At 54.4% G+C, this 120,423-nt stretch overlaps 5 protein-coding genes across 10 annotated transcripts; 3 read left to right on the top strand and 2 right to left on the bottom strand.

Moving 5' to 3' along the window:
• Positions 1-1,308: 1,308 nt before the first annotated feature.
• On the top strand, positions 1,309-8,613 carry KPTN (kaptin, actin binding protein). 3 transcript variants are annotated; one of them, XM_044257011.1, is made up of 12 exons: positions 1,309-1,546; positions 1,872-1,954; positions 2,064-2,148; positions 2,242-2,296; positions 3,746-3,821; positions 3,946-4,019; positions 4,370-4,479; positions 4,555-4,632; positions 5,312-5,387; positions 6,096-6,231; positions 6,326-6,508; positions 8,189-8,613. In XM_044257011.1, exons 1-12 carry the CDS (start codon positions 1,324-1,326, stop codon positions 8,315-8,317), a joined length of 1,308 nt encoding a protein of 435 aa, XP_044112946.1. In that variant the 5' UTR covers positions 1,309-1,323; the 3' UTR covers positions 8,318-8,613. The 3 variants fall into 3 exon arrangements, with proteins under 3 accessions (XP_044112946.1, XP_044112947.1, XP_044112948.1); XM_044257012.1 differs by having other exon boundaries at positions 1,339-1,546; positions 2,051-2,148; XM_044257013.1 differs by lacking the exon at positions 1,309-1,546 and adding an exon at positions 1,614-1,648 and having other exon boundaries at positions 2,051-2,148.
• A 2,195-nt stretch (positions 8,614-10,808) lies between these two features.
• Positions 10,809-39,068, top strand: SLC8A2 (solute carrier family 8 member A2). The gene is made up of 10 exons (XM_044257014.1): positions 10,809-10,888; positions 15,381-16,070; positions 20,223-20,887; positions 26,729-27,151; positions 31,319-31,422; positions 31,575-31,592; positions 33,004-33,128; positions 33,437-33,536; positions 37,090-37,368; positions 38,611-39,068. Exons 2-10 carry the CDS (start codon positions 15,396-15,398, stop codon positions 38,985-38,987), a joined length of 2,766 nt encoding a protein of 921 aa, XP_044112949.1. The 5' UTR covers positions 10,809-10,888; positions 15,381-15,395; the 3' UTR covers positions 38,988-39,068.
• A 15,956-nt stretch (positions 39,069-55,024) lies between these two features.
• On the top strand, positions 55,025-66,002 carry MEIS3 (Meis homeobox 3). 2 transcript variants are annotated; one of them, XM_044257015.1, is made up of 13 exons: positions 55,025-55,038; positions 56,783-56,964; positions 57,155-57,314; positions 57,410-57,460; positions 58,467-58,517; positions 58,696-58,845; positions 61,170-61,281; positions 61,468-61,616; positions 62,434-62,510; positions 62,722-62,780; positions 62,888-62,971; positions 63,596-63,658; positions 65,552-66,002. In XM_044257015.1, the coding sequence occupies exons 1-12, from the start codon at positions 55,027-55,029 to the stop codon at positions 63,643-63,645; spliced, it is 1,137 nt and encodes a 378-aa protein (XP_044112950.1). In that variant the 5' UTR covers positions 55,025-55,026; the 3' UTR covers positions 63,646-63,658; positions 65,552-66,002. The 2 variants fall into 2 exon arrangements, with proteins under 2 accessions (XP_044112950.1, XP_044112951.1); XM_044257016.1 differs by having other exon boundaries at positions 58,747-58,845.
• A 9,405-nt stretch (positions 66,003-75,407) lies between these two features.
• DHX34 (DExH-box helicase 34) lies at positions 75,408-101,146 on the bottom strand. 3 transcript variants are annotated; one of them, XM_044257017.1, is made up of 18 exons: positions 101,070-101,123; positions 98,018-98,247; positions 96,214-97,135; positions 93,031-93,342; positions 90,837-91,091; positions 88,352-88,454; positions 87,052-87,269; positions 84,994-85,168; positions 82,955-83,148; positions 82,212-82,313; positions 80,979-81,203; positions 80,669-80,842; positions 80,285-80,402; positions 79,037-79,143; positions 77,556-77,843; positions 76,713-76,889; positions 76,361-76,499; positions 75,408-75,694 (listed from the first exon to the last, which is right to left on the bottom strand). In XM_044257017.1, exons 3-18 carry the CDS (start codon positions 96,913-96,915, stop codon positions 75,561-75,563), a joined length of 3,423 nt encoding a protein of 1,140 aa, XP_044112952.1. In that variant the 5' UTR covers positions 96,916-97,135; positions 98,018-98,247; positions 101,070-101,123; the 3' UTR covers positions 75,408-75,560. The 3 variants fall into 3 exon arrangements, with proteins under 3 accessions (XP_044112952.1, XP_044112954.1, XP_044112953.1); XM_044257019.1 differs by lacking the exon at positions 101,070-101,123 and adding an exon at positions 98,612-101,002; XM_044257018.1 differs by lacking the exon at positions 98,018-98,247 and having other exon boundaries at positions 101,070-101,146.
• A 4,578-nt stretch (positions 101,147-105,724) lies between these two features.
• C5AR2 (complement C5a receptor 2) lies at positions 105,725-113,056 on the bottom strand. Its single transcript, XM_044260533.1, has 2 exons — positions 112,938-113,056; positions 105,725-107,559 (listed from the first exon to the last, which is right to left on the bottom strand). The coding sequence occupies exon 2, from the start codon at positions 107,542-107,544 to the stop codon at positions 106,531-106,533; it is 1,014 nt and encodes a 337-aa protein (XP_044116468.1). The 5' UTR covers positions 107,545-107,559; positions 112,938-113,056; the 3' UTR covers positions 105,725-106,530.
• Between the last annotated feature and the right edge of the window lie 7,367 nt (positions 113,057-120,423).

A 120,423-nucleotide genomic window follows, 5' to 3' on the forward strand; every position in this document is an offset into this window, starting at 1 on the left:
AGATCCCATGTGCCTTCGAGAAATTTCCCCTTGTGTCTCTTACGTAACGTCCCTGGTGCTTGGCAAAGGGGCTGGCACAGAGTCTTTGGATTTCCAACACCTATATATTGAATGCTTAACTTTGTGTCCAGCCTTGTGGTCCAGGACTGGGGATCTGACTGTGACCAAGGGACATCTAGTCACTACCTTCATGGATCCCGCTGTCCTTGTTTATTGTGTGCACGCACGTGAGCTTTCTACCGTGTGTGTGTGTGTGTGTGTGTGTGTGTGTGACAGATCACTCAAGGTGGCCGGACAGTTGGCCAACTCATGTCTTCTGGAAATGATGTACAGATGTATACAGAGTCCTCAAACTCCTGATGCCCTTCTAGGTCAAAAAAGAAAAAGAAAAAAAAAAAAGCATGTATGTGAACCCCTGAAGACCCCAGAGTCAGAAACACCGGGTTGACACCCCAGTCTCCACCACTTTTGAGTCCTATCAGAGCCACAATTTCATCCTCTGTAAATTGGGATAATGAAGTCCTTTGCAGAGTTTGAAGGGTTCGTTGAGACTGATACATAAAGGATGACCGGGCACACAGGAAGTGCTCAATAAATGCTGAGTAAATGAATTCAGAGTAACCATAGCCGGGTGGTTGTCAGCATTCCGTGACAATCAGGGCCAACAAGCCGGCACCAAGTAGGTATTCAGTGAAGGAGGTGGTTATTTGCCGGGACAGACAGCCAGATCCTTCTTCGTTGAGTAGGAATCCATTTAACCACTTTAAAGGGAACGTGATGGAAGACAACAGACTGTTAACTATCTTGTTTGGATTCCACTACTGCTGCTTACCAGCTGTGCGATCGGACGCAGATTACCTCGGGAGCCTCGATTCCTTCGTAAAACCTAGTAACTGCCTCAGCCTGCTTCTGAGTTTGAAATAAATAGATGGAAAGCGCTTAGAACACCTCCTGGTACGTAAGGACGATACGGAGTTTTAGGATTACTACTCTACCTTCCACACTGCACTACGAGACCACCCCCCAGTTCAGGCCACAATCTGCTAGCAGCCGCCCCTCTCCTCCACTCAGAAAAGGAGCGGAGAGGAACGCGCACGCGCGGTGGGGCAGTCTTATGGGAAGGAAGCCCTGGCCGCCCGGCGGGTGGCCATCTTGGTAAAGGGCAGCGACAGCAGCTTCTTTACGTCATCAGTCTGCGCGACGTGCGGGCACCCGGCGGTTCAGGTCGCATAGGGAGCGGTGGGTAGATAGGGAGCGGTGGGTAGATGGGGAGGGTGGGCGGCGGCGCCGGGCGCTGTCGGGGGTGAGTGGTTGAGGGGCGTGATGGGGGAGGCGGCCGTGGCCGCAGGGCCGTGCCCGCTGCGCGAGGATAGCTTCACGCGCTTCTCGTCGCAGAGCAATGTGTACGGGCTGGCGGGCGGTGCGGGCGGGCGCGGGGAGCTGCTGGCCGCCACCCTTAAAGGCAAGGTACTGGGCTTCCGCTACCAAGACCTCCGACAGAAAATCCGGCCCGTGGCCAAGGAGCTGCAGTTCAACTACATTCCCGGTGCGTGGCGCCATGGGGTTGGGGGGCCTCGAACTTGGTGTTGAGAAGGTTTCTGAGGCTCTGAGCTGGGTCACGAGAGAATGGGATCAGTGTGACTGAAAGGTATCAAGGCTGATAATCGGGAGGCATCTTGTCAATGGTTAGGGTTCAGGATTCCTGAGACCCAGAGGTTAGGATCCCTCGTACCACGGCTGTGATCAGGATTCACAGGGACCAGAAGATGATGGTAATTGCCATGGTCAGAGATTAGTGAGTCCTAGAGATCAGGGGTCACCATGATTGCTTATATAGGGTTCTGCCTGACGTGCACTTTGTCCCCTCCCAGTGGATGCAGAGATTGTCTCCATCGACACCTTCAACAAGTCACCCCCAAAGCGGGGCCTGGTGGTGGGGATCACGTTCATCAAGGTATCCAGGCCCCCTCCATCTACCCATTCCCTCCTTACAGTCCCGGTACGTCTGACCCAAATCCCTCTCACTGCCCCTGCTCTCCCCTGAGGCCAGTTTCCTACCTCAGGATTCAGGGGACAAGGGCAGCCCCTTCCTTAACATTTACTGCGACTACGAGCCTGGCTCTGAGTACAACCTTGACTCCATTGCACGTAAGTGTGGCCTCGAGGGAAGGAGGGATGGGGAAGATGGGAGGGGGCACCTATCAGGTGCCCGGTCCCCATCTGCGTGTGCTCCCCTTACAGAGAGCTGCCTGAACCTGGAGCTCCAGTTCACTCCTTTCCAGCTGTGCCATGCAGAGTATGTAAGCTGCAGGTGTCATACAACAGAGAGAGAGAGTGTGTGTGTGTGTGTGTGTGTGCGCGCGCGCATGCACGCACGCGCGTGTGCACACAGCGGAGGCTCCTGCCAACAAGGCAAACCTGTCTGTAGACAGTCACACTCCAGTTTTGTTTTTTAGAACATTGTGCTTTTTTTTTTTTTAAGATTTTATTTATTTATTTGACAGACAGAGATCACAAGTAGGCAGAGAGAGAGAGAAGGGGAAGCAGGCTCCCCACTGAGCAGAGAGCCCGATGCGGGGCTTGATCCCAGGACCCTGGGATCATGACCTGAGCTGAAGGCAGAGGCTTTAACCCACTGAGCCACCCAGGTGCCCCGAATATTGTGCTTTTAAAGTGGCTGAGGACCAGCCTCAGCCCCGAGCTAGCTAATCTGAGAGCTGATTGAGCACCTGTGTTCTGGACATCTAGAATCTTGGGTTCCAATGTGCTAGATTTGGATCCTGCAAGATCCAGAGATACTGAGATTTCTAGAGTCACAAGTTCTGAGATCCCAAGATTTTAAAATTCTGCAGTTTGGTAATTCTGAGATTCTTTAGTGATAAAGTCATTCTCCTATTTTATATTCTCATATTTCAAGGAGACGGAATACAGACCATCTAGAATGTGAGGTTTCTAGAATCCCAAAGTGCGAAAATTCCACTTGATCTCAAGTTCCATTTTAGAACACCAGTGGTCTAGCACAGTGAGTAGCCATGTTTTTCTGTTAAGGGCTAGATCCTCTCTCTCTCTTAATAAAGAGAGAGATCACAAGTAGGCAGAGAGGCAGGCAGAGAGAGAGGGGGAATGAGCTCCCCGCTGAGCAGAGAGCCAGATGCAGGGCTTGATCCCAGGACCCTGAGATCATGACCTGAGCTGAAGGCAGAGGCTTAACCCACTGAGCAACCCAGGTGCCCCTAGATCCTCTCTCTTATAACTACTCAGCTGTGCCACTGTAGCAAGAAATTGATACTTTGTAAATAATTGGTGTAGTCTACGGCCATATCACCCTGAACGCGTGCGATCTCGTCTGTAAATAATTGGTGTAACTGTGTTTCAATAAAACTTTATTTATAGCAACGGGGTAAGTTGGATTTGGTCTGTAGGTCATAGTTTGCCAGCCTCTGGCCTAGCAGGTGAGAATTCTAGAAGCTGATGTTCTGGATTCTAGGATTTGGATGTTCTGCTCTTTTATGGTGGCAGTTTCTAGAAATTCGAGTATTTCAAAGGAGGTGGAAAACAGAACTGCTGGAACACTGGAGTTCTAGATTAAAGAGGTTCTGGTATTCTAGAATATGAGAGCCCCATGTTCCGTGCCTGAATCCACAGCCAGAATGAGGGTTCTAGCAGGTGAGGGCTCTAGAAACAGAAGGTTTCTGCGATTCAGAAAGTTCTACCACACTGGGGCTCTAGATTTCTCTGCTTTCAGGGTCCAGGTCGGGAATCAGCTCGAGACAGTGTTTCTCCTGAGTGGGAATGACCCAGCCATTCATCTGTACAAGGAGGTGAGGCAGAGGGAGGCACGGTGGGCAGGGCCCTGCCCGGGCTGCCACGGCTGGTGCTGGGTATGAGGCCGGCCACTGACTCCCAGGTCGGGGGTTGGGTGGGGGTTGGTCTTGGTTCTCCCAGAACGAGGGGCTGCATCAGTTTGAAGAACAGCCCGTGGAAAACCTCTTCCCAGAGCTCACGAACCTGACCAGTAGGTAAGAGAGCCCCTGGAAAGCGAGGCCCATGGGGATGGGAGGAGGGAGCCTCAGAAAAATCAGGGATAGTGGGGATAGAGATGACCTCAGAGAATTGGGCAGGAGAGGGGACTTCAGCAAACTCAGGCCACTTAGGAGAAGCTGGTCAATGGTGGTGTCCACAGAGAAAACACAAAACAGACTCAGGGAGATCTGAGAAAGCGGGTGGTAGGGGTAACCTCAGAGAAATCAGACTCCCCAGCAGGGTCCCAGGGCTACAGGAAGGGGGTGGATGCTCCTTGAGGGGCAGAACATGGGGCCAGGACCCAGTGATGCCCTCCGGCCATACTGTCCGCCCACCCACCCACCAGCGTCCTCTGGCTTGACGTCCACAACCTCCCTGGCACATCCCGGCGACTCTCCGCCCTTGGCTGTCAGAGCGGTTATGTCCGAGTTGCCCACGTGGACCAGCGAAGCCAAGGTGACGACTGGGATGGGGGCGGGGCAGGGGGCTAGGGGCTGGGGACAGGGCCCTGAATCCCCCCTTCCCCCACAGAGGTCCTGCAGACATGGACGATCCTGCAGGACGGCCCCATCTCCCGGGTCATCGTGTTCAGCCTCTCGGCCCCCAGGGGTGAGCTTCGGGCCTGGTCGGGGGGCAACTCCACAGGCTCTGCCCCCCACACCCAGATTCATGCCCTTTGGGAACAAAGTGTCCGATCCCTCGGCACCTCCCCCATCCCTCCCGTGCCCACTCCCTCCCCTTCGTGCTCTCCTACTGTACTTCAGTGACTTACCACCCCATGGTCTAATCGAGACCTAACCTGGTGTTGAACTTCTGCCTTTCCCTTGGTGGTCTAACCCACAACCTGCAGACTTCCTCTGTTCCTACACCTCCCCACCCCGCCAGCCTCTTCATCTGTCTCTTGCTGCAATCTAAGCCTGAGCTCTTCTCCCAGCCCCACTCCCAACCCTGGGAACTCCACGCTGCCCTCCTCCTCCTCCCCAGGCTCCCCTTTACCCACACTTGTTGCTCCATTCCTCTTGCTGGGCCCTTCCCTGGCAGCTCCCTTCGCCTGACATTGGCAGGCCACCGTCTACCCCCTGGGTTGGTCTTCACTTCTCTCCCTCCTGCTCTGGCCTCACACCTGCTCCTCTTCCTGGCGTCTCCCCTCCCTCGACCTCTCATGATCTGACCTCGATGCATCCTTCCCTAGCACAGCTTCAGGTCTCTGCCCTCACACGGGGGTGGGGGGGTGTGAGGAGCCTGAAGACTGTCCCGTCAGTGCCCCCCATCCGTGTCCCTTCTCCAGAGACCAAAGACCCCACACAGCGGGAAGAGTACAGTGTGCTCGTGGCCAGCATGTTGGAGCCGGCAGTGGTATATAGGTGAGGGCTTATTCCAGGTGGGGTGGGTCAAGGAGGTTGTGCCCCCCGGGAGGGGAGCGTCAGTGTTTGGGTCTGGAACTGGTCGGGGCTGCATTGCGGCCTTGGGATGAGAACGGAGATGCCCACTACCCCCAGACAAGTGTGTGGGCAAGAGCTTATGAGCTGACTCGGCGTGTAAGAAAGCCTTGATTCAGAGGGTGGCCAGTTTTGGGAGCGTACCTCTTCCCACCGTGGTGGGCTTCAAGTCAGCTGGCAAAATTTCTGAAAATGTCCCAGTCTGCTCTCAGGAGCCAGAGCCAGCCAGCCGTGGCTCCCCTGGTGGGCAGCACAGGTGTCCAAGTGGGGTCCGAGCCCCCCACGCCAGCCTCACAGAGGCCTTGTGCATGTCCAGACTGGAGGCAAAGGTGTTGCCAGAAAGGGCAACAGGGTCTTCTGTGTAGGGGTGAGACGGCCCCACCTCTAGGGGGCAGTGTGGGTGGGTGTCCCTTCAGGGCAACAGTGAACAGTCTGAGGAAATGATCTGGGTTCCCCTTGGTGGATATGCAGATGGCCAGGCTGGAGACGAGAGGGTCTGGGTGTCGGGAGGAACAGCATGGCCGAGACCCAGGAAGGGGAAGCACTGTGGGCCCCCAGCCCAGGCCTGCCGCCTAGAAGGGGCAGGCACTGTGGTGTGACTTTGGTCTCCCCGCCGCATCCGGGGACCCTCAGGGACCTGCTGAGCCGGGGCCTCGAGGACCAGCTTCTCCTGCCTGGCAGTGACCAGTTTGACAGCGTCCTCTGTGGCTTGGTCACCGACGTGGATCTGGACGGGAGGCCTGAAGTCCTGGTGGCCACTTACGGGCAGGTAGGGCTGAGGGATGGGACCACCGCTGCATGTCCCCTCCCACTGCCGCACATCCCCATGTGACCCTCGCCCCCCCCACCCCCATCCCCTGCAGGAGCTGCTCTGTTACAAGTACTTCGGCTCGGAGTGCGGGCTGCCCCAGGCCGAGCACGGATTTCGCCTGCTGTGGCAACGGGGCTTCTCCAGCCCGCTGCTGGCCATGGCACACGTGGACCTGACCGGGGATGGGCTGCAGGAGCTCGCCGTGGTCTCCCTGAAGGGCGTGCACATCCTGCAGGTAGCCGGGCTCCCCACCTTGGGTTCCCCTCGCTGAGCCCAACCTTGGGGTGGGGGTGGGGGGATCAGTGCACCCCTGCTGTGTCAAGGGTGCGCTCCCCCGGAAACACGGAAGGGGACGGGGAGGCGCCCCACGAGGAGGTGCATTCAGGGGCCTGACCACACAGGAGCTTGGCAAGCCTGAGCCCACCTTCAGTGGGGGGACTGTGGGCCGCCCCCACCCCCCAGAGGAAGGAGTAACTGTTTCCAGGAAGCAGTTCCTGTTGGCCAAGGACAAGTCCCGAGAGACGGGGCAGACGGGGCAGCCATTCGGGAGGGGACTGTCTTGCCAAAGGGAACCCACCCAGGCAGCTGTCAGCCCCCAGCCACCCTCAGTCTCCCCACCTTCAGTCCTTGAATCCATGTCTTTTGTCTGACTCTCTCCTTTTGCCCTCCCTGCAACCCCTACCCCCTTCCCTGTGACCTAACCTCAGTCCTTCCTCTGGGGTCTAACCTCTATCCTCCACGGCAGGCAGGGACTTACTGTCCCTGTAGTCCAGCCTCCAGCCCTCCCGCAACCAGTCTCTGGCTTTCCCCTGGCATCTAACTAATCTTGAACCTTCCCGCTTTGGCCTAATCCCTGAACCTCCTGTAGTGAGCCAGCCCTTGTACCACGGGGTCTGTCGTCCGGCCTTCTGCAGTACTTAGACCCCCTCACTCCCACCGCATAGCAGCCCAACTGCCATAACCCCTACTGGGGTCTAGTACCCAACCGTTCCAGTGGTCCAGGGTCTAACCCTAACCCCCACTGCAGCTCATCCAGTCTGACCTCTGACCTTTCCCCTGTGGCCTATCGCTACCTCTCAGGCTGTACTCTACCTTGTTTCCTGGTGTGTTGTTCGCCTTCTCCTTGCCTCTGGTCTACCTCCAAGGCCCTGTCTCTGTGGTCTAGCCTGGGTGCTTTCTCTCAGAGGTCAAGGGTACTGGCTCCTCTGCAGGCTTTGCCTGGGTCTTTTCCTACATTCTGTACCTCAATGGAATGGTCGAGGTTAGACCTCAGCAGAAAGGAGAAAGGCTGGACCCCAGTGGAGAGGTCTGAGGTTAGAGCCTAAACTGAAAGGACATAGGTTAGATCCCAGTAGAGAGGCTGGGGTCCAACCGTGCGACAGAGGACTTCCCTTTTCTGTGGCCCGAACCATCCCCTCAACCCTCTGCCCTCATTCAAGGCATGTCACTGTAATCTCTTCTGTCCCTTCTATTAGGGTCTAGTCTGAGACCCTCCAACCAGGGTCTCATTTTGTCCCTTATGTGGTGCCACATTCTTCCCTTTTTCACTTTGCTGGTTTCCTCCTGCCCCTTATTAGCCTGTCCTTTGTCATCAAGGTCTCACCTTTGTCTCCCCCACTATGGTCTAACCTCAGCCTCACTACCATACAATGTGTGTCTCTCCCGTGTATCGGTCCTTCCCTGTCCCTTCTGAGTTCAGACCTCACACCCGCACATTTCCGCCGAGGCTCTGTCCCTCCCACTGGAAATTCACCAAAGGCCGTCCTCCTGGGTCTAACCTTCATCCCATCACAGAGACCCGTTCCCACCCCACACGCTGGTCCACTCTCTGACCTCCCGCCGCCAAGCTCCCGTGTGGTCTAACCTGCGCTCCTCCTGATCTTTCTTAGCACTGGCCCCCTCTTGTTCCCCACAGCACAGCCTGGTCCAGGCATCAGAACTGGTTCTGACCCGGCTTCGGCATGAAGTGCAGCAGAAGAGACATCAGTCGCAGAGGCCTGGGGACAGGGCGGGTCCGGAGCCCACTGAGACCGCAGCCTCCTGAGCTCCCACCCACTGCCCGTCCCAGGCCCAGGGGCAGTCACTGTAGTAATTGCCTCTAACCGTTCACAGTGGGGAAGCCTCCTGAAGGAAGGGAGGGTCTCCCCAGGCCCCCCAGGATGGTGGAACTGGGAGTCAGTGCTCTGACTCTGCCCCCTTGTGCCCTGCAGGCCTGGCTGACGCACTCCTGTCTCTGTACCTCAGTGTCCCCGTTTGAAAAATGGGACAATCTCACCCCACTGGTCACCCCCATGGAGACTTGGTCAACCTGTGATTATTTATATGTCCAGAGGAAGTGGACTTCAGTTGTCTTCATTCTTTTGTTCTGGCAAGTGTTTGACAACTGCCGTGGGCCAGGCTCGTTGTTGGGTGCTGGATTCGCCCAGAAGAATAGGAGAGAGGGGCACACGGGGAGAGAAAAATCCGAGGTTCAACCTAGAAGCGGGACTGTGGTGAGATCCTAGTGTAGACCTCAGAGGACAGAAATGAGGACCTGCCATAAAGGCTGAAATGAAACCAACATGGAAGGTTACAGAAGTGGAAAAGGACTGAGATTAGACCCCCCATGGGGGAAGTACAGTAATTAAGCCTCAGAGGAAGGGCTGTTGTGGGAAACTGTGGTCAAATTGCAGCAAAGGGTTTGAGGCTAGACCCCCACCACCACGACCATGGATAATGCTGAGGTCAGACCCCCAACAAATTTCTGTGGTTAGACTTTGTGCCAAGGGCCCAAGTCAGACCCCAGCAGAAAGCAACTGAGTTTAGATCCCAGTTGAGGCATACTGAGATGGAACCCAGGAGGGAAAGACCCCTGCTGGGCCATGCTGAAAGGCCCAGGATTAGACCTGATTGGACTGGAAAAAACTGGAAAGCCCAGGGGATCTAGGGACCAGGAAGTCTGAGACAGGGCTGATTTCCCTGGCCCAAGGCTGGGAGGGCTTTAGAAATTGCTCCCTCCTGTGGCCCTGTCTATGGCAAGGGAGAAGGAAGCAGTGGCCTGTATTTGCAGGACCGGTGGAGGGCAGGAGTCAGGAGAACTCTCGCCCTCCCCCACAGGCCAGGAATAGCTTCTGTGGGGTGGGGCGGGGGGGGGTGTTGTTGGGGAAGAAATTCCTGAGCAGGATCCAGGCTGGTGGAGAGGGTGGGCTTTTTCGTCCGTGGGACAGGGTTTGGGTGGGATTCCTGCTCCCCGGGGCAGAGGGGGCAGATCCCCCAGTCATCCTGGCCATCTGTCTCTACCTCCTACCAAGGAAGTCCACCCCATGGTCTGACCACGCACACTGACCATAAACACCAAGCCACCAGGTCGGTTTTTAGGGAGGCAGGAGCCCACCAATCCTTGGCCGCCCTTGTCAGCTCCCAGAACCCTGGACCCAAGCGTGGGAAATTGCAGGGAGCTGAACTGCCTCCCTCTTGCTGGCAGCCTGCCCAAGGCTGTCCAGCCTGGACCGGTGTTGGGCACAGTGGCGGGGGCAGGGTCTCCTCCCTCCTGCCGCGGGCCTCAGCTGCATCCCCTCCCATCCTGGGTGGGAGTGGGACTCCGGCGTGGGATTTCGGTGAGTTTAGTCAGTGATGGTGTGACTATGAAGCGTGTGTCCCCTTCAGGGCTCAGGATTGTGTGTTTTCAGGACTCGGCCCCTCACCTGGCTGTTGGCAGTTCGCTGACCACTCGTCACTTGCTCCCGCATGTGGGACCACACGTGCCGTGGAGTGGTTAAGGGTATGGAGCCCAAAGCTCCGCTTGGCCTCTCTGTGCCTCGATTTCCCCATCTGTAAAATGAGGCTAATAATGTTACCTCACAGGGTTGTTTGGAGGACTAGTTGTGTCAACACCTGTCAGTCACTTACCAAAAAAAAAAAAAAAGTGTTTAACACCGCCTGGCACGTGGTAAGGAGGGTATGAATGGCAACTGTTGTTACTATTATTAATGGGTACCTTTGTGGTTGTTTTGGGCCTGCTGGGCGAGGTTCTGTCTGGAGGCACAGCATGTGAATTTGGATCTGACTCTGGTTAAACATTCTTGCCCTCCCCCTGGTTCTGTGAGCCTGTAACTATTTGTAGCTGTTCGTGCCTCTCTGGCCCTTGTATGGATCAGAGTCTGTCAGTGTTGGGGAGGAGGAGGGATGCCTCTGAATGACCCCCAACCCCTCCCAACACGCACACACGGAGCACCCTCCGCCGCTGTCCCCTGTCTGTGGTGCTGAACCTGAAGGGTGGGTGGGAAGCTCCGGCTCCCCCCAGCCTCCTCTCTCCAGGCCCCTCCCCTAGCCTCCCCCGCCCCGGCAGCCTCCCCTCTCCCCGCCTCCTCCTCCTCCCCTTGGTCTGTGGCTCCTCCTCCTCCCTCCCAGCACTCTCCCCCGTCCCTCCTCCTCCCTCTCTCCTGACTCCCCCTCCCCCGTGTCCCTCCCCCCTCTTCCTCTCCTCCCTCTATCCCCTCTCCCTCCCCTCCTCCCTGGCTCTCCCTCTCAGTCTCCAGCTTCTCTCTCTCTCTCTCTCTCTCTCTCTCTGTCGGGCGGAGTCGCCCACCACTGCCAGCCCAGTGCTAGGGGGACCTGCTCCAGGCTGCAGCTGCAGGTAAGAGACCTTCGTTGGGGAGGAGGGGCAGTGTGGGAGAAGGATGGTGTTGCCTGGGCGGGCTGGTAGAGGGGGACATTTCAGGAGCCAGGAGCGGCTTTTCCCTGAGCTCGTTTATGGAGGTTGGGGGGGCTGCATATCCCGGGTGGGGATACCAGGTTCCTTCCGTGGGTTGGGGGCGCCACCAGCAGCCAACATCCTCAGCTCCTCCTGTGTTCTAGGGAGCATGGCCGGCTGGGGAGGGGGTGCCTCCTGGGCACTGAGGGGGCACTGAGGCACAGTCTGGGGCAGTCCCCCTTCGCCTTCTCTCCCTCTACCCCTGCCTTCCTGCGTCTGGGTCTCGTCTGTCTGTCTTTCCACATCTCTTGGGGGTCCTGTCCTGCAGAGTCTGGCCGCCTCTCTGAGTCCCTTTGCCTGTGTTCCTGTTTCTCAGTCCCTCACTTTCTCCTCTATCCCTCTGGTTCCTTCTGTGCCAGGGTCTGTTCTGTGTCTTTTCAGGGTTCTGTCTCTGAGTCCCTGGTTTCTTTCTGCCTTCCTCTTTCACCATCTGTGTGTGTTGTGTCCCTGTCTCTCTCTCTACCGTCTCTCCTCTCCTGTGTCTATCTCTTCTGTCTCTGTGGGTGTCTCCCTCTCTCTTCCCTGCCCCTCTCCCTCCTTCTCTCCCTCTCTGTCTGTAGGTATGAGGTCTCTGTTTCTCTGTCTCTGTCTTCCCTGGTAGCTGGTTAACTCTCCTCCCACACACCTTTGTCCCCGCCTCTGGCAAGGGGGAGACCTGGAGGAAGAAGACTCCCCCTCCCGCAGAGTGGGCTCCCCCAGAAGGTGCGGAGTCCCCCAAAGTCTTCTCCCTTCTTCAGCCGAGCTCCCACCCATCCTCCTGGCTGGTTTGTGCCCTGTCCCTTCCATGAGAACAGAGCTCCTCTCCTCTCCCCTGCCTTGTATCTGGCATCCGGAGGCCAGTCCTTCTTGCAGTCTACCCTCTACCCTTTGTGGTGGAGACTGCAGCAGTCCTCCCATCTTGCCTTCCCATTCCTCCTTGTAGAGACTAGACTGGTCCTTCCTACAGTCTGACTGCTACGTCTCTCACCCTTTGTCCATTGCTTGCTTCACTCATCTGTTCCTTGGACGATTACTGAGCACCTTGCGTACTCCAGGCACAGCACTAGGCACCGGGGTGGGTCAGGCCAGTCCTTTCTGCAGCCTTACTTCCATCCCTCTCCTGGCATGCCAGCCTCAGACCTCTCAGTGAGGGTTGGCTCTCCAAAGCTACTCCACCATTCCCTGGGGGCTCCAAGAGGGCCCCTCTGAGTCTGGAGGTCCCTGGCCAGTACATCTTCTTTCCTGGGGAAAGTGGACCCTAGAGAAGCTGGGTGAGAGTTAGTGACCAGGGGAAAGGGGAGAGCCTACCCTGTAGCCCTGGCTGGGATGGGGTGAGGTCCTCAAGTATCCACGTGGGGCCTAGCTGGGTTTGGAAGATCACCAGCCTAGGAGTCCCATGCCTTGCGTTTCCATCCTCCCCTGCCCCTGCCCCTGATTTGAAGCTGCTTCACCTGGCCAAGCTTTTTCCCCACTCTGGACCTCAGTTTACCTATCAGGGTATCATGACCCTGAACACTGAGACTATGTGTGTGCCCCCCCCCATCCCAGACCGGGATGTGGTCTGGTGCTGGGAGAGCCTGGCTCACCACCGGAGCAATAAGTGGGTGTGTTTAGAAGCCTGTGTCCCCACCTCGAAATCCCTCCGAGGGGTGGCGGTCAACACTTGCTCCCACCAGACCACAACCAGGAACAGCCACCTCCCTTGCCAAGGTAAGGGAGAGGAGGGAGGGAGGAGGTCCCACCTGCCATGCCAAACTAGGCTTTCCCCCACTTACAGTCCCGCTCTAGGCAGAAGGTCTCCAAGACCCCCGAGAGGCATGTGAGGCAGACCTGGGGTACTGGCCACTGACCCAGCTGGCTGCCTGCCCACAAGGGTGGGGAGAAAAGGAGAGATGCCACTATCGGCCCTCCTACCCTGGCCTCAACCTGATCCTTTTGCCCCTGGGTTCTAAACTCAGATTAGGTTTCAGGGCTGCTGGCGGCTGGACGGAGAGAGTCAGAGGCGGGTGCGTCTAGCAGAGGAAGCCCAGCTGTCCCCCGGCAACAGGACTCAGAGCTCTTGGTTCTTCATTTCACAAATATTTATCTCACGCTTTCTCTGTCTGACCCCACCTCCCCTAAGGCCTCAGTGAGAGAAAACCAGGTTTTACCGGAAAAGGGATTGAGGCAGGCTTCTTTGCCCAGCCCCTGAGCAAGGAGGGCAGGCATGAAGACACCCTTTGCCAGACTCTGGTCTCCCTGGAGGACCTCACCAGCAGGGACGGGTGGTTGGACTTGAGGGGGCACTTTCTAGGCCAGGGCCCTCCCATGATAGAGGGAGTTCGATGCTCCAGATGAATTCCTGACTCCCAGGTGGCCCTCCTCACTCCTGAAAACCAGGGAGAAGGGAGGGAGAAGAGAGTGAGTCTTTGCTTTGGATCCTGGTGGGTTTGTAATTATGCCTAAGTTGTTGCTAATTAGGGGGTCGCTAATTGGATGTCTCATTAGGGGCCTTGCTGAGGGGCTAATTGTGTGGTGGCCCTTTAAGAATCCCCCTCGCCCCGCCCACACACACACACACACACACACACACAGATATTCTCAGGGAAGTTCTGCCAACATTCTGCCTCCCTCCCCCAGGAGCCAGCTCCCTGCCCGTGAGTACGTGGGCGTGTTTTGGGGGCAGGCTATGGGTTAGACTCAGAGAAGAACTTTCAGACCTGATACCCGGTACCTGGAAGCACTGGCCAAGACAGGATCAGGGAGTTGTGGGCTCAGAGGACCGTCTTTCTTCTCTCATTCCCCCCACCCTTTTTGTTAATAGGCTACTGCATTACCAAGGCAATGCAAGAGTGGGGCAGAGGAACTGGGAATTCAGGCCACTCTTAGAAAGGGAGTTGAGTTGGTGCTGGGGGCATTGAATGAGCTTTTGACCTCTGAGCCTTGGCCTTCTCCACTGAAGAACCAGCTAGGGACACCCTGAAGTGGGGTGGTGTCATTTTTAATCAAGAGGTCAGTAAGGTGATGTCTGGGTGGAGAACCGGAGAGGAGAGAGTGAATATGTGGGGAAGAGCATCCCAGGAATGGGAAATAGCAGGTGGAAAGGCCTGGAGGCAAGAACTTGTCTAGTATGTGAGGAGACTTGAGGTGGCAGGGGCCAAGCAAGCAAGGGGGACAGGGGGAGATGAAGCCAGAGAGGGAACAAGGGGGGCAGATCCTGCAAGACCTCATGAGCCAGGACGAGGGCTGTGGTACTCTAGCTGAGACTGAGTTGGGAGCCGTGGAGGGTTCTGAGCAGAGGGAAGAGGTGACTTACATTTTTTTTTTAAGATTTCATTTATTTATTTGAGAGAGCGAGAGCATGAGCTGGGGAGAAGGGCAGAGGGAGAGGGAGAAGCAGACTCTACTGAGCTCAGAGCCCCACATGGGGCTTGAACCCAGGACCCTAAGATCGTGGCCTGAGCCAAAGGCAGATGCCCAACAAACTGAGCCATCCCAGGTGCCCCCTAGTTTGCATTTTTAAAGGGAACTGAGGCAAGACACAGAGATAGCCACTCAGAGCCAGGATCGGAGGCTGGAGGAGAAGTACTAAAACCATAGAGACCCCACAACCCACAAAGGAGACCAAAAGTCCAACACAGGGCCTTATGTCACAGCTGCTGGAGACCCGGGCACCTCACAGAGACCTGGGGGCTCCTGGAGAGAGACACCTGCCATCGTTGCAGGAACGATGTGAGTGCGAGACCCTCCAGACAGACAGACAGACAGATGTCCCAGACCCTGAACAGGAGCCCTCTGGGGGCCAAGTCAGAAACCATGAGACTTACCTCATGAATTGAGGGCCTCCAGCCCCTCGCCTCACCCACTAAATTATTCACTCTGTGTTCTCTAGGGCCTGGCTTCATTCCTCCCTTGTCTGTGGGATTCGTCTGTGTGGCTGGGCAGGCCAACAGCCTGTTCCCTTTCCAGGGCTCTATAACATTCCTCGGTGTGAGGGCTCCGTGCTGGGTTTCTCCATTTACTGCTGAGAGTCATCTGGGTTGTTTCAAGACGGGAGCTGTTAAAACATTCTCGGATGTGTCTTTTGGCAGACACATGACCTAGGGCTCCTGGGTGCGTATGTACCTGGGAGTGGGAACAGCTGAGTCCTAGGACACGGCATATTCAGCTGTAGTTCCCCAAAGTGGAGAGACCAACGTACACTCCGCCAGCAGCGTGTGATGCTCCTCTGTCTTTTTATCTTTCTCCCCTGGTCTCTGTCTGGCTCTCTCTGTCTCTCTGCATCTCCCTCTGTCCCCATCCTCCCTCTGTCAGCCCTCTGCTTGTCCCCCATGCCCCACTCCCAGCAAGCCTTGGCTCCTGTGCAAATGGGAGGGGTCCATGCCCCTCACCCACATTCTTCCTCCTCCCCCAACAGGACCCAGCACCCTCCATGGCTCCCCTGGCCTTAGTGGGGTTTGTGCTCCTCCTGGGGACAACCCCCTGCTCGGCGGCGGCCACCCCAACCCCCTCACTGCCGCCTCCCCCGACCAATGACAGTGACGCCAGCACCGGGGGCTGCCAGGGCTCCAACCGCTGCCAGCCAGGGGTCCTGCTGCCCGTTTGGGAGCCCGATGACCCTTCCCTGGGGGACAAGGCGGCACGAGCTGTGGTCTACTTCGTGGCCATGGTTTACATGTTCCTGGGCGTGTCCATCATCGCTGACCGCTTCATGGCATCTATCGAGGTCATCACGTCAAAGGAGAAGGAGATCACCATCACCAAGGCCAACGGTGAGACCAGCGTGGGCACCGTCCGCATCTGGAATGAGACGGTGTCCAACCTCACGCTCATGGCCCTGGGCTCCTCGGCCCCTGAGATCCTGCTGTCCGTCATTGAGGTCTGCGGCCACAACTTCCAGGCAGGCGAGCTGGGCCCGGGCACCATTGTGGGCAGTGCTGCCTTCAACATGTTTGTGGTCATTGCCGTGTGCATCTATGTCATCCCAGCTGGTGAGAGCCGCAAGATCAAGCACTTGAGAGTCTTCTTTGTCACTGCCTCTTGGAGTATCTTCGCCTACGTCTGGCTTTATCTCATCCTGGCTGTCTTTTCCCCGGGTGTGGTCCAGGTGAGCAAGGGCCCATGGACACCTTCTTGGTGCATGTATGTCTTCAAAATCCAGAGGGGTGGCCTCCTGGGCTTGGAGACCTGATACCTGTATTTGCAGAAATGCATGCTCACATCTGGGAGGGCCTCCTGGTATGGTTGTGCAGGTTGTACACTGCACGAGGGCATGAGGCATTGAAGGTAAGTTGGGGCTGGAGTCCATCGAGTATGCCCAAGCCATGTCTGGATGGCTCTGCAGACCCTGGAAAGGGCTCATCCACCCAGAGAGGGGTGCATTGGTGGTTCAGTGGTAGAATTCTCGCCTGCCACCCAGAGAGGGGTGACATTTTACACTATACCCATTTGGAAGGGACCTCTTTAGCTCTCACTTTGGTGCCGTATGTGTTAACAGAGTCCTTGTGATCTGTGTAACATATACCACACCCACTTCATGGTCTAGCCAGGTATTTGCCAGGTAGGTTCACATGTTTTCTTACCCTCCCTGTCTTTTGCATAATTTATTCTTGTCTTTATAATAAGACCACCTCATTTGCATAATTCATGCCACAGTTGCATAATCCAGCCTTGTATTTTCTGGCGGTGCTAATCAACTTGGGTAACTTGGTACAATTTGCATAATGTATCCATGGGCCTGCATAGACGTTGGCCCACATCTGTGTAATCTAGCTCTGTATTGGCCAGATATGCAATTGTGATTTGCATAATTCATTCATTATTCATAACTGATTGCTGATGGTAGGATAATTTATGCCACTTCACTGTAATTTATATGCAATCCTATCCAACATAGGTATAAACCCAGTCCACTGCAAAGGCCACTTTCCATAATCTCTTCCAACAAAATTTAGCCCCACCGCTCCATAATTTACACCCACGTTCCCATAATCATTTGCCTCTCATTTGTCCAGTGTCTTAACCACAGTCTGCTTAGTCTTCCTTTAAAACGTGTGCCTAATTCATTTCCCACAACCCCAGGACTGCCATCTGCATTTGCATAATTTATTTATGGGCTGGCCTAATTCATTCACACACATGCATAATTTATTTGAGGCTACCCAGAATTCCTTCACACATGTGTATAATCTCTCTGCGCAAATATATCTGGTTCTGCCAATTCTAGTCTCTTTCCAGGAAGCAGCTGAAGTTAGAAGTATAAAAATTCTTTGCAGGTGATGTAAAAGCAGAGGGAGGGACCAGAAATCACAGGTGAGTTAAGGGGGAGATGGTAACACCAGGATACAGGGATGAGAGAGGGAGATGTTTACTGAAGCTGAATAATGACTAGAATGCTGAGTCTCCTGGCAGCCGTGGTGAAAAGTACAGAAGGTTGCGTCACAGGGTTCTCATGAGCTTATAGAAAGGATGGTATACTGGCTTGGGTTTTCAAAATGGTCTTTGATGAGGATTCACAGCAAAGCTATGAAGAGAATTTTAGATACCATGAGCGACAAGTGGGTAGGGATGGGGGTGGAGGAGAGAGCTTCTCCCCACCCCAAGAAGGAGCCAGGCTCAGACTGAGAAAACAAGCTTGAAAATATCACAGCTCTGGGTGGGTAAGTAGCCATGGGGGATCCCTTTGGGAGTAACACGGAGGCCAGGCTTATGGGACATTTTCATGAAATAATGGAAGGAACTGGCATGAGATCAAGATAGTGCCACTTCCTCCTCAATGGAGAGAACTGGAGCAGCAAGATAGGTCTGGCTCTGAGTTTTCTCCCCAAATGCTGTGTGACCTCAAGCAAAGCCCATACCTTCTCGGGGCCTCAGTTTTCATATCTGAACCATGGAAGGGGTTAGTTCCTTGGTTCTTGACCCTTCATACCGAGTGCTCCCTTTTTCTAGCAAATGCTTTGTTACCTTTTACTTGGACGTGAAATTCTTATATGAGAGGAGAGAGGCCTTCTCCCCCCGTAGCCAAGTGCATGGACCCTGGACCCAGACACGCTGGGTTCAAACTCCACTTCTGCTGCTCCCCAGCTGTTCCTTGGGCAAGTCCCTCACCTTGTCTGTGCCTCAGTCTCCTCAGCTGTCACCTGGGCGTCAGCATAGCACTGACTCCAGAGGGTGGTGTGGGGATCAAACAAATTACACATGGAAGGGCTCAGAACAGCAAGCCTAGGACAGAGTAAATGTGAGTGATTCCTCCCATTAATGAACTTGCCTGTGCTGTTGGCTATCCGACAGTCTGTATAATGGCCAAACTGATATAAAGGAAAGCGATGTCTCACAGCTACGTTAAAAGTCATGGTGTGGGTACCAGATGCCAGCACCTACTTTCACCAAATAAGTTTGGGTTTAAGAGAAAGAAAAAGATCAGGAAACGTTCCATGCAAGGAGCTGAGCAGAGGAGTGGGTAACCACAAGATTAAAAATAAGCGCATTCAGCATATATTAGAGCATCAGGAAAACACTTCATATACATGTAACAGAGCTGAGTTATAGATTCTAATTATTAGAAGCAGGTTTTTTCGCCACTGCACATGTCCAGCGGGAGGTTCTGAGGTCAGGCAGCACGTGGGACAGGTGTGCATTGTGTGGGGCTGCCCCATGAGTCACTGGACCAGATATCCCCCCCCCACAATTGTGGTGGCAGCTCACAAAGGACCCCAGATTGGAGACGCCTCCTCTTGGGTGTATTCTTGTCCACAGAAGGTGTCTCACTTCCCTCCCAGGGTGGGCAAGTCAATATGCCCTTACGCAGTAGGTGCCCTGGAAGGAAGATATGAGTCTCCTAGATTCGCCTTTTATTTACCTGCAAGTGGGGGGAGCAAATCTTAGGGGTTGGAGGCTGTCTGGGAGAATCCTGTTGCAATATACACAGTGACCAGTGCAATGAACACAAGGCCAGAGTTCATTTTACAGCTTGTGTAGAAAATTCAGCTTCTTTTCACAGACCTGCCTGGTGGCCTTGTGAGGCTGTTTCCAAGTCCTGCCCTTCTCTCTGAGCCATCAGTAAACACAGCGACAAGGTGTGTGGGCATTGGATCGGAAAAGATATTTTCCCTTTTGGGCCCATTTTAAAGACACCTCTGGGGGCCCTCTGATGGTAAATAACCTTTAATGAGAAAGGTAACTACTTGCAGACTGAGTCCTGGACTTCATTGAGTGCTAGTATAATAATGGTAATGTTAATTTCACATTCTGAGTCTTTTCCACGTATCAGGAACCGACAGTGCTAAGTGTTAGGGGTACATAAGCTCATTCAGTCTTGGGGACGCCCCCACCTTACAGGCAAGAGGCTGAGCCAGACCTCCCTCTTCTAGAACCAAGATCTGGACTCAGCCTTGCCTTGTTTCTCTGGGGAGGTAGCATATAAACTTGGGAACTTGCTGTATGAGGCTGTAAAGGGAGCCAACTTTTGCTTCTTTTAGAGTAAAAGTCCTGTCCCTAAGGGCCAGATTCTAAGGAGAGTCTGGCAAAGGCTGTAGTCATTGGTCCAGGGAGGGGGGGCAGGAGATGGGAGGGGAGAGGGAATCAGGGAGCTTTAGTAGGAGGTGGAGTGGAGAGCAGGCCCTAGGTGATGGGTGGGGTTTGGACTAGTCAGGGGCATCCCAGGTGAGGAGGGGTGGAGGGGAAGTGGAGTAGGGAGAAAAAGATGGAAGGAAAGAGAGGCAGGAAGGGACACAGGCTCTGCCCCTTGAGCGGAGCTGGGTTCCTGGCACTGGGGCAGGTGGGCGTGGTTCTCAACGTGATAAAAGGCGGATGGGTGGGTGGATGGATGGATGGATGGATGGACGGACGGATGGGTGGACAGGTGGACGGGTGAGCGGATGGAGGCATGCATGCATCAGGCGACCAGGAAAGAGGGGGGGGGGGGATGGGGAGAGAAACTGCGAAGCATCTCACAAGGGAGAGAGATGGGTATCTACAAAAGATACAAAAGGCGGACAAGGGGACAGAAGCAACAAGACTGAGAGGAAAAAAGATTCAAAAACCGGCCGGCGTCGAATGGGACGGAGGCAGGGAGAGAAAGAAGGAAGCAGAGAGGGGACGAAGCGGGGCAGGGACCGAGATGCGGGGAGATGCGGAGCGGAGGGGCTGACGAGGGGCGCCAGGCGACCACAGGGAGGGAGACGCGGGGGGCGGCGGGCGGTGGGGCGGCGAGCGCGCCCCCTGGTGGCGCGGCGGTCCTGACCCACGCGGCCACCCGCAGGTGTGGGAGGCGCTGCTGACCCTCGTCTTCTTCCCGGTGTGCGTGGTGTTCGCCTGGATGGCCGACAAGCGGCTGCTCTTCTACAAGTACGTGTACAAGCGCTACCGCACCGACCCGCGCAGCGGCATCATCATCGGCGCCGAGGGCGACCCCCCCAAGAGCATCGAGCTGGACGGCACGTTCGTGGGCGCCGAGGTGCCGGGCGAGGTGGGCGGCCTGGGCCCGAGCCCCGCCGAGGCCCGCGAGCTGGACGCCAGCCGCCGCGAGGTCATCCAGATCCTCAAGGACCTCAAGCAGAAGCACCCGGACAAGGACCTGGAGCAGCTGGTGGGCATCGCCAACTACTACGCGCTGCTGCACCAGCAGAAGAGCCGCGCCTTCTATCGCATCCAGGCCACGCGGCTGATGACGGGCGCGGGCAACGTGCTGCGGCGACACGCGGTGGACGCGTCGCGCAGGGCCTCCCCGGCCGAGGGCCCTGGCGAGGACGAGGACGACGGCGCCAGCCGCATCTTCTTTGAGCCCAGCCTGTACCACTGCCTGGAGAACTGTGGCTCCGTCCTGCTGTCCGTCACCTGCCAAGGCGGGGAGGGCAACAGCACCTTCTACGTGGACTACCGCACCGAGGACGGCTCCGCCAAGGCCGGCTCCGACTACGAGTACAGGTGGGTTGGCGGCTCTCAAGGTGGAGGTTCCCCCCCACCCAACGTGGCCTCCGCGATCGCCCGGCTCAGGGCGCCTCCAGCGCCCATCCATCCACGGCTTTCATTCATGGTTCATTCATTCCCGCTGAGAGCCTTCTTGGCATCGCACAATCTTCTAGCACTTGCCAGTTAGCTCTGCTGTCCCAACTCCCCGGCGTACCAGCTAGCTACCTGCGGGTTCTTGCGCTTGACGCCACCCGCGTTCATGATTATAGCTCATTCTATGTGGTGTTACTGGATAGGACAAGTCCCCCACCACCACCACCTAACACACCATGACTAAAGTAAAAATGTTTATTGAGCAGCTACTGTATACCTGGGGGTGTACCGTGGTGAACAAGACAGCTAAGGCCCCTATCCTCAAGTTGCAATAAAGCAATGAACTATTAAATAGATTAAGAATATCAAGGGATTTTAAGTGCTAGGTGGGAAAATTAAATGGCATAAGAGGGAAGAGGCAGGACCCAAATTATCCCCAGGTTTTTGGTGGCACCTTCAAGAAGCCCCCACTTTGTACCCTCCTGTATCTCTCTGCCCACCCCCCCCATCCCTCTCCTCACCCCTCTTTGAGGAGATCTGTGATCTTCCCTCCTTCAGCAGTTCCTACTGAATACCTACTATGTGTCAGGTACAACCTTTAGACGCAGAACAGTTAGGGTGCCTGGGTGGCTCAGTGGGCTTAAGCCTGGGACTCTTGATTTTGGCTCAGGTCATGATCTCAGGGTGGTGAGACAGAGAGCCCTGTCTGGCTGGGCACTGGGCATGGAGGCTGATTAAGATTCTCCCTCTCCCTCTGCTCTTCCCCACCTTAAAACAACAACAATAAAACACAGAACAGTAAACAAGATAACTTCTCTATCCTCACAGAACCCACAAAAGTCTTTATCTGTTTGTAGTTCTTCTGTCCACACCATACTCTTTCAAGAATGATAGTTTTACAGTGTTGTTTGTTGACCGATGTGCAGTCTGCCATAGTTCTCTATAATAATACCAACGTTTATCACGGGTCTACTATGTGCCAGAAACAGATCTGGGCTTTGAAGACCAGCAGTGAATGAAATACGTCAAGCGTCTGCCCAAAAGCAGCTGACATTCTCGTGGGAAAGACGGGCCATCAGGGAGTAGACACTGAAGACAGAAAAATGTCAGCTGTGAAGAAATTAAGGCAGAGGACGGGAGAGAGTGTTGATGACTGAGCTTCTCCCCAGTTCCACCTGCCAAGTAGTCTGCCATACCTCCCTTTCATCCTCTTCCCTGGGTAAAGCTAAGGCGGACCTAATTGTAGATCTTCAGTTCTGCTCACCCTCGTCCCTTTAACTCTTCTCTCGCTTGGGCCGAGTTTCTGGGTTTCACAAATCTTCAGCTCCGCCACTTTGCTCCAGCCTCCCCCTGCCTCTGCCGAGGCATTTCCAATCTTTCAATATTTTGGTGGCTTCAGGCATTTGTAGATCATTCCCTCCACCTCGGGTCAGTCCAAGGTCCTTTGGTCTGCCCATCCCCATTCATTTCTCCCACCCTCTCACCACTCTCCCCCTCCATTCTGCTTCCCCTGAGTGGGGCTCAGGATCTTTGTCCCGTCATCCTGTAACATGGGATCCCTTTGGTCACCCATGACCAAAATCCCCTCTCCCTACCATCCTCCATCTCCCAGCTTCATTAGACTGAAGAAGAAGCATTCACCATACTGGGGCCTGCTGTCACTCAACCTCTTCACCCTTCCACTCCTACCCACCCCCTAGTCTGCAGCTGCCCCCACCAAAGGTTTTGCAGGAGGAAGTGAGGACGGGTGTCACCTGCTGGGATCAGAGGCGCCTCTCTTGCCTGCAAATGACCTCAGTACTGAGATGTCTGAAGTGTAGGAGTAAATGCTGCTCAGTGGTGGAACCAAAGAGCTAGGCAAAGTTGACACCTTCCTCTTGTCCCTGCTCTCCTATCCCAGGTGACGGTCACAGGCCTGGCATCACTTATCAGTGCAGCTTAAGTCCAGGACTGGGAGGCAGGACAACTGGGTTCCAGTCCAAGTCCTGGAACCTGTTTCTTGAGCAATTTCCTGCTTCAGTGTAGGCATTCAGGGATGTCATGTATGGTTATTAAGGTTGTGCACTGCCTAAGAGTACCACATCTAAGAAAGCTCTATTCACATAGTGGACATTGTAGATTTGTATGTCTATTATGACAATGTCCTGATTCATGGAAATAAAGGGTCTTGAGGGAGGGAAGCCATTTTCTGCTTTGCTCACAGAGATCATATGGATTAGGATCCATGGGCCTCAGTTTCTCCAAATTTAATATGATCTCCGAGCTACCAGAAGAGCACAACTGTTCCAAGATTCTGAGATTTAAGCACCTATAATCCTAACATGCTAAGGGTCTAAAGTTTTAAGATTCCAGGATTCCCACATTTGGGTATTCTACTCCATACCTAACCAGTCTCCCATGTGCTGGTTCTCACATTTTCATCTTATCAGAATTTTTGCATCCAGTGTTAAAACACAAGTCCATCTTCTATATTTCTATCATACCTGGTTTCTAAAATCCCCATATTCTTTGTCTTTCTGACCTTTGATTTTGGAAAAAATTCACGCCCACAGAAGGGCTGCAGAAATGGTTTGGTGAACCCTTATATCACCTTCACCTAGAGTCACCAACTGTTCATTTGCTGTCCTGTTTGCCTTCACTCACCCTCCCTAATATATACTAGTATTAATCATTGTGGAACTAGATGGGAACAGCTTGCAGACAGCATGACCACTCACCTGTAAATACTTGAGTGTGCCCCTGCTAAGATTTATGACAGCCACCCCCCCCAGTCACAATCTGACTGCCACACTCAGGAAATGTAATACTGAATCAATATTATTGCCCAGACTGCGGTCCCTGTTTGTATCCCCACCCCGCCCATCGTCCCTGTAACATCTTGTGGCTGTGTTTTCCCTCCCTTCCTCTCTTCCAATCTGATCCAGACCCAAATGTTGCATTTCGTTGTCATGTCTCTTTAGAGTTCTTCGGTCTGGATCCATCCCTCCACTTCTCTAGGACTTTCGTGCCCCTGACACTTTTGAAGACAGGCTACTTAGTAGAACAAACCTCAATTTGGGTTTGTCCAATATGTCCTCATGATTAGATTCAGGTGATGCACTTTTGGCCAGAATTCATGCAAGCGATGCAATGTTCTCCTTGGTCCATTATACCAAGAGGCCCATGACTCCCCCCGTCCCACTACCAGTGATGTCCCTTTAACCATTTGGTAAAGTTGGTGCTAAAATCCCCACGTAAGCTAACATCTCTAACATCCCATAACTGTGGGATTCTAAGATTCTAATCTTTTTTTAAAGATTTTATTTATTTATTTGAGAAAGAGAGAGAGCATGCGGTGGGAAGAACAGAGGGAGAGGGACAAGCAGACTCTGAGCGAGGACCCCGACGTAGGGCTCGATCTCACAGCCCTGAGATCATGACCTGAGCTGAAACCAAGAGTGAGACACTGAACCCACTGAACCACCCAGGCGCCCCTAAGATTCTAATCTGAATATGCAAATATCACTAACTTGTGCTGAGTGCTTTCCTAGTCTTATAACTCAATCCTTGTAACACCGCCAGCCACGAGGTAGACACTGTTATTAGTTCCACTTTACAGAAGAGGAGCCTGAGTTTCAGAGGGCCGCAGATCCTAACCGCTGAGATCACACAAGCCAAGAGAGCCTGGAGACCCTGCTCAGAGCAGGTGGGATCACTGGGCTGGGTGACTCAGCTACCATGAACAGCGGCTCCAGTGAGGAAGGCTACAGCCACAGGGAGCTCCTTACCTGTCTCCTCCCAGTCTTACCATCTCGTTCTACCTCTTTGCCAGAACCTTGGTGTCTCTGACCCACCCCCCCCCCACACACACACAGAGCTGAAGTTTTTTGGGATAACTGGAGCCCAGGACCTGTTTCTTATCAAATTGATCACAGTAATGGTAGAGAACACTCATGGATCATATAACACCTTTCAGAAATGGGGTCACTGGTGCATGCTGGGATGGATTGGGAGGAGAAATTGTAGATTTTCAAGGTGCATTTACATCCCAGAGTCACTTTGATGCCTACAGCCCTGCCAGGAGCCCACTCATTCCCTGTCCCCCCAAAGTTTCACTCTGACTACTCTGCCGTCATTATCTCATTTCTTCCCCTGCCCCATTATAGAGCATCTCACATATGTTCAGAGACTTACACAACTGATGCTCATTTAGGCCTAAGCCAGCTCATATCCTTCCCCTCCTCAGAGGCCCGCCATGCTTCCCACCCTACTTGGAATAAGCACCAGATTCCCAGCTGGGGCCTCTGACATCTGCCCTGTTTCCTCTGTGATGTCATCTGCCTCATCTCCTTCCCCCCACCCTTGCTCCCTCCACTGGAGCCACACTTGCATCCTCAAATACTCCAAGCTGCTCCTACCTCAGGACGTTAGCACTGGCTGTTCCTTTTGCCAGGGATACTTTTCCCCAGATATCCTCCATATGGCTCCCTTCCTTACCTCCCTCAAGTCTCTGTCTCTGCTCAAACGTCACCCCTCAGAAAAGCTTTCTCTGACATTCTAACACAACATCTCACTCCCTACCCTCTTTCCTCTGTTTTCTTCTATTTTTCTCCATAACACCATCACTACTTGACATTTTATTATATGTTTGTTGTTTATCCATCTCTTTTTTCAAAATCTATTTCTTTGAGAGAGAGAGAGAGAGAGAAAGAGAGAGAGAGCATGAGAGGGTGAGTAGGAGAGCAAGAAGCAGGCTTCCCACTGAGCAGGGAGCCCATGTGGGGCTTTATCTGGGGACCTGAGCCGAAGGCAGACGCTCAACTGACTGAGCCACCCAGGCGCCCCTCTGATCTGGTTTTGCTGCTGTTTCCCCAACACTAAGAATAGTGCCTAGCACACAACAGCTGTTCAGTAAATATTTGTTGAATGAATGGACCGTAATTAAATTATTAAATGTGTAATTGTCACCACAATAGGGCTCTCCCACGGGCCTGTGAATGTGGTGAGCCCTGTGAAGACAGGGCTCGTCACCCTCTGTTCCCAGCACCACCCAGAACAGGGCACAGAGAAGATACTCAGGGAGTCTTTGTTGAATGAATGAATGAATGACCCCAAGTTAAGGAGTGTGGGCGTTCTCTTGAGAGTACTCAGGAGGACTCAGAGGTTTTCATCAGAAGCGTGAATAAGGTCAGCTCTGGGCCCCACATCCCTGCTATTCCCAAGTGTGGCCCCTGTGTCCTTCATGGGAGAGTCCACATCTGTAGGAGCGACTTAGAAATGCAGTCTTGAAACCCAGAGCCGCTGAACCGACCTGCATTTTAGCAAGACCTCCCAGGGGATCTGTATGCCCATTAAAGTTGGAGAAGTGTGTTTATGGAACACTGCAGGCTCTCTCCACTCTGGGATTTTGCATGTGCTGTTCCCTCTGCCTGGAGCATTGCTGTCCACTAGAAACACCCCCAGGAAGCCGGCACTGATCTCATCTTCAACATTATTTAATGCTGGCGTTCCTAATCCTCATGGGTTCCATGACGGAGGGACCCACTCTGTCTTATTCCCCCTTTGCTGCCCCTTCCCTCCAACCCTCGGAAGCCCACCCTGATTCATCCTCAGTATTTTTTTTTTCATCCTCAGTATTATTTACGTAATGCCTGTCCATCCTCATACTTGGGAGTTTTCGGTGGTGCCTTTCCCTTCTCCAGGAAGCATGCCCTGACTCCCCTCCTTCCCACAGAGGGGACCCACCTACACCCCTTTCTCCCCCTCCCACCCCTCTCGCCGCAGTGAGGGCACGCTGGTGTTTAAGCCGGGCGAGACACAGAAGGAGCTGCGCATCGGCATCATCGACGACGACATCTTTGAGGAGGACGAACACTTCTTCGTGCGGCTGCTGAACCTGCGCGTGGGCGACGCGCAGGGCATGTTCGAGCCCGACGGCGGTGGGCGGCCCAAGGGACGGCTGGTGGCGCCACTGCTGGCCACCGTCACCATCCTGGACGACGACCACGCGGGCATCTTCTCCTTCCAGGACCGCCTGCTGCACGTGAGCGAGTGCATGGGCACCGTGGACGTGCGCGTCGTGCGCAGCTCGGGCGCGCGGGGAACCGTGCGCCTCCCGTACCGCACGGTGGACGGCACGGCGCGCGGCGGCGGCGTGCACTACGAGGACGCGTGCGGCGAGCTCGAGTTCGGCGACGACGAGACCATGTGAGCACGCGGGGACAGGGAGAGGATGGGACTCCGCGGGGAGACGGGGCGGGGCCGGAGACGTGGGCGCGGCCGGCCAGTGGGTGAGCCGCAGGAGTGGGCGGGGTCGCAGGACGAGGGCCTGGCCTTGGCGGAGTTGGGGGGCGTGTCTTGTGGCGGGCGGAGCCTGAGGGGAGGCGGGGCACAACTCAGAGAGGGGGCGGGACAGGGGCGAGGGGGGAGGAGACAGGAGTGACGGGGCGGGGCTAAGAGGAAGGGACTGGGCGTGGGAAGGGCGGGGGAGAAAGAGGCTGGTTTGAGGAGAGGAAGGAGAACCCGGGGAAGTAGGGCCAGGTGAGGAGAGAGAGAAGAAGGAGGACAGAGGCCTGGGGAGAGGAGTGTAGAGGATTTAATTGTGGCTAGTGGGGATGGAATGTGGCCTGAGGAGAGGGGCCTCGTGGACAAGAGGGGAGGTTCCAATCGAGGTGGGGCGGCGCCTATGGAAATGCAGAAGCAGCAAGGCCTAAGCCGATGGATGGGGTCTAGGAAGGGACCCAAGGAGTTGGACAAGGAAGGCGGAAGAAAGGGACCTAAGGGGAGAGGGTGGAGCTCGGGGCGGGACTAGGGAAAGGGTGGAGCTTGTGGGTAGGAGGACACTTGAACCTGGGGAAATGGCCCGACACTTAAGGGGAATGTGGGGTAGGCTTTGAGAAGAGACCGAGTAGGACTGTGGGGGCCTGGGAAGGTAAGTGCAGGGCCAGGGGAGACACAGAAGACACTGGATTTGCGGAAGGTGGCGTGGGGTCTGGGGAAGTGCGCTGGATACAGACACACCCAACACACACGCTGGCACATGCGGAATCACTAAGTCACAGACACGCTCACTAAAACACGGCGTCAGGGCTGGTCTCACGCCCAGACACCCGGCCACCCCCTTACACAGATGCCCGAGTCTCCCCACTGTGTGCCTGCAGCCTCATGTCCCCCGCCGCCTGCCTGGGAGGCAGACGGCGCCTCCCCCCTTTGCCTGAGCCCTTCCGCCCCCGCAGGCCCGTCTGTCTCCCTCCTCCTGCCGCCCACGCTCCTCCCACCGAGCACAGCCCCCAACGCACTCCCTTCCCCCTCCTCCTCCTTGCCTCTGTGCCCTGGCCTCCGCTGAGCTTCTCACTGCTCTCCCCGCCTCTCCATCCCTTCCTTCGCGTCTCGCTCCTGGCAGTCTATCTCTGGGTCTCTGTTAATCTATAGATCTAGGTCTTCAGTGTCTAGCTCTCTGACTCGGGTTATGTTTCAGTTACGGACTCTCCGTACCTTTCCATCTCTTCTGTTTCTGGCTTGAGCTGAGAACTTGGCTGAGGGCACCATCCCAGACCCTATCTATCACATTCAAGAGGCAGAGGCAATGGGGAAAGGTGTCTTTCTGCTCATTCTGGTCCTTCCTGTAGTCTAACCTGTTTCCCTCCTGCTGCTGCGACCCCACAGGCCCTCTCCTCCCCCACACGGCTTCCCCAGGCTGGGACGCCCTCTGCTCCCGCCCCCACCCACGCCCCCGCCCAAGCTTCCAGCTGTGGCTTCAGATGACAGAGAACAGGAGGCTAATTAGCGATTAGGGAAACACATCCTTCCTCTCACCGGCAGGCGCTAATTAGAGGTGCTTGGAAGCAGCCGGGCTGGAGGGGCGGCCCCAGGCAGGATCAACACCGAGGTGGAGGAGAGCCGCCCAAAGACGGGGTGGTGGGGAGAGAATGGGAGAGAGAGACAGAGACAGAGAAGATGAGAGATAGAGCTGGAGAGACAGAGACAGAATTAGAGAGAGGAAGACAGAAACTTTGATACAAAGGAAGAAGGAAACTGAAAAATTTGGGGAGAGAGGGCGCCAGGGAGATTGAGAGGCTACAATCCAGGAAGCCTGAAGGGAAGTGAGATGTGGGGAAGAAAGAGAGACCTTCTTCCTGAGAGAAATTCAGTGGGACTCAGGGAAGGAGAGGTCCTCTTGATGCGACAGAGAGAAAAGAGTTTGGGTCAGAGAGAAGCACAAGAGACAGGATACAAAGAAGCCTGGTTTGAGATCAGTGGCTGCAGAGGGTGGGAGAGCGGGGTTTCCAGGAAACGGGAGGCAGGCATGAGGGTGACAGAGTGACAGACTGGGGAGGAAGGCTGCCTCCTTTGATCTCAGGAAGTCCAGCCTTTGTCTAGCTCGAGTCCCTCTTGCTGTCCCCTGCCAGCTGGGTTTCCCCTCCCTGGGTCCCCTGAGGGCACGCCTGTCAGGGCGCCCATTGGCACACGTGTCACTGCGTGTCAGTCACCGCATGTCAGCGGATCACGTCGTGTCTGTGAGAGTGTGAGTGTCGGAGGTGTGTGTGTGTGTATCACCCTGTCTGTCAGCGTGCCACTGGGTCGGCAGCTGTCTGCATGTCACAGTGTGTGAGGAGAATGTCTCCAGAGACCCTGCTTCTTGCCACGGCGTTCCAGCACCTTGGACAGCTCCCACCCGCTCCTGAGGTTGGGGGCGGCCATTTTCACCCACAGAAAATTTAAAATATCCTGTGACCAGGAGGGGATGAGGGTGGAGGTGGGCATACGTCCCCACATGACTGTCTTGTGTGCATCTGTCTCGGCATGGGTGTCGCTGTGTCCTGTGCCTCCGTTTGTTGAGATGGGTCCACTGAGAGACTGTATGATTGAGAGCCCCTTGCTTGAGTTGTATTGACTTTGGCAATTCCATCCTATGGACGCAGAGAGACAGAGATGGGGAGAAAAGAACACAGATAAAGAAAGGCAGAGAGCTGGGGGGGAGCCCGAGACAGAGAGGGTCAGAGATGGAGAAAGAGAGAGACTGAAGGGAATAAAAATAAACAGACACCAAGAGGCAGAATGAGGGAGATATAAGGAAGGAGAGTCTACATGGTACCACAGCGGGGCTCTGCAGGTTGGCGAAGTCGCGAGGCTGTGGTGGGGGTGTTGTGCTAACAGGCATCTGGTCTGTGCGATTTTGCCACTGCATAGGGAATGGCTGCGGGGTGCGATGGTGTGTGGGTGTGGGCGGTGTGATTGGCTGAGCTTCCTCTGCCGGGTGACTGTGTGGGCTGGGTGTTTGTGTTTCTGGGTTCTGGGGCCGGGCCTCGAGGTTCCTACAGCTGAAAGAGCTGTTAGTGGCAGGGCTGTGGGCCTTCTGGGGTTAGAGGGTCTTTGTGAGGGAGGGGGTGGTTTATGTGCCTGGGGGGCACAAATAACTTCTGGCTGTTTCTCCCTAGTCACCCCCTGGGTTACCATAGCAGCGGGGATGCTGAGAAAATCAGTTAGCACTCAGTTAACCCTCAGAAGTGGTCAGGACAGAGGGCAGGAAGCAGCGTGTCTCCTGAGCCAAAGGATTAGAGTTAACAAATGTTTCTGGAAGACACACTATGTGCCAGGCACTGTTCTAGGTATTAGAGATACAGAAAAGAATGTAAAGGAACAAGGGTCACTGCCCCGGTGGAACTTACATCTTAATGTGAAGAAGCAAATGGCAAACCATAAACAAACAAACAAAAAAACACACATTAGGTGGTTTGTTAGAAGGTGGTACAGAACAAAGAGGACACAGAGCAGAGTAAGGGGGCCGGTGTGCTGGGGTCTGGGCAGGGCTGGATTTAAAAATTAAAGAAGGTGGTGGGAGGGAGCTTCAATGAGAAATTAATTTTAACAGAGATCCAGAGAAACTGAGAGAATGAGCCCAGGGAAGAGTGTTCTGGGTGGCCAGAACAGTCACTGCAAAGGCCCTGAGGCACAAGCAGGCCTGGCATATTCAAAGAACAGTGAGGAGGCCAATGTAGCTGGAGTGGGTGAGCAAGGGGGTGTGGGGCAGGGGGCCAGGAAGAGCCACATTGCATGGGGCCTTGTGGGCCACTGTAAGGACTTTGGTTTTTATTTTGGCTGAGAGAGGAGCCATGTGAACATTTTGAGCAGAGGAAGGACCTACTCTAACTTTGGTTTTACCAGGATCCTTCAGGTTGCTATTTAATAAATGTCAGCTTCCTTAGTTGTTTCCAGGCTTGTTTCTGCAAGCAGGAATAATAGAGAACCTTCCTGTGGGGGCAGATGTTTAGGGGCCCTGGGATGGAGGGCTGCTCAAAAAATGGGCCAGTGGGTGAGTTATCTGGGAACTTGGGGAGGGGGCTTATGCTGGGTGTTCTTCCTCCCCACCCCCAGGAAAACTCTTCAGGTAAAGATAGTCGATGATGAGGAATATGAGAAAAAGGATAATTTCTTCATCGAGCTGGGCCAGCCGCAGTGGCTTAAGCGAGGGATTTCAGGTGAGGGGTGATGGGTGGGCTGTGGGAGAGGTAAGGGGTTCAGGGTGGGAGGACCCTTGGAGGCTCCATTAGCGGGTACTCCTTCAGGACCATGGATCTGAGCTTCCCAGGGAAGCAATCTCACCTTCTCTCTGTCCTCTCTCTCTCCCCAGCTCTGCTGCTCAATCAAGGTGAGTGGTTACCTCTGAGCTTTGACTGGGGGCGGGGAGACACAGGAGGGAGGTCTCAGAGGAGGGTTCCAGTACCTGGAGGCTACTCCTCCAGGTCGCATTTGAGGCAAGTTAGAAGTGAGATAAGGGCAGATTCAGGGCTGGGTGAGAGTTGGAACTGACCTCAGAGTTGGTAAGACCTTTTGAATTTGGAGTTACAATGGGGGGTTTGGAGGCCAAGATCATGTTTTGTTTTTGAGGGAGAGAGAGTATATGTTGGTAGGGAGGGTCAGAGGGAAAGGGTGAGAGAGAATCTTGGGCAGGCTCCATGCCCAGTGCAGAGCTCAGTGTGGGACTTGATCTCATGACCCTGAGATCATTACCTGAGCTGAAATCAAGAGTCAGACACTCAACCGACTGAGCCACCAGGTGCCCCAAGATCGTGTTTTGTTTGTAGTTAAGGTTGGAAGAATGGTAAGGCAGGATCCCATCTGGGTTTATGGTGGGGTCAGATTAGAATTGGGGTCAGATTTAGGTCAAAGCCTAAGTGGGGGTTTAAGGTGACTTTGGGGGACTTACAGTTCACACTGTGGCCAGAGTCAGAGATTGGGGTGGGGGTGGAAGCAGTGGGTTGAAGATAAGGGACAGAGCAGTTTTGGAGCTGAGATCAGAATTAGGGTTTGGGGTTAGGACTCAGGTCAGACTAAAGATCGTTTTAGGGTAAGTAGTAGGAACTTCATCCCAGCAGCTTAACACAGTAAAAGTCATTGCTGGCAGAGTTTTCTGAGAGTGTTCCTGGTGGAGGTGACTTTCCACTGAGAATTAGGGTTAAGTTGGTACTGGGCTTGGACCAAAGGACCAACATGCTTTGGGGAGATGAGCTGCGGCTGGGTCTGGGTCCAAGATCTATACCAAAATTGGGAATCCCTTCTTTCCTCATCATCTCAGACACACTCAAGGATGTTTTTCAGAGCTTGGGTGGTGATGATAATGATGACAGTGGTGATTTTAACAAAGGAAATACCCTTTGGTATTATTTATTGTGTAGCAGGCACTGTGTTAAGCACCGCACATGAATAAACTTCTTTAACCATCACAAGCACCCATGAGGTAGCTACTGTCTTTGTGCCTGTTTTACGGATATGAATGAACACTGAGGCACAGAGAGTCCAAGGCATTGCCCAAAGTCACACAGCTTCTTCCATATGAAGCTCAGAGCCCACCACCTGAACTTCATGGACCAACTGAGTCTTAGGCTGGGGAAGATAGTGTTCAGATGGACACTGGGGCAGGCTGGGGGTGTACCACCAGGGAGGCTTCCCAGAGGACAGCAGACAGAGTTTTCTTTCTCAGTGGGAACAGGTAGCAAGGGCATCATGGGCCCAGTGAGGTGGGCCTCCCTGGAATCTAACTCCCAACCTTCATGCTGCAGGAGATGGAGACAGGAAGTTGACAGCCGAGGAAGAAGAGGCTCGGAGGATAGCGGAGATGGGCAAGCCAGTTCTTGGGGAAAACTGCCGTCTGGAGGTCATCATTGAGGAGTCATATGACTTTAAGGTGACTTTCTGGGGCCCCAGCTTCCTCGAGTCATTTCCTTGGGGAGGGTCCAGGAGGAATCAACTATTGGGTTGGGGAGGCCAACCCAAGGGAGGGGTGGCCAGGGGTCCAAGACCATCCTCCCATCCTTCTGCTAGCACCATGGACAGCAACACTCCCTTTCCCCTTCTTGCTATGAACCGGGCTGTGGGGGGTTGGGGACCCCTGAACATGGGCTGTGAGCCTCAACCCCAGTGTTCCGCAGGAAGCCTCGGGGTGCCCTGAGGTGGCCATGGGCAATGATCTCTTCCCCATCCTTTCATCCTCAGAACACAGTGGATAAACTCATCAAAAAAACCAACTTGGCTTTGGTGATTGGGACCCATTCCTGGAGGGAACAGTTTTTAGAGGCCGTTACGGTGAGCGCAGGTAAGTGGGAAGGGAGGAAAAAGGAGAGGGAGAGAGGGATGAAGAGACAGGGGAACGGGGAGGGAAACAGAAAGAGGGATGAGAAGGACAACACGATAGAGAAGAGAAAAAACAAGAAAGAGATAGGGAAAGACAGAGGAAAAGATAAGGAATGGATACAAACAGGAGAGACGGACACACAAAGAGAGATGCACAGAGAACCACGGAGAAAGACAGAGACGTGGAGAGAGCATGAGAGATGTAGAGCGAAGTGCCTAAACTGCAGAAGGCCAGAGACAGAGAGACGGAGAGACATGCAGAGAAAGACCTCAGGAGGGGTGGAGGGGGTGAGCTTCAGCCAGGAGCCGTCTGGCAGGGCTTTCTCATCAGACAGCCCCAGGGTGGGACCAGGTTACAAGTCTTGGCCTCCCCGGACAGCCTGGATTCCTCTGTTGCCATGGAGATGGTCACCAGGGCACCCAGCTCTCTCCCACCTGCGCTGGTTTCCCTCCTTAGGTCTCGGGTGGGCCCACACTGCCCCCGTGTGGCCAGAGACACCATGACACTTGGATTCACAGACAATCCTGGAGACCCACACTGGCCCTTTGTGATAGGTATTGGGGAAACTGAGGTCCAGAGGCAGAGGAGGGACTGGCCTGAAGTCCCACAAGGAATTCAGAAAGAGCTGATGTGAAGCTCAAGGCTTCTGTCCCTTATACAACCTCAGATTTCCTTCAGGGAGGCCTAACTGGTAGGAATTGAAAATACACCAGGAATTGTGGTTGTTCGGTGGCATCAAAAGAAACCAGACTTCGGGGATGGAAAAGTAACAGGTAGCAGAGCTACAGACACCAGCTCAGAGGCCTAATAGAATCGAAGTGGTGTCTCTCTCTGAAGCCACGTTCTTTCAGTATCTGTTTCAGAGGGATCTTCCGGACTCAGCCCTGTGTAGGACAGTGCTGGGGACAAAGAGATAACCATGACAGTTTGGGCCTTGTTCTCACAGAGCTCACGGTCCAGCAGGGGAGACAGTGACAACCCAGAGTGGGCAGGGCTGGGACAGGGGATCCGATGTGGCTGTGGGAGCCCAGATAGGGTGCTGACCCAGCCTGAAGGTCAGGGAGGGCTCCCTGCAGGAGGAGGCTTCTGAGCTGAGTCTTCAAATTGGAATAGGAGTTATCCAGGAGGAGGGAGGAGACAGGGAGGTGTTCTAGGCAGAGGAAAACCGAGAGTCTGGAAGTCAGCCAGGTCATGGCACAGTTTGCGGGGGAAAGTGGGATGACTAGTTTCAGGCACAAAGAAGCAGCAAGGGATGAGGCTGGCGGTGGGCAGAGTCCGGACTATGCAGGTCCTCACGGGCCACAATAGGGAGCTTGGGTGTCATTTCAGTGCATGGGGGCCCACAGAGCATTTTCGGTGGGGGAAGCTCCGGAGTCTGTGGAAGGAAGGAGAGGCTGGGGTGGGGCGTGACAATGTGTTGAGGAACTGAACCTCCCATCCAAGAAAGCTGGGAGTCGCAGCCCTCCCTTCGGGCTCAGTGAAGAGGAGAAGGCGTGAGATGGTGGTCACGGAGAGCCAACGTGAGTCACCCAGTGGGTCTGTAGAAAGCAACAGATGAGATCGGAGGAAAGAGTGGGGGGAAGGGGAAACCAGACCAGTAATAAGTAATCATCCTGATGGTGACAGCAATGACGGGGACCGTGGAGTGCCAGGCAGCTGGGAAGTCCATTTCCTGTATGACCTCATTTAACCGATGTTTCCCAAGTATCTGGCTCGGTGTTTGATCATTTTACACTTTGTTCAACAAATGCCTTTTGATCCTTGAGGCTCTGTGGAGAAGGGCGGTTCTCACCTCCTTGAAGGATGAATCGTGTTCCGTCTGGCACATAGAGGTGCTTCTGTCTTACATCCTTTCTGTCCCTGCCTGAACTGTAAGCTCTTTGCAGGGCAGCCTTGGTTTGCAGCATCTGTGACTCTCCCCAGGCACTAGAAGGGGCTTCCAACATTAACCATCACATTGGAGGTGGGCCAGGCTGCACACAGAGTTCTTTCTGGGGCCCTCCTCCGGAGGCTCAGAGAGGTTAGAACCCTGATTCAAGATCACACAGCAGCTTCAGGGTTTGACACCAGAGAGGTAACCCCAGAGCCACAGACATAACCACGAGGCTCCCTCCATGAGAAAGGCTGAAGAAGATGGGAAAGACCAGAGAAGTAAGCAGAACCTGCACATTCTCGGATGCCAAGCGCAGGAGTGTGGGCCTGGGTATAAGGGCAGTAGGAAACCAAGGCAGGATATGAAGCAGGGCAGGAAAAGCCCCCAAGAGATGTAATGACAGCAGCCCCTTCCCTCCCAAGAGTGTGTTCTCCCCACTCTAACTTTGGCCACTTCTCACTGTAGCCAATTAGAAATGCATTCAGCTGCAAACACCAGAAAACTCAACCACGGTGGCTTGTGCACGCTAGAGTTTCTTTTTCTCACAGAACAAAGAAATCTGGAGGAGGCGATAAAGAGTTGGCAGATCAGTAACATCCTTAAATGCCCAGGCTCCTTCTTTATTTTTCTCTCCCACTTTCAGCGGTTTGCCCTCATGGTTGCAAGATGGCTGCCACACCTCCAGGTGTCAAGTTCACATTCCAGGCAGGCAGAAAGCGGAAGCAGGGAAGCAAGGAGGGTTACACTGTTCTTTATCAGCATCCTTCCATCTGTAGTGCTTGGCCACTCGAGTCGCTCACTACTGCTCATTCATGGTTTTATGCTTCTCAGTTTAGGGCAAAGTAGACAAAACATAGCATCTGTGCTTCCCTGTTACAAATCGAAAGCAGGTGAAATTCCATCACAGTGCGTGACACACACAACTGTAACAGTGAGTGAGGCATCCTGGACGAGGCTCAGCCAAACAGATCCATAACACTGTCCCCGTGTCAGGAAAGCTGGAGCCTTCCAGAAACCCTCTGTTTAGGTCTCATTGCCAGACTGGGTCATATGGCCCCTGCTGCAAGGGATGGTGGGAAAGCAAGTATTCAGCTGAGGACAGGACTGCCACTAGCTGCAAGGAGTTCTGGGAAAGTGAGTATTTTATCTGAGGACCCAGCTGTTGCTAGCTGAGTGGATTCTGGGAACATGAATAATGTTAGCTGGGTGTCTGGCATGCTCTAGCTGCAAAGGATTCTGGGACAGCAAGTACCATTAGCTGAGTATGCGGCTATGGTTAAATGCAGTGAATCAGAGGAAGTCATTATTTGTAGCTACAGAAATGCCTGTCTGTAAATGGTAGCTGAAAAGCCTTCTGAGAAAAAGACTCTTTTTTTAGCTAGGGATGTGGCCACCTCTAGCAGCAAGGGATCCTAGCAAACCTCATATTTTTAGTCTGGCGCACAGCCACTAGCTTCAAGGGATTCTGGAAAAGTGAGTATTTTTTTTTTCTGGGCCCGTGTATTCTAGCTGCAAGGGATTCTGTGAAAGTGCTTAGTTTCATGGAATTCACTGCCTAGAAATTGCCCCAAATGGGAGGGGTCTGCAGGTGAGAAAGAAGGAGGCATGGGTGTGTGCCCCAGCTGGGTCGTGTGCCCACAGGGGACGAGGAGGAGGAGGAGGACGGGTCCCGGGAGGAACGGCTGCCTTCCTGCTTTGACTACGTCATGCACTTCCTGACGGTGTTCTGGAAGGTGCTATTTGCCTGTGTGCCTCCCACTGAGTACTGCCACGGTTGGGCCTGCTTCGGTGTCTGCATCCTGGTCATCGGCCTGCTCACTGCGCTCATCGGGGACCTGGCCTCCCACTTTGGCTGCACCGTTGGCCTCAAGGACTCTGTCAACGCTGTAGTCTTCGTGGCCCTGGGCACCTCCATCCCCGGTAACCCCCTGGGAAACTGCGTGTCCGGGGAGAGTCTCAGAGACGTCAGACAGTAGAACCTAAAAGAAAGGTTCTGCAGATATCAGGGGGTGGGATGGAACCCATCACACGGAACCCATATGGTGAGCCCCACAGAGATATGATAGAAAGGAGGAGGTGGGGCACTGTAGGGAAAGATAGGAGAGGGGTCCCACAGAAATAAGGTGGGGACTTCATAGGTACCACTCAGTGGGTACCACAGAAACAAAATGTTAATTACCTTCCCCTGGAGAAACCACGTGGAAGATTCCATCCAACCATATTGGTGGGCATGACAGGAACGAGGCCAATGAGTCTCAAAGCTTTAACTAAGATGAGAGGGCAGAGTCACAACCAGACGTTGGAGGCAGGGGTGCCATGGAAATAAGACAGTGGGGCCTCAAAGACTGTAGTGTGTGTCCCATGGAAACACAATGGCCATGAGCCCCTCTTCCCAAATAAACCTGAGGGAGGGTCTCTTAGAAACTAGGTGGCCCAGACAGAAATTCTTACAAGAGTGGGAAGACCAGATGTGGGGAGCCGGACTCCTTTATTTTTTTGCCCACGTGGGTATGTGCTCTCGTCAGGTGGTGGCGCTGTAGGCCTAGAAAGCAGGTGGCGGGTCCCGCAGACTACAGTGAATGGTTCTCCGACGCCCGCATTCCCCCCGGGGTCGGGGTGGGAGGGTTGACAGCGACAGCATCGCGTGTGGATGGAACCTGACACTTATTTTGTCCAGCCTGGTGGCAGTGGGATGATTGGGCCAACAGAAAGTAGGCAGTGGATTCATGCGATGCGGAGAGTGGTTCCTATGGAAAGCAGCGAATCCCATTGAAAGTACGCAGCAGGCCCCATAGAATGCAGAGAGGGGGGTCCCCTCCGCCCAAATCAGACAGTGAGTCCATAGAAAGCAGGCAGCGGATGGCATGGAATGTAGGTAGCGGATACCACTGAATAAAGACAAGGACCCTCTAAAGCAGGCAGCGAGTTCCTTAGAAAGCAGGCAGCTGCTTCTGCGGAGAGCAAGTGTAGGGAAGGTGACCCACTTGGCCTCCTGGGTGGGGGTGTCAAGGTCGCAGGGGCTGAGCTGCAGCCATGGGAGGCGGGTAGGGCCCACAGCGCGATCTGGCTCCTCGGGGCACAGGGATGGCATCGGGTCTTAGGGAAAGCAGGCGGCGGGGACCAGCCAAGCCCCACTGACAGCTGTGTCTCTGCCCCCCACAGACACGTTCGCCAGCAAGGTGGCGGCGCTGCAGGATCAGTGCGCGGACGCGTCCATCGGCAACGTGACCGGCTCCAACGCCGTGAACGTGTTCCTGGGCCTGGGGGTGGCCTGGTCGGTGGCCGCTGTGTACTGGGCGGTGCAGGGCCGCCCGTTCGAGGTGCGCACTGGCACGCTGGCCTTCTCCGTCACGCTCTTCACCGTCTTCGCCTTCGTGGGCATCGCCGTGCTGCTGTACCGCCGCCGGCCGCACATTGGGGGCGAGCTGGGTGGCCCGCGCGGCCCCAAGCTCGCCACCACCGCGCTCTTCCTGGGCCTCTGGTTCCTTTACATCCTCTTTGCCAGCCTCGAGGCTTACTGCCACATCCGGGGCTTCTAGGGTATCCCCCGCCCCACCCTAGAGACTCGGCTGCCCCTGCTCCGGACCCGCGTCTCCTTCGCGCTCCAGAGACTCAGCCTCCTTTCCTGGGACTCAGCCTTCCTTCCTCCTGGGAACTAGTATCCCCTTCCTCTGTCCCCACTAACACCCTCCTTCTCCCTTCAGGAGTCACCCGGAGGGACCCGCAACTGCGACCCATCCCTGATAGTCACTTGTTCACACCCCTGGGCACAGTGCCACCTTGAGGCCTGGCCCCAGAGAACCGCTCCCTACCCAATGACCTTCTGGAGAATCTACCATCGGTCTCCCTAGACACTAAGGCTTTCCCTATCCCTTACGACCCCCGTCCCCTAGTGAACCCCCCCATCACTACCACCCTGTGCCCTAGGGCCTCAGAACCCAGCCCCCCCCAGGGGGACATTTGAAGGAGGCTGATACATCCCAGGATGTCCCCGATCTCGGCCCTTCTCCCCAACCCTCAGGGAGCTCTGTTCAGCCCCTCGGGGATGGGGCGGAGGAACAGGTAGGTGCGTGCATAAGGGGGCCACACCTTCCCTGATTTCTCCACTCAGGCCCTTGGGAGGACACTAATTCTCGAGGCTTGGAGAAGGGAGGGGAGAAGTTTGGGGTTTCAGAGCTGGAGGAGGCACAATTGAAACTGCAACTTCTCACACTCCAGCGCCCCCCCTCGCCTCCACTACCTCTGAGAGCCCAGCCACACCTTGGAAGGAGGGGAGGGGGCCTGTGTGTATATATAGTGTGTTTGGGGGAGGGGGGACGAGGGAGGGTGCATGTCTTGGGGAAAGGGGGTGACAGACTTTCCTTTTGTGAGGGCAGCAGACTCCCCCAGCCATGAGAATTGGCTTTGGGGAAGAGGCCAGGAATCAAAGGGAGTCCAGCCATCTCCCCTGACAATCTAGAAGGCTCATTTTGCCCTCAGTGCCAGCCAATCCAGGCAGGACCCTCGAAGAGGAGACCGAGGGTCCCAGAGGACCAATGCTACAAGCCAGCAAATGCTGCCACATCTCTGCCTGATGGGGAGCAGGGGTGGGTGGGAGGGTGGGACTGGGGCCAGGGGGTCTGGGTGGGCATTTTTAACTTTGGAGGCCACCTATCTGTTGGTAGGCCATCTGTATTTTCTTATTATTGTTTCCTGCCCAAAGGACACACTTGGGGTGTGCGATGTGCTGCCCACTGCTTGGGACCCTGAGGATCACCCTGCAACTCCCGTAACACCCTGCTTCCCACAGGTTTTTAGCGTTCTGTCGTCCTATTGCGCATCACCCCAACATCCCAGACCTGTTACCCACTCCCTTTTCTCTACTCCTAGCTCATCAGCACCAGTCGCTGTCTCTTCTCTGTGATTTCTGTAAAAGTTGCCATAAAAATTTGAAATTCTGCCTGAAAAACAGCCTTCCCGTGAGAAGTTGGGATTCTAGAGGAGGGAGCTAATGAGGTCTCTGGCTGAGACTTGGGCAACTGTGGAACAGACCAGGTACTCTGGGTTTTTCCATGCCCCGCGTTCTCTGAAAGGACACCCACATGCACCAGCCATACTGAAAGTCCACACTTGCTTTCCGTATCGACACCCCCCCTTCACCACCCAGTTTTCCCTAGTCACGCCCCTACGCCGCGCCCGGGAGCTTTTAGCCACGCCCCCGCTGGCCTGCCGGTACTCCCTAGCCACGCCCCCACGCCTCACTCAGGAGCTTTCCTAGCCACGACCCCATCCCACCAGCCACAAACTATTCCTCTTCACTGGCCATCCTGGGAGCACAAAAGAGGACCCAGATTTGTCTGATAAGAGGAGCTGGGGTTGATGGGAGTTTCCTGAATAAAGCAAGTGACTTTTCTCAGAATCCTGAAATAGGAGAAGGGGCGTGGGTGTGCGTGTGTGCGCACGTGTGGAAAAGGGCACAGCCTATGTAAAGGTGTACAGACTTGTGAGTTACTGGCTTTTTCATACCTGCCAGTGGTTAGCATGAATGGGGAATGGGTGCACGGGGGCGGGGAGTGGAGGGATCTCAGGAGACCTTATCGCCACTCTAAGGAGCTTGGAATTTATCCCAAAAGCGAAGGGGAGCTTAGGAAAGGTGTTAAAGAGGGGGCAGGCAGTTGATGTCTGATTTACATTTTCAAACTTTCCTTCTGGAGTAGGGAGATGGAGGTGTGAGGGGACGGTTTAGAAGATAATGGATCAGGCTGGATGAGGGGGTTCAGGGAGAGCCTGCAGGCAGGGCCCTGGCAGGAAAGTTGTGGGCGCAAATGAAGTAGCCGGGGGAAGTTTAAGGAAAAGCTGTTAAGGGATTAAGGGGCGGGCAAGGTCAAGGGAAACAAGCCTGGGGAAAGGCGCAATACCCGGGGGCCAGCAGTAGAGGGAGCAGTAACCACCCCGGGCTTGAAGGTGGCAGTACCTGAAGCTGTTGAGCCTTGAAGCTGTAGGTTTAGTGAAGGCCAGGAGTGTAGGCACCCACGTCCCACACTGAAGAGAGAAGGGGCCTGGAGAGTGAACACCACCTGGCTCTCCTCCCACCCACCAGGCTCCTGCTGGCGCCTCCCATTGGCTGAACTCAACCTGAAGCCAGGGGTTAATATTTGGTGCATATAGATCAGCCTCCCCCTGGGAGATCGGTGGAGGGTGGAGACAGGGAGGGAGTCAGTGTGGAGACTATCTTGCAGAAGCAGTGAGGTCTCTCCGGGGTTTGGCGAATGAAGGTGGGGATAACTAGGGGCGCCAGGTTTGGAGAACATGCCGGATTCAGGTGAGTACATGCTAAGGGTGATGCCTCGGGGACATCCAGAGAGATGTCAGGGAGGGGGGACATCCAGGGGACATCTGGGACAGAGATTTGGGGATCTGCTGGCAATGCCTTATCACCAAGCCACGGAGGGGGTGGGGCACAAGGAACATGGGATACCTGCAGATGGAGGAGAACATGCCAGAAAGGTAAGTGGGAAACCAGGAGACTAAGACACCTGAAGCCCAGATAAGAGTTTCCAGAATGAGGGTGCGGTTGACGGGGCTGAAAGGTGGAGGAAGGTGAGCAGCAGGAAGGGACAAGAGCAATTTGGAGAAGGATGTGGGGGAGGAGTCAGGCTGGTCTAGAGAGAGGAGGGAGCGGAAGGCGGCCAAGTGGAGGGAAAACATGCAGTCCCCTCCTAGGGATCACTCCCCTTCTACAGGTGTGGAAACAGGCTCAGAGAGGGGAAGCAACTCACCCAAAGTCTCATAGCTTGGAAGGCGGGGATGGAAGAGGATGAGGGCCAGAGCACCAGATGGGACAAGGATACCTCTGTCTTAGCAGGCTGAACAAAGACAGTGGGGTAGAGGCAAGGAAATGGGTGAGCCTGGGCTGGGGACGATGAGTAAGATCTCAGCTTTCCAGAAAGCATATCCAGAGCTTGGGACGTGGATGAGACAAGGTCCGTCCCATCGCAAAGTCACTATTCTTCCCCCATGCTAGGAGTTCCAAGAGAGTCAGCTGGGGAGTGATTTCAGTTACTTGTCATGGCAGGAAGCAATAGCACAATGATTTCCTTTCTTCGTGCCTCAGTTCCCTCATCTGGAAAATGGGGACAGGAACAATAATGATGGGGACTAGTGGCGCAGGGTTCTATTGAATTATATATATATATATATATCTTAGGATAGCACCAAGCACATAGAGCGCAACAGATGGAAAGGTTATACTTTCTAGATATTTCCAGCTTGCCCACTTTTATAATTTATATTCTCTCTCTCTCTCCACCTCCTCTCTCTCTCCCCTCCCCAATGGCACGCACCAGGATGGCTATCCTAGAACATCCCCAGAAGGGCAGAGAAATGCAGACTCCATATACACCTGCTTTGCCACCTGAGACTTGGTTCCTAAAAACCCAAACCCTGGGGAGACAAAATGGGGACTATCCCTTCCTCTCCCTCTAGCCCCCAGATTCTTTAATCCCGTATATCCAGTACATGTCTGCTCTGTGCCTGGCCCTCTGCTGGGGCTACTGTGGTGACCACAATATCCCTGGGACCTGCTCTCGCCCAGCTCGCAGGGCAGTGGGGGACATATGCCAAACAGGGTGCAAGAGGGGGCGGTCAGGTTGGGACCTGTGAGTGGAAGGACTCTAGCAGGACACAGGTGGCAGGGAACTGGGAGACTGGGGACGCTCTAAGCCATCAGGGTGTAGGGAAATGGACAAAGGTAGATGCAGGCCTCTGGGGCTGGCAGAGCTGAGAGCTAGTAACGCCCCAAGCCTGAGGGACAAGGTGTGGGGACAGTGACTTCCAGAAGCTGGAAAGGATGGCCACATGGAGAGGGCTACCCCCACAAGAGCTGTGACTCTGGTATGGGCATGCAAATGGACCCACACCCATGGGGCGAGGCTGGGCAGGGGGGAGGTGCGAGAGTGAGTGTCCTGACCTCACCCCAGGGCTCTAGGAGTCCATAGGACAGAACACTTGGATGCATTCCATGAAGCCACATGGTGGTAGGCTGAATAACAGCCCCCCAGCAGGTCCTCTTGTTCACCCTCAGAACCTGCGGATAGGTTCCTTTCCTCAGCCAGAGGGACGTCACCAATGTGATCAAGGCCGACATCTTAGGAGGCGAACATGACACTGGCTTATCTGCATGGGCCCTAAGTGCAACCACAAGGGTCTTCCGAAAGGGGGAGGGGGTGGCCAACAGCAGGACCTGTGACAGGGGAGCAGAGGTTGGAGTTCCTGGGGAAGGGCTCAGGCACTTCTGGAAACTGAAGAAGACAAGGGACCAGCTTCTCCCCTAGAGCCTCCAGAATGAGCGTCCATCACCTTGATATTGGACCTCTGGTCTCCAGAACTGTAAGAAGTAGTGTGTGTCATTCGAGCCCCCGAGCTGTAGGTAATGGGTTATAAGAGCAACAGGAAATGAGTACAGAGGCTTGCCAAAGCCTCCTAGTGCCAACTCCCATCTCTCTCTGGACCTCAGTAACGTGAGCACACAGTGGAAACTTCTCGTATTTCTGGCTCCTAAATGCGTTCACTATGCGTGGGGACATTTCCAGCCTGGGAAGTTCGTATCCACCAGAAAGGGCCATAGAACTCACCTTCCCAGCCTCCTTCACAGCTAGGACTCAGAGCGTGACTTCGGGGGGACCCCCAGACTCGCCATCAGGAGTCCTCAACTCCAAAGGGGCGCCAGGCAAAAGGAGACTCTGTAGGGGGTCCATGGAGCTGGTGAGGCTGGTGTGGCAGCAGCCCCCTCTGTCTTGCTAGTTGCAAGAAGGGGCACAGACACACAGGCAGCATCTGTGCTGGGGGGCAGGCGCGGTTATGTCCCGGACCCTGCAGCAGGACAAACTGGGATGACGTCCAAGACCCAGATCTGCTAATGGCCATAGAGGTGGTTTCCCTGTTGGGTCTGTCCTTGGCATGGTTTGGAGCTCTTTTCTGGAGCCTTAGCCTCAGGACCAGCTCTCCAGGCCACTCAGTGCTTCTGGGAGCCCCTCATACCTTTTTTCTTAAGTTCCGTATAGTCAATTGTATTAGCATTTGCTAAATTCTTTTTGCCTTCCCTGTGGGAAGACTGTGCATTCCCAGGCCTTTGAACTCAGTAGTGACCAGGTGACTTGCCGCAGCTAAAGAAAGAAGGCAGGAGGGACAGGAGGCCCTTCTGGGTGGAAGCTTCCAATGCCGGTACGTGCTCTACCATGTCTCTTTTGCTTGAGCCATGGTGAGCTATAATGTATGTAGCGACCGCTCTAACAGCCTGGGGTCCTAGAGTGAAGGTGTTATGTACCCGACTTGCTGTGGGCTTGTAGCTGGATCAAGAAATAAGTCTGGGAGGCCTGGCTGGCTCAATCATTAGAGCACGCCAACTCTTGATGTTGGAGTTGTGATTCGAGCTCCATGTTGGACATAGAGATTAGGAACGAAGGAAGGAAGGAAGGAAGGGAGGGAAGAGAAAGAAAGAAAGAAAGAAGAAAAGAAAAGGAGGGAGGGAGGGAGGGAAGAGAAGAGAAAGAGAGAAAGAAAAAAGAAGGAAGGAAGAGAGAGAGAGGGAAAGAAAAGAAAGAGGAAGGAAGGAAGGAGGGAGGAAGGGAAGGGAAAGGGAAGGTCAGGTCTTTATTTCGTTCAACTGAGATTTCAGGGATGTTTGTTACTGTATCACCCAACCTAAGCTGACACATACATTTGGCTTCTGTGGAATCAGTCAGTCAGCTTCCACTGTGCGCATCCAAGACCACAGACCGGTGCTGAGGGAATAGACTGCATGAGGATTCTCAAGCTGGAGTCCACATGTACTAAGACCGGTGGACAGCTTTCAGGAACTTTCTGAGCTCATGTGCAAACTGGACGTATGGGAGACTTTTCCCAGGAGAGGGCCTGTAGCATTCACTGGACTTTCAGGTCAGTTAAAGACTTAAAAGACTCAAATACGTTGGTCCTCAAGTAAGAGGACCTGGGTTCCAATCCCAGCTCTACCACTCACTGGCTGTACCCCCTTGACCAAGTCACTTAACCTCTCTGGGCTTGTTTCTTCACCTGTAAAAGTGAAAAGAGATTGGAACAGCGCCTGACATATATATTAAGCCCTTGTAAAGGCTAACCGGTAATATTTTCACTGATAGTAGGTAGATGTGGGTTTAGATGTGAATAATGGGGATCCAAAAAAATAATAGGTTCAATAAGGTAAGAGCTTATCTTACTCTCGTGTGACAGTTGCATCTGGAATAGCAAAACTATTTCACTGGGGCAATAAAATATCAGGTTTCTTTTGTCTCGTTTCTCTGGCATAGCCAGAGTGTGGCCCTCATTGGTTTAGCTCAGGATGGGCTCATGTCCGTGGTATCAGCCCAACCAGAAGGCTGGGGCAAGGAGGAGCGGTCTGGGATCCACCACTCCCTGTAAGGCTATGACCCAAGAATGATACCTATCACTTCCTTCCGCATCTCGGTGGCCAGACTTGACTCACGTGGCCATGTCTTGCTGTGAGAGGAACTGGAAAAAAAAAATGTAATTTTTGTCCTTAGTCATCCTGCTTAAAATCTCCAAAGATGTTTCAGGAAAACTGGGAGAATGAATGTTGAGGGAAAATGAAAAATGTCTTCTGCAGAAACGTCTGAGAGAGTGTGGGCGTGGATGCTGAGAAACTCAAAGCCGTCAGAGTAGGGGTGTGGGATGAAACCGACATCAACACCAGAGGGTCCCGGACCCTTTGCATCACCTGTTCAGAGATCAAGGTCCCCATCCAGACCCAGTCCAGACCCTCCAAATGGCCCCAAACTCGAAACCCCTATTTCCCCAACCTCATCTTCCCAAACCATTCCCCAAGTCCTTAGCCTGTGTCTCCCAATTAAATCTTCCACCTAAGACCCCCCCAACTCCCCCGTGTCCCACTCCTCACCCACACCTGTCCCTGACCCTCCAAGCTCCCTGATCTGGATGTCTGTGGCCACAGAGCAAACCACCCCAAGACTTAATGGCTGAAAATGACGGGTCCGTATCTTCTCCCACAGTCCTGTGGGTGGTTTGGCTCCCAGGGCTCTATGGGTTGACCTGGGGCATTTTTGCTTGGGGTCTGTCCCGTGACCACAGTCAGAAGTCTGCTGAGGCTCCGGCAATCTGAAGGCTCAGCCCTGCTGGGCTGGTGTCTCAGGTAATGCACTCATGGGGCTGATGGCTGGTGCTGGCTGGGGGGGCTGAAAGCTGGCTGGGGCTTCAAGCCCCTGACTCTCCTGATGATTTCTCTGCCTCTTGTCTCTCCACTGTTGTCTCTCCCCACTCTCTGTCTCCAAAGTTCTCTTTTAAGCCTTGCCTTCTCCACCTCTCTTGTCTCTGTCTCTCTGCTTTGCTTTCTTGATCTGTATCTTCCCTCCCTCTCTGTTTATCTGTTCCCAAATGTTGGCTCCCCACCTGAGCGCGCGCGCGCGCGTGTGTGTGTATGTGTGTGTGTGTGTTTCCTCAGTCACCTATTGCGGAGTAAGAAGCCACTTGGAATTTGGTGGCTTGAAACAACGCTGCATTATTTCTCACATTTCTGTGCATTGACATTGGCTCTTCTGGTCCACCTCGCGTTAGCCGACGTCATCACACGGCTGTATTCATTCGGGAGCTCGGCTGGGGCTGGAATGTGCGAGATGCCCTCCCTCGTGGCTGGCAGTGGGCGCTGCCTGTGGGCTGGGCCACTTTACTTCTCCACACGGCCCCCTCCTCCCTAGTTGGTTGGAGCAACTTCTCCACCAGGTTGCAAGGGAGCCTCTATAGAAGCTGCGGGGCCTTGGGTCACGTCTACCACAAGCCATTTGCAGGATTTCAGAAGGCAGGGAAGTCCACACTGCCTCTTTGATGGGTGGAGTGCGAGCCTAGAGGGCAGGGAAGAATTGTTGGCAGCCATTCGTGGCATGCTGAATACTAGCTCCCCCGAACATATCCATGCCCTCATCCACAGGACCTGTTGAATGTTACCTTGTAGGACATTCAGGTGGGATTTTGCAGGTGGGATTAAACAAAGGGTCTTGAGATGGGCCGATCACGCTGGATGATCCTGGACAGCCCTAAATGTGGTCTTAGGCATCTTTAAAAGAAGGAAGCAGAGGGAGGATACTAGACACAGAATGGGGGGGGGGGGCGGGTGTGTGAGCATGAGGCACAGAGATGTGAGGATGTTGGCCCTTCGTGACAAGCGTCACGTGGCCACAAGCCGCTGGAAGCTGGATCACAAGCCCCCGGAAGCTGAACTACAGGCCACCAGAAGCTGGACCACAAGCCCCCGGAAGTTGGACCACAGGCCGCCGGAAGCTGTACCACAGGCCGCCGGAAGCTGGACCACAAACCCCCGGAAGCTGGACCACAAACCCCCGGAAGCTGGAAGCAGCAAAGAACGGATTCTTCCCTGGAGCTTGCAGCGCTTGCCAACACCTTGATGTAGGCTCAGTGACTGGTTTTGGAACGCTGGCTTCCACAGCTGTGAGAGGATAAACCTAAGTTGGTGGTAACTTGTAACGGCAGCTTCGGGAAGTTAAAGGTAATAAATATGCTGTCTTTAGAGCTAACTCACCATTGCCTCTTGTCCCCTATCTTCTCGGTGTCTCTACCTCTTGAACCCCTTTCTTCCTTTTTTTTTTTTTTTTTTTTTTTAATGAGAGGGGCAGGGGCAGAGGAAGAGAGAGAGAGAGAGCCCAAGCGGGGAGCGGCAGGCCCAGGGAGCCCAATGCAGGGATGGATCCCAGGACCCTGGGATCATGACCTGAGAGGAAGGCAGACGCTTAAGGACTGAGCCACCCAGGGGCCCCTAGATAGATTTATTTTAAAGAATGAGCTCATGCAACTATGAGAGCTGCAGAGTTCAAAGTGTGTAGGGCAGGCCAGCTGGCTGGAGACCCAGGGAGGCGGTGATGTTGCAGCTCAAACTGGAAGGCAGTCTGGAAGTAGATTTCCAGCCTTCCCAGGGGACATCTGTCTTTTACTCTAAAGGCCTTCAACTGATTGGGTGAGACCCACCCACTTTACATAGGATTATCAACTTTACTTAGAGTCAGCCAATTTAAATATTAATCTCATCTAAAAAACACCTTCACAAGCAACATCTAAGCTGGGCACCACCATAGCCTAGCCACAAGGACAGATCTGATTCTCAGGGGATCTCTCCTCCCCTTACCCACTTTCAGTGCCTATCCACCTCACCCCTTGCCTGGCCACCGTCTGAGGCTGGACTCTGCAGAAGCTGGCCCAAAGCAAGGATGGGAGGCAAGTGGCTTATCTGGGAAGTGATTCCAGGAGACCCTGGGGGTGGGGGTGGGGGAAGGAAAGCATTAAGGATGTGTTGATTAGCAAGTCACCCCCTTCAGGAAACAGGGTCTCAACCCTGCTGGGACTGCTCAGGGATGGTGCAGAATCCTCTTTTGGGTGCCCGACCTCAGGGTGAGGAAATTGGGGTGTTTATCCACTACGTCCAGACTGCTGATGAGGCCTTCCAGGGCTTGGCTCCCAGCACTTCTGGTGGGTGCAGGTGCCAGTATGGGAGCTGGTGGTGGATCACAGGGGCATGAGTGGGGCACCTTTGCCCCACACGGCCCTATCCTCTCCCTTGTCCAACGGGAAAGTGCATGGGCACTGAGAAGGGAGGCCTGGCTGTCCCTCCAGGGGACAAGGAAGGGCTGGCTCCTGGCTCTTTCTCTAAGATCGAAGTTAGGGAGACCTTCCCGGCACTGAAGACTGGGGGAGAGAAGGGGTGGGCTTCCCAGTTCTCAGTGTCTCCTCAGGCCCTGGCCCTCTTGCCCTCCCCGCCCCCTATAGTTGGCCTCCCTGCCCCCCTGCCCTCTGCCTGCAATTTTCTCCCCAGGAGATGGAGAGAAGGAAATGTCAAGGATGATGGATTGAAAGGGGCAGTTGGGGTCAGTAGAGGAGGGGGCCACAGAACAAAGCAGAGACAAAGACCAAGGAGAGACGGGGAAAATTAGACAGGGAGAGGGGAGGGCAGAGACTTTAAAATGCTGTGTGGAAGCAGATGGGAGAGAGAGGGAGAGATGGGGCAGAGATGGTACAAATGGGGCAGAGATATTACTAGAGGGTCAGAGCCCCTTAAAGGCACGGGATGCCAGAGAGCTGTGGACCAGGGAGCAGACAGAAGGGGACCAGAGCTGGGCCTGGGGTGGGTGGTGAGGAAGATGTGGGGGAGATACAAAGACTGGGGAGAGTGAGGGTGAGAAACAAAGAGATCATCCAGACAAAGAGAGACTGAGACAGAAAGGAAAAGATGGGGAGAGAGAGACAAGAGACAGACAAATGGACAGACAGACACACTCAAGACAGGGAGGGTATGGTGAGCGAGAGGGAGAGAGGGACCAGAGGGACTAAGAGGGAGAGGAGGAGGGGGGAGAAGGCGAGGAGGGAGGGGGAGGGGAAGAGGGAGAGGAGGGGGAAAAGGAGGGGAGAGAAGAGAAGAGCAGAGATGAGACCCAGAAAGCAGACACTAAGGCGTGGGGCAAGGCTGGCAGAAGAAAGCCGATTGGAAGAAAAAGGAGGGAAGGGACAGGAAGACAGGAGTGGGGTCGGGGGTGGGAGTCCTGGCCAGCGCCCCTCCCCCACCTGGGTCAGGCCAGTCCTGGTGGCCTCTGCTGAGCCATGGCTAATGGTATGATTGCTTGGTGGGGCAGCAGGCGGCAGTGACAAATGAGCTGCCTGAATCCTGGGCTCCGGTGATGGATGGGCCCAGGAGGCGGGCAGAGGGGTGGGGGCGGGGGGCTCCTCCCCCCAACAAGATAAATGTTTCCCTCTCCTGCAGCCAGACAGGGGAGGCACTGGGGATTGGGGCGCCTGGGCAGAGGGTGCAGGGGCGAGGGAGAGACACAAGAAGGCAGAAACCCAGGGCCTGGGGGGGGGGGAGAAGAAGGAGAGGGAAAGGGGGGGGGACACGAAGGCTGAGAGACAGCAGTCCCCAGAGACAGAGATGAGCTAGGGGGAGGGGGAGGCAGAGAGACCATCCAGAGAAAAGGAGACACAGAGACAGATGACAAGATGGAGGGAGAGACAGGTGAGACAGACAGATGGAGACATACCCAAGACAGAAAGAGACACAAAGGACCCTCTTTTAGGATCCCTTCATCCTACCCCTGAGCAAAGATACAGATCCTTGCAGAGAGGCTAGGATGAGGAAGGAGAGAGATGGAAAGACAAACCCCGCGCTGTTGACAGAGGGGAAACTGAGGCAGAGAGCTTTTAGGACCACGACAGAAGACAGGGGACCCCTGAGCAGCTCCTTGCTCCCTCCATCCACTTAGAGCTGACTGGGGGGGATACCCCCGGGTCCCTGGGAAATCACAGCCGCCTGGTGGGCAAAGGCCCAGAGAGGACAGAGCTGAAGGAGAAGGTCCTCCCCAGCCACCATGGAGAGGTTGGCGGCCAGGTGGGGGTAATCTGCATTGCAAGGACCTGGAGGTCCCCCAGGGCTACTTATAGAGGACTTGATGGGCTGGGGCTAGAGAGTGAGACCCCTCCTGTGCTCGGGGCTCACCTGGGTTGTGGGGGGGGGTCTGTGTCCATGCTGAGCCACACACACTCCCCATACCTGTACCCAGGGGTCCAAACACCGCCTTCAGAGAAGCGACCACACTAGGGTCAGTGAGCGTGCCCCCCCCAGGATCCAGGCCCGGACCCCACCTGCTCCCTCCCCTGGGACACAAGACAGCTCAGCTCCGTAGAGGAGACCGGAAGTCAGAGAGAGAGAGAGAGAGAGAGAGGTGGGAGACTGGGGTGCAAGTGTGTCTGTCTATCTGTCTGTGAGAGAGAGACAGACAGACAGGCTGGGGGGGCAGGGCAGTGAGAAAATTGCAGACCTCCTTCCTTCCCCTCCCTCCATCAGTTTTCCAGACACGCCTACTTTCCCCTTGCCAACATCTCGCTCCTCTCTTTAATTAAAAAGATTTATACCCAAGAGTCAGAGGCCCTCCTCCTTGTTTGGGGGGCTGGGGTGTCCTCTGAGCTCAGAGCAATGGCAGAGATGACTCTTGTCTCTTTCTCCCTCTCTCTCCCCCCTCACCCCCCACCCCGTCTGTAACTCAATCTGCCCCCAGCCCTTCCCTGGCTCTCTCCACGCTGGTTTTGCCTGGTTCTCATTCACAACCTCCCATTGGCCTCCCTGGGACGCCCCACCCCAGTGAAAACGCGGTTGCCTCTCTCCCTCTGTCCACGCACTCCCCACTGGGACTGTCACATCAGGCCACACGTCTTGTTTTCAGAGTCAGCTTGGGGAGCGGACCTCAGCATACCCCCCAAGATGTAAGGCGAGCCTGGGCGTCCACATCCCAGGCCCTCCCACCCTGAACCTCAGCTGAAGGCAGTTGTGGGGGGCAGACAGAAGAGCTTTGCATCTTTAATTAAAAAGTGATTTAAATTAATTTTCTGCTCCAAAACCCCTATCTGGGAGGCGGGGTGTGTGGCAGTGATGAAAGGCTCTCCCGGCCCCCCTTACCCTCCCTTCCGCCTTCCTTAAAGGGCCAGCGTCACCCCAGGGACAGTTGCTCCCAAGAGCCTCAGGGGCAGTGCCCACTGGCACAGGGGGCCCCAGAGTCAGCCAAGGCTCTCCGGGTCCTGGCACTCTCTGCTTTAACCATGCCCCCCCCCAAGCCCCTTGCCCATCCTGCCCATGGGGAGACAGGCTGAGAGGAGGGGCCAAGGTGGGTCTGGACCCCAGGTTCCTGGAGGACACCCAGAGATGGCCAGGCTGGAGGGCTGGTGGTGGAGTCAGGGCCCGAGGTCCCGTGTGAGACAGAGTGAGGGAGTGGGAGAAGGTGACCCAGTGAGAGAGACAGAAGAGGGAGGGTTCTGGAATGACACCAGCTAAGCCTGGGGTGGGAGAGGAGGGGACCTTCCCAGGAGTGACAGGGACCAGGGTCATCGTCCTGTCCTTGCCCTCCTCACAGCCCTCTGCTCCCTAGCCCTCTCCCACTGGGAAGTGCTGCTGCTCTCCTAACCTCAATCCCTCCTGCTTTAGCTGCCATGGTCTCACTGCTGCCCTGGGTGGTTTTGTTTCGCTTCCACATGATGGGAGGGTGGAGAAGCAGATCACCGCAGAAGAGAGCTGTTTATGAGGGTCATAAAAATATCCTTAGCGAGCCCAGCAGGGGTGAGCACACTGCCTCCGCCCCTCTCACTGCCACCCCTGACCCGTCCCTTTCTTTCTCGAATTCTGTCCCCCCCTCCTTCTGGATCTCTGTCTCCCTCTTTCTGGATCTCTGTTGCTGTCCCCCTTCCGTCTGGATCTCTGTCTCACTTCTCTCTGGCACACTCACTCAGGAGTGATGGTTGGGTAACTTTTGGGGATCCAGTATCCCTTTATGACAATAGGATGAAAACAAGGGGCCATTTCCCCGGGAAAGGAGCACACACGGGCACCCAGCCCACCATTTGCAATTTCACAGCATTCACAGGCCTCCAGGATGTGCATGAGCACATCCTCTCAGGAATTTGAGGGCACCAGAAGATAAAGACCCCTAATGTAGAAAAAGCCAGAGAGATGATGAATCCAAGGTGTCTGTCTCTCTTCTCTTACCTGCCCTCTGCCGTGGTCACCCTTGCTGACCTCCTCACTCTTTCTCCAACGCACCAGACACATTCCTGCCCCAGGGCCTTTGCACTTGCTGTTCCTCTGCTTCTGGGTTCAGAAGTCCACATGGCTCCCTCCCTCACCTTCAGGTCCCTGCTCAGATATCACCTCCTCTGAGGGCTTTCCACATCCCCTTATATCATCTCCTCTGCCCTTGTTCTGCTTTGCTTCAGAACACTTGTCAACTCCAGGCATTATTTTTACACTGATGCACTTACTGGTCTACTCTTTCCCCAGACCTCCCCAAGAGAACTCAAGTGCTAGGGGGCCAAGAAGTTTATCTTTTCTCCCTGCTATGTCTCCAGGACACTCCCCCCACCCTGCCCCACACACAGTTGGAGCTCAATATTAATTTTTTTAAAGATTTTATTTATTTGACCCACAGAGACAGAGAGGTCACAAGTAGATGGGGGTGGGGGTGGGAAGCAGGCTCTCTGAGAGCCCAATGTGGGGCTCCATCCCAGGACCCTGAGATCATGACATGAGCCGAAGGCAGGTCTTAACCCTCTGAGCCCCCAGGCACCCCTCAATATTAATTTTTGTTGCAGAAACCTCCTGTGTCTCATTAGGACCCTAGTTGCACAGGCTGTCTGGGTCCCAGATCCTTCAGGAGCCAGATAAAAGCTCCAGACCTGCTCTGAGCAGGCCCATGGTTTACCCTCAACTTTGCACATTCCACAAACTGCCCAAACCCAGGGCGGGGGAGACCCTTGTGAAAGGCCGGGGGTCAGAACTGGGCAGAGAGACACAGGAACACCTCCAAGCCTGCACACCTGTGCAACCACCCCAAGTCAGGGGCTGCCACACCACCATCAGAGGCCTGACGCTGAACCGAGGCAGACACCCCCCCCCAATAGGCACCATATTCAGAGACAGCAATAACCCTGCATCATCCCACAACCAGACACACACACACACACACACACACAGCCTCAGACACAGACGCATGAGCATCCTTGGCTCCCAGAGGAGGGAAGTTAGGGGACCCGGAGCAAGAACAGAAACTAAAATATAGGGTTTGGTTACTTCCAGACTCCGGTTCTCTTCTCTGTCTGCTCATTCGTCTCGTAGAGAAAGACAGACGGACAGAGTCGAAGAGAGAGAGACAAAGAGACAGAGAGGCCAAAGAGAGGCGCACCGGAGAGAAAGGGCGCCGGGGAGCAGGGGCCAGGCAGGGCGGACAGAGACCTGTGGCGGCCGCGGGGCGGGAGGCCGAGGAGGCCCGGGCCGGGTGCGGGGAGAGGGCGGCGCGGACTGGGGCGGCCTGGGTGCGGACCCGGGAAGACCCCGACACAAAGGCCGCCCCGAGGGCGGCGGCGCGGGAGGAAGAGGGGGAGAGGGGGTGGGTGGGGGAGGGGCCGCCCGCCCCGCCCGCGGCCCAGCCACCGGCGGACAGCGGGTTAAGCATCTCGATGTGGAACTTCCGGATGTGACCACAGAGAGAGGGAGAGACCGGGAGAGACCGGGAGAGACCGGGAGGCGGGGAGACACCGAGCCACCCAGCCGCTGGCAGCCCTCCGGCCCGCTGCCGCCAGGACCCCCCGCCGCCCCCGCCCCTCTCCCTTTGCCCGCCGGCGCCCTCTCCCAGTCGCTCCACCACCACCACCCCGGTCTCCCCAATCTCCGGGTCCGTCGGCCGCGGGCCGCCCCGATCCACCCGGGACCCCGGGGGCGGGGGGGGGGGAAGGACTGGGGGCCTGCCCCCCGCTCACCCCTGCCCCCGCCGTCATGAGCCCCTCGCCCTGACCCCCACGGGGGGGTTGAGCGCCGGGGGTCCATGCGCGTAGCCTCCGCGCTGCCCGGCGCCGGCCACTGACGGCGGCGGGGGTGGGGGGGCCGGGCTCCCGGTCTCCTGCCCCACCCCCTGGCGTCTGCACCGCGGCCCGTCGGGGGCCGCTGCCCCGGGCTGCGTCCGCCCTGCCGGCCAGGCCCTGGAGGGACCCGGGAGCTGCCACCGGCATCAGCCCATGGCCCGGAGGGTAGGTCTGAGGGTGGGCACCCCGCGTCCCAGCCCGGCCAAGCACCCTGTCCCTCCGTCGTCCCCGCTCCGGCTCTCTGGCCCCCGTCAGCCAGTCCCGCCCTCTCCACGTCTTTCTCTGCCTCCCCTTTCTACCCCGGGTCTCTCCTGTCTCTGCTCCGGGTCTCCTCCTCTCTCTATCCCCGGATCTCTATCTCTGCTCCGGGTGTCCCCCTCTCTCTACCCCTGGATCTCCTCCTCTGACTATTCCCCGTCTGCTCTGTCTCTGCCCCGGGTCTCCCCCCTCTTTCCACCCCTGAGTCTCCTGCTTCATCTCAGGTCCTTTCTCCTACCCCCTCCTTCCTCTTCTTCCCTCCCCAGTCCTCCTCCCCGGTCTACTTTTGTTCCAAGTCCTCCCGAGGATTAGGGGTGGGGACAGTACTGGGTAGGGGGTTCTCACCAGGCTGGGCCGAGGGATTCTCTCTTCTGTGGTCCTAGTGATGGGGCAGTCGGAGGGGATCAGGCAAGGAGGTGAGTACGCACCTTTGGGGGTGGAGGGGGTGGGAACATGGCAGGCTGTGAGGGCCCCATTGCACATCTTAGGAACAGTTGGATTCAACTTCAGGGCTCAGAAGTTAGGAGAGGAGGAAGAGAAAGAGATGGTGAGGGGGACATACACACACAGAGCCCTCGGCACACACCCGCTAGGGGCAGGGGCCAGGGCTATCCAGGGGAGGAATGTCTGCATCCTTCTGTTTGAGTCTCTTTGATTCTTTGAGCCTGTTTCCTCAAGTCCAAGGAGAGGGTTTGGCCCTGTGGATTAAGGCCCCTCTGGCCTCCCCAGGGTGCGTGCTTTTGTGATGACAGTGGTTCACTTTGGGGCGGATCGCACAAGTGGGTTGTGCGGTTGTACGGGCTTACACTTCGGTTCAACAAGTGTTTATGAAATGTGTGCCAGGTGCTGTGCTGTATGCCTCATTCATTCATTCACGCATGCGCTAAATACCTCGCTCGGCCATTCACGCATGCGCTAAATGCCTCATTCATTCATTCACCCACTCATTCCTTCGTTGCTGTGTCTGGTGTTTAGTTCTGGGGTGGGGGGCGGAAGGGGGCGGACTCACATGGTGAGTCGGGTGTGACAGGTTGTTAAGGCAGAGTCAGATGTGCCTATTTGACAACTGTGGGATGAAATTGACGGGGGGGGGGGGAACAGTGTAGACATACATTTATGCATAAATGACGTGCTGTGCTGCTTTTATGGGAAGTCTCCCGTGAGTGAGTATCTCTCTCCTGTATTTTCTCTCCTCCATCCCGCTTTTTCCCCTCCTCTGTCTGTCGATTGTATCTCTGTATCTCGTTCCTAGTCTCTCTCTGAATCTCTCCATGGCTAATCTCTCCATGGCTTTCTCCCCTCCTTGCTCTGGGAGGAGCTGGGAGTTACCATCAGCTGATCCCTGACCCCCACCCTGACCCTCAAACCTGAGACCTGGGTCAGTGTCTCTCCTCTGGACCCTCCTCCCCACACATCAAGAATCCCTGATGGAACATTTTTCATAGGCCAGGGGTATAAGAGAAGACCATGGCACGGGGCTCTCAGACCCACCCAGACAGTTCCATGGGACATCCACGGTCTAAAGGTGGCAGAACTCAGACCCAGGGAGTGAAAGGGCTGGTTCGGGGAGGCAAGGAGCGACATCTGGGTGCCAGGGTAGGGAGGTTTCCTGATGCCTCCCTGTTGTTCTCCCCTTCTCGCCTCCCCCCAGTACGATGAGCTGCCCCACTACCCAGGCATCGTGGACAGCACTGCAGCCCTGGCTGGCTTCCCAGAGGCAGTGCCCTCGACACCGAGAGCCCCCGGGCCCTATGGCCCCCATCGGCCTCCCCAACCCCAGCCCCTGGGCTTGGACAGTGATGGCCTGAGGAGGGAGAAGGATGAGATCTACGGGTGAGTGGGGACAGGACTGAAGGCTCTGTGGGGTCTTGGGATGCGGGCCCCTTTCTTTGAGCCTCAGACTCTCGTGCTCTGTCTTGGTCTTTCCATCTCTTCCCCAGGTCTTCTGTCCCCTCTCAGGTGCTTCCATCTTCCGCTCGTCCCCTGCTCTCCCCTCATGAACTTTGTGTCCTGCCTCCCCCAGACACCCGCTCTTCCCGCTGCTGGCCCTGGTCTTTGAGAAATGTGAATTGGCCACGTGCTCCCCCCGGGATGGGGCCGGTACTGGGCTGGGCACACCTCCAGGTGGTGACGTATGCTCCTCTGATTCCTTCAACGAGGACATTGCTGCCTTTGCCAAGCAGGTGGGCATCCCCATCTACTGTGTGCCAGAAGAACCAGGGAGGAGGGGTGGGCAGGAGACAGGATGCACCCTCCCTGGTCTCTCTCTTCCTCCCAGGTGCGCTCTGAGAGGCCCCTCTTCTCCTCCAACCCAGAGCTGGACAATCTGGTGAGATCTCTGCCCTCCTCCCAATGCTCCTTCCTCCGCAGGGGTCTGCTATCCCCCCTCCATAGCCCTGGGGTTGGTTATGGGAGCAGACAGGAGGTCATCAGACCCACTTTCTCAAACAATGGTAATTATTGCCATTTTACAATGAGTACAGCCTAGAGTTTGAGAACTGGGACTGATGGCCTGAGTTCAAATCGGAGCTCTGCCACTCACTAGTTCTGTGAACCAGGACAAGGAGCTGAATCCCCTGTGCCTTGGTTTCCTCATCTGTAGCTAGTAGCTATTCCTATCTCATAGGGCTGTTGTGAGAATATAATGAGCTAACAAGAGTTGAACACTTAGAACGGTGCCTGGCACAGAACAGAGACCAAATAGGCATTAGCTCATCTATCAGCCAGGACAACAGAGCCCATGCCAAGATGAGTGTAGGGACTCGGCTGCCAAGGGCAAAGGAGAGAAGAGAGGGAGAGAGGAGGAGAAATACCCTGGCTTCTCCCTTTTTTTTGCTTTCCAGCTCCAGCCAGGGCTTCCTGTTGCGTGACCCCTTTGGCAAAGGGGTCTGGGAAATGTAGTTTACAGTCAGAGGGTGGGAAATGGAGCAAGGGGCAAGCAGGCAAAAGATGGGGTATTTTTATTACAGCAGACATTCATTCACTTCTCTTGCGATGGATCCTTTCCCGTCTCTTCCACCTCTTGCTTCTTTCTCTGTCTCTGACTCTCTGGCATTTCATCTTTCCTTAATTCGGGGTCTCTGTCTCTGTTCCCTGTCGCTCTCTGACCCTGTGGTTCTGTCCCTCTCTGCCTGTCCTCTGTCTTTGTCATTCTATCTCACTCTTTCTGTTCTTCTCTCTCTCCTTTTATCCCCTTTCTCCTCCCTCCTCCTCCTTCTTTTCCTCTTCCTCCTCTGGTCCTTCTCCCTCTTTCTCTCTCTCTCTTCCCCTCCTCCTCCCCTCCTTCCATCCCTCCTTCTCTCCCCTGCTCTGTCTCTTCCTGTCTCAATTTTCAGATGATACAGGCCATCCAGGTGCTCCGTTTCCACCTGCTGGAGCTGGAGAAGGTGAGTGCTTCTCACTTCCCCTCACACCCTCACTCCCCCCCCATCCCTCCCCTTCTCACCCCTTCCACCCCTCCTCAGGCCCTCTGCCCACTGGAGTTGGAGCAGAATGCTGCCCCATCCCTGTACACCCCAGCCCTGGCTCCCGGGTGGCCCCCCCAGTACCCCGGTGCCCCCTCAGGTCCACGACCTGTGCGACAACTTCTGTCACCGCTACATCACCTGCCTCAAGGGAAAGATGCCCATCGACCTGGTCATCGAGGATCGGGATGGCGGCTGCAGGGAGGACCTCGAGGACTACCCGGCCTCCTGCCCCAGCCTCCCGGATCAGGTGGGCTGGGGATGGGGCACCAGGCATCACCCCGCAACCATAGCCGTGAGCGGACACAGCCAGGCTACAGCTTGAGGGCACCCCACCCCCCAGCCTCAGCCAGCTATGCCTGACCACCGGGCATGCGCCAATGACGCAAGAGCGGCTGCGCAGACCAGGACACACCCGGATGGCAGCGCATACGCACATTTGCGCATGCGCACACGCATACACGTAGACTCAGTTGTACCCACACAGCCTCAGACACAGCCACGCAAACTCCGTCCCCGCTGTTCTCGCTCGCGGCTAGATGAGCACATATGCCACCTACTCAAACACACGCGTCCCAGCCGCAGAGCAGCGTCATACGCTGCACACCCCGAGTGAGACCCGCACTTCTAGAGCAACAGCCACCACGACAGACGGAGCCAAGGGGTCCCAGATCCTGCCACCCAGACTCGGACACCGCAGCACTTAGACCCAGCGCGGCGAGAGTGCAGGGCCTGCGCACACGCAGACACGTGCCACCTTCACCACACGACAGCCAGACCGCAGCAGGTACCCACGCTCCGTGCCGCGCTGGGTGCCGATGGACAGTCACGTAAGAGCAGCGCAGAGCCCGACCCGGACCACCCCCACAAAGCTGTCACACCTGCCCCCAGATACAGGCGCATGGCCGTGCCCCGGCACAGACTTGGGCAGGCACCGCAGTCACAGATGGGCTTCAAGGACCCTCTGCTACACAATCCACGGTCTGCACATGCGCAGCGAGAACCCCACTCCGAGGCCTGGCGGTATTCCGCTTTTTCGCGGCGTCGCCAATACACACCAGTGGCAGTCATCCGGCCTGGTGTAGTCACGAAGCCACGCGGGCAGTAACCACACACACCGTCTCACAGAGAAGACAACCCATCTCTTGAACAACAGACGCAAACTTAGGACACCGTGGGCTCATGATCTCAGGAAGGTACACGAGGTCATCTCAGAGAGGGACGCAGGCGTGAGTGCACGGACCACACCGTGACCCGGGCCACACCGCAGTCTCAAGGCAGCTTCAGGCACACCGCTGTGGACACGCACCCACGGCGTCCCATCAGACCCAGCGCTAGAAGAGCCCCAGGAACCTCTGCAGCCAAGATCAAAAGCCTTCGGACTGATGATCCCACCGTTTGCACACCCGTCCACCATGCACTCAAATACACAGTTCCACACAGACATGCCACACCCGGGGTAACCTTCTCTGAGCTGTGGCATCTCTAGCCTGGCCCCCCCAGGATACAGATGAGATACCCGTGGTGGGGCATGGCAGGCTGCTGTGGGGTGGGGGGGGTTGGGTGTAGGAGTGGGGGCGCCGCTTACAAAGCAACAGGCAGGGTCCAGGGCAATCAGGACAGGTGGGGTGCGCTGGGATTCAACAAGAGCTGTAACCCACCCAGTCCACCTCCCAGCAATCGAGCTGAACCTTAAACTGAATGACAAAGAGGGTTTGACACAGTGTGTGCAGGTAGGTCAGGCGCCTAGGACACAGAGCTGGGGCCGAGGGCTGATCTAATGCATTGTCCAGTTCTTCAAAGTGTATCAGAGTCTAGATAAAGCACAGCCTGAACCCTCCACCCCCCCTGCAATTCAGAGACACCTCCCCACCCCATCTCTGAAAAACAGAAATTGTTTTTTATCCCCCCTAAGTTTAGTGCAAACTCATTTGGCAGCGAAGTCTGACCTGAACTAATGAGAGGCTATTTATAGACTTTATTTATTCCACTTAGTTAAATATTCATCCATTTTGCTGCAGAAATGTTAATGAGTCTGATGAGGAGGTTAAGCCCCAGACCCTGCTGGGGGTGTCATGAAATACACAGTGTGTGGGCAGATTTAGTGTCTACGAAGGGGAATCGTTCTATGGGCACCCGGCTGGCTCAGGCAGTAGAGCTGCGACTCTGGATCTTGGGGTCTTGAGTTGGAGGTTACTTTTAAAAATAAATTTAAAAAAAATTAAAATGTGGAAAGTTCTAAATTCTGAAACACTGCTGGCCCTCTAGGATTTCAGCTAAGCTGCTGTGGATCTCTGTAAGCTCACGTATATGGGGCGACTGTTGTGTGTCTACGTGAATGAACTCACCGAGTCCTTTCCAGGCTCTGTGAGGTGGGGACAGTTGTTGTCTTCTGTTTTCCAGTTAAGGAAACAGAGGCACAGAGAAGTGAAGCAACTCGCCTAAGGCCACACAACCAGGAAAGAAGCAGGGACAGGATTTACATGCAGGTGTCCCAGCTCCAGAGCCCATGGTCTCAGTCACTGTGCTATAGGGCACCCAGGCCTTGCACTGATTTTAGCTCTCGTTTTCCAGAATAATACGTGGATTAGAGACCATGAGGACAGCGGGTCTGTACATTTGGGGACCCCGGGTCCATCCAGTGGGGGCCTAGCCTCCCAGAGTGGGGACAACTCCAGTGACCAAGGTAAGAAGCCTGGGAGGTGGAGGGGAAATGTGGGAGTCAGTCTGAGGATTGAAGTTAGACAGCAAGTAGGACTTCCAGAAGTGCAAGGATAATAGGGGTGTGGATTGGTCTCTTGGGTAAGGGTTCTGGGTCCCTCTGATCTCCCTGCTTGCTGCCCACAAACACAGCTTGCCTGTCCTCCCTCAGGAGATGGACTAGACACAAGTGTGGCCTCTCCCAGTTCCGGGGGAGAGGACGAGGAGCTGGACCAGGAGCGGCGGCGGAATAAGAAAAGGGGGATCTTCCCCAAGGTGGCTACTAACATCATGAGAGCATGGCTGTTCCAGCATCTCTCGGTGAGAGCCCTTGGGCCCGGGTGCAGGGTGGGCATAGAGAGAGAAGGAGAAGGATGGCCACACAGAGACTGAGGCCCCAAGAGAGACCCAGAGATGGGAGACTGAGACTCAGAGGAGATACAGAGGGTGAATTTCAAGGGGTGGGGCCTGACTCGAGCAAGCATCGGTGAGCGCTAGCTGCCTGCCAGGTGCCATTAGGGCTCAGTCCTGCCCCCAACCCACTGGCCATTCACATCCCCCCCACCAATCACCAATCACCAAACAGAGCCTATGAGGTTGGGGCTGGGAGGTTCCATTCTGCAAGCGAGGAGCCCAGAGGTCTCCTAGACAGACGTGGGTTCAGATACGGGCAGTGGGCAGTTTGGGCTTCTCCAGTGCAACATGCTGCCTTGTGGAGGGAGCTGGGAAAATACAGGAAGAGAGTCAGGGAGAGACGGAGTCCCAGAGGGACTGAGACCCGGACAGCGAGAGACATGCACTGAGACATGCACTGGGACCCTGATAGAGACTCAGACAGGGCCCATGCTGGGCTTTGCCTCCCTTCTGGTGCTGGAGCCCCCACCCTGAGCTTTGGTCTCCCTAATGAGAGCTGGCCAATTAGTCCCTAATTGCTAGAAGAGGTGGGTGCGCCCGCAAGCATAATTGCCCGAAGCTTGGCTTCGCTTCCCTCCACTGGCCCCTGGGGAAGCCTGGAGCCGCTTAGACAAGCTGAGTCTCTGGGCCCTGCCCCAGCCTGGGCTCGCCATCCCACGGGGCCAGGCCCTGGAGGTCAGATGGCAGCTGGGCAGGCAGGGTGACTTTCTGCTGGTGGTCACAGCACCCATACCCCTCGGAGGAGCAGAAGAAGCAGCTGGCGCAGGACACCGGGCTCACGATCCTACAAGTCAACAACTGGTGAGTGACCCAGGAGGCTCGTGTGAGTCCCTGGGCCAGCCTGGGTGGGAGGCCGGGCGCTGTCCACGGTGCTGAAGAAGGCCCTGAAGCCCCCGGGAGCTTCTCCCCTCCTCTATCCCGTCCTCTTTCCAGCTCCGTCTCCGTGTGTTCATTTCGACCTCTCTCCTACTCCCTCTTTACACCCTCCTCGGTTTCCACAACCCTCTCCCAGGTTCATCAACGCCCGGAGACGCATCGTGCAACCAATGATCGATCAATCCAACCGCACAGGTACAGGGAGAAAATGGGGAGAGAGGGCCTAATGTTCCCCGGGGAGTATCAAAGCTGGGGCCCGCATATCCCGGGGCTCAGCCTGCACCCCTCAACCTCTTTCCCAGGGCAGAGTGCAGCTTTCAGCCCAGAGGGCCAGCCCATGGGGGGCTACACGGAAGCTCAGCCACACATGACTGTCAGGCCTGCAGGTAAGTCCCCGCCCCTTACCTAACCCTGCCCCCAGCACACCAGGCCCCTCCTCTCAACGAAGATGCCCCACCTTCTGGGATCCAGTTCAAGAATAATGCAGTAATTCATTTGCATAACAGTGGAGCTGGAGGGACCATCTCAGATTTCCTGGAGCCCACTTCTTGGCTGAGCTTGTTTCTTCCATGCTCCGCCCATCCACTGGAAGGTTCTACTTAAAGGACTAGTACCTTTTTAAAAAAGATTTTATTTTTTTTATTTGAGAGAGGTGAGAGCGCGCACACGCATGCATGTGTACACACACACACACACAAACGCTCGCACGCAGGGTGGGGGTGGGGTAGGGGTGGAGCACCAGAGGAAGAGGGACAGATGGACCCTGCAAGGAGCACAGAGCCCACCGTGGGGCTCGATCTCACAACCCTGAGATCAGGACCTGAGCTGAAACCAAGAATCAGAGGCTCAGTGGACTGAGCCACCCAGGCATCCCAGGTCTAGTACTTTCTTAAATCATGACTCAGTCTGTCTTGATAGAGGGATCCCCTGGGGAGGGAGATGGTGGGAGGGATTTGGGGCATATGGGAAAGTCTGGGGAAGATGCACAACCCTTCTCTTTTCTCTTCCAGGGTCGATGGGAATGAGTTTGAACTTAGAAGGAGAGTGGCATTATCTATAGATTCAGGACAAATGTGAGTGTCCTATGTCTCGGGGTTCTGGGTTGGGGGTTGTGTAGATCTCAAAGCTCTGTAAGGCCTCCAGATTCCAATACTGCGCCCACCTGGAGGGGGTCCTCGTGGGTCTGCAGGGCTCAGTGGGAAGATGGTTTATCCACCCACCCGCTCATTCATTTGTCTGTACGTGTGTCCATCCATCAGTCATCCACTTACCCACTCTCCATGCAAACACACATCCACTCAATCCGTAGTCATCTGCCCGCCCACCCACCTGGTCAGCCGTCCACCTCCGCACCAATCCAGCCACCCACCCATGAGCCACCCATGCCTCCGTTTACCACCGGTCCTCCAGCCAGCAAATACATCAACCCAGTCTTCCACCCCCATCCACACTGATCCGCCCCCTCCAAAGCTTCACCCGCCCACCTGCCCACCCAGTCAACTGCACACCCATCCGTTCACACACCTCCGGTGGACATGAAGCCCTCTTCCGGATCCTGACCAGTCTCAGACAGGGTCCTGCTCTTGAGAAAATTTGAGCTTTGGAGGAAGTGAACATCAGAAAGGAATGATGGTCCAGAGCAAGAGGTGGAACAATACAGAGCTTGCTCAGAGGAAGGAGACTTCCTCTGTCCCTGAGATAGCAGGAAAGAATCCAGAGAGGAAGTAACTTCTAGGTAGGGCATTGAAGGATGAATAGGAGTCCACTGGGGAGAAGAGGGAGGGGCAAGGGAGTAGGGTACATTCTTTCACTCTCCCAGGTCTTAAGACTTCAGAGCATCTTCCCACTTAGTCTTCATAAAAACCCCCCAAGAGGGAGAAATTATTATTTTTGTGTTACACATGAGAAAAATTGATGCCCAGAAAGAAAACTTCACTTGTATAGGTTCACTGAGCTCAGAAAAGTAGAGGGAATAGTGTGTTCAAAGGCCCAGAGTTCAGGAGCTGCCTGCAATTTCTACAACACGAATCAGACCTTGACTGACTCCGAGTTAAAACTTTTCTGTGGCTCCCTAGTGCCCTGTGGTAAAGTCCAGAATCTTCAGTTCAGCACCTCTACACTCCCTCATTTAATGCACATTCCCTGAGTACTTGTGTGCCTGGCCCTGGGCTGGGTAGTGCTGGGGACATAGCAGTGACCCCAACAGCCCAGCCCTGCCCTCACAGGGCTTATTGTCCAGTGGGGGAGAGTGTCTTCAGACAGTGATGCCCAAAGTGGACAGGGCTGGGATGAGGGAACCCAGGAACTGGAGGAGCCCAGAGTGAGTATCAGACCCAGGCTGGGAGGCTTCAGGGAAGACTTCCTGGAAGAGGGGACTTGGGAGCTGAGACCAGGAGAACGGAAGGTGTGACGCAGGAAAGGAGGAAATAGCATATGCAAAGGCCCAGTGCACTTAGCAAACTCAAGGCTATGAGACAGCCCTATGCCCCCATCACCACTGCCTCCAGACCGATGAGGGGGAAGGAGGACTGGCCTGGGCTGTCACCAGCAGGCAGGCTGGCAAGTAGTGAACTTGGGGCCAAGAAAAAAGGCTGGGAGATGGGAGTAGAGACCTAAGAGATCTTAGGCATGGAGGCTGGGAAGGAGAGGTGGACATTTGTCCAGGGCCTAGCACGTTGGTAGGGATCTCAGCTCTGCCCCAACCAACCAAGGATGGGTGTGGCCTGGTCTGAGTGTCACGGGACCTCAAAAGAGGTGGAGGGGGTTCCCAGTCTCTCTCCTTGTCTTCTTTTCTATTTCTTGGTCTTAAGGGTCTTGTCTGTTTTTTCATCTCTCTCTCTGTTGCCTCAATTTCTATTCCTCGTCCTTCCCTCCCTGCCTCCCTCTGCACTCCTCTCACTGTGGGGCTGATGTGGGACCAAACCCCTCCCCACTTCCTTACTTGGCCTCTCATCCCCTCTCCACAGACCCCAGCCTCTGGACTGTGACCACTAAACTCACACCTGGTTCCGGTCCCCGCCTGGCCCCCTGACTTCAGGACCCCACCTCCTAAGGTCCCCAATGCAATGCCTACCTCCCTGGGGACCCACCGGGACATGGGGGCCTGAGCACCCACTCGAGGGTCTCTCAAGGACAAAGACAAGGCCCCTAGGCCCTGCGCCCCACTTCTGCCATCACCTCTGCCTGGAGCCCAAACTGAGATACCAGTCCCAGGTCTTCAGAAGATGGTGGCTGGGGGGTCCCCTGCCTCCAGGCTAGAGAAGGGACTGGCAGTGGGCTGCGGAGGTCAGGGAAGGAGGGTCAGCCGGATCCGACATTTGGAAGAGGTCCCTCGTCCTGCCAGCCCACCCCCCGTCCCTTCTCTCCCCTCCCTTCACTGACGTCTTCTACTTTTTTTTTAATGATAAAATCTTTAAAAACAAAAAGCCGCCAATCTGAGTTCTTGTGTCTCTTTCGAGATTCAAATTCTCATCAATTTGAAGCTCATGAACCACCGATTATAATAATTGATACTCTTTTCTTTAAAAGATTTTATTTGTCAGAGTGAGAAAACAAGCAGGGGGAATGGCAGAGGGAGAGGCAGACTCCCCGCTGAGCAGGGTCGTCTGGATTGAGCAGGCTCGATCCAGGACCCCGAGATCATGACCTGAGTCGAAGGCAGACACTTAACTGACTGAGCCACCCAGGTGTCCTAATAATTGATACTCTTTATCCCCACTCTCCCCAGGCACTCTGTATCAATTAGCTATTGCTGTGTAACAGACCATCCCAAAGCTTTGTAGTTCACAAGGCCAACTCTTTTTTAGCTCATTATGCTATGGGTTGGTATAACTAGGCTCTGCTCGGCAATTCATGTGACTTCAACAGGGCTCTGCTGTGTATCTGTGGCCAGAGATGGGTCAGCAAGAGGGCTCTGCTGGCCGGCAGCAGGGGCAACAGGAGGTTGTCCTGTTCATTCACACAGAGGCTCAGCTGGCCCTCAAGAAGGAACAGAAGGGCCCAAGGCCTCCGGAGGTCCCAGCTCAGGTCTGATTCCTGGTTCTCTCAGCTGCATCCTCTTGGTCACAAATCTCAAGGCCAGCCAGATTCAAGGGAGGAGGCAGAGACTCCACCCCTTACAGGGCGGGGATGGGAGCCTGCAAACTCACAGCGCAAGAGATGGGGACTTGGGGAGGATGAAGAAAAATGGCCCCTTTTGCATCAGTCTTCCACACAGTGGCTCCAAGATGACTTTTTTCATTTGTCCCATGGGACACAAATGCAGTTACCCCGGGGTGTCCTTAGAAAACTCTCATGTGTGGCCAACAGACCACCAGGCTGCACAGCAGGGAGATCATGAACCAGACTCTAGCCCCAACCTACCTGGGTTCAAATCCCCATTTGCTCCGTGATACTCACTCTCAGGACTGAACAGACCTGAGCTTGGAAGGGTGAGACCCCCAGAGCCCACCTCCAAACACCACTCACTCGCATACTCATCTTTTTTTTTCAAAAATTTTATTATATATAGAGAGCATGCCTGTGAGGGAGAGGCAGGGGCGGGGCAGATGGAGAGGGACAAGCAGACTCCAACAGCGAGACTTCGTGGGGTTCCTGACCTGAGCTAAATCAGGAGTCCGGGGCTACACCTACAGGGCCACCCAGGAGCCCCTCATATATGCACCTCCTAACACGGTGGCCTCTGGAACCTCCTAATGCAAACAAGGAAACTGAGGCCCTGTGAGGCCTGTGATCCACAGATGCCCTCACCCTCCGCAACAAGGTGCACGTGGCTCAAATCTCACTCACGGGTCAGCTGCCAACTCCAAGATCTGCCAATCCTGCTGTTTTATTCCCGAGCTGCCCTGGAGCTCAGTGCAAACTGTAAGTTGCTTGGGTTTGGACACTTGTCTGTGGCAAATAACTCAGTCCCCCTTCTGCACCTCCGTCCTAGGCGCTCCCTTTGCCCTGGATCACCTTCCCCTGCTCGGAGTCCCCTCGGCAAAGATTCAGGGGCAGCTAAACCGAGGCACCCCGCTTCGGACTACCTGCTTCTCCTTCCTCGTCCCCTCCCTGGAATTCTCTCCGTCACTATTTCGATATTGGCTTGAACCTCAGCCCTGGCAGCCCTGGGCGTGTCACAAGTGCCCAGGGGACAAGAGGCGGAGGGCAGAGGAAGTGAGGCAGCTGAGCCTCATTCACTTGGCCCAGGTGTCTATGAGGTCCGCAGTCTGCGCTCTGGGCACCTCTGTGAGCAAGGCGAAGACCCCTGTCCTCAGGAGCTGGCGTCCTAGTGTGGGGGGGCCCCCACAAAGGGCCGAGCAAATGAGCACTTGGTTTAGACTTCGAGGTGACAGGAGGTCATAAGTAGAGCAGAGTCGAGGTGGAAGTTAGCTGCTGCGCGCTGGGGGCCAGGCTCTGAGGGGCTCCACACCGACACACCTGGTTCACCCTTAGGACTAGGGAAGTGCAATCGCTGTCCCCATTTCCCGGATGAGGAGACTGAGGCCCAGAGTGGTGACCTTGCGCCAGCCCAGGGTCACACAGCTGGAGAGCGTGGGTCTCCATTCAGACCGGCGTCCTGAAGCCTGTGGGCTAACCACTCCGCCCGCGCGGCCTCTTATTTAAAAAAAAATAAAATATATATATATATATATATTTTTTTTTAAATATATATATAAAATTCTAAGAGTCTGTGATTTTGAAAGGACCTAGCATGACCTATTCTCTGTGTTAGATACGATTTTGGTGACTCAGAATCGTGTTTATCTCCCGCCAGCTCCGCGGGACTGAAGTGGGTTGGACGGGGGCTAGAAAGCAGGAAGGACGTCCCGGCCCCACTTTGAGGGCAGGTGGGGGAGGGCAGGGAGGGGGCGGGGCCGGGCGGAGGCCTGAGGTCTGCCGGGGGTGGGGGGGGAGCCGGCGCTGCCTGTAGGGGTGGAGGCGGAGGAATGGGGGGACCCAGGACCCGGGCGAGGGGGAGGGGCAGCTCCCCTCCCCCTTCCCCACCTGCTCGGCGACTGGAAATGCCTCTCGATGAATCCTCTCTAATTAAACCAATTGGATGTGCCACCGGGGAGGAGGTAAATTGGGCGGGAGGTTAATTGTAACTAAAAATACCTCCCCCGTTTCCTAGGGTGAGGAAGCCGCGGCCGCCCGGGTTCGGACCGGGGAGGTGGGGAACCCGCCGGGTCTCCGGGGCGCCCGCTGGGGGCGTTGGGGGTTTGTGAGTGGCGGGGCCCGGCGGTCTCGGGCCTGTGCGGCTGGGGGTGGGCGTCGGCGGCTGAGCCTGTCCCTGCGCCGCGCGCGTGTGTCCCCCACCAATGCCCGGGTCCCAGGCTGCATCTCGAGGCATGCCGTGCCTCGTCCAGCTCGTGCGTTTGCGATTACGAGACTCAGGGCGTCACTACCTGAGTCTGGCGGGGGTCGGGGGATTGTGTGGGTAAGCGGGTCTCCTTCATAACTGGGGGCCTCCTTGAATGAGTCCGGCGGTGTCTCTACGTGTGGCTTTGTAGGGTCCTGGGAGCTCTGTTTGCAGGACAGCGAGACAGCGCGGCTCCGGGTCATTCCATCTTCGGTGCCGGTGAATGTGGGGCAGGCAATGAGCCTGGCTGCCTCCAGAGGGCGCTGAGGAGCCGTGGAAGGCGGTTTTGTCTGCAACCTCTTCATTGAGATGTAATTGACTAACCTTAAAACTGTCCCATTTAAAGCGTGCGGTTGGATGGCTCTCAGACGTCTAGTGACAGACCTGCGCAGCCGTCACCATAATCAACTGCACGACATTTTCATTACCCCTAAGAAAGAAACCTTCTACCCTTCAACAGCTGGGCCCCCGCCACCCCAACTCCCAAACCAGGGCAGCTACTAATCCACTTTCTGGCTCTGTGGATTTGCCTGTTCTGGGCATTTCATAGAAATGAAATCTATAGGGTCTTTTCTTTTTTTAAAGATTAATTTATTTTAGAGAGGAGGAGGGGGAGGGGCAGCGGGAGAGAGAGTCTCAAGCTGACTCCACACTGAGTGCCATCCCCATGTAGATCTGATCCCAAAACCCTGAGATCAGAGCCTGAACAAAAACATCACCCCCCCACCTCCCCACCCCCACAAACACACACTGTATGGTCTTTTGTGTCTGGCTTCTTTCACTCAGCATAGAGCTTTCAAGGTTCCTTCACGTTGTTGCATGTCTTGGTGCTTCGTTCCTTTTTATGGCAGGAAGTTATTCCATTGTCTTGGAAGGATTTTGAGCAGAAAAAGGACAGAGTCGGGTTTGTGATTTGCGTGAAGCTGCCGTGCAGAGGGTAGATTATGGACGGGGGTGGGGAGGCAGTGATATGAGTTGGGTTGTGTCCCCCAAAAAGATACACTCAAGTCCTAATTCCAGGACCTATGAATGTGACCTTACCTTATTTGGAGATGGGATCTTGACAGATGACCCAGGTAAAATGAGGTCATAGGGTGGAAGAAATTGAAAAACCAGGTATTGACTTGGGGGAAATATTCACTACACGCATGACATGTATATTCTATAAAGGACTATATATATATATATATATATATATATAATACATAAACTATATATTTTTTAAATTTTATTAGTAAACTCTACATCCAAGCTGGGGCTCAAACTCCCAACCCTAAAATCAAGACCCACCCACTCTACCTACTGAGCCATTAGGCTCCCTGTAAACTATATACATAATAAGAATTCCTTCAAATCAGTAAGATAATTCCTTCATAAGAGTCAAAATATTGGATATAAGTGACAAAAAGTAGGGGTGCCCAGGTAGCTCAGTGGGTTAAAGCCACTGTCTTTGGCTCCGGCATGATCCCAGGATTCTGGGATCAAGCCCCACATCCCCACATCGGGCTCTCTGCTCAGCAGGGAGCCTGCTTCCTTCTCTCTCTGTGCCTGCCTCTCTGCCTACTCCTGATCTCTATCTGTCAAATAAATAAATAAAATCTTTTAAAAAAAATAAATGACCAAAAGTAGATAAACAAATGGCCAATAAGCCCATGAAAAGATACTTGATCCCATGAGCCATTGTGGAAAATGCAAGTACAATGCAATAAATACACAATAAATGTCATCTGCATAGGAGGCGCCTGGGTGGCTCAGTGGGTTAAGCCTCTGCCTTCAGCTCAGGTCATGGTCCCAGGGTCCTGGGATCAAGCCCTGCATCGGGCTCCTTGCTCGGCAGGGAGCCTGCTTCTCCCTCTGCCTCTGCCTGCCTCTCTGTCTGCCTGTACTCGCTCTCTCTCCCTCTCTCTCTGACAAATAAATAAAAATAAAATCTTAAAAAGAAAAAAAAATCTACCATCACCGAACCCGTGTGTGTCCCGTGACCCTGCGATGCCATTCCTGGGCTCGAACTCTGCAGAAGGGCTCACACGGAGTGTGTGTTCGCAGTGGCATGAACCCGGCCAGCCGCCCATCAACAAAAGAACAGATTAAACAACGACAGAATGAGTAAACCACACGGCTCCATGCACCAGGATGTTAGCCAAAGAAGCCAGACACGAGCGAGAACATTCTTATGAGGTTCTAGAAGGGGCAAGGCTAGGCGACAGTGTGCGGACTCAGGGTGCTGGTGGCCCAGGGGGGCCCGGTCTGGCCGTGGTTTGTTTGTCTGGATGCTGGTGGCCTGGGCGTGTTTCGTGTTTTGTGGAAATTCAAAGCCATTCTCTTACCATCTGTGCCCTTTTCTGTGTGTTATGCTTCAAGAGAAAGTTTTAAAAGGTGTTGAGTGATGCGTACACACTTTGCATCTTGAAAGCTGCTGTGAAATCCAAGTACGAAGCCCCCTCGGGGCGGCTGGAGGTGCCCTTCTCCCCAAGCCCTTGCCCCAGGGGAACCTTATCAATCTTTTTAATTTGGGCCAGTCTGATGGGTGGAAAGTGAGGTGTCCGGGAGCCTTATTTCCTGCTGTTGTGAGAATGGCCAGGCTACAGCCCCACCTGGAGTTTCTGTGCACATTTTGGAGCGGACGTAGTGCCCTAGGTGACCGGTGGGGATATGAGAACTTCTCAATTTGGACAAATTGCCCTGGAGGCTGTATCTGGGTGTTGAGTTTTCTCCCTTCCTTTGGCAGGGTCCTTCAGACTCACCCCCTAGAGTGGTTTTAGAGGGTCGGAGCCCAAGGGCTGCTTGGATCTTTTTGGCAGATGCCGGATAGCTTCCATTTTAGCACCTCCCTACCCGTGCGCATGCGCGCACACAAATAAAAACTGTTTCTTGCCAGTGGGACATTCATGTTTTAACATGAAAAAGAGGAAAAGCATTCATTTATGTTTTAACATGAAAAAAAAGGACTTGTCAGGAACAGTCCTGACAAGACGTAATGTTCTAAGGAGACGTGGCTGAGCAGTGGGTGGGAGCAGCTCTGAGTTATTTTCTCCCATAAACTGGTTATTTTTCTTTTTATTTTTTTATTTTTATTTTTTTAAAAGCTTTTATTTATTTATTTGACAGACAGAGATCACAAGTAGGCAGAGAAGCAGGCAGAGAGAGAGGAAGGGAAGCAGGCTCCCCACTGAGCAGAGATTCCCCATGCGGAGCTTGATCCCAGGACCCTGAGACCATGACCTGAGCCGAAGGCAGAGGCTTTAACCCACTGAGCCACCCAGGCACCCCTTCCCTATTCTTTTTAAAAGATTTTATTTACTTATTTGACAGAGATCACAAGTAGGCAGAGAGGCAGGCAGAGAGAGGGGGAAGCAGGCTCCCCACTGAGCAGACAGCCCAATGAGGGGTTCAATCCCAGAACCCTGAGATCATGACCTGAGCCGAAGGCCGATGCTTAACCCACTGAGCCACCCAGGCATCCCCTTATTTCTCTATTATTAATGCCTTGGATCAGGGAAGGCATTTTCAGGGATCATAACGTGAGAGAGCTTTGACCACCAAAAAAACACTTCAAAATGTTGAGTAAAGCCACCAAAAACAAAGCCAAAAGAAAGCAACAAAGTGAGAGAAATGTTCCTAACATCTATGATGCTTAAGATCCAGAATATATAAAGAGCTACCGGAGACCAATAACAAAATGACAATGAGTCTAGGATTTGAGCCAACAGAAGAGGAAATACAAATGGTACAGAACATGCAGTGATACTTGGGCTTGCTGGCAATCAGGAGAAATAAAAATAATGTTAAGTCACTACAGCCTGTACGGAAGGACAGGTAGGAAGGAGAATCCATCAAATGACCTATTAAAATGTACCTTCTCTTGGACCAGTGATTGTACCCCCAGGGATTTAGCCTATACACACATATCTGGAAGTGACCCACATGCAAGGATATTCATGCCAGCTTTGTTGGTAGGAGCAAAAGATTGGAAACAGCTTAAATGTCTCTCTGTACGGGTCTAGCTAAGAAAACATTCGGCCTGTCCGTGTGATGACTGTATCGGTACATAAGATCTCCCAGCACTGTGCCCGGCACACAGCAGGCACCATCAAGGGTTTGCTACTATATCAAAATGCATGCAATTCCCCTTGTAAGTCGGACCAAAACGTGGGTGGTTAATAAGGAGGGGAAATTGACAGTCTGCGCCGAAGATTCCGCAGAAACGCTTTGTGGGTGTGTGTGTGTAAGTGTAATGTGCTCCTTTTTTGCTCCACGGTGTCAGGTTAGTTTGGGGCATACATTGTAATGTGCTCATCGTGACAAGTGCGCTCCGTCAGAACGTGCGATGGACTATTACTCAGCCTTATAAAAAGGAGGGAAATGGTGTCCTTTGCAAGGACGTGTTTGGAGCTAGAGGGTATAATGCTTAGTGAGATGAGCCAGTCAGAGAAAAGACAGATAGCATAGGATCTCACTCACTGGTGGAATCGAAGAAACAAAACGAGCAAAGAGCGGGGAAGAGAGAAACCGAGAACAGACTCTTCCAGAGAACTCACCGAGGGTTGCGGGGGGGCGGTGGTGAAACGGAATGGGGAGGACGCTCTTACCTTTTGACCCACTAATTGCTCTCAGGAAGGCCCTAAGGAAGCAGCCGGAAGTTGGGGGAGAGGCACCGTGTGCAGGGGTGGGGGGTGCAGAGCGTGGTGCAGAATGGAAGGAAGCGGCTTATGGCTCCGGGCGGGCCCCGCCAAGGACCGAGGGGACCGACGCGTGGGTGATAAGCGGCCTCTGTGTCTGTGCAGATGCTTTGTGCAAAGAAGCTGACAGGATCCAAACCCCTTGGTGCCCAGGGTCTCTCAGGTGGGGAGGGATTCTGGGGGATTCTTTCCCCTTCTATTTCCAGTCTTCCTGAATTATCCATAATGGGGAGAGCCTTTTTAAAAGGAGGAATTCAGAAGCCCACAGAGAGCCCCTGATGCAAACAAAGGTGTCCACTATTGTGCTGTTTGGGAAATTAACAAACAGTCCAGACACGCAAGGGCAGGACACAGGTATTTACAAGTGGGGTGTCTACACTCGGGCCATTGCTCCGCCATTCGTGAAGAGTCCGCTTTCAGAGTAAAGTGCAACAAGCTGGGGAAACACTTAGGATCTGTCTCCCAGAACCGTTCAAGGGGCCAAGGGCACCGCAGGACGTTGACCAGTTTGTAGCTGTCTGGAAACACGTGCGCGGAGGAGGAGACTGGAGGCTCTGCCCCCGCAGGTGGATCGCAGGGGGTTCTTCCTCCTTCTGTCATGGTCCCACACCTCCTAGGCTTCCTTCTGTGTTGCCCATGGCGGGGGCGCCGGGTGGCCCCGCCTGACTCCCCGCCTCTGGCGGCAGAGCCAGACTCTGGCTGCGGAGCAGGTGCTGGCAGGCAGACCCCATCCAGAGACACAGGGAGGCAGAAGACACCCAGGGTCACGGCTGGGACCTGGCATGTTTGCACCCAGCGCTCCCGGCGGTGGTGGCCTCAGGGTCCTGTTGTCCTGGGGGTCACTCCTGAGGGCCCGACTGGAGCCCACAGCTCCAGCCTCCCAGGCTGCCGTCTGCCCCCCCCATCCCTCTTTTAACCCCCTTCCTGTTTAATACCCCTGCAGTGGTTTCATTTAGGCTCTGATCCCGGCCCCGACAAAACCATGAGTCGCTCTCCTACTCAGGGAAACAAAATTCGAGAGCTTTCCTGGATTTCCAGATGCAAATGAAGCCTCTGAGGCAGACAGACGGTGGGGCTGTGTTCATTGGTCAGAGAGAGAAAGGGCAGAGCACAGCAGAGAGGCTGAGGGTCTCCCCAGGGCCACCGGGTGTTACAGTTGTCTGATGCGCTCAGGTTTTAATATTAGAATCCCACGGGCTGGTCTTCAAAGGTTAAGCCAACACTGTTCCTAGAACAAGGCCCCCCAGGCCATGACGCACTTGCTGTCCTTTCTGTAGACCCCCCACTGGGGCAGGCGGGGAGCCTTTCCCGCTGCTCTGGTCCTGCGGGGACCACGCTCACGCCACAGCTCCCCCTTCCTCCTCTGCAGCGAGCATTGGTCACCTGAATCTTTTGCTTTTCTCTTTCACCTGAGCTGTGGAATTTGCCAGCATCAAGGTTCACGGCATCTCCCTCCAGTTCTTAGGCATGCGGCCGTGTGGGGAAGGGGGGGCGAGTGAGACCTGCTGCAGACCCACAGCGGGAAGGGCCCTGGGCACCTCGGCAGACGTGGGCCCACCCCAACCCCCTGCCCCGTTCTCGAAGTCGATCGTGCGGACGGACAACACGCAGGTCTCCCCCATCTGAGGAAAAGCAGGGCCTGTGAGGACAGACTTGCGTGGAGGGGGGGCGGGATCAGGGTCCTCTGCCTGGGAGCTGAAGGCTCAGCTGTCTCCATGGGCCCCGGGCGCCTCGGATCAGCAGACGGGACGAGAGCCAGGGCGGGGGAGGACCAATGAGGGGCAGCAGGAGGCTCCAAGGGCAGAGGCCACACAAGAGACTTTATTCGCATGTTCACACTCCTCTCTGTGCCAGGCCAGCCCAACCAGAGCACTGAGCCCAGGCTGCGGTTCGGGCAGGAGTCCCGGAGCCCCGTGGGGGTGACAGGGTGATAGGTGGGGCTCCTGGCCCCACTTACACGTGCTGCCTCCTGTGGCGCAGCACCTCTGTGGGCGTGAACAGAAAGTCCTTCTGGCAGGCCTCGCAGTGGTAGGGCCTCTGCAGGGCAGACGTCTTCTGGACGGGTTCGGGGGTGGCTTCCTCTGTCCCTACAAGACAAGTAGGCTGTCGGGGGTGGGAGTTACCCCTGCGTGTTCCCACCACACCCTCCAAGTCCCAGACACCCAGAGGACTCAGGCCACCTCCCAGTCTCTGGGGCCTTTGGTTCCACCTCCTCAGGGAAGCCTTCCTTGATTCACACACACACACACACACGCAAGTCTCTACTCTGTGTGTCTCGTTGTGTCTGTCTCTGTCACCCCCTGGGACACAGAGACTGAGGAAGAGCGCATCCTGGCATGGGGACCGTGGGGTCCCACTGCCACCTCCCAGACCAGCCCCGGCTGCTGTGGTGGGGTCTGCCTGCTGTGGCACCCCCTGGGTGACAAAGGGACAGGGTGGCTGAGCCAGAGACAGCACCCGGACAGAGAAAAGAACGAGAGACACAGCAACAGACAGAAACCGAGGCAGACAGAGTCAGCCCCACATGGAGCCCAGGGAGACAGACACAAAAGAATGAGAAAGAGGTGATGCTCTGGGCCCTCCCGTCCCTGGTTCCCGGTCTCTGTGACAAAACCCGATGTGGCACCAACTAGAGCCAGAGGGCTGAGGTCCTCAGTCCCCAGATGGGGAGCAGATGAAGGCCCAGCCTCGCAGTAAAGCTGCACAGGAGGGGCGGGTGGGCACAGCTGCCCCGGCCTCCCCCACGTCCCTACCTGGCGGGCCGTCCTGCGGGGCCTCGGGGCACGTGTTCTCGTGGGCGATGCGCTCCAAGGGCGTCAAGGGCAGGTGCAGGCCGCAGTGGGGGCAGGTCCAAAAGGTGCGGAGACAGTCACTGTACAGGTCCGTGTCACTCTGGGGCAGGAAGTCTGTGTCAGGATGTAGCCCCCTGCCCCACTCACCAACCCCCTGCCTGTGACCTGTGCTAGCACCCCTCGGGGCTGGCGGACCCCACGCCAAAACCACCTCCTGCCCTAAGCTGGGATGTGGCTGGTCGCAGGGAGGCCGGGACTCCCTCCGTTTAGGGTCAGGGGTGGGGTGATGGGCCGAGGTGGGGTCCATGCTTACCGCAAGGCAGTTGTAGGTGAGAAAGTCAGCGACTGCGTAGCCCCCTTTGGTGGGGTGGGGGGAGAGGGTAGAGCTGCCAAAGAGGCCCGGGAGACTGGGGGCAGTGGTGATGGTCTGGGGTCCCACATATAGGTTCTGGACTTCCAGCCCTGTGAGCCGCCGGAGGCTGTAGGGAACCTGGGGAAGGAAAGAGAGACAGACTCAAGGAAACATTGTTAGGGCACCTGGATCCAGCTATGCCTGAAACTGGACCCAGGACAGGGCCAACTGCTCAAATCAGTCACAGCATGGTCTCAGCCACTGGCTATAAGAGGCTGGCCTAGCATCCATGCCAGTGCCCCTTTTCTGCTCCCTGTCACCTGTGGGACAACAACCCAACCCACCATCACCTAGCACGCCGGTCCATTCCCCCTGCCCTGGCTCCCCGGGCCTGCAGCTCTGGGAAGCCACCCTGGTGCACACCCTTCTCTCTACCCCCTCTGCATGCAGACCTGGGAGCAATTCCCAGCTGCCCACTTACGAGGTGGGGAACGGACCTCACACCTGCCCCGCCCAGTTCTTCCCTGTGCCCTCTGTGAACAGACTGCTTCTTACAGCTTCCCTCTCTGGCCTGCACACACTTCACCCCTCGTGAGCACCTCACACAGCATGTGTAATGGTGCTCAATAAATGCACACAGAACTGCGCAGGTTGGGTGGAGGGACCCCGCAGGGGCTAATGGCTCAGCCTCTGCCACTGGGTGCCTGGGGTCAAATGCAAACCCCAAAGCACGACCAGGGAAGGAGGGGGAAGACAGGCCTTCCAGCCTCTGAATGCGGGCACAGCCATGCAGGCGGCACAGACCTCAGATGCCACGAACCGCAGCAGGTCCCGGCTCAGGTCTGCCACCTCCCTGCGGTCCCCCGGAGCCGCCGCGTCCTCCCCTTCGTCCACCTCTGGCCGCTGCCTCTGGGCCTGATGGGCCAGCTGCCGGTCCAGGATGCTTTCCCATTGGGTCCGGAGCCGCACAGAAGCTGCCAGAAGCCGGAGCGCGCTCTCACTGTCTGCAAGCTGGAGCTCCAGCCAGCCGTCAGCCACCACGCGCGAGCAGTCACCGTTGGTGTCTAGGGACCGGCTGAAGAGCAGGAGGGACTGGAAGGGAGGGGATGAGAGGCAGACAGTGGGGTGGGGTGCGGGGCAGGACACCAGCTTCGAGAGACCCTGTCCACCCCTCATTCCCCCCACTTGTCCGTTCACCCGTACCACCCACCACACCCCACCGTGTGCCAGGCCCCTTCCCGCCTTGGCTGCAAGCAAGCATCCCTGCCCCCCCAGCACGGACACTGTACTTGGACAAACAGACCAACCAAAGTCAAAGCGTAAACTGCACTACATTCTAGGAAGTCTGGGTCCTCATCCAGTCTCGCCAGTGGCAGTGACCTCGCAGACGCCTCTGTCAAAGCCACCTCAGACAGGGTCCCTCCCATGTGAACAGTCACTATTTATGCTTTCCCCCTAGCCTCGCTCCTCCATAGAGCGGGAAGGGAGGGCGGGCCTCGGCGGGCAGGGTGGTGTGCAGAACTCAGGAGGCGGGGCAGCTAACACTGGCAGGACTCTCCCTTCTTGGCTATAGACACACACACCAACCTATCCACAACCCACACGTGTCCCCGGCCCCCACCCTCTCCTGCCAGGATGACTACAGTTGCCTCCTCGCTGGGGTCCTGATACTGCCCTGCAGCAGACCCTGTTCCAGCCCTATTCAAACCCTCCCAGGAGATGGGGAGACGCCGCAGCCTCTCGGACCTCCTCTCTCTGACCCCAGCTCCAGCCACTTTCCCCTTCACTACCTCTGGTCCAGCTGTTCCCTGGGCACAGTGGACATGCATGTGCCTCAGGGCCTTTGCACTTGCTGTTCCAAGACACTCTTCTCCCTAAGTATCCTGGTGGCTCCTTCCTTCATTCCACTGCACCTTCTCAGTGAGGCCCACCCTGATCGCCTTCCTATTACAGCCTATTCCCTACCCTCACCCCACCCTAACCCCTTTACCCTGGTCTTTTCATTTTCCCCAAGTCCTCCTAACCCGCTAGCATGTCTGTCATTACTGCCATCCTCCCCAGCTGCATGTGACCCCTGCGCCAGCAGGGACGGGGGCTGGTCTTACTGCCTGCTGGGCTGTTGGTGCCTAGGCCAATCCCCAGCACCCGGCAGGTGCTCAGCCAAGCGCTTACTGGATGAATACTCGAAGGCAGAGACAGCAGCCAGTGGGGGAAGGCGGCTCTTCCGCCCAGCCCAGCCTCCTGCCCCGGGGACACGGTCAGGCTGCGTGGCAGCTGGGACACACCTGCAGAGCAGGGACACGGACGCAGTTCACCAGGTAGGGCTTGTTGGTCTCCAGCAGCGAGACGAAGACGAGGAGCTGGTGCCTGCTGCTCACCTTGTCCTTGTCATCTGCAATGGTCCGGATGGCGGCTCAGGGCCCCCCCGCCACCCAATCTCCTGCCCACAGCAGCCCCCGCTGGTCTGTCCCCCCAGGGCCATTTCCATGCGGTAGGAAATACTGCTGATTTCACCAGGCATCACAGCAGCGAAAACACCAGTCCTTGTTTTACGCTTCTCAGCGACAGGCCTGGGACCAGATCCCAGCAAAAAGGAGCAAAACGTGAGGTGACAGAAGACACAAGGTGGCAGGAAGCTGGGTGAGGCTACCGAGGGCTCGTCCCATTCTTCCCCAGGAAGGGGTCTGGGACTTTTCAAAATGAAAAAATAAAGGAGGAAAACAATGTAACAAGAAGAGAGCAAACTGTCTAGATATTTACAGCTGTTAAAGATTTGGGGGGAAGGTTTCAAATTCTACCTTCACCGTTTAAAATTATAAACCTCAGGGGCACCTGGGTGGCTCAGTGGGTTAAAGCCTCTGCCTTCGGCTCAGGTCATGATCCCAGGGTCCTGGGATCAAGCCCCGCATCGGGCTCTCTGCTCAGTAGGAAGCCTGCTTCCCTTCCTCTCTCTGCCTCCCTCTGTGCCTACTTGTAATCTCTGTCAAAATCTTTAAAAAAATAAAATTAAATTAAAAACCTTACCTTTTGGAGTTAATGTTCACATTTTACCGTGGTTACTTTGTTTATAAACAAGGACAGAGAGCAGCTGTCCCAGAACTCACACAGGGGGCGCCCTGACCAGGCCCCTGCCTGGCCCAGCGCTTGGATGCTGCGTTCCAGGCCCCAGTGGCCAGGAGGGGTGCCCTGGGGCAGGACCAAGCTTGGGCGCTCATAGAGCCCCTGGGACAGGTCCTCTCTACTTGCCAAAAGCTCTGGCCTGGGGTGTGGCCACAGCGCCTCACTAGTCACCATGGGGAGGAGGGGGCTCAGCGTGGGAGTTGAGTCCCCAAGAGGTCTGGCTCTTGGGACCCCAACACCCCGACACCAGCCGGGTCCTGGGTCCCGGGTCCCAGCTGACAGGTCCCATGTCAGCAAAGTATGGGCGGGAGCCAGGAGGCAAGCCCAGATGAGGGGCCCCCTGACATTATCGTCCCCCCACCCCTCACTCCCCTCCCAAGGGGTTTTTCTCTCCCTGCCTAGACTCCCAGTACCTCGGCTGGCTTCGCCGCCCCTGGCCGCCTGCTCCTGCGTGTGCAGTACCTCCGGGCTGTTGGCAAAGATGCAGGTGGGGTGCAGCACGGTCCCCTGCTTGGACTGCGTGTGGAAGATCTGCAGAGGCAGACGCCAAGTGACAGAGGCCCTCAGACCTACTCCTCCGCTGCCCACAACCCTTTTCCTCCACTCTCTCGGCCAGATTCCCCATCCACGTCTCCGCTCAGGAGTCCCCTCCTCCAGGAAGCCTTCCCTGACACCCCCACCCCCGCCCCGGTGCACTGGAGCCCCATGAGGGCAGGGCCAGGACTGTTACCGTGTCCTTAGCACCAAGCACAGCCAGGAAGGTATGCCGAGGGGCGAAGTGCCCAGTGGAGGCCCACCTGGTCCGAGTCCTTGCGGCTGCTGTTGAACGGGTCCGGGACGGCGAGCTGCGGGTAGAGGCCCCGGCCCAGTACCAGCTTCAGCAGCACCATCTGGTCCCGTGTCAGGTCTTGGGCCGAGCTGGTGGCCGCCTGTAGCTGACCCAGGCTGTGCCGCAGCTGAAATTTCACATCCTGCGAGGGGAAGGTGGGGGGAAGGCAGGTTCCTGGGGGGCCAGCCCAGTACCCGAGGGGCTGCCACTAGGACCCCAGGGAGCCACAGAGTACGGGGGTCAGGTCCTGTCTGTGCCCCCCGACCCCCGGCACCCACCTGGATGTCCACGCCATCACCAGCCCCCCGGTCCTCGTCGCTGGAGCCGCCGTCCACACCCTCCTGCAGTCGCAGCACCTTGCGCCGCCGCCCCCCACCCTCCTCATGTTGGCGTTTCAGACGGTACAGCTCCCTGCGTTCCCGGCGCTCCTGCAGCCGGCGCGAGCTGTCGCCTGGTGTCGTGGCCTGTGCCCGGGCCAGCAGCCCGTGGTCCTCCAACAGCTCCTGGGGATAGGCGGAGCCCAGGTGAGGGACACAGGGCAGGCTGATTCTGGGGCTCCGATCCTGGGCCTGCCACTCACCGGCCCCTCCATTTCAGAGGACTTGGGATATCTTGTGCGACACAGAGTGAGGGGCCCCCGCCTTTCATCACCCTCTCGGACTCTGCAAGCCAACCAAAGCCAAAGCAAGGCCCTGGAAAGCCGGAGATGCCGAGAACAGTCCGAGCATCTGCGGTCCCCGATGGGGGTGGGGATTGGGGGGCATCTCCTAAAATTGCACAATAGGCCGTGGTCGGGTGACCGCCCCCTCTGGGCCCCAGTGTGGCCATGCACAACCACGGGCAGCCATGCCACTGGGGACTTACCCTGTTCTAAAGGCACTTTCGTCTATTAACTTTTTTTTTTAGATTTTATTTATTTATTTGACAGAGAGATCACAAGCAGACAGAGAGGCAGGCAGAGAGGAGGGGAGGCAGGCTCCTTGCTGAGCAGAGAGCCAGATGTGGGGCTCAATCCCAGGACCCTGAGATCATGACCAGAGTAGAAGGCAGAGGCTTAACCCACTGAGCCACCCAAGTGCCCCTCGTTTATTAACTCATTTAATCCTCACAGGATGGCACAGAGGCCAAGGCCCAGAGCCGTGCAGGAACTTGCCCAGGGCCGCACTGCTAGCAAATGACAGAGCTGGGACTTGCCACTGGGACATCCACTCGGATCTGGTGTGCCAGCTGTTGCCCCCTGCTGCCTCCCAGAGCTCAGCACCCTGCTCCAGATGGCAAGGTTCTTTGTGAGGATATAGCATGTGACCATTGACCCTGTCCACTTCTCCAGAAAGCCCTCCTGGATTTCCACCCATGACTCACCCAGGCCACCCCACATCTGAGTGTCTGATGGCTGTGGGGGTGGGTATAGGGTGGGACACCGACTGCTCCATCAGAGAAAGAAAGGGTTAGGTGCCCCCGCACTAGCTCTCCCACCCCCACCCGTCCCCCTCCCCGGTCCTGAGCCTCACCTTGAACTGGCGCCGCAGGTTGGCCATCTCGTACAGCCGGTGCTCCTCTACACCCCGGCGGCGGCACCACTTGCGTGAGTTTCTGCTCCGCTCAGATTTCACCTGGGTGGGGGACCGGACACCGGGGGGTCAGGGCCTGGTTGGTTAGAGAAGGGTGCAGGGGCTGACCCAGCACCCAGACACCCCCAGCCGTCCCCAGAATGGGCCCAAACAGCAGTCCCTGGAAAAGGAGGCAGGAACACACGTGTTCTCCTTCTTCGCCCAAGTCTCGGTGTCACTGCTTCCTCCTACATGAAGCCTTCCAGACTACACTGGGTCAGACATCCCCTCTGGGCACACCCAGCCCCTTGGACTGCCATCACAGCCCATTCTGGGAGGTCACAGCCCAGGGACAGGTCTGCCTCCCTGCACAGGACTGTGTGACCCTGGAGTACAGGGCCAAGGGCCTTCAGTCACCACCGGGTCCCTGGGACTGCCTGGCCAGAGCATGTGCTGGATACTAAGTGCCACCCTAAGAGCGTGGGCCCTTCCTCTGGGCAGCAGTGGTCTTACTCAGTGCTTTGGAAACACTCCCCTCCCCTCGACACTGGGCCCCAGCGCCTGCTGGTCCCATGGCCACGGGAGCAGATGGCGGAGACAGGGGCCTTCTAGTCCACAGAGGGCTCAGGGTCCTCGCCAGGGTAGCGGGCCTCCTCTTGTCCCACTCGCAATGTCACAGACAGGAGCCCTACCGCTGGCCTCACCTGCACCCAGGCGTTGAAGATGTTGAAGAGCGTGAAGGGGTCCCCGTGGTCACTCTCCAGGGGCCGCCGTGCCGCTGCACACTCCGGGTGGCTCTGGGCGCTGCGGGTGAAGGGTGACTGGACGCTGAGAGTAGCCGCGATGGTGAGCACGGGCTCCGCCAGGTGGAACATGCAGCCCAGGATCAGCATCTTCCCTGGCGGGTCGGGGAGATGCTAAGCTGAGCCTCTTGGTGACGGGGACCGCCGCCCTCCCCGCCCTCCCACTCCCAGCCGGCCCCCCACCCCCTCCACATTATCCGCAAAGGGCCCTGGGAGCCACAATGACAGAATCGAGCCCACACTCTGCCTCCCAGACATGCAAGCTTGGGCAAAGCCTCAGTTTCCCATCTGTAGGTTGGGGTGACCACAATCTTGCCCCCTGAGGCACCAGGTGGGCATGGTCGGAGGGCTGGTCCAAGCACTACCCCTGCCCACCTGGCTCCCTGCTCTACACCCGGCCCCCTCCTGGCTTGGCTCTCCTTCTCCGCACGCACCCCTTCCTCTAGAAGGAAACTCCACTGGAGCCCTGACGGCCTGGCCTGCCTGACACACCACAGACTCCTGTGGCTCTGGACAGGTCCTCTTCTGCACTTTGCGTACAAGGTGGAGGCGGCGGACGCAGGGGCCGATGGAGGTGGGGAGGGGAGGAGCAGGAGAAGGGAAGACAGGGAGACATCGAAGCAGCAGGTCCCTGGTCTGTACCCCCAGGCCCTCGCCTGTCTGTCCTGTGGTCAGCAGCCTGTGTAACACGTTTCTGACTCATCCTTACCAGTCCCTTTGGCCGCCTTTCTGGAAAGTTCCTGCTACACATCTAACCTTATACAATAAAACATGGCAAGAAAATGAGGCTGTCCCAGGGCTCTCTAGCTCTGTCCTTTGGGCAAGTCCCTCCCTCTTCCTGCGCTTCTGTTTCCCCATCAGTGAAACGAGCCAACAGCCGCATCTGGCTGCCGGGAGAACGAACCAGGCTTCACCGGGGAAGCATCCGGCGCCCCACCTGGCACAGGGGAGGTGGGACTGAGCCATCTGGGTCCGGAACCTCCTGGCACTGAGTCAGCTGTGCCGCCTGCCCCGTGGGGCTTGGGGACCGACAGTGTCCGCCCGGCTGTGGGTGCCTCCCAGCTCTGCCCATGGCACGACCCTGGGCAAGTGACAGCCTTTCTCAGAGGCTGCAGTGAGTCACACCCCTGTCACACCAGGTCCAGCCCAGGGCCTGTTGCCCGCCTGCTCTGGGCCCTGGGGTGCAGGTCCTTGTCCCTGGCCAAGCTTCAACTTTCTCACCTATACAGAAGGGGTGACCAAATGCCCTTCCGTCACCAGATGAGAGTGAAATGACACAAGGCGCACAAAGCCTTTCACTGACACACAGCCAAGGCCCACAGAACGTTCTTTTTCACTTCGGATCAGATTCCCCTGGCTCTAGCCCTGTGTCCTTCTAAATCAAACAGAACCGTCTTCATAACCATGAGAGGCCCTCGGGGTCGGTGATCCCCAGTCTCCTGTCCCCCCTGAAGCTCCAGCTGGTGCCCTGAAGGGACGTGAATGATGGGAACACGGCTGGAAGGTTCTGTGGAGCATCACGCCTGGCCAACGGTGCCACAGCGAGTCCTGCTCGCCCAGGAATATTGGCAGGCCACAGAGCATCCAGCTCGTCACGAGAATCAGAGCAGGACACACGTCAGTCAGCGAGCTTCTCAGAAGGGCCCGGGATGACTCAAGGATGAGCAGGAGGAAGAAGCGGGCTGTGTTGACATCCTTACGACACCAAGGAGGGGCCAGCAGGGCGGAGCTGGGAACAGGGTGTGCGGAGGAGACAGGGGCCTGTTGGTTTACTCCCATACCCATACCCCAGCGCCCAGAACGGTCTGGCACGGGGAACTTATGAGTGATCGGACAGGGCCTAGAGAAAGTACAGGCTGGCCTACGAGTCACGCAGGGCATGAATGGTCCCCACAGCCACTCCCAGCGCCCTGGGTGATCACCCTGGAGGACGTCCTCACCAATCACGACATCCACAGGCAGCTGGGCCAGCAGGGATCCGATGGGGGTGAGGGCCTCGGAGCTGTCCAGGGCCCCCTGGTCCCGGAGGTAGAGGATGGCCGTTTCGAGGCTGGCTGGTGGCGGAGGCTCAATGAAAGGGAAGGTTCGCGGGTCCCCCATGCTCATGCTTTTCATCTGGAATGACAATTGAGCCCCCCAGGGATGGGGGACACGGGAGCTACTGTGCAGCACTGGCCAGGGGCTCACAGGTCACAAACTCATGCTACCTTAAATCTCCCAATGTCAAGGCCACTGTACAGAGGCAGGGGAGAAGGGCCACTGGCTGTCTGTCCAGCACCTCTTCTCCCAGACCAAAGACAGCAGCAGAAGTCCTTAGTCATTCCTAAGCCAGACCACCCCCCACAACGGATGCACAGCCTTATGAAATCCTCTCTTTGGCTCGGTAGTTTGAGGTGGGCCGGCCTCCCTCCTTGCCGCCCGGAAGGATGCCCTGTGCTCATGAAAAAACCTTTACGTTAGAAGCTCTGGGTGTGGGGCAAAGGCCAGATTTTTTTATTTCAGCTCTCTAGGTGATTCCAGTGAGTGGCTGCGGCCGGAGGTCCCCTCTCTGAGCTACTCAGCCAAGGCCACGGCCCCGGGCAGTTCCAAGTCAACCAGGGACACCGGTGACCTAGTGCTGCTGACGAGACGGGGTGGGAGATTGGCCAGGGGCCTTCAGGGAAAGGTTCCCAGGGCCTTAAAAATGAGGCCCTGAGGGGTGGCAGTTTCGTCTGCCTCTGGATGGTAGCGAGGGAGGCGGTGACGCCACGGCTGCTGAGCCAGGTGGCACGTATGGGCCGGCACCAAAGCCCGACAGCCTCAGATGGAATCCTGCTGGGACACCTGCGGCAACTTAAATCACCTCTCTGTGCGACTGGTTCCTCATCCAGAAATTGGAATAAGACTACCTGCCCCCTAGTATTTGTAGGGATCCAAACAGTTCTAGACACACAACACCAAGAAGGGCACCCAGCCCACAGGGAACGTGAAATAAGCGCACCGTCACTGCCTCCACTGCTACGCTTGGCAGAGCTGATGACTGATGGAAGACAGAAAAGGCTAGAACAAGGGGCACCTGGGTGGCTCAGTAGGTTGAGCCTCTGCCTTCGGCTCAGGTCATGATCCCAGGGTCCTGGGAGTCCCGCATTGAGCTCCTTGCTCGGCAGGGAGCCTGCTTCCTCCTCTCTCTCTCTCTGCCTGCCTCTGCCTACTTGTGATCTCTGCTGTCAAATTTTTTTAAAAAGGCTCGAACAAGCCTGAGCCCTAGAGGACATCACCGACTCACTTCAATAACCAAGACTTCCGCTACCCTGTCTGCAGACCGCGCCTCACATAAAACGGCCCATCATCCAGATCGGGCAGGCCGCACAGATCAGGAATGCACAAAGAGGATCCAGAGCGGCATTTTTGAAAAAACAAAATCTGACAGAAACCCTCGCGGTGCACCACCTGCGGGCAGGGGGCTGGTTTGTGCCCCAAGCCACTCCGCCTGCCCAGGGGGGAGGCTGCTACTGTGGAAAGCCCCTCCCCACCCCTCTTGGCTGTCCTCTGCCCAGGCACAGAGCCCAGGGCCACACTCTCCCATGGGGAGGGGTGGGCCCTGGAGTGAGCGCTAATGGGGCAGGGTGAGTGCAGGGGGCCCTGGCCCTCAAGCCCTCCACGCTCCTCCGCAGGCTGCACCAGGAAGGAGCCTGGGTCCCCCCATGAAAGAAACTGCCCAGCACCCCGAGGACTAAGGTCCTGTGTGTTGGCCACTCCGCGAGGGGGCCCACGCGGCCCTGCAGCCCAACCGCAGCAAAGCTGCCTGGGAGCCAGGACCAGACTGTCCCGAGAAGTCCTGGTTTCAAGAGCCGCTTTGGGGTGGGCTGGCTGTTGCTGCTGAAAGCATTCCAATGGGGCCCCAAGCCTGGGGACCCGGGGACAACCCTGCCCTTGCCAGGAGAGCAGACGTTTGGAAGCGCAGCGCTCCCCTGCCCCGCCCACCCGCATGGCACGGAGGGTCCCGCTGAAGGCCTCACCTGCAGCACCAGCGCGTCCAGCGCTACCCTCCGAATCTCCGGGACGGGGTAGGGGGCGAAGGCGTCGTAGTCAGACTCAGCATAGAGCCGGAAGCAGACGCCAGGGCCCGTGCGGCCGGCCCGGCCCTTGCGCTGCTCGGCACTGGCCTGACTGATCCAGAACTCCTGCAGCCGGTGCAGCTTGGCCTGCGGGTCGTAGCCCATCTCCTTCACCTTCCCTGCGCGGGGACAGGACAGGTGCAGTAGCCGCGGGGCCCCCACCTCGGGCTCGGCCCCTGACGCCCCCTCTGCCTCCTCTATCCCAGTAACACGGCCCTGGCCCTGACATCTCCTTGACTCAGCCTTTTGCTCTTCATTCACAGGTCTCGGATTTGCATATTCGGAAGCCTGGTTATCCAACCATTCTTATTAGGCACCTGCTGTATGCCAGGCTCTGTACGGGGCTCAGCTGTAAACACTGTCCCCAGCCTCACGGGGCTGAACAGAACAGAGGTCATCAACGCTAAGACCAGCTCTGGCCACTTTCATTGCCTCTGAAAATGGGACGCACCTCAGAAGCAATGACATATCCATATTTCATGGCCAGCATTTAAAAATTTCGATGGTACGTAAAATTATGGGATGTTTTATCACGGACGGTCCCCAGATTCGGTAAGGTCACTGCTAACACCGAGGGCTCTCTCTGTGCGGGGTACCACCCAAAATACCCAGGGGAATGTATTCACTCACTGAAGCCTTCCAGCCCCAGGGAGGCTCTGCTATTACTGTTGCTTTACAAATGAGCGAACAGACACACACAGTCTCAGGGACTCCACCTCGCTCACACAGCCAGGCTGGCCCCAGCATCTCCCAACCGCTACGCTACACTGACTTCCCAGAGAACCATCTAGCTGGGAAGACAGAAAAGAAATAGACCAACAGATATAAAATATAAGGCCCATACTCTGAGGAACAATGGGTCTCATAAGGGAAGCTACAGTGGGAAGAGGAAGAGGAAATCACCAAAGCGGACAAGCTGAGCCTCTCTGATGGGGACACATTTATGCAGGCCCTGAAATGAGATGAGGGGGTGAGCCTTGTGGATATCTGGAAAAAGACGGCTCTTGGCAGGGACACCAGTAAGTGCAAAGGCCCTGAGGCAGGAGCAAGTTTGGAATGTCTGACAAGATGCTGCCACTGCTCCACAGCCCTAAAAACCACCTACTCTCTGCTTTGGTCTGGAGTCCCCCACTGCATTTACACATCTCCAGACCCCACACTTCTCTCTAGGACCTGAGGGGTGGCAGGGAGCAGCCCTTACCAGAATCGACAACAAAGCGGATCCCATCAATGGTGACAGAAGTCTCAGCAATGTTGGTGGAGAGGATGCATTTCCGAACTCCAGGGGGGGCCACATCGAATACCTGGGGGGGGGGTGTAGGGAGGAGGTGACATCTGGGACTAACGGACCCTTGCTGACCCATGTCCAGTGGCCTCCCTGACGTGTCCTGGATGGCCCACAGGCATTTCACACTCACCTACAGTATCTCGAATAGCCTTAGCGTCTCCCACTGAATGCTTTCCTCCTCCTGGAGATGGCTCATCACACACATGCGCCACAAACCTGGGCTGTCCTGACTCCCCTGCCCCTCCCCACTCCAGCCACACCTACATGTTTTGAATGTTTCCGAAATTCATTCCATTCTCCCCAAACCCACAGCCCTGTCCTGGTCCAGGCCCTCCCTTCCAGCCCAGGTCCTGCCCCAGCCTCCTTCCTGACCTCTGGCCTCCCACCCGTGATCACACATAGCAGAGGGATCTGCTAAAGGACAAACGGGCGCCACTCCCCACCTTGCTAGAACCCTCCTGTGCCTCCAGGAGCACTCGGGACAAAGCCCAAGCACCAAAATGGGTCTTTGAGGCCACGCAGCCTAGGTCTGCCCACCTCTCACTAGTACCCAGCCTGCCTTCCCCATCACAGACCCCAGACGCCCTGCAGGTGGTCTCCCAGGGGCCCCACCTCTCTCTCACCGCAAGCCCTTTGCACAAGCTCTTCTCTTGGGCCCAGGAGACCAACACAGTGGACAAGAGTGGAGGGTCTGCAACTAGGCCTGGGGGCCAGATCCAGCCTCCTGTCTGTTTTTGTGACTCAAGTTTTAACCCAGCACAGCCTCACCTGTGTCAGTCTGCACCTGCCTTCCTACTGTGAATGGAATAGTTGTGCTAGATGTGAAATGGCTCACAAAACCCACAACTCTGGGGCCACCTGAGTGACCCAGCTGGTTTAGTTTCTGACTTTAGTTTAGGTCATGATCTTGAGGTCCTGGGATCAAGCCCTACATCAGGTCCCCCTCTGAGCGGGGAGTCTGCTTCTCCCCCTCCTTCTGCCCCTCCCCCTGCTTACACTCTGTGTCTCTCTCTCTCAAATAAACAAACGAACAAACCTACGACTTTGTGCTCCCTGGACCTTTATAGGAAGTTGGTAACCTCTGGTTAACAGCGTGGGCTCTGGTGCCAAACTACCATATTCCAAAGCCTGGCTCAGCTACTTATGTGAGCTCGCACAAGTGCCTGACCCACTGTGTCTGTGTCTGTCCTGGGTAACAGCGGCCCCTGGCAGACAGGGCTGCTGGAAGGTCTCAACGAGGCAAGGCGCACACACAGCTGCCCGCTCTGGCCGGCTCCACACACATTAGCCAAGACACCCTTCTCCCTGCCCCCTTCCTAGGCTGGGGCTTTCTCGGGTCTCAGTTTTGAAGTTTCTTCCTCCAGGAAGCCCTCCCTGAATCCACCACAACTGTGCTCTGCTCTCCCGTTTCCAGAACTTCTCTTTTCCATTTGTAAATTATCATGGCTTGCCATCTCCCTCCACAGACTGGCAGCTCCGTGAGGGGAAGGACCGTATCTTGGCTCCCAGCGTGCCCCAAAGAGCCCCCTTGGCGCGAGAGGAAGCATGAGGAGGTGGTCTTTTCAATCAACAACTGACCTGAAGGGTCTCCTCCCCAGGGGATTGCAGTGGTCACCCTCCACAAAGGCCTCGATGCGGCCTGCCTCCTGGGATCCACACCCTCACCCAGTACCTTCCCCCTGATCAGAGCAGCCCAGGTCAGCTAACGGGACCCTGCAGACATGACGGCTGGGTTGTCCAAGGCCAGGCCGTGAAAGATGTTGTGGCTTCTGCTTGGTTCTCTTGGAGAGAGCCAGCCACCAAGCTGGAATGGCACTCAAACAGCCCACATGGAGGGAAACTGAGGCCCCGGCCAACAGCCTACCACGATGAGCCATCTTACAAGAAGGCCCTCCGGCCCCGGGCCAGCCTTCGGATGGCAGCAGCCCCAGCCGACCCCTCAGCCGCACCCCCGCCAAGACAGCCTGGGCCAGAGACACACCCCCAACCCCTCCAAGCCTCTAGCAAATTCCCAACCTTCAGGAGCCATGGGAAAAGAGAACAGTACGCATTCGCCAGCTGCCAGGTTTGGGGGCTCCATTACAAGGCAACAGACAACTACCAGGATGACCCAAAGGCCTCTCTGCCAGCCCCTCCCATTCCGGCAGGGCAGCCTCTTGACCCTTCCCCACCCCCGGCTCGCAGACTCCCACCTCCACACCGGAGCTCGAGGCCTCCCGCACCCAGACCCCGATGCCCTCCCTCCCTCAGCTACTCCAAGCCCTCCTTGTCCCGCAAACCTCCACTCATGCCCCCTGCTCACCAGGAAGCTCACCCTGGCAATACTCCCTCGACCACCCACAGTCCCCTCCTTCCTGCCCACCCCAGCTGGCCTGGTTGCACGGGCCACGTGTGGTACCTTGTCCTGGTCGGCCACGGAGAGGGCGCTGTGCAGCGGCAGCACTACCCAGCGCTGGGTGCGGCCGGCGTACGCCTGGGCGGCCTCCAGGACCGAGCTGATCTCTGCCATGCCGCTGAGGAAGACGAGGACATCGCCCCGCTCCTCGGGGGGGTACTTGTTGTCAATGGCCTCCAGCACCCTGAGGAAAGGCCGGGGGTCCAGCTTCTCAGACTTGGACGCTGGTGGCTCGGCCTCCTGTGGCTGGTACACGACCTGCGGGGAGATGGCAGGGGTGCACCTGTCACCCGAGGCGGGGCGTGGGGGGGGTGGTGTGTGGCAGACAGTGCAGGGAGATGGCGCAGGCCCATCGAGCAGGTTAATGAGAGGAGGAGGTTCTAAAAGGACAGCATATCAGGGTAACCAGAAGGCTCCTGGGGACGTGTGAGTTTCGCATATGGCCACTGGCCACATACAGGTATTGATGCGTGAAAACTGGCTGAGCTCCACGCACGACACGTGCTCTCTCTCGGGTTAGGAGGGGACCTTCAGCAACCACAGAATTTTAAAGGGTGGGGCCAGGACCAAAAGCCTAGAAAAATCACTTCTCGGGGCATCTGGGTGGCTCAGTGGGTTAAAGCCTCTGCCTTCAGCTCGGGTCATGATCTCAGGGTCCTGGGATCGGGCCTCATGTGGTGCTCTCTGCTCAGCAGGGAGCCTGCTTCCCTTCCTCTCTGCCTGCCTCTCTGCCTGCTTGTGATCTCTCTCTCTCTGTCAAATAAATAAATAAAATCTTTTTTAAAAAAAATCACTTCTCAGACAGCATGCTCCCCGCTTTGTATTTTTTTTATGGCTGCCTGGAAGACAGAAGGATGGGTATTTGGAACCCAAAACCACAGGGACCGACCGGTGCGGTTCCTGGTGCTGGGAACTCCGGGACTCCTACCAACTCCCGCTACAAGAGGAAGGAGTGGCTTTCAAAACACAGAGAGAGCTGAGAGCTGGGGCAGACCGGCGTGGAGGGCCACTGGGAAGCCATGTGGGAGGGGTCCACGAATGCCACCCAGGGTGGGAGGGTGGACACATATGGAAGGGGGTGCAAAAGGGGATCCAAAAGAGCAGAGAGAGGCTGTGGGCCCAGGCGGCGTCTGCAAGCAGGATTCCAGGCCCCACACTGCTGCTCCATGCCTCCCAGCCTCTGTCTTACCTCCAGGGGTGAAAATCCCCGGCACAGGGCGCCCATGGCTGTGGTGGGGCCCCCATGAGTTTTCACTTGCTTTCTGACAAGACCACCACGTTAGCCACAGCAAAGAGGCCCGAGCGAAGGGAGCAAAGTTCAGGGCAAAAGTTTCCAGAGAACCTGAAGACCTGGGAAGGGAGGTCAGGCCTGGGCAGGACCGCTGTGGGGACAGGGTGAGGTTGTAGAGGGTGGGACAGTGTGTCGAGTGGAGTGGGAGACCCACAGTGGCCCCAGAGACCCAGCCCCTTCCTTCCTGGGCACGCCATCCCCTAGCAAGAGAGAGTACCTTCTGGCCCCCTCACCTCGAAGTGGGGTGGGATGCAGAGAGAATGAGACAGCTGCAAGGTCATGTCCAACTTAAAGACAAAAGGGCCTTTTCCTGGACTGGGGCTCTCTCCCTCTTCCTGAAAGCTTTGACCAGACAGATCTGGTCAGCTCCCTAGGACAGCAGTGCTGGGCCAGGGTGGGGAGCACCCCCAGGGGCATTTGGTAACATCAGGAGACATCCTGGGCCATCACTCCTGGGGGAGGAGAACGCTGCTGGCAGATGGGAGGAGAAGCCAGGGAGGCTGCTGAACAGCCTACAACAGGCAGGGCAGCCCCCACAGAAGAAAAATTATCCAAAAGGTCAAGAGTGTGGAGACTGAGCAGCCCCACCCCGTGAGACGGGAGAAAAGAAGAGCCCAAGTCCCTGAAGGACGACATGCAACAGAGCTCCACACTGGCCTGGACCAGCAGGACTGTTACATAAGAGGAATATAAACTCGTAGCTTTCCAAGGCTGGGTCTCCTCCCCAGGGCACTGAGCACTTGCCCGGCAGAGTGTACACGCTCAGAAAACAGCAGCTTTAAAAGAGAGAGCGCGAGCGAGACCACCTTTCACGGAAAGATGGGAATCTGAGCCGGAGGGAAGGGACAGGTCCGGGCAGGCCAGAGAGCGGGTGGGAGGACTGGGGGACATGGGGGCAGCACTGACCGTGATGGGGAACAGCCTCCCGGGCACCTGTACCACCGGGGCATTGCCAAAGTAGCTGGAGAAGAGCGAGATGTTGATGGTGGCTGACATGAGGATGACCTTGAGGTCCGGCCGCTGGGGTAGCAGGCGCCGGAGGACGCCCAGGAGGAAGTCGTTGTGGAGGTGACGTTCGTGGACTTCATCCACTATAAGGACCTGGTACTGGGGCAGGCTGGGCTCCCGCTGGATCTGCCGCAAGAGCAGCCCCACTGTCAGGAACACGATCTTGGTGGCCGCTGTCCGCGTACTCTCAAAGCGGATCTGGTAGCCAACCTGAGATGGGGAGGGGGTGGGGGGTCAGGGGAGGCGCCTGGACCCAGCGCCAGCCCTCACCCACCCACACTGAGCATCCAAGCAAACGCCCCCACTCCCCGGCCCCCTCAGACTCGGGAGTGCAACAGGTATGGACCCCACCTCTGCCGCTTAGAGCTGCTGACTCTGGGCGAGCACTTCCATACCCCCAGAGATATTTTCACCCCTAAATGCTGGGAGAAGGGGCGCCTGGGTGGCTCAGTGGGTTAAACCTCTGCCTTCAAATCGGGTCATGATTCCACGGTCCTGGGATCAAGCCCAGTATCGGACTCTCTGCTCAGCGGGGAGCCTGCTTCCCCCTCTCTCTGCCTGCCTCTCTGCCTGCTTGTGATCTCTCTCTGTCTCTGTCTTTCTCTCACTCTGTTAAATAAATAAATAAAATATTAAATGCTGGGAGAATGGGACGTGTTCATGCACATAAATTGTCTGGCACAGAGCCTGGTGTCTATGCTAATTAATGATCATGGAGATAGTCCACCTTTCTTTGAGTCCCTACTCTAACCACTGAAATGGTCGCCACCCGCTAATTTCATCCTCACAGCCACCGTGAAAAGAACCACTACTCTCACCTCACCGATGGGGAAACTGAGGTCACTCATCCAAGGCAAAACACAGTTCAAAAGTGGTACTGGTAGGAAATGATCTCTTTTTAAAAAATTTTATTGATTTGAGAGAGACAGAAAGCACAGTGGGGAGGGGCAAAGGGGGAAGGAGAGAGAGAATCCCAAGCAGTCCCAGATGGGATTCGATCCCACAACCCTGGGATCGTGACCTGAGCCGAAACCAAGAAGAGTCAAGACACTTGACCAGCTGCGCTACCCAGGCGCCCTGTGAGGAAATGATCTTAATGCCTACCTCACGTCACACACACATCAATTCCTGGCAAATTATAATTTTTTTTGGTAAAGATTTTATTTATTTAATAGAGGTCACAGGTAGGCAGAGAGGCAGGCAGAGAGAGAGGAAGGGAAGCAGTCTCCCTGCGGAGCAGAGAGCCCGATACGGGGCTCGATCCCAGGACCCTGGGATCACAACCTGAGCCAAAGGCAAAGGCTTTTAACCCACTGAGCCACCCAGGCGCCCCAACAAATTATAATTTTAAAGGTAAATATCTTTAGGAAAAAACACAGGATGCATTTATGTCAAGGTAGGGAGATACTCCTTAAACAGAACCCGGAGTGCCAACCACAGAAAGAAAAATGACAGACTGGAACATACTTAAATAAAGAAACACCGTCATCAAAAGAAGCCTTTAGAAAATGGAAGACAGCTCACAGAGACAAGATCTGCCATACAGAAACCCTACAAAGGACCTATTTCGCTCATCTTTAAACCCCAAACGTCAAGAAAAAAAAGACAACACAAAAGACAAACCAGGAAAAAGACCTGAACAGACACTTGGGAAAAAAGGATTTCCAGTTGGCCAACAAACGCGTTCAACCCTCAGTTGTCAGACTAATGCAAATGAAAACGTGCTACTGCGACCCACCCACCCAGAAAAGCCAGAACAAGAAAGAGTAACTGTAACAGGGCCAGCTGGGAGTGTGGATGGGTGCGGCCACTTCGTAAAGCATTTTGGCAGCATCTGCTGAAGCCAGACATCCCTGCAGATCTGACGAGCTGGCAGGCACCCTCCTGGCTACATCCCCAATGGAAATATGTACCGACAGACACCTAATGGCATGTTCTAGAATGCTGACCGCAGCACCCGCACACAAGAGCCGGAAACTGGAAATGCCCCGAGCTCCCGTCAATAGCGGAAGGGACGGATACCTTGTGGTGTCTTTACAGGGGACACTGAACAGCAGCGAGAGAGAACTGTGCACCCACACGCTCTACCGCAGACAAGACTCACAAGACTGGTACCAAGCGACAGAGGCCGGGCACCAAAGAGAACACACGTTTTGATTCCACTTATAAAAAGTAAATAAAAGAGGCAAAGTTGATCTGTGGGATTTCCTCTTTAACTCAGTTATCATCACGTAAAACAATAACGTATCACTCAGAATAGTGACCACTCTTGGGGGTTCAGGGCAGTAACTGGGGCGGGGTGGGGAGGAGACCGAGGATTTCTGGAGTGTTTACATAAATGAACTCAATTTGTGAAAATTCATTGAGCTACATAAGATACGCACATTCTTCTGTTTAGGGTATTAGAATTTCAATAACGATTCGTAAGTGGTAGAGCCTGGATTAGAACCCTCGAAACCATTAGTAAAGAAGTATCCTCACTCTCTTTTTTACGGCTGCTAAAAACCAAATGATCCCTGGGACATTTCCAATTTTTTGCTGTTAAAAGCCTTCAGCTCAGGTCATGATCTCAGGGTCCTGGGATCAAGTCCCGCATTGGGCTCTCTACTCAGTGGGGAGCCTGCTTCCCCCGACCTCCTGCCTGCCTCTCTGCCTACTTGTGATCTCTCTAATAAATAAATAAAATCTTTAAAAAAAAAAAAAAAAGAAGTTACATGGGAGGTGGGGGGCACCTGGGTGGCTCAGTCGGTTAAGTGTCCCATTCTTGATTTGGCTCAGGTCATGATCTCAGGATCACGCCCCACATCGGTCTCTGCGTGCAGCCTGCTTGAGAGTCTCTTTCTCTCCTGCTCCCCACACTCCCGCGCTCTCAAAAATAAAATTTTAAGAAAGGGTTATGGGTAATGCTAGTGCCTTTCACTGGAACCACATTGGGGCCAATCTGCAGATCGAGCTCTAGAAGAATCCTTGCTAAGTGAAAGGGTAAGTGGTCTGGTAACCTTCACTGGTACTACGATAAGGGCAACAACCTAGGCTTGAGGTCGTGCTGGGAAACCCAGAAAGCCGACGTGGCCCACTCACCTGTGAGCCATACTGACTAAGGCTCTCGAAGCTGACTCGCTTGGCCAGGGAGATGCAGGCGATCCGCCGGGGCTGGGTGCATGCCACGTGGCTGAAGCCAGCGGCCAGCAGGTACTGGGGCACCTGGGTGGACTTGCCACAGCCCGTGTCCCCGGCCACGACCACCACCTGGTGCTCCTTCAGCGTCTGCAGGATGCGGTTCCCGTACTGGGCGATGGGAAGCGCCGCCCGCTCGCGCTGCAGTTTGGCCAACCGGCTGAACGCCTGCCTCTGGCCAAAGTCCAGGTAGTGCAGCAGGGCTCGGCGGAACTCGGCCACTCTCTCCGGGGGCTGCCTGGCTAGCCCCCGGGAGTCCCGGGTGTCGGGGCCCAGAATCGAGAGGTTGATGCGGTAGCGTGGGTCGTAAGTGCGAGGTAGGTCAGCCAGGGCTGGGATGCTGTGCTGGGGACGCGCCGGGGCTTTCTCCCCCTTACTGGTGACCTTGAGATTCTGGAATCTCTGCAAGCGTTCAAAGAAGGCCCAGAACTTCTGGCACTCCTCCGAACCCTGACGTATATAATCCTCGTCACGGAAAAAGGCATCCTCGAAAATGCGTCGTGTCTCTGGACAATTCCAGTCCCATTTCTCGAGGGCCTCCTCCTCGCTGGGATCCCAGGGTCGGCCTCTGTGGTCCCCGCCCTCCTTCGTTCTGGGAGGAGGCATGCTGTGGTTATCACTGCTCTGTCCTAAAGTTGCAGGGAGAGAACCACTCCCTCTCCAAAGAGACAATCTCCCTCCTCATTGATGGTCCAAGATGACTACGGGCAATGACAAAGGTGCCCAGGGACTGGCTCAAGCTGGTGATACCCAGGGCCCCTCACGACTCCTGCAGTGATTTCTGGGACAGATGCCAGTCCATCCTGGGTTTTCAGGTCCGGAACACCTGGAGGAGAGGACACTCATTCGTTTTTAGAAACATTTCCTGAAAGCCTGCTGTTTTGTAGGCACTGGACTAGGCCACCCTGAGCCTTTTTATGTGGTCGTGGTCACAGGCAAGAGACAAGGACAATCCTGTGATGGGACTGTGGGAACCCACAGGAGCTGCCTGACCGTGCTTGGTAATCTAGAAAAGGATGCTCAGAGATGTTTGACCTGAAACCTGAAGAAGGCGGGTCACAGGGACAATCAACAGCAGAACCTTGCCATGAGACAGTAACACAAGAGGGGTGTGGTACAAAGAAAAGAGTAAGGCAAGGGTTTCTGGAGTCTCTGAGCTTCAGGACGCCTAGGAACGTTTTGAAATCGAGTGCACAATTTTGCAAGTGTCAGATTATCCTCCATACTTGCTTGCCTGGCACATCCCTTCCTTTTCTGATAACAGTACCCACTGGCTCCCCTGCCCTGTGAACAGCAGCCCTTCCTGGATTCCACCCACCTCTGCTGGTCTTGAAATCAGGAAACCCCTGATTGGGCAAGCGACAAAGGCCTGGCTAATCATGTTCCCCAACTCCTCCTCCTTCAACCAGTGATTGGTATGAGAAGTGGACACATGACCCACAGGGGGCCAATCACAGCCTTTCTCTGGAATTTACACTAGGTTGCCAGGACAGAAAAGCCCTTATAGTATCTACTGTGGTCACAGGGATGACGTATAAACCTGAATCTTTCCTAGAAATTTATCCTAATGAAAAGCCTGCCCTTGGACACAGGGAAGGACGTTCCAGGACAACCACTGAGCAACTACAAGGAGAGAAGTGGAAGAGAGAGGGAAGAAGCTTGGCTTGGTCTACTCCGACCCTCACGTCCCAGTGACACAAGAAAATACCTTCTTGGGCAAAGTTGGTCTTCTCTCAGCTGCCTAAGTCCGAACTAATCATATGCGAGCATAGCCTCGTAGGTACAATTTTCTGGAGTGAAGCACCTCACTCAGATTCTTAAAGTTTATGACCTTAAGAGGATTCAGAGCCTTCCTTGGTATAGGTCTTGGAGTCAGGCAGATCTGGGTTTGAATCTCTGAACCTCTGAATCTTCATCATTTGTTAGATGTGTGGCCACCTGCAAATTTAAAATGGGAATAGTATCTACTTCCAAACATGGCAATGCTTAGCACCTAGCCTGGCACAGAGGAGCTAAACAGTAACCAGAATTCAAGTCCACTCTTCCTCCCGGTGATGACTAACATGCAGAAATCAGTGAGAGAAACCAAAGCATATAGCCTGGAAAATTACACTCAAAAGGCCACCATTTGGGGCTCCTGGGTAGCTCATTTGGTTTAAGCGACCGACTCTTGATTTTGGCTCAGGTCATGAACTCAGGGTCATGGGATCGAGCCCCACACCAGGCTCTATGATCAGCGGGGTGTCTGCTTGAAATCCTCTCTCTAGAATAAATCTTAAAAACAAAAAAGGCCACAATTCACCTTTGTCTGAAATGAGTAATGATTTCACCTACTCTCCCTTCAGTCTCTCGGCGCCATCTGGAACAGATTTCAGAGATTCGATCTCTGCAGTCCCAGGGGGATCTCGGGCCATCCTTGGGAGTTTATTAGAGACAGAAAGGGGGTTCCTGCTGATGAAGAACCTGTGAGCCAGCGGAGTGGTTTCCCACAGGAGCAGCAGCCCATGATCGTCATTTTCCGGCAAACACCTGGGCTGGATGATGCTAGAGTGGCTTCATAGGGAACTCCTGTTGCAGGGGAGGCAGCAAGAGGAAAAAGCCTTAGAAGGCTGTTGACACTGAGCCTGGGATCCCGAGAAAAGGATCTCGAATGAAACAAAGAGCATTCCTCCCAGCCGCAAGCTGCCTATGAGCACGTGGGCCCCACCGGGCAAGTACTATGGGTCTCAAAGAGTCTCTTCTTGTAGGCAACCATGTAGATTTCCTGGGTCCCCTCGGTTCTCCGTCACAGTATCTCTGACTATCTCTGGGTCTCGTGGCAGTGGCCTGCAGAGGTTTTCTTTGCTTCCCAAGCTCTCCCCCACTCTGGCTGTCCGTCCTCATGTCTCAGCCTGTTTTTTTCAGCTCACCGTGCTCAGCCCTCTTTCCTTTCAGAGTCTGGTCCTGTTCTCTCCTCATTTCTCTTATCTTCAGGTCTGATGGTCTCTCCAACAAGCCTTCTCCACCTGACCCTCTCCACTCCTCGTCAGTAATCCATATGACTTCCTCATTTGCTCGTTCAGTCATCTTTTTCGGACGCTCCATTTTTGTCTCTCTCCAATTCCCGGTCTCTGTTATCACCTCTCCCACCACTGTGACCATTCATCTCCATTTCTCCACCTAACATTTTGTCTCCCAGTTCTGCTGCTTTAAAGCTAACAGCGCTCCCCACAGATTAGGTGCTACTCTTCATCACACACGTATATCTGTGTGCACAACTACATACATACACACATTTACACTTTCCTCGTGTTAAAAAGGGGCACCTGGGTGGTAGAGCCAGTTAAGCCAGTTAAGCGTCTCTTGGTTTCAATTAAGGTCATGATCTGAGGGTCGTGAAATCAAGCTCCACGTTACTGGAGGCTCTCTCTTTCCCTCTCCCTCTATCCCTGCCCCCTTCTCTAAAATAAATAAATCTTAAAGAAAAAAAAAAAAGGTGCTATCATCACTCCTTGTTGTTGAGCGAACGACAGGTTAAGTACACAGTGTGACAAGGAATTCAAATCTAGGGAGTCAGGCTCCCATTTATTCCTCTTCATCTTAGCGTGAGTCTCCGTGGTCTGGCTTTATCTCCCCATTTTTAAACTTGAGAGTGTCTTTTCAGTTCTCTTTGCTCTCCAAGCTTACCAAATGCACTCGCTCTCCCCTAAGCCCCATGTCTCCACACTCCGGACGGCTCTCTTCATCGGTCTGCCCAAATCACCCAGCTCCCATCCATCTCACTCACTTCCTACATCCGGCTTCCTCTCCAAGTCTCTTTCCTTCCGGGGCTCTTCCCCTTTCTCAGTCCCCCCATCAGCTTTTGCCAGGTTCTCCCTATTCCACTGCCTCCGTCTCTCTGCATCTGTCAGTCTCCATTAACGAAGAGAAATCTCACTAAGATGGAGCTAGAAGGCTGGAAGGATGAGAGCTCTATGTGGGTACCACCTGAAGTCAGTACTGGAACTGTCAATTAGAGGCTCCAAAAGAGCTACCAGCAGGAAAGAATCATCAATTACAGGTGGCAACAGGGAAGGAGGTACAGCTGCATCTCCTACAAGAAAACGACCACCCCACAACTCGGCCAGGGAGAAACCATCAACACCCTGAACTCTTGCTCTCTTCCAACCGACTTTCCATTCAAAACAACCCCTCCCAACTTCCTCCTCTTTCTCCATAAAATTATCTTCTCTTTAATTGTACTCGCCAATGATTTTTGCTGTAGCTGGCTTGTCCCAGACTGCAAGTCGCGGTTATCCCCCAAGTAAACCCATATTGGCTGGTAAAGTAACATTCTAAGGTCAAAGAGAGTCTTGTTCCTCCGTTTGTCTACTTCTGTTCGGTGGCTTCCCCCCCACCCCCCAAGTTCACGGTGCGACCCCATTTCTCTGCAGCCTCTGGGAGGCGCCCTCGGGGGACCCCATTAGCTCCCTGCCCCCCAACGCCCCAGTCTGCGGCTTCCGTCCTCTCTCTTCCTCCTCGTCTCTCGGTCCCTCAGCTTCTCCAAGCTTCTTTTCGTGACTCCCATTCCTGCCAGTCTCGAGCTTCTGTGTCGCCCAGGTGTTCTCAGGGCGCTCAGGCTCAATCTCCGTCCGCTTCTCCCGGGTCCCTTGTCTCCTACACCGCACGTCCTCATGGTGGAACTTCCCTCCTCACCCCTAGGCTCGCTCCCAGCTACCCAACCCGGTCCGACACCCGCCATCGCCGCCGCCAGGGCCCCGCTCAGCCGCCCCGCCCCTCACCTCACTAGCCGCCGGGATCACTCCAATTTCCGGTCCCCAGCGCCCCTCACGCGCGCGAAGCCGGTTCTGCGCCTGCGCACGTCACCCTCACGGCCAGGCCCCACCCCGCCGCAAGGGAAGGAGCCTGGGCGCTACGGCCAAAACCCATTCTGCGCCTGCGCACAACATGCTTCAGCTCTTCCTCTCTTCAAGCTGAGCCATGGATGACGCTGCGCCCTCTAGAGGTCGACGGTAGCGCTGCAGCGGAGACTTGCAAGCGCCTCCCCCCTGCCCCTCCTCCGCCCCCAATGCACAGCGCGCGCTCTTCGCTCCCCCAAACTTTCTTTGCACTGGATCGTCTCAACACCAGAGAGAAAGCTGGCCAGAACCGTATTAAACACTAGGGCTATTAAAGTGCTCCTGTGATTCATTCACTATAATCCATAATTATGATTCAGCTCAACTCCCCAGCCTCCTGAAGGCAAGGGCCACTCTCGTCTTGGAGGTCCCGTGCTGTCCAGCGTCCACCACTAGGATCAGAGAGTCAGTCAATGTTTGTTGAATGCATGATTAAACAAATGAGAAATTAGAGTCCTCTCTAGTCGCTCCAGTCATTGTGGGTCTGAGCCTCAGTTTCCATATTTATAACATGAAGATAATATCTGCTTTTCAAGATCGTTGGGGAAAGTAAGTGAAAAATGTGCACATAAGGTACATAAATTGCTTTTTCACTACTGTGCACCGTAGGCACTCAATAAATGTTAGATCTGTCCTTCTCCTTACAGTCTCCCATCATTCTCCTTTCTCCTTAAGAGAATATTGCGGTTGAGAAGGTAGAGCCTTCAGTTCCAGAGCCAGTTCTAGGCACTGAGAATTCAGCAATGAACAAAACAGATGAAGCCAGGCTCCCAGGGAGTTCGTGTTTTAGTAGGAGAAACTGACATTTAAATATTTTTATTTAAATAAAAATAAAAAGAATGTCAAGCAGTACCTCCAGGCTCTGTGCAGAAGAACAAAGCAGTAAAGGAGCAAGGAGTCATGGTATTTTAAGTAGCCTGGTTAGAGAGGACAGTTCTGAAGAAGTAGTAGTATTGGAGCAGAAATAAGTGAGGCAGCAAGCCATGGAGCACACCAGAGCTGGAGGAAATCACAAGTGCAGATTGCCATGGCAACATCATTGGTGAGTTCAGAGGTCAGCAAGCTGGCTTGTGTGGAGGGGGTGAAAGTGGGGGAAATAACAGGAAATGAGGTGAGGAAAGGAGGAGAGTAGACCAGGCTCACTAAGGTGAGGATTTTGGCTTCTCATCTGAGTGAGGTGGGAACCATGGGAGGAGTTTGAGCAGAGGAGGGACCTCTGACCTTGCAAGATTCTGTTTCCCTTGGTGGAAAACGGATATAGGGAACCAAGAAGAGGAAAGAGGTCCCGGAAAGCAGCTGATGCAGTAAGTGAGAGACCGGGGGGGGGGGGGGGGGGGGGGCAGCAGGATGATGGCTGAGAAGGTGGTGAGAAGTGCAGAATGGTTCTGTGCAAACTTTAAGGCAGAGCCCGGAGGCATTGGCTGACAGATTGACCATTGAATGCGAGAGAAAGAGAGGCGTCAAGGATGAGCCCAACTTTTTTGGCCTCAGTGCCTGAAAATACAGAGTTGCTGTATTTTCCTGATCAACTGAGATCAGGAAAATAAAGGAGGGCTAAGAGAGAAAATCCAGAGCTCCTTTTTGAATGTATTCAAGTTTGAGTTATGTGTTAGACATTGAGTTAGGATGTCAAGATGAAAGTTGGCTGCAATTATTAAACCTTTGGAAAACAATCTGAACATAGAGAAGCCAATTCATATGTCATGATCAAAAGAAGAAGGGGAAGAAATTGACCAAGTATTGCTTGAACTTTCCAAAAGAGAACTCCAATTTCTTTTTAAAGAAAAATGGGAGGAAGTAAACAACAGATACGACTTCACAATGTATTTCGCAAACTACCAACCCAAGGACTGAGTAGCAAACTCGAAATTCGTTCTTGGAAAAATATTAAGACCTGGTGCTTTGGAAACAAGGAAATCGATACGTTCAAAAAACAAATGAAATTAAGAGCAGAAAAGGAGAAGTTACAACAAACAAAAAGCAAGATTATTTTGAATAATCAGTTGGTTCAGTGGCTGCCTTCAGCTAGGGTCCTGGGATCGAGGCCTACATCGGTTAGTCTCCTTGCTAAGTCTGCTTCTCCCTCTACCTGCCACGCCACTCCCCCGGCTTGTGCTTGCTCTCCAGCCCCCACATCCACTGTCAAATAAATAAAAAATCTTTTTGAAAAAATTGTAAAGGGGCACCTGGGTGGCTCAGTGGGTTGGGCCTCTGCCTTCGGCTCGGGTCATGGTGTCGGGGTCCTGGGATCAAGCCCCACCTCGGGCTCTCTGCTTGGCAGGGAGCCTGCTTCCCCCTCTCTCTCTGCCTGCGTCTCTGCCTATTTGTGATCTCTCTCTCTCTCTCTGTGTCAAATAAATAATAATAAAAAATCTTAAACATTTTTTTTAAAAATCATAAAGAAAAAAGATTTTTAAAAAGAAGAAGAGGTAGCAAGAAAAAGATCTTCATCATTGGGGAGCTCACAGTCTAGTTGGAAAAACGGGTGTAGACAAATGAAGATAGTTTTGCTATTTCTCAGGCCTGGGATGTGTGGAGAAGAGATTAAAATTAAAAGGGCTCAGATGTTGCCATGGGGAATTTACAATGTACCTGGGAACTTGTGTTTCAGAAACTCAACCCAGAGAAGACAACACTATTCCCTCCTCAGAGGGGAATGAATCAGAGAGGACTCCCTGGAGAAAAGTGTCATTTGAGCAAGGCATGGAAGGAAGATTTCAGAGATAAGAGCATGGGCAGCAGAGTCAAGTGAACCTGGGATCAAATCTCAGTTCTACAATTTCTTTGCTGTGTGATCTTGGGCAGATGACCTTCCCTCTCTGGGTTTTCTCTTATAAAAGGAAGCATCTCCCTTTACTTCCCTGTGTTGGTGTGGGACTTACCTTCAAGGAGAAGCTCTGTGGGAGTTGTTCTCCTGTAGTCATGACCCTACATTCAGATGTCACTACTATGTGGCTTCAAAGATGTGAGCGGGAGAGATTCTCAAGTGAGATTCCCAAGCAACCCTGTCTCGGGAAACATCCTGCACTGATGGAAATATTCCAATCTTCACTGGCCCATACGGTAGCCACCAGGGACCCCTGGGCTGGCTGTTGAGCTTCGAACTAGCAGCTGGGGCAACTGAGAAACTCAGTTTTTTATTTTAATTCATTTGCATCTGAGTACCACCGAGAGCTGGTGATTACCACATAGGGCACCACGGATCTGAAGGCCATTCTAGGCAGTGGCACCAACTTGAGAAAAGGCCTGGAGGCATGAAAATTATACAGCCCAGAGGATCTGTCTTTGTCTCCTGTGGCTGCTGTAAGAAGTGACCATAAACTTAGCAACTCAGAAGAGTAGAAATTTATTCCATTAAAGTTTTGGAGGTCAGGCACCTACAATCAAGGTGTCAACAGGTCCCTTCCCGCATTCCTTGGCCGATGGCCCTTTTCATCCATCACTCTGATAGTTCTTTCCTCTGTCAAATTTCCTGCTCGTGACTCTGACCCTCCTGCCTCCGTCTTAGAAGGATCCTTGGGATTGCCTTGACCCACCCAGATCACCTGGGATGCTCTCCCCATCTCAAGCTCTCTAATCACACCTGCAAAGTTCCCTTTGCCATGTAAGGTCACATACTCCCCGGTTCGGGCGTTTCGGATGTGGACCCCATTAGGGGCCCTGATTCTGTCCACTGCAGCAGTCTGAACATAAGTGCATCCAGCGGCAGAGAGAAACCTTGAATAGCAAACTAAGGAGCCGGGACATAGATAGTTCCTTCAAAACAGAGCCATAATCTGTCACCTTCTCACCACATCTGCTAGTACCCTGACCCAACTGTGCATCTCTTCTTGCTTGGACTGTGGCAGTAGTCTCTTCACCAAAGTGGTAGCTCATGTTCCTTCCCCCTCCCCCATAGTCTGGTCTCCACCAGCAACCAGAGGGATCCTATTAAAATCTAAGTCAGATCAAGACATGACTCTGCTCCAAATCAGGTTGCCTGATTTAGGAAAAAAAATTTTTTTTTTTTACAGAATGCTCACTTGAATTTGAATTCAGATAAACAACAAATAATTTTTATTTTAAAGAATTTTTCAAGATTTTTATTTTTTTCAAGACTTTTCTTATTTATTTGAAAGAGAAAACGAGCAGTGGGGAGGGGCAGGGGAAAAGAGAGAGAGAGTCTTCAGCAGATTCCACACGGACCGTAGAGCCTGGCTCGGGGCTCCATCCTGATCACAACTTGAGCCGAAACCATGAGTCAGATGCTTAACTGACTGCACCACCCAGACACCCATAAATATTTTATTTTTAAGTCATCTCTACCCCCAATGTGGGGCTTGAACTCTCAACCCCAAAATTAAGAGTCACATGCTCCACTGACTGAACCAGACATGCATCCCCAACATCAAATACTTTCTTTAGGATTTTATTTATTTATTTATTTATTTGTCAGAGAGAGAGAGCACAAGCAGGGGGAGCAGCAGGCAGAGGAGAACAGACTCCCTGCTGAGCAAGGAACCCGATGCGGGGCTCAATCCCAGGATCCTGAGATCATGACCTGAGCTGAAGGCAGAGGCTTAACTGACTGAGCCACCCAGACATCTGAACAAATAATTTTTTTTTAAGTATGTCTCAAATGTTGCATGGGACATACTCATGCTAAAAAAACAAACAAACTTTTTTTGCTGTTTATCTGAAACTCAAATTTAATTTGGTGTATATTTTATCTGATAACTGCAGCTCAGAACACTGCCATGGCTCTCCAAACACTTGCTGTGGCCTGGAAGGCTTTCAAATCCAGCCCCCCTGCTACCTCTCTCCCTCTGTCTCACCCTACTTTCCCTCTTGCTGCCTCTGCTTCATCCACATTGGCCTCTTTGCTCTTCCTGAAGTATGCCGAGCATTTTGTGCCTCAGGGCCTTTGTACTTGCTGCTCCCAGTGCTTGGCATGATTTTCTGCCAGATTTAAGCATGACTCCTACCTCCCTTCCTCAGGTTTGGCCTCAAATATCACCTTACTCAATGGGCCTTGCCTAGCTTACTATATCCCTGCCCCACTCAGTCCTCTTTATCCCCTTTAGGTTAGCCCTTGCCACAACTTGTTATATTGCATATCTTCTCCTTTGCTTATTTCCTGTCTTCCTCCAGTAAAATGTCAGCTCCCTGAATGTAGGGATTTGTGTCTCTTGGTCACTGCTATTTCCTCAGTGCCTATAACAGGGCCTTACATATAGTAGGTGCTTAATGAATGTTTGTTGAATGAATAAAGAAAGAAATGATATCATTGAGCCACTGGATCCAGCTATGCCTGAAGCTAGCTTGCAAAATCCAAGGGTCGCACACAGACCAGTTTCCTTCCAGCCTACACTGCCATCTCCGAGACTAGATCATGGCTGGTGGATTTCTGGCCGACGGCATTTTCATCCTTGCTCTGTGACTCCTTTAGGGCCCGTCGACAGGCGGCTGGTAGTGATCTGCGCAGTTGAGTCCTCCCAAAATACAAGAAGAGCACAGGATTGAGACAGCTGTGAGCCAGAGCGAGGCCGTTGACCAGCGGTTCAGCCCGCAGGGCCCGGGCCAGGAGCCTGGAGTGCGGGGCAGCGGCGGTGATGACCAGCCCTAGCAGGTGGTAGGGGGCCCAGCAGACAAAGAAACCCACCACTACGGCCATGCCCAGGGGCCAGCGGTGTCGGGCCGCACGGCACAGAAGGGCACCGTGGCAGCTGGCCACCACCACCAGCGGCCCCAGGAAGCCAAAAATAAAGCGGGTGGCGGTCACCGTGCTCTCCAGCACCACAGAGCCACCGTAGTCCACCACACACTCCAGCCGGTGAGGGAAATGCTCCTGGTGCAACCGGCGGTAGATGGCCGAGGGCACAGTGAGCAGCAAGGCCACGGTCCAGGCGACCCCGCAGGCTGCCTGCACCCTGCGTGCCCGCCCCGCCGCAGCCCCCCAGCTGGGCCTGAAGGCCAGCAGGCAGAGGTCCGCGCTGAGAGCGGCCAGAAGGAGCACGCTGGCATACATGGACAGCAGGATGACCGAGGGCAGCGCCCGACACCCCACCGCCCCATACGGCCAGTGGCCCCCGCGCGCTAGGGGCACCGCCAGGAGGGGCAGAGACGCACAGCAGAGCAGATCGGCCACGGCCACATGTAGGAACCAGGTGGCCCCGACCCTCCGGCGGGCCTCTTTCCTGGTCACCCAGGCCACCATCACGTTGCCGGACACCCCCAACAGGAAGACCGCGGCGTAGAGCAGAAACACGGCGGTGCGCAGTGGGTAGGCAGAGATGCAGGTGCCGTCCATGCAGTCCACGGGGAGATCCGGAACCCCGTCGTAATCCCCGTACTCGTAGCTGAGAGAAGTGTTCTCCATCCAGGCCCCAGACACCTGAACGGGAGAGAAATCATGAAAACTCCTTGACAAACCCCTCAGGGTGTGGGAACCCCCACTAGCCGCTTGGAAGCTGGGCCAGGACAACGTCAGAACTCCAGTGCGTCCTAATATTGGAATTCTAGAAGACTAACATCTTAGAACTCGCTGGGGAGCATCCTGGAATTCGAGAATAGGGCCCCATCAGAACCCAGGCAGGTCAGAAGACTGGAATTCTAGAACACCACAGGTTGAGGACACTAACCCATGAGCATCCTGGGATTCTAGAACATTGCAGTGCTAGAACCTGATCGTGATAAAGAAAATATTTTGGAATCCCAAAATAGTATACTATTAGAACCCCAGGCAAGGGGTGCCTGGATGGCTCAGTGGGTTAAACCTCTGCCTTCAGCTCAGGTCATGATCTCAGGGTCCTGGGATCGAGCCCCGCACCCGTCTCTCTGCTCAGCAGGGAGCCTGCTTCCTCCTCTCTCTCTGCCTGCCTCTCTGCCTACTTGTGATCTCTCTCTCTGTCAAATAAATTTTAAAAAAAAGAAAGAGAACCCCAGCCGATTATTATTTGGAATTCTAGAATAGCATTGTGTGACTCAACATTGGTGTTGATGGAATTTTTTTTTTAAGATTTTATTTATTTATTTATTTGAGAAAGGGAGAGAACCCAAGCTGGGTGAGGGGCAGAGGGAGAAGCTGACTCCCCACTGAGCAGGGAGCCTGATTCGGGACTCAATCCCATGACCCTGGGATCATGACCTGAGCCAAAAGCAGTGAACTAACTAAGCACTCAGGCACCCCTAGAATTTAAAATATTGGAATCCGAATATCCATCAAGAGGGGGAAAATTTAATACGTATTGACAACAAAAGTACTTGTCTTAATTCTTCTTCATGGGTGTTTTTGAATCTTGGTGCCATGAAAAATGTCTCTCTGGAGCAATTATGTCATTTTGTTTTTTACATAAACTCGATCATAAACCCAGACCACGAAGTGCACACATCATGTAACGCCAGCTCTCTGGGCTTCACAACATTATCACAGCCAGGAGATGGGCACCAAGACCAAGAAACAGAACATTTCTAGAATCCTACTACAAGCAGTTTCTGAAAATCATGATGGCGTTAGGAAAACAAGAAAAATAAAATGTTGAATTCTCTGCCCAGGAGATTCATTCATTCATTCCTTCGTTCATTCCAGAAAGTTCCTGAGTAACTTCTCTCTTCCAGGACTGCTGCACACCAGGGGCTATGGCAAACAAAAGAAAAAATTCTTTTCTCTTGGAGCTGACACTCTAGCGGGAAGAGTCAGATAAGGAAGAAATAAGTCAAAAAAGGAATACATAAGCGAAATACAGTGTCTTAGAAGGTGATAAATGCTAGCGCAAAAAAAAAATAATAATAACACAGGGGATTTTAAATGAGTGATCAAGGAGGGGCTTTCTTGAGCAAAGCCATAAAGGAAGTGAGGGACGATCTGAGAGGAGAGAGTTCCAGGCAGAGGGAATAGCCAGTGCAAAGGCCCTGAGGTGAAAACATGATGGTCATGTTCAAGGAACAGTGAGGATGCCAGTGTGGCTGGAATGGAGTTGGTAAGGCAGAGAAGGGGAAGGTAAGAACAGAAAGATATCATGGACCACGGAAGGCTTTGTCAAGGCATTTATCTTTTATGGCCCATGAGATTGGGGCCATAGGAGGATGCTAAGCAGTGAGGTGACACAATCTCTCATAGCAATAATAATAATAATATATTATAATATTGCTATTACTATGATAATAATAGAATATATAGTAATAGAATACATAATAATGCTGTTAGTAATATTAATATATTAATATTATATAATAATAATATACTAATATATACTAGTATATACTAGTATTACATATCAAATATATTAAATATTATATATTACTATGTTATATATAAATATATACTATGACTATATTATATAGTATATAAAAATATATACTATCTATAATATGTTATATACTTACTATATATTATATATAATATACTATATAAAATATATAATTAGTAATAGATTACTACATATCCATATAATACATATCATAAATTATTATTACTATGATAGTAATAAAATATATAATATAATAATATATTACTATTACTTACCATTATATTATTATTATTATTATTATTAGAAGCTGTCCTCCATTGAGCCCACTGTGTTATGTGTTGAGCACTGCTCCAGGAACCTTTAAATCTTAAATCGTTTGATTCTTATAACAACCCTCTGATTCTTTTTTTTTAACTATTTTTTTAAGATTTTTTAATTTATTCATTTGACAGGCAGAGATCACAAGTAGGTAGAGAGGCAAGTGGGGGGTGGTGAGAAGCAGGCTTCCCGATGAGCAGAGACCCCAATGTGGGGTTCAATCCCAGGACCCTGAGATCATGACCTGAGCTGAAGACAGAGGCTTTAACCCACTAAGCCACCCAGGCGCCCCAACCCTCTGATCCTAATACTGTCCTTTTATGCAGGTTATTATTATACCCATTCTGCAGACAAGAAAACTGAGGCCCAGAGAAGTAACTTACCTAAGATCATTCAGGTAAGCAAGTAACAGAATTGAGTTTTGAACCGTGTCAGCCCCACTCTGGAACTCTGGGCCCCAGAACACATTCACCCAAAAACCTTAGATTCAGAAGACAGAAGGTGGCACAGCTGGTGGCCCTGAGCAGACCCGGCCTCCGTAACTCGGTTTCATTTGGCTCTCTCTTTTGGTTTCCTCATCTGAGAAGTGAGTCACAGAGGTGAACCTACCTCACCAGTTTGGAGGAGGCCTCGTGGAGGTGACGTGTGATAAAGCTCGTGGCACAGGGAAAGGGCTCAAGCGGATGGTAGGTCATCCCCCCTATGTCAGACTGGCCTGACCCTGAGGCTCCCTGCTGGCTCTCGTGGGTGAGCCAGCACTACCCAGGGCTCTAGGGGCATTGATGCAACAGGAAAAGCAGAGGGGAAGTGGAGCGTTGCCCTGTCCCCTCCTTCCTGCCAAGTAGTTGCCAAGAGGCCCAGCCACTTTGTGTGTGTGTGTGTGTGTACGTGCGTGTGTGTTTGGAGTTTCGCATGATGCTTTCGTAGTATTTTCATCACTAGAGTAAAAGGTGTGCAACCTTTAAAAATTCAGACCCCCACCAGCTGTGTGATCTTGGGCAAGTCACTTAACCTCTCTGTTCTTCAGCATCCTCTTCTGTAAAAAGAGAATATTACTATTCCTACCTTAGAGGCGATTCAGCAGGTGAATCGGAGTGGAGAGCTGGCTGGACCCAGAGAGCATTAGTCGTTGGAAGTTGCTGGTACCTACTGGTACACAGACACACCCTCTCTCCCAACCCTCAGACCCCGCCCTGCCCAGCTTTTACTGGTCAAAATCCGGGAACCCTAATGTTGGCAGCTCAACCAACTGTGGTATTTCCCTTTGAATATCTCTGACAGAAATGCAACATCCAACAGCTACTGTGTTATCTCCTTATCTTTCCACATAACGAGTGTGTTTTCCATCCACTGCCCTATCTGCATACACATCAGCCCTTTCCTGCAGCCGTTGGAGGATCAGCCCACGCGCTGGATGGACCAGGCTCATGAACCAGCGTCAGACTGTAAATAAAGGACATTTAATGATAATCACGAAGAGCCTTGTTATTTTATCATCATTTTGTACAGTAAATTAGATTCATGTCTACATAGAAAACACAATTACCATTATTATAATAATTATCATTTTATAATGTTTACGATAGCCGATGACATTTACCAAGTACCTATCACGGATCAGGCCGAGCCCTTATGACAAGCACCCGAAGTTTGTATTCTTGTGACGCTCCATTTCCCAAACCGTCCGCGGCTTTGGGCTCTGCCGTGTCCCTGGCATCTAGAAAACCACGCGGCATCCAGCAAGTGCTTTGTTGCTATTTAGCGAGTGAAAGAATAAAGAGGGAAACTGAGGCACAGAGCAGCAAAGGGGTCACTTAGGTTTCTCTCTCGGTTCCTTGAGCCCACAGGCACCCGTGTGCGTGTGCTCTGCATGGGTGTGTTTCTAAGTCACCCATTCTTGTTGGAACTTCTGTCTAGGCCAAATCCGCGGACAAGTCGCCCCTCCCCCCAGAGAAGCACACACATGCTCCCCCCTACCCCAGAAAAGCACACACATGCTCATCAAAAGACCCGTGCCAGGAAAGACTTTCCTATGGGAAGTCACCCAGTTGTCACCCCCAGGGGAATGCATAAACGTACCCTGGTATGGGGGTGCCTGGGGGGCTCAGTCAGTTAAGTGTCTGCCTTTGGCTCAGGTTCTGGGATCAAGTCCCACATCCGGCTCCCTGCTCATCAGGAACCTGCTTCTCCCTCTCCCTCTGCCCTCTGCCGCTCCCCCTGCTTGTGCTCTCTCCTCTCTCTCTTGCTCTCAAATAAATAAATAAAATCTTAAAAAAAAAAGAAGAAGAAACCATAGCGTGGTGTACTCCGGCCATGGAATATTCTATAGCAGAACAAAGCGCACAGGCGAATGTGGATGGATTTCACACAGACGCTGCTGAGGGGAAGGAGGCAGACAGACGCGCAGGGAAGGTGGCTGAGGAATACCATTCACGTCAAGTTCAAAAACAAGCAGGAGAGGTCTGTGGGAGTGGGTAGCGGCGGGTTGGGGGAACAGGGGGCACATCGACGCTAGGTCTGTGCTCTTCCTTGAGCCGGGAGCCTATTCCCTGTGCACACCCAGCTCGTGGAGACACACAGAGCTTCCCAGCTCTGACGTGTGTGTGTCTGTTATCCGTGGAACTAAAATTAAATCTTCCTTCTTAGGAAGCAGAATTGGTGAGTCGAAAGGCTAGTTCACTGGACAAGTGGCCATTGGATGGTTTTCCAGAAAATGCAAGGGCTCCTGGAGTTTGGAGAATGGCCCTTTGCCCTACATCTGAGTGTGCCAGATGTGTGGACGCTTTAACCGGAAGCTTTTCTGTTGGGCCGCCCACGAGAATTCCAAGAGCCTGGAATTCCAGTGTGGTGGTCATAAAATCCCACCTCTCCAATTCTCCATCTGATTCCAAATTCTGAAAAGTATTCGCCTTCAAAGCTGAGATGACAGGGCGCCTGGGTGGCTCAGTGCGTTAAGCCTCTGCCTTCGGCACAGGTCATGATTTCAGGGTCCTGGGATCGAGCCCCACGTCGGGCTCTGCTGGGGGAGGGAGGGAGCCTGCTTCCCCCACCCCCCTGCCTCTCCGCCTATGTGTGATCTCTCTCTCTGTCAAATAAATAAATAAAATCTTAAAAAAAAAAAAAAGCTGAGATGGCCCAATGCCATCCTCCCTCTCTCCCTCCGTCCCTCCGTCCCTCCCTCCTCCCTCCTTCCCTCCATCCTCACCTTGACCAGATGCCACTTGGAAACCCTATCCAGACTCACAGCCAAGACCCAGGAGGTCTGGGGTCTCTCCCAGCATCCGGCAGCTGGTGAATTCCTGGAGATCCGTCCCCCTTGCCAGAGCTCCTATGGGACGCTGAGCACTGCCACTTCCCGGGCCCTAGCAAATCTTCATAAGCAGGGGAAAATGGGAATGGCCTTTTCCTACTCCAAGGGTGTGTTTGTCCTGTATTCTTCCCATGACTCACACATCCCAAAATTACTGGGCAGCAAATGAAACTGGAGAGAACGCAGGTGGGTGGAGAGTTGACCCAGGGTCACCAACCCCAGCAGCAATGCCACCAGTTCCTGGAAGCTGGACCTGCATGTGGTCTGACCTCAAAGGCCTGGGGGTCTTGGCTGGAACTCACTCCTCCAGGGGGCCCTCTGAGGTCATCCTCAGAGAGCACCCACACACAGCCCACTACCCTCCTCCCAGCCTCCAGCTGTGTACCAGCCCCCTCTCTCTGCCCTCTGCAGAGCCTTGAAGACAGATAAATATTCCTCCCACCTTCTGTGTACTGAGGGAGACAGCTCAGGGTCACATTCCCGACAAAAAGGCCAAGGCCACCAACCACGGGGCAGACAGAACCATCCCCTCCATCCTGTTCCCCGCAGCTTCCCGTCTCTGAAATGGGAACATGGTGACCATCGTGGTCCCTAACCTCCCTCCCAGCCCAGGTGCGGGGGCCGAGAACGTGAACTTGAGGGCCAGAATGATGAGATTCATAGTCCAGGTCCACCGTGGGTGAGACCGGGGGCCTCGGACTCTCTGGGCCTCAACTCCCTCCTCTGTGCAATGGCTGTTCTGCCACCACCAGCAAATGCGTAAAGAGATTTCAAGCGCTTCGGTGGGTTCCCGGCCCATGGGCACATCAGGTATGCCTACCAACATTACTGACGTGTTGATTAACAAGGATGAAAAAAATACAATGGAAGTTAAAATTTCCATTTCAAGAAGGCTTAGCAAGAGGAAGTTGTTCTCCAGTTTCAGAACCCTTAGTCCGCAGTTCTTCTGTGTGTGTGGGTGTACGTCGCTCTGTGCGTGCCTTGGGGTCGAGGGGATAGATTTACACATTTCCTTTGATGTTGTTTAGGGAATAAAATTGTGTTGTTAGAGGAAGTTATTTTGAGTGAACAAACAAGCTCACTGTGTGACCTGTGACGTGTCCCATCCTCTCCCATGGTGACAGCATCTTGGCGGAGTGTTGTCCTGGCCCCAGACCCTCCCGATGAGATGACGACAGCAGAAGCGAAGGGTGGGGACTGTCCTTCATCAGCCCAAACTTCCCCTGATCTCAAGTTCACAGGGGGGTGTCTTTCAGATCAGTAGGGTTTCATAAACACCGCCGCCGCTGAGCCTTGGGGCGCACGTTTCTCACGTTTTTCAGATTTGGGGGTGGGGGTGAGGTTTTCTGCCTGAGCAGAAAGTCAGATGCAAAGTCTCATGTGGGGCCCAATCCCAGGACCCTGAGATCATGACCTGACCCCAAGGCAGAGGCTTAACCCACTGAGCCATCCAGGCGCCCCCCGGGGACACAGCTGTAATAGAAAAGGAGGGTCTGCTCTAGGGGTGGGATTTCTTTTTATAGCCACTCCAAAAGATCCAAGTACCAGCCCCTCATCATGGGGGTAGCTAGAAGAAGAAGATCTGAGACAGTGATGTTGACAGGGAAAATTGCCATGTTGTGGGTCAAAATGGTTGTGGAGCCCCTGGGTGGCTCAGTCCCTTAAGCCTCTGCCTCTGGCTCAGGTCATGATCCCAGGGTCCTGGGATTGAGTCCCACATTGGGCTCCCTGCTCTGTAGGGAGCTTGCTTCTCCCTCTCCCTCTGCTGCTCCCCCAGCTTGTGCTCTCTCTCTCACACACACACACAACTAAAGAAATAAGATCTTTTATTTATTTATTTATTTATTTATTTATTTATTTATTTGACAGAGAGATCACAAGTAGGCAGAGAGGCAGGCAGAGGCAGCGGGGGTGGGGGGGGGAGCAGGCCCCCTGCTGTGAGCAGAGAGCCTGAAGCTGAGCTCGATCCCAGGACCCTGGGGTCATGACCTGAGTCAAAGGCAGAGGCGTAACCCACTAAGCCACCCAGGCGCCCCAAGAAATAAAATCTTTAAAAAAAAAATGGGTTGCATTCCAGCAAATCTGTAATGAGAAAACAGTTTAGCGGTTGCCAGGGGCTGGGGGGTGGATGGGGTTTTTGGGGGTGATGCAAATGTTCCAGAATGAGAGAATGGTGACAGTTGCACCCACCGGCAATGTACTAAATGCCATGAATGGTGAATTTTATGTGACTTGTATTTTATAATTTTTAAAGTAATAAATAATAAATCGTTACACCCCTTCACCCCCAAAATGGGATGAAGTTTGGCAGTTTCTTAGAGTTCAACCTAACCTAATTTTTAAAATTTTTTTCATTTATTTATTTGAGAGAGAATGAGTGAGAGAGAGCGTGGGAGAGGAGAAGATCAGAGGGAGAAGTAGACTCCCCAAAGAGCTGGGAGCCCGATGCGGGAACTTGATCCTGGAAGTCTGGGATCGTGACCTGAGCCCAAGGCAGTCACTCAACCAACTGAGCCACCCGGGCGCCCAACCTAACCTAATTTTCTTTTTTTTAAGATTTCATTTGTTTATTTGACAGACAGAGATCACAAGTAGGCAGAGAGGCAGGCAGAGAGAGAAAGAGAGAGAGGAGGAAGCAGGCTCCCCGCCAAGCAGAGATCCTAGGATCATGACCCAAGCTGAAGGCAAAGACTTTAAACCACTGAGCCACCCAGGTGCCCCCCTAACCTAATTTTTAAATTAATTTATTTTTTTTAGAAATTTTCTTTTTAAGTAATCACTACCCATAAGGTGAGGTTCAAACCTACGACCCCAAGATCAAAAGTCACAAACTCCACAAACTGAACCGGCCAGGTGTCCCGGACCTGACACAATTATAGAAATCTGTAAGGGTAAATGAATGACTAATATGGGGAAACAAGTCCCTTTTGAACAATGTATATTATTACGTGATGTTTGATGCACAGAAAAGAGTGTAGGTAACATCATGTGAGCTGTCAAGAACAACCGTCAAACGAGCAATCGTAAAAACCACCATCAGTCTTCGAGTCTTTGAATCTCAACATCAAGGCTCAGTAAACTTTTTCAGTAAAATAACAAGGAGTAAATATTTGGGATTTTGCTGGCCAAGAGGTCCCTCGTGGTCCCTGCCATAGCGACTCAGTTTGCCGTGGTGGCATGAAAGTGGCCATAGACTGAATGGCCATAGCCGTGTTTCAATAAAACTTTATTTACAAAAACAAGCAGTGGGCCACATTTGGCCCCCAGGCTGGAGTTTGCTGACTCCTGATCTAGGTCAAAGACTCTGAAGTCTTGAAATCACAGACTCATAGAACATTGGAACCCTAGGCTATTGGATCCAAGGTATCCAACAGTGTGAGTTGCAGACTATTTGAATCATGGGATTCTAGAACGTCACATTAGAGCTTGGGAGTGTTAGACAGATAGGGCTCCAGCTACTGGGTGTTAGAGTTTTGTAGATGGTCTGGACATTAGTGAAGGTATTCTCTCAAACCCTCTGCTGTCCAGTATGGTAGCCACTGGCCCCAGGAGGCTCCCAGGCATTTGGAATGTGAGAGCCTCTGAGATGCTGTGAGTGGAAAATACACCCCAGACTTCAAAGATGGGTAAGAAGAACCAATGTGAGGGGCACCTGGGGGGCTCAATGGGTTAAGTCACTGCCTTTGGCTCAGGTCATGATCTCAAGGTCCTGGGATTGAGCCTCGCATTGGGATCTCTGCTCACCAGGGAGCCTGCTTCCCCCTCTCTCTCTGCCTGCCTCTCTGCTCACCAGGGAGCCTGCTTCCCCTGCTCTCTCTGCCTGCCTCTGTGCCTACTTGTGATCTCTCTCTCTCTGTCAAATAAATAAATAAAATCTTTAAAAAAAAAAAAAAAGCAATGTGAGATCTCTTGATAACCTTTTCTATTGATCATCTATTAAAATGATAATACTTTAAATATATTTGGCTTAATAAAATATATCACCCAAAAAATTAAAAAATAAAATATATCACCCAAATGCATGTTATCTGATTCTTTTGTTTGCTCTTTGCTTATCTCTCTTTGCTTAGCTGCTGGAAAAATGCAAGCTGCCTTTTGTGGCTCACATCGTGTTCCTATCAGTGTGAAACCTGGAGTGACCTGCTCCTGGAGGTCAGAGGTGTGGGGCCCAAGGAAGGTCACATGACACAGACGCAGGGGAGGAGGCTCTGATCCAGGTCCTGGAGAGCTGGTCTGAGGCATAGGTGGGTGGGTGGGTGACAGGGGACTTGGTGGTGGGGGTGGGGGTGTGGCCGGGGACGGACACAGATAACTCAGCCAAACTCAATTATCCACTTCCTTTCCCACCACTTCCTCTTCTGGACTTGTTGATGCAGCAGATCCCCCAAGCCCCAGATGTGGCAATAGCATGGCCCTTTGGCCTACTTCCCTCCCCGGCAGGGCTGATCAACACCTCAGAGAAGCCACCTGGATCCACACTGGCTGGCCTCCAAGTGTTTCTAGAAGACCACTGTGGGGTCTGGCACTAGGAAGAGCATCTCCTTCCCAGATCAGAGCGAGGAAAAGACCTCACTGCCTACAGCGCCCCCTCCAGGAAATCTAACGTCTGGAAACCAGGAAAGCTAATGTCTGGCCAGGAACAGAGATGGAGAGAGGGCGTGGGGGGAATGGGGGGTAGAGGAGGAAGTCAAGAAGGACTTCCTGGAGGCTTCATCCTGAGAGAAGGTAGAATAGGGACAGTGCCTGGGTGGCTCAGTGGCTTAAGCGTCTGCCTTTGGCTCAGGTTATGATCCCATGGTCCTGGGAGTGAGCTCCGCATTGGGCTCCCTGATCAATGGGGAGCCTCCTTCTCCCTTTCCCTCTGCCTGCTGCTCCCCCTGCTTGCTTGTGTTCTGTCAAATAAATAAAATCTTTTTTTTTAAGATTTTATTTATTTATTTGGCAGACAGAGATCACAAGTAGGCAGAGAGGCAGGCAGAGAGAGGGGGCAAGCAGGCTCCCTGCAGAGCAGAGTGCCCAATGTGGGGCTCGATCCCAGAACCCTGGGATCACGACCTGCAAAGGCGGAGGCTTAACCCACTGAGCCACCCAGGCACCCCAAATAAATAAAATCTTAAAAAAAAAAAAAAGAATAGGGACAGGGATGATCTTTTAAAAACAGGCCAGCCGCCGGAAGACCAGACAGGAAGCAAGGCAGAGACCCAAGTCTGGAAAGATGGAGGAGCTTCGACCTGGAAGGGTGTTGGGTGCGAAGGGGGCGGCCTCCAGCCTGGGTCCCAGGCACAGGCTTGGTAACTTCGTGGACTGTAGGACTTCCCTGAGATGGGGATTAGAGGGGAGGGGAAGGCTTTTAAGAACATGACAAGGTCAACTGGAGCAAGGTCAGGGGTTGCCCAGGGCACATCACAAGAGAGAGCCGAGAAGGTATCAGTGAAGCTGTAACTGGGGGCAGCATGTTGGAGACAGAGAACCCCCAGGACGCCAGCCTTTAAGGGCTGAGAAAGAAACTCTGCCGATTGGAGGCAGCAAGAAAGGGTCTCAGAGAGAGGACACCCAGCTGTGGGAAGAGGGCGGGGAGGGATGTTGGCTGTCTAGCTAGAAGGGACATCCAAGGGGCGCCTGGGTGGCTGAGTCCTTAAGCCTCTGCCTTCAACTCAGGTCATGATCCTGGGGTCCTGGGATGGAGCCCCGCATCGGGCTCCCTGCTCAGCGGGAAGCCTGCTTCTCCCTCTCCTGCTCCCCCTGCTCATGCTCCCTCTCTCTCTCTGTGTCTCTCTCTGTCAAATAAAAAAAAAAAAAAGGAAGAAGAAGGGACATCCAAGATCACAGGGGTCTCTTGGGGTGGTACCAGGTGCCTCCCCCCAGACCTGAGGCTTCGGTCTCCCCCAGCGACCATGGTGCCTGGAGATCTGCACATGTCCTGACATTTATTACCAAAACCACACACAGCACCTTCTAGAAGCCCAACAGAGCACCTGTTCTACATGCTTAGAGAGTGTCTTTATATTTTTTAAATGTATTTACTTATTTGAAAGAGAGGGCACACACACACAAGCGGGGTGGTGGGGAGGGGCAGAGGGAGAGAGAGAGAATCTCAAACGGGTTCGCTCCCTGCTCAGCAGGGAGCCTGACACTGGGCTTGATCCCTGACCCTGAGATCATGACCTGAGCCAAAATCAAGAGTCTGACACTCAACTGACTGAGCCACCCAGGCGCCCCCGAAGCATTGCCTTTAAATGAAAGTTGTTCCCTGGGCAGATAGGACAATACTGCCCTAGCAGGATCCAAAAGCATTTGGCCGCAGTCACACAAGAACCCAGCCCAGCCCTGAGGGCTGTTCCTGGGCTCTACCTGCCGTTGCAAAGAGGAAGAATGAGGCTATACCCACATTGTCTGCTTTGGAAAGGCCACCATCCCCGTGTGGACGTGCAACTGAAATGGGCCAGTCCAAATTGAGACATGCTGTGTGTGACACATACCCAAGATTTTGAAGACTTGGGGGCACCTGAGTAGCTCAGTTAGTTAAGCATCAGACTTGATTTTGGCTCAGGTCATGATCTCAGTGTTGTAAGATCGAGCCCCATGATGGGCTCCGTGCCCAGCGGGGAGTCTGCCTGGGATTCTCTCTCTCTCCCTCTGCCCGCTCCCCCCCACTCACTCGCACTCTCTCTCTCTCTCAAATAAGTAAATAAAATCTTTTTTTATTAAATATTTTATTTATTTATTTGACAGACAGAGATCACAAGTAGGCAGAGAGGCAGGCAGAGAGAAGAAGGGAAGCAGACTCCCTGCAGAGCAGAGAGCTCTATGCAGGGCTCGATCCCAGGACCCCAAGACCATGACCTGAGCCGAAGGCTGAAGCTTTAACCCACTGAGCCACCCAGGCACCCCAGTAAATAAAATCTTTAAAAATATATTTTGGATATATAGGGGCGCCTGGGTGGCTCAGTGGGTTAGGCCGCTCCCTTTGGCTCAGGTCATGATCCCAGGGTCCTGGGATCGAGCCCCGCATTGGGCTCTCTGCTCAGCTGGGAGCCTGCTTCCTTCTCTCTCTCTCTGCCTGCCTCTCTGCCTGCTTGTGATCTCTCTCTGTCAAATAAATAAATAAAATCTTTAAAAAAAAAAAGCAAAAAAAAATAAAAATATATTTTGGATATATTGTGTTAGGGAAAATATAGCATGACTGCAATAATACTTTATGTATTAAGTATTATAATATAATAAAATATATTAGTAGCATTATTATTATAATACTATATTAACATAGTGTTAATATGTTAATACACATTTTCTATATCATGAAATGCAATTAGGTTTCATATTATCTAATCACAAATATAATTTTGTATAACATTTATGTAACATTGTTTTTCATAAAATA

The sequence above is a fragment of the Neovison vison genome, chromosome 7 (assembly GCF_020171115.1).
Source record: "Neovison vison isolate M4711 chromosome 7, ASM_NN_V1, whole genome shotgun sequence".
NCBI classification, from domain to species: domain Eukaryota; kingdom Metazoa; phylum Chordata; class Mammalia; order Carnivora; family Mustelidae; genus Neogale; species Neogale vison.

Bases quoted from the DNA above. Each gene is read 5' to 3' on its own strand.
- KPTN (XM_044257011.1), top strand. From the start codon at position 1,324: ATGGGGGAGGCGGCCGTGGCCGCAGGGCCGTGCCCGCTGCGCGAGGAT. The intron at 4,480-4,554 runs GTGACGACTGGG...CTTCCCCCACAG, and splicing joins CGTGGACCAGCGAAGCCAAG to AGGTCCTGCAGACATGGACG. The intron at 5,388-6,095 runs GTGAGGGCTTAT...GGGGACCCTCAG, and splicing joins GAGCCGGCAGTGGTATATAG to GGACCTGCTGAGCCGGGGCC.
- SLC8A2 (XM_044257014.1), top strand. From the start codon at position 15,396: ATGGCTCCCCTGGCCTTAGTGGGGTTTGTGCTCCTCCTGGGGACAACC. The intron at 16,071-20,222 runs GTGAGCAAGGGC...GGCCACCCGCAG, and splicing joins TTTCCCCGGGTGTGGTCCAG to GTGTGGGAGGCGCTGCTGAC. The intron at 20,888-26,728 runs GTGGGTTGGCGG...CTCTCGCCGCAG, and splicing joins GGCTCCGACTACGAGTACAG to TGAGGGCACGCTGGTGTTTA.
- MEIS3 (XM_044257015.1), top strand. The intron at 57,461-58,466 runs GTGAGATCTCTG...CTCAATTTTCAG, and splicing joins ACCCAGAGCTGGACAATCTG to ATGATACAGGCCATCCAGGT. The intron at 62,972-63,595 runs GTAAGTCCCCGC...TTTCTCTTCCAG, and splicing joins CATGACTGTCAGGCCTGCAG to GGTCGATGGGAATGAGTTTG.
- DHX34 (XM_044257018.1), bottom strand. From the start codon at position 96,915: ATGCCTCCTCCCAGAACGAAGGAGGGCGGGGACCACAGAGGCCGACCC. The intron at 80,843-80,978 runs GTGGGTGCCGGG...TTCCCCTCGCAG, and splicing joins GTGATGGCGTGGACATCCAG to GATGTGAAATTTCAGCTGCG. The intron at 76,500-76,712 runs GTAAGCATGGAC...TTCCTGCCCCAG, and splicing joins TCACCTACAACTGCCTTGCG to AGTGACACGGACCTGTACAG.
- C5AR2 (XM_044260533.1), bottom strand. From the start codon at position 107,544: ATGGAGAACACTTCTCTCAGCTACGAGTACGGGGATTACGACGGGGTT.